This window comes from Capricornis sumatraensis, chromosome 7 (assembly GCF_032405125.1).
Source record: "Capricornis sumatraensis isolate serow.1 chromosome 7, serow.2, whole genome shotgun sequence".
NCBI lineage: Eukaryota > Metazoa > Chordata > Mammalia > Artiodactyla > Bovidae > Capricornis > Capricornis sumatraensis.
Genome location: NC_091075.1, coordinates 70,771,844 through 70,916,022, shown reverse-complemented (window position 1 = coordinate 70,916,022; position 144,179 = coordinate 70,771,844). Strand labels below are relative to the sequence as shown.

The 144,179-nt window shown below is 41.2% G+C and overlaps 1 protein-coding gene across 1 annotated transcript; it reads right to left on the bottom strand.

Annotated features, from left to right (window-relative positions):
* Nucleotides 1–78,012: 78,012 nt before the first annotated feature.
* On the bottom strand, nucleotides 78,013–136,678 carry SPATA18 (spermatogenesis associated 18). The gene is made up of 13 exons (XM_068974948.1): nucleotides 136,592–136,678; nucleotides 119,555–119,660; nucleotides 119,307–119,422; nucleotides 116,463–116,569; nucleotides 110,270–110,365; nucleotides 107,916–108,158; nucleotides 105,954–106,278; nucleotides 104,254–104,412; nucleotides 101,890–102,065; nucleotides 98,133–98,256; nucleotides 93,928–94,011; nucleotides 91,616–91,661; nucleotides 78,013–78,119 (listed from the first exon to the last, which is right to left on the bottom strand). The coding sequence occupies exons 1-13, from the start codon at nucleotides 136,676–136,678 to the stop codon at nucleotides 78,013–78,015; spliced, it is 1,776 nt and encodes a 591-aa protein (XP_068831049.1).
* Nucleotides 136,679–144,179: the final 7,501 nt, after the last annotated feature.

Sequence of the window (144,179 nt, the reverse complement as noted above, 5' to 3'; positions counted from 1 at the left end):
CCTAGTATAAAAAGAGGAAATTGAGGCACAAGGTATTTAAGGAATTTGTTCAAGGTCACAACCTTGTGAGTGGCTGAGCCAGGATACTGCTTGAGGCAATCTGACTCCTGAACTCCTCTGAATAATTATTGTCAACTTTCTCTGGAATTGCTGGCAGCTGTGTTGCCTGCCGATTGAGGGAAACTAATATACAGTACAAGAGAAAACAAAATTGTTTCCCATTAGGGATTGTTTTCAGTTGCATATAATAGAAAACCCAAATGCCAGATGCTTAAATAGGGGGTTGGTTACTTTTCTCTCATACAATATGAAGTGCAGAAGTAGGCAGTCTGTACTGGAATGTCAATTTTTCTATGTCATCAGGGATGCAGTCTCTTTCTTCTTTCCCATTCTTGGTGAATGGTTTCCATCATCAAGTTTGCCTCATCATCCAAGGTGGCTGCTGGAGCACCAGCCATCAGGTTATGATTCCAGGCAGGAAATAGGAAGCGTGAGGGAAGAGGGCAAATGGTGGTTCTATCAACAGAGCCAACTCTTAAAGCCCCATCTGAAAACTTGCTTATATCTCACTGGGCACTCTGGACTGAAGGGAACTGGGAATACAGCCTTCAAAGTGATATTTCCAAGAAAGGAAGATAGAAGAGCCAGCAGTTTTCAGTGTCTGCCACAAACACAGATATGTTCTAACAGGACACTAATGACCAAGCAAGTTTTGCAAATATGAGCAAACCTGGACATTTCCATGTCCAGCTCACTAGCTCATATTTGCAAGACTGGGAAAAGATTTTCCTCATCTCTGCTCCAGCTCAGGGAATTTATCACCACACAAAGAGCTCACCTCCTAAAAGCAGCAGCCAGTGTTGAATTTGGCAGCCTTTGAAGCCCAGGAAAAGCTGGCAAAATTGAACAGAATCCACCAGCATCTCTGCATGTATCTTGGGGCTTGTAGAAAGATTCATGCAGGAGAACTAGCTTGTTAGAAATGATACATGTATCAGGACAATGGCAGTTTTCTTCAGTGACTGCCAGAGACAGCGCTGACTGACATCCCAGGCAAATCACATGAGCTGGCTTTGAAATTCTCTTGCATATCCCAACTCACCAAGGACTTAGACCACCAAATCCATTTCGCAAGAACCCCATAATGCAGTTATCAAAAAACCCCCAGAGCAAATGAGAATGCTTTGTTCACAAAGTCCAACAGTCCTTGTAAACAGGCCCTGAAGCTGGATTTCTCTGTAAACTTATGAGAGCAATGAATTTATATTATTTCATATATCATATAAAAATGGACAGCGCTGTGACATTTATAAGACCCTTTCTCTCCCATGTTACTCTTTCATTGATATATATTCATACAAATATTGTTAGTTAGACTTGACTCATTCTTGAGGAAATATGTCAAGAATGCAAGAGGGAGGGCATTGCTGATAATTAACCTTACATGTCTCTCTGTCATTAGAAGATGAAAGAAGCCACTGATTCTTCACAGGTGTGCACACACCCTATGCGCACGTTCACATGGTCTTTAAGCAGCCCTTGCCTGACCCTTTACACCTCGTGGGTTTTGCTTATTTGCTTGTTCATTTTGGCTTCTATGACTTTGCATGGGCTTTTCCCTCTGCTTTAAAGCGCTACTCTCTACCTATTTGTCCTTCAAAACTCCACCTAGAACTCACCCTTTCTGATAATTCTAAATTCCTCAGGATTCTCAAAAGAAATTCATTACCAATAAGAACATACTGTATAGAACAGGAAACTAAACTTAATATTTTATAATAACCTATAAGGGAAAAGAATCTGAAAAGAATTCAGATTCAGTTTTATATGTATATCAGTTATATAGATATAGATATACACATGGGCTTCCCCAGTGCCTCAGCAGTAACGAATTTGCTCTCAATGCAGGGAGACCCAGGAAACATGGGACATGCGTTTGATCTCTGGATCAGGAAGAGCCTGTGGAGAAGAAAATGGCAACCCACTCCAGTATTCTTGCCTGGAAAATCCCATGGACAGAGCAGCCTTTCGGGCTATAATCCATGGGGTTGCAAAGAGTCGGGCATGGCTGAGGGACTGAACAGGAGTACAATAACTGAATCGCTATGCTATTCACCTGAAACTAACATGATACTGTGAATCAACCACACTTCAGTTAAAAAAAAATAATTGCTTTCTCGCCTGTGCCATGCAGGTACTTACCATAATTATCACAATTAACTGTTACATGTTTGTTTTCATGTCTGTCTCCCTGGCTGGACTGTAAGCTCACCAGCAGGAACTGTGTCTGACTTCCTGTGTATTCAGTGCTGGATTTACATTAAGTGCTTAAGAATGGTCGAATTTTAAAATGAACTGAGTTAGACGATAGCTCCCATCTTATACTGGCGTTCCCTGAGCTTATGACCCCATGTTATTGGTTCCCTGACTCACAGACTTGTATTCCTCAAAGAATTGTGCTCAATCTCATAAAGTCCAAGTTGCCTCATTTGCTTCAGCACCTGGGTCCAAAATTCTGAAAGCTTCAAACTCCAATGCCAGGAAATACACTTCCCTCTTTGCACCCTATTTTCACTTAGCTTCCTTAATGCCTCCCCAAAATCAGAACCTGTGAAAGAGGAAATATTTCTTCTAACTAAGCAGTTGCAGATAAGATTTTTTTCTGTTTTTTTTAAAATATAAATTTATTTATTTTAATTGGAGGTTAATTACTTTACAAGATTTTAACTTTAATTAAAACTCCCTATCTGATCTAGGAAAACACAATGGATATTATTAGATTGGGAAGGTTCCATAAGATACTCCTTATCTCTAAGTCAGATTGGCAAACTCCAAGCTCTGCTGGAGCCCGTGGTCTGTGGTTGGGAGGCTGTGGTGGGTGGAATAGAGGAATGAGTGAGTGTATTGGCAAAGGACACTTGATGGAGGGTGGGCAGGATGTCCGGATCAGATATGGTTCATGTATAAGGTTATTGGGCTTAGTTTTAGAATGAATTTTACATGGTTGATGGATATAAGGAGGCCCAGCTTTGGAACTAGCCAGATTAAGGTTTGAATGATGGTTTGGTCAATGACTAAGCTTGGTTAATTACTAAGTTTTTGAGCTTGGGCATATTCTTTACTGGACCTTAGTTTTATCATCTCAAAAATGAAGACAGTACTATTCATAGGGTGTCTGCTGGGATAGGGTAAGCTTATCCCTTTAAAATATCTAGGGGCACATAACCAAACATAGTAAGCTGAGTGTTACTCTCCTTCTCTCCTCTTTGAAAAACTTGGGTCAAGAGAGGCAGAGATCATCATCCCTAATTGCCCTCCCACAACCTTTGGAAGAAAAAGGAGACTTTTGACCATTGAATAGAACCAGTGTAGGCACTTTCAATCACTCAACAAACACCAGTCAATGAATAGCTAATGATGAATTGGACTATGTCCCTTCTCCCGAAGAACTCACAGTCTAGAGAGAAAGACACATCCATAAGGAGTTAAGATTTTATCCCCAGGGATAATAGACAGCTATTGAAGAGATAATCATGTGTGGATAGAGTGTAGAGAATGGATTGGAGGCAGAGCAAAGTGATGGCCATGCCTGCAAGAGGCCTTTGCAGTCTGATGGAAAGGGTTGCAGTGGACAGTAATGGAAGGAGAGGTGGGTGACAGAACTGCATAGATGAAACGTAAAGGAGAGGAATCTTAGCATTTTTTATGAGATAAGAATACAACAGAAGGAGCCTGTTGTGGAAGCTAGAAAGAAGAGTTGTTCAGTCGCTCAGTCGTGTTTGACTCTTTGCGATCCCATGGACTGATACACACCAGACTTCCCTGCACTCATGTCCATTGAGTCAGTGATGCCATCCACCCATCTCATCCTCTGCCAGCCTCTTCTTCTCCTGCCCTTAATCTTTCCCAGCATCAGTGTCTTTTCCAATGAGTCAGTTGTTCTCATCAAGTGGCCAAAGTATCAGAGCTTCAGCTTTAGCATCAGTCCTTCCAATGAATATTCAGGGTTGATTCTCTGTAGGATTGACTGGTTTATCTCCTTGCTGTCCAAGGGACTCTCAAGAGTGAATGAGTTCAGTTATGGATCCTGAGTTTGTGATCCTCTGGGATCTCCAAATAGAGATGTGCAGCAGGCAAACAGATGTGCATTTCCTAAACACAGCAAAGAGGTGTGGGCTATGGGCCAGACTTGAGAGGAAGAGCAGAGGTAGGAGAGATCTCATCAGATTATCCAAGAAGGATACATAGATCTGTGGCTACAGTGCCTATTAGCTGTGACCTGGGATCTCTATTTTCTAGTCTTTAAAATGGAAATAATAATCCTACCCAAGTCACTGGGTTATTGTGAGAATTAAACACAGGTAGAGTGCCTAACGGGAGAAGGCAATGGCAACCCACTCCAGTACTCTTGCCTGGAAAATCCCATGGACGGAGAAGCCCGGTAGGCTGCAGTCCATGGGGTCAAGAAGAGTCGGACATGACTGAGTGACACTTTCACTTTTTACTTTCATGCGTTGGAGAAGGAAATGGCAACCCACTCCAGTATTCTTGCCTGGAGAATCCCAGGGACAGAGGAGCCTAGTGGGCTGCTGTCTACAGGGTCGCACAGAGTTGGACACGACTGAAGCGACTTAGCAGCAGCAGCATAGTGCCTAAACAGAGAAAGCAATGGCACCCCACTCCAGTACTCTTGCCTGGAAAATCCCATGGATGGAGGAGCCTGGTGGGCTGCAGTCCATGGGGTCGCTAAGAGTCGGACAAGACTCGGCCACTTCATTTTCACTTTTCACCTTCATGCATTGGAGAAGGAAATGGCAACCCACTCCCGTGTTCTTGCCTGGAGAATCCCAGGGACAGGAGAGCCTGATGGGCTGCTGTCTATGGGGATGCACAGAGTCGGACACGACTGAAGCGACTTAGCAGCAGCAGCAGAAACAGCGGAGTGCCTAAAACAGTGCCTGGCACATAGTAAATGCACAATAAATGCTCAGTATTGTTATTTACATGACCATTTCTAGATGTTCCTAGAAGGAGGATAGTATGCTCAAACTTGTTTCAGTTTCACATAGTCATTCATCCAAAGAAAATATCACAAATATGGAGTTAATCAAGAAAAGGTGACTGGGAGTATGTCAGAGTCGGCTTTGAAGAGCTAGAATTGAATTGGAACTCTAGTGCCTACAATCTGGCTGGTGACATCTTGCAGAAGCTAAGACATCAATACATTATGAAAAGACCCAGAGCACTACTTAGAGTCCAGTTAGCTCTGACCAGTCACATTCTAATGACCTGGGTGCAAATGAGTTAAAAACACATGGACTCGATTTCCTGTCCAATACACATGGGTTTCAAAATTAAGGGGAAGGAGCACACGCCAAAATGCAATTCATAATAATCAGTGTAATAATGAATGGTTCATTGAGCTGGAAACATCAATGGATCATCTGTGATGCTCATTAGACCCATGAGGCGGCAGGTTGAAATACTCAGGAAACAGAAAGAGATCAAAGAGGCTCAATCCCATCAGTTCTTAAAGTTGAAATATGACTAGATTTGAGAAGAAAAAGAAAGATCATTCTTAAGTCTGGTCAGGAATATGGCATTAAGAAAGAGAAAAAAGATAGGTTGAAAGGTGACTACTTGCAGCTCTGGACTGAGTGCTGGAGTGCACCTTGGGAGGGAGGTGGGATCCTGTTCCAGTTCCTCCCTGGTTAGCTGCTGAACTTTGGATGGGTTCTTTCACCTGCTCGAGCCTGTTTCTTCACCTGGAAAGTGAGGCTTCTGGATAAAATATTCGCTAAGTTCTCCTGGCATGGTGAACATCAGAAAGCATTTTTAAGCAGAAAATAGGGACTTGAATCCTCTTGGTGTCTAGTAAGAAAACATCATTCCAAACTATTATAGAAACAACATGTCAGGCACTTGAAGACTTGGAAGAAAAGAATGCTCGAGAAAAGAAAACTTTCCTGATCATAGCAGATCTCTACTTTTCCCAGTTGAATGCCTCATTGAGGAAAGCTGAAAAACATATCCAGATGGGAATGTTTTAATAAGGCAGTTTTGGCTCAATCTCCTGCTGCTGCAGTCAATAGCAGTTTTTGCTAATGAGCTTTGACAGGATTAGAAATATTAAAGTAAATTAGACGTGCGGCAAACACACATTTTGACTGAGTTACAAATGTCTGGATTTAAAAAAAAAAATTCACCTAAAGCCAAATACCCTAATCAAAGAACTTGTTTCTGGAATAACCACAATAAATCTAAATAACAATAATTATTATTATCAAACTGTTATTGTTTAGCCTTTTATTAGCTAAATTGTACACATTTACCATTAAGATTTAGAGCAATAGGTTCTGAGCTCCATCAGTTGCTAGATTGCTCCTGGGGTTGCTTGCTTCACGTTTGCTGCACTGAATAGTCACTCACTTTAAACTGACAGCAGGAAAGGAGGAAGGAGTTTTTTAGACACTTCCTTTTTCTCTAGTACTATCTTATTTCCCTCATAGTGTATATTTTTCCTCTGGATCATTGGTAATTTACCATGGGTGCCGCTGTACCTAATTATGAAGATTTTTCCATCTTATATAATTTTGAGATGAAAAAGCTGGCCTTCTGCTTTTAATTCATTCATTAAAACTCTTTAAAAAGGTCTTTGTCTTCCAAGAAGCATAACCCAAATGGGGGTTAAATCACTCAAAATTAAATGATTCCTGTAAGATTATTTTGTTTATTGTTAGGAATGCTAGTACACCAAATGATTCCACAAAGATTCTGATTATTAATAAAGCTGAGCTTTATTATTCATACTTGTGTTATTATTTTAAGTTTTATAAGCATTTATTGGCTAAAAAAGGATATAAACTTCTTCCAAAAAGTTGTCTAGCTAATACATTCTTTTAATATTCATACAATGAATCAATTTATCTATGTAACTGTTTGAATATTCTTTTTGTCTTTATATGTAAAGTTAAAAACTTTTACAATAATTAGTAATACATTGTACTCTTAAAATTAGTAACTATGCACCTACTTAAAGAAATAATAGAATTTCAACATCAGTTCAGTTCAGTCGCTCAGTCGTGTCCAGCTGTTTGTGACCCCATGGACTGCAGCACACCAGGCTTCCCTGTCCATCACCAACTCCCAGAGTTTACCCAAACTCGTGTCCATTGAGTCGGTGATGCCATCCAACCATCTCATCCTCTATTATCCCGTTCTCCTCCTGCCTTCAATCTTTCCCAGCATCAGGGTCTTTTCAAATGAGTCAGCTCTTTGCATCAGGTGGCCAAAGTTTTGGAGTTTCAGCTTCAACATCAGTCCTTTCATGAATATTCAGGACTGATTTCCTTTAGGATGGACTGGTTGGATCTCCTTGCAGTCCAAGGGACTCTCAAGAGTCTTCTCCAGCACCACAGTTCAAAAGCACAATTCTTTGGCACTCAGCTTTCCAACTGTCACAACTGTCACATCCATACAAGACTACTGGAAAATTTCAACATATAACACACATAAAGAGATTTTTAATCCAAGTTACATCAGTGAAGCTTATCTGCATTTAAAAGTGAGTATTCAAATATTAATAAATTTGATTGACATGCTTTGTTCATATTGTAGACTTTGTTACAATGATTTGGCACCATAGATGTGACTGGAACTTACCCTGTCACACAATCATTGGGCACACTTAAGTTCAGGAAGGTCAGAAATGACACCAAAGAAGAATTTTGCTGTTCAGTCTTCCAATGGTGGGATACAAATGTCTAAGTTAAGGGGCAAGTTTTGGCCAAAGTCAACCTGTAATGCATTTCTGCAATGTCCACAAGCTTCCCTCCAAAGCCTCTTCAAGAAAATTCTTTGCTCAGTCCATTTCTGGGCCTTAATTTCGCTATTCAAGGCCATAGCTGGACATTTTTAAAAATGAAGCACTTAACGTTTGTTTACGAGAGAGGCATGGACCTAGATCTGGAAGGTGAGAGAGATCAGCTGAGGCTGGAGAGAAAGACAGACTAGAGATTGTCACGGGAAGCTGTAACGAGGCAACTCTGGTGAGAGAGAGAGATTTAATTAGGAATTTTTCCTGTGTACTGTGTGGCAAAGTTTTTTCTGTTAGCTCCCTCTTCAAAGAGACTTTCACAAGTTTTCTTTAGAGACATTTTGATATGAAATTTCTTTTCCTTCTAGATGAATCACATGCTTATTATTTTGAGAACAAGAAGGCTTAGTCTTATTCAAATGGCAAAGAAGAAAGCCAAGATCATGCTGTCCTTGCAACAGTGTTCACATTTAAATACTTCTTGGTTAGAAATAACAAATGGAAATATATTTCATGCACATATAGAAATGTTTATTTTGACTCAGCTATTCCACTTGAAGTAAGCTAAAGTAATTAGAAATGTGGGCAAAGATCTATGCGCACAGGTATTCATTACCATTAAAAAATAGTGGAAATCTACAGAAGAGAAATGGCTCATAAATTACACATAATCACATGATGGAATGTTATATATCTATTAAAATGATGCTTTCAAAGAGACTTATTAATTTGGAAAAGTCTTGTGTGTTTAAAGGTTATTTTTTATCAGTATGAAATATAATTTTATGATTGTGATTATTTTTTGCCAGTAAAAAATAAATGCTTGACACAGATGTTTTGCTTGTATCTTCCTGAAAGTCTTCCAAGCTAAAACAGTTTTGGCCAGACTAATGGAACAAGACTTCAAGTACCCATCTGTCTGTGCTTTGTAGCCCTTTGATAACAATTTCCCCAGGGAAAAAGCCTGGCTCCGCCAATTGGGAACAAGCACTTCTTTAGCTCCCTTCTAAATAAATAATGGGATGGTCATCTGAAAAGATAGATTAGGTTAGGCCACTGCATTTCTCCAAGAGGATTTCAACCCCAACTCTTGGAATCCCCACCGTGGTCACCACCCAAACTGAGTCTTAGAACTCATGGGTCAATACCGCTGGTTCTCAAGGAGTGATCACTGAAGCCACAGCAGCGCATCATAACTTATTAGGAATGCGCGTTATTGGACTCCACCCCAGAACTTCTAAAGCAAAACTTCTTCGGGCAAGCTGATAATCTAGGTTTTAAACCTTAGGGAAGCTACTATAAGCACAAGTGTGAGAACCACCCTTCTGTATTTAACACTAGGCGTTCAGTGGGGTTAGACCTCACTACTGTACTCTCCCATACTTACCAATCCTTGGATGAAGAACATTTTACAGTCATAGTTACTGATGATTTGGGGCTTCCCAGGTGGCACTGGTGGTAAAGAATCTGCCTGCCAGTGGAGGAGATGCAAGAGATGTGGGTTCAATCTCTGGGTTGGGAAGATCCCCTAGAGGAGGAAATGGCAACTCACTCCAGTACTCTTGGCCTGGGAAATCCCATGGACAGAGGAGCTTGGTGGGTTACAGTCCATGAGGCCACAAAGAGTCAGACACCACTGAGTGACTGAGCTCACAGAGCACAGATGATTAGTTACAGGATAAGAAGTCCATCTATTTTCCTTTAGAATCTAAAATCTACTTCTATAGACTATGCTGCTGCTGCTGCTGCTGCTAAGTCACTTCAGTCGTGTCCGACTCTGTGCGACCCCATAGACAGCAGCCCACCAGGCTCCACCGTCCCTGGGATTCTCCAGGCAAGAACACTGGAATGGGTTACCATTTCCTTCTCCAATGCATGAAAGTGAAAAGTGAAAGTGAAGTAGCTCAGTCGTGTCCGATTCATTGCGACCCCATGGACTGCAGCCCACCAGGCTCCTCCATCCATGGGATTTTCCAGGCAAGAGTACTGGAGTGGGGTGCCATTGCCTTCTCCAGACTATGCTGCTACCCTATGTGAATCACCGTCCCTGAATTTGACTTGGTCTTTATTGAGGGATGTTACAAACCATAGACCACAAAATTTGTCTTTTGCCCCAATTGGAATATTCCTGAAGTAGGCCTTCTCTTCTCCACTCTGGCACTCTCCCCCTACTTGAAATGATATATTTTTAATTTATTTGCTTGCTTATTGTCTGTCTCTTTCACTGCAACGTAAGATCCCTAACACAAAGACTTATTGCATACTGTATTGCTAATACCTAGAACCATACCTGATCCAGAGTAGGTGCTTCAAGTGTGACAGTTACACAGCCATGTCCAACTCTGTGGCCCCATGGACTACACAATCCATAGAATTCTCCAGGCCAGAATACTGGAGTGGGCAGCCTTTTCCTTCTTCAGGGGATCTTCCCAACCCAGGGATCAAACCCAGGTCTCCTGCATTACAGGCAGATTCTTTACCAGCTGAGCCACAAGGGAAGCCCAGGTGCTTAATAATAGTGAAACAATAAAAGAAAAGAATAAATCACATTATTAGTTACATTACATGATAACCAAGTATTTATGACTTCTGTCTGATCACAATATCAACAATAGCAATATTCCTGTTGATCATTTGACCTGTTTTTAATCTTATGAACCCCAGTGTGAAAGTGTGAAAGTGTTAGTCACTCAGTTGTTTCTGACTCTTTGTGACCCCATGGACTGTAGCTCCGCCAGGCTCTTCTGTCTAAGGAACTCTCCAGGCAAGAATACAGGAATGGATTGCCGTTCCCTTCTCCAGGGGATCTTCCCAACCCAGGGATCAAACCCAGGTCTCTTGCATTCCAGGCGAATTTTTTACCATCTGAGCCACCAATGAAGCCCCTATGAGCCTTTTGTAATTGACAAGACTCCCCTTCTAAAATTACAAAAGGATACTACAAAGTTAGAGCAAACTCTGTGGAATGCTAGAAGCAAGGATAAAGGTTTTTATGGTTTGGAAATTTCCGTCAATTTATGATTCCAGTTTATGATCTTACCTTTGTTTTTTCCTTCCACTGCTCATGTTTTTAACTGATGTCATATCACTCTATTTTGTGACTTGAAGTGTGAGCACTTGAACACATTGTTCTGGTTCAAATTCAAGTCTTGCCACTTAATTTTTATGTGATTTTGAGCAAATTGTATAATCTTTGTCTGCCTCAGTTTCCTCATCTATAAAATGAAGATCATAATAGTTTTTACTTTATATGGTAAAGGCCTTAGAATAGCGTTGAGCTTTTAATAGTAAGTGCTCCAGTACTCTTGCCTGGAAAATCCCATGGATCAAAAAGCCCGGTAGGCTACAGTCCATGGGGTCGCAAAGAGTCGGACACGACTGAGCGACCTCACTTTCACTTTTTGTTTTCATGCATTGGAGAAGGCAATGGCAACCCGCTCCAGTGTTCTTGCCTAGAGAATCCCAAGGACGGCGGAGCCTGGTGGGCTGTCGTCTATGGGGTTGCACAGAGTTGGACACAACTAAAGCGACTTAGCAGCAGCAGCAGCAGCTATCATACTGGTGATGGTAAAAGGAAACAGGTAAACATAGAAATGTAAAGAAAATGTGCCCAAGTGTTTTTAGTGGTCATCTCTCGGAGCAGAGTCAGGGAATTTATATTTTCTTCTCACACTTTCTGTGCTTTCAAAATCTTAAACAAAGAGAATGTTTTTAAAAAAAGAAAGGAAAAAAGAAATGGCCTATGGAGTCCTGGGCTTGTGTAACTGAGTTTGAATAACATGACAGGAGAATTTACTTCAGTCAAATCCCTAAAGAGCAATATACAGATCTGTCAGAAAAACATCAGCCCCTGGTTTATCTGGAGATATATAGCTGGAACAGACAACTGTGAGAGACACAAAGAGAGATGATTCAATCATAAAGATGACAGTGTTGGCTTATTTCCCTCAAGGGTTTCTAAAATCTGAACATGGTCATGTAGGAAGGTGGTGATGGTCTTCTATAAACTTTACGTGTTTCAACCACAATAAATCATGTTATTTTAGGCTTTTACTGGCATTCTTAAACTTTTACCCATTCTTTTCCAAACTCAGCCTAATTTTAAAATAAAAAGTAACAAAGTAGGAAACAATAAAAGGTACCAGATCTTCATTAAACTCTTGACAATGACCTTGTTGCGGAATGAAAGTCGCTCAGTTGTTTCCAACTCTTTGCGACCCCATGGACTATGCAGACCAGGGAATTCTCCAGGCCAGAATACTGGAGTGGGTAGCCTTTCCTTTCTCCAGGGGATCTTTATCCAGTTTGATCCCAGGAATCAAACCAGGGTCTCCTGCATTGCAGGCAGATTCTCTACCAGCTGAGCTACCAGGGAAGCCTTTGTTTTAGTAAAACCCATGTAAAGTGTAAGACTCATTACCTAGTTGAGCTGGGCACTGAGTTGTCTCTCTTTCCTTCCTAATCCACCCTTCACCCTGCCTTGTGTCCTGGGTCACTGACCACTATGGAGTCTCAGTTGGGCTTCTTTGCCTTCTGGTTTCCATCTGCTTTGGATAATGGCCATTGCTGGCAAGGGACTCAAGGTCAAGAGGAGAAAGATGTTGGGAAATTTGGCCTAGGCTCCTTCCCTGCAGGACCCTGGGTTGGCAGTAGTGGTGGTCCTCTACCAACAGCTACGGCTCCCATCAGGCAGCCCTCTCCTAGAGCTGCAGACACTTTCCGCATTCCAGCAACTGCTTCCCACCTCTCCTCCAGACTCGCTGCAGTGGCTTCCTTCCAGCTGCAGCAAGCCATAGAGTGTCCCACCATAACTCACTGGCTTCCCTTAACCTTCCCCAGACCTTCATCAAACTCTTGACAATGACCTTGTTTAAGCATCAGGAGGGCCAAGACCCTGATATGTAGGGAAATGTGCCAGAAGAGTTGCAGTGAAAGAAACCAATCGGACTTGTACACAGTGCATAGTTCCAAGCCTCCTAGCAGCCAAGTCAGAAAGAAGAGCATGATGGAGTACTTGGCTCTCCTTATCTGACAAAAGGAAGCATATCGGGAAGCCGCAGCAGATTTTCTTTACTCTACTTAATACTTTATGATGATCTATATGGGAAAAGAATCTGAAAAATAATGGATATATGTCTATGTACAACTGACTTACTTTGCTGTACACTTGAAACTAACACGACATTGTAAATCAACTATACTCCAACAAAATCTACCAAAAATTAAAAAAAAAAAATGTTTTTTCTATTCTTTTCTTTACTCTGAGCTCCGAGTAAAATTTTTCACCTGGGTCTCTAGGTAGTCAAGCCAAGGTTGTTTCTGCCAGTTTACATCCGAATCACTGCACCAGATATGTCTGGGGAGTGTGTAATTTCTTTGGTTCTGTCTCGCTGCAGCAAAGATTCGAAATGGTGGACCAGTGTTACAGCTCGGTTACAGCTCAGAGCCTTATTCGGCAAGCAGAGGAAGGCATGCCTCAAGGCATGAGGGCGGGCCAGCCCCAAATGAGAGGCCTCAGTCCATCCTGGCTTCTCTTTTTTCGTCTCCTCCCCTTGAGCCTGCCCTATGCAAATTGGTCTAGCCAAGAAGGGGATGTGTTTGTTTCACCTGAAGTTCTCACTCCCGTCCATGGATTTTCTTTTGTTCCATTTTCACAGGCTTTCCCCTTTCTTTGTCTTCTGGCCACAGCCACTTTGGACTCCTTTTTCCTATTCTAACTACCTAACAGGTCTTTACACAGTAAAAGTGTCCATACATCCCACCTCTATTATGGTGCTCTAACTCTTCATTTAGGAAGAAAGTGTCAACTAAAAAAAAATATGCACAACCTAAAAGTTAAGATTTAGGTTTAATCTGGTGGGAATTTTAGGACTTGAGCCAGGAGACAGTATCTCAGATAACCCCAAAAGCACAGACTTTCAGGAGGCAGAGGAGGAGCCAGGCTATATACAAGCTTGCAGCAAGGGACAGGTAATCTGAATATTCAAAGATTACTGTTAATTAAAAGGAAATTAAATCTCTCATGTGAAGAGATTTACTGATCTAAATGCAAGCCACAGGGCTTGCTGAAATAATTTCTTTCATATGCATCTAGCTGTCTGGGGCCAATCCTGCTTTCTTTATTGTTCACATACTAATTCCTGTTTACCGTAAGGGACAGGGAGTGTGGTGGATGGCTGCCTCTCACATCCCCTTAGCTCCTCGGTGCTTACTGGGGAGGACGTAGCTGATGGTTTCCAAATAACTGGCTTTGTTTCACCTGGGCTCAGAAATTTGAGTTTGGAAAAGGCTGCTGCTGCTACTGCTAAGTCACTTCAGTCGTAGGGTATGGCAAATCACTCCAGTACTTTTGCGTGGAGAATCCCATGGACAGAGGAGCCTGGCCCTGGCAGGCTACAATCCATAGGGTCTCAAAGAGTCAGACACAACTGAAGCAATGTAGCATGCATGCATGTTTACTGGTGAGCATAGAGCAGCAGACATTTCCTTGCATAAAAGTGATTGGCATTGGGGTCAAATTAAGAAGAGGAGCAAGAGTGACGAATGAATATTCCTCATGAGAATATTTCTCATGAGCAACATGGAAGATCACTACATCTGGCCAAAATGATAATAATGCCTGTGAGGTAACTAGACTGCCAGGAACTTTGTGGTATCTTCTAGAAAAGTGCCACTAGACACACAGAAGATTCTCAAGAAATAATAGATTCTCAAGAAATCTTTGAAGGTTCACATCTTGGTCTCTTAAATGTTGCTGTTGTTCAGTCACCAAATTGTATCCGACTCCTCAAGACACCATGGACTGCAGCACATGAGGCTTCCCTGTCCGTCACCATCTCTGGGAGTTTTCCCAAGTTCATATCCGTTGTATTGGTGATGCCATCCAACCATCTCATCCTCTCTCACCCTCTTCTCCTTCTGCCTTCAACATTTCCCAGCATCAGGGTCTTTTCCAATGAGTTAGCTCTTCACATCAAGTGGCCAAATTATTGGATCTTCAGCTTCAGCATCAGTCCTTCCAATGAGAACAGTTTTTAAATGCCACTCTTCCTTTAAGGAAGAAATACGACATTGTAGAACAAAGTTCTCAAACTTGGATGAACACTGGTGTTATCTGAAGAACTGTAACAAATACTGTGGCCTGGGTCTCATGACAAGTCATTCTGATTTCATTGGTCTGGGGTTCATCTAGAACATGAGGATTTTTTTTTTTAAATATCATCCAGATGATTCTTATATGCAGTCCAGATTGAGAACATGGGTTTGCAAAATGTTCTGAAATTAAAATCAAGTGCCCTGGACCCAGACTTCAATTCTACTAATGACAAGCAGAGTTCAACTCCTTTGAGGCACAGTTATCCCATGTGTGAAATGAAGACAAAAATATCTGCCCTAAGGAAAATTGACCCTAAAGATCTCACAGGCTTTTGTGTGAACTAAGTAAAATTATGTTTGCAAAAATTCTTTGTAAATTCTAAATCACCTTATGTAGATATCACCATCATCAACATGTGAAAGGAAATGTGTTAACATATTACCATTAGTAACACATAAATCTGCTTTACAGTGCTGAATATTCTTCTTCAGGTCACATTTTAAAGTCCACACAGAAGTGCATTTGATATTGAAGATTTTCTTGAGATGCTACTCAAGGTCTGTAACCCATTATCTCTCAAGTTAAACAAGACACACGATACTCGGCAACAAGACTGATAGCTCAAAGTAGTGGGAAAAGGCTTTTTCTTTAAACTTGATGAATTTGTAAAATATAATAATAATTTTTAAACAAGCCATCCTGAGGACGTGCATTTCCTTGGTCAACAGTCTCCAGCTTGGTTGTGTTGGAGAGTCCGGCTGTGGCCCAGGATGGATGGATGTGACCCCAGCATTATTCTTTCTCTCCCAGGTGTGCATCTCACAGTAGTGATCATTATCTTGCGTTCTTAGCATTTTAGAATCCTCAAGTCAGTTGGCTCCTTTCCATTGTTATTCATCCGTTTAACATGTATGATCATAGGAGAATACATTCCTTTTCTTTTTCAAAAGACCTCAGCAGATATTTATAAAAATTCAGTCCCCTAAATTTGTCATTCCATATTCTACTAACATAATTCTATTTAAATCTAGTGGGACATTTTGAAACTTTCTTTGAACTAAAACAAATAGTAGGATTCAAGTGATACATTTTTATAAATCTGTAGGATGCCTGTTGACATGAAAAATCTGTTTTCCTTATAAAGTGTATATTGTTTACTAGACCTCATTTAATTTCTGTAAAATTTGCTAGGATGAAAAAGGGAGGAGAAAAAAACTGTAGGTTTTTTCCAACCTAAACGTTTCCATAAGTTTCCTTAATATGCAGGTCTTATGTTGGCTCATCACCATACAGCCATTTCCTAGAGACAAAAAAAAAAAAAACTCCCTTATAAGTCTGGAAGCCTTGTCAAGAAAGTCTGAAGTCTTTAGGAAAATCACTTCTTGCTAACGCTATGATTTTAATTCAACCAAGAGCCTTTGGCATCTCTTCAAGTTTACTCTAAGCTCAAATGTCCACTTATAAACTCATTTGTACAGATACTTCTGGGAGATGGTGCAGGTTTCTAAGAGGCTATAGGATTGTAAGGATGGGGAAGGGGCAGTGTAGAGGTCACTTTGCTGAAGAATTTGCCTGCAAAGACTCCAATAAATGTTAGCTCTGTAGGTAGGAAACAGAAAAGAATTCTCATAAATTTCAAAAATATAAGAAAATATGTTTAGAAAGTGAAGAGATTAGATATAAAGCAAGATGGGGGAGAATCAGAAAAATGCTGGTAAATTTTTTTAAACCTTTAATTTTTTATTGGGGCATAGCTGATTAACAATGTTATGATAGTTTCAGGTGAATAGCAAAGGGATTCAGTCATACATATACCTGTATCCATTCTCCCCCAACTCCATTCCCATCCAGGCTGCCACATAACATTGAACATTGATATATTTTTAAAAACATACATTGGGGTACTTTGATTCCTTGATAGCACTTATGTGCTTCAATGATTTTATATATTCAATGTCAGTTCAGTTCAGTTCAGTTGCTCAGTCATGTCCAACTCTTTGCGAGCCCATGGACTGCAGCATGCCAGGCCTTCCTGTCCATCACCAACTCCCAGAGTTTACTCAAATATTCAACTTAGCAGTTCAATAATTAGATGACAAATTACATGATCTCAGCATGTAAAACCATGCCCAGATAAAAGCCACCGTTTCTTAAGTGTACAGTTCAGTGACTTTTAGTACATTCACAGAGTTAGTATATTCACTGTAATAACTACCCAATTATGAATACATTTTCATCACCCTAAAAAGAATACCATATCCATTAGGAGTCACTTCCCATACCCTTCTTACCTCAAGCCCTAGTAACCACTAATCTAATTTCTATCTTTATGAATCTGTCTTTGACATTTGCTATAAAAGGAGTCATACAATATATGATCTTAGTATACATGAGTATGTGTGTGTGTGGCTTCTTTGTCCATGGTATTTCCCAGGTAAGAATATTGGGATGGGTTGCCATTTCCTTCTCCAGGGGCTCTTCCTGACCCAGGGATGGAATCTGCGTCTCCAGCATTGGCAGGTGGATTCTTTACCACTGAGCCACCAGAGAAGCCTCATTGTTTCCTTTAGTTCTTTGCTGATAGTTGTAACAGTTGACTTAAAAGAACAGTGTCTACTGACTTCTTTTTTCTCCTCTGTATGGACTATACTTCTCTGTTTCTTTGCAGATTGGAATCTGGATATTTTAAACAGTATAATATGATAATCCCCAAATTCAGTTGTTCTCCTCTCTAGGGAGTGTTGCTGTTGCTGTTCATTGTTGTTACTATTTGTTTGCCCCTTCATTTACTTACTAATCCTGTAAAATCTATATCATTTTTTATCTGCAGCCACTGAAGAACCTTATTGGTTAGCTTGTGCTGTGCTGTGCTCAGTCACGTCTGATTCTTTGTGACCTTTCGGACTGTAGCCTGCCAAGTTCCTCTGTCCGTGGGATTTCCCAGGCAAGAACACTGGAGTAGGTTGTCATTTCTACTCCAGAGAATCTTCCCAACCCAGGGAAGATGTGTGTCTCAAACGTGTGTCTCTTGCATTGCAGGCAGATTCCTTACCGCTGAGCCATCAGGGAAGCCCCAGTGATTGCACAGAGGTTTCCTTAAATGCCCTGAACCTGTAAGTTTCCAACTCTTTTCTGAGAGTTTCTGTGTATTTGTTGTGGCAGTTTACAATTCTGCTTCAGCCTTTACTACTGCTTATACAGAGCCTCAGTGACAGCCAGAGGCTCTGTTGCCTTCTCTTTCTTGGCTGTGTACCTATGCTGTGTACTTCTAAGCCCCAGTAACAGTTTGGAGCTTTGCAAAGTCCCTTATTCCAATTTTCCCTTTGGAAATCCCCACCTGGTGTTACTGCCTCTAACAGTTGTGATTCTAAACAATTGCCATTGATTATTTTCAACAAACAACCTGGGAAAAGGGATTTCCCACTGAGCTAGGTCTGAGTCAAGTTAAATAAAGACAAGGTCTGCAAAGAAGGTTTTCATAGAGCTGCCAGGCAGGTCATATCATAATAAATCTCTGGAGATGGGACTTTGAGTAAGCTCCAACCATCTGCCCTCTTCAGGGCTGTGAGTCTGTTGGTTTTCATAGCTGCTATGGTTGCAGGGTTGTTTGTATTCACGGCTACCACAAAAATGGGGAAAGGAGAATGAGTTAGGGACCGTTAAAATGCCACAAAATATGCCGTCCTCATCAAAATACAGCCATATTTCTTGAACAAACACTCTTTAGATTTGTGCAAACTTTTGATTAATTTTCAGAGTACCAAAAAGTTAATTTTGAAATTTTTTTTACCCATGTTTTTGTGGCTTTTATAAAAGAGTGGATTTTTGAAGGTCCTTAGTCCATCTTCTGGAAGTACTTTCTCCCAAATATTAATTTCTCAAGCGTCATTGATTGAGACAGTCCTGGTTTGGGATCACAGTTCTAATTTGAGATAGCCATGTGACCTTTTACATGCAGGGCCTTCCTGAGCCAAGTAGTTTTTGCTTCAGAAGATTTCTTGAAAAATCTATGTAAGAGTCCAGAATGTTGTTGTTTAGTTGCTAAGTCGTGTCTAACTCTCTTGCAACCCCAAGGACTGTAGCCTGCCAGGCTCCTCTGTCCATGGGATTTCCCAGGCAGAACACTGGAGTGGGTTACCATTTCCTTCTCCAGGAGATCTTCCTGACTCAGGGATCAAACCCACATCTCCAGCATTGGCAGGAGGATTCTTTGCCACTGAGCCAACAGGAAAGCCCAAGAGCGCAAAATAGATGCACACAATTTTTTTTCCCCCAAGTTGGCCTGAAGTGAAATGATACTAGCAGTCCACTCTAGCTGCAGATATAGTAAAAAAAAAAAAAAAAATCTGCTATCTCTTAAAGGTCAGCCTGGACAGATTACTTCCAGGCATCTATATCAGCTATAAAATGCAAGGATTTACTGACCTCTCAAGTCCATTCTAGCACTTTGTTTCTATGACAACTTGGTGTTTTCTTTTCCCACTAAGTAAATTAATGATGCAAATTGGCAGATTTTTCAAATTGACTCTAAATACTGTCTCTAAGCATTATTGAAGTCAAAATAGCATGATCTATTTACATGTACAAAATATGTCACTTACAAATTTATAAAATCAGGTTGTTAAATTAGATATTCTTTTAAGCAGAGAGTTATTAATTTTGTGATATTAAATTCTAATGTATTAACAGAGTTAGACTGTAAGGAATAATGTGATCTCTTATCTGTCTTCCAACCACACTGAACTCTTCGTTCATTTCTCATGTCTACTTGAAAATCTCAGTTTCATGGCAGTAAATTCCCCTTTTCCAAGCAACTGAAAATATTGGGCAAACTGAGGACAAAAGGGTCCAAAATCTATGTCTGAAATGCAAAGGTGGATTCTTCTAAATATCTAAGGTAACTGTTCACTTTTGATTATAGAAATGATACATTTTATGGTTAAAATTATAAAAGTATAAAAAAATTAAAAAGGGAAAAAGTCACCTATACTTTGATTATGCAGATAATGGTTGTTCTTAATATTATTGTGTTTTTATTTTCTACTCACACAGATATATAAGGTATTATTAATATGTATATTTAAAATAGATATTTTCTTCTCTCCCTCTCTATCTCTTGACAGTTGTCTTTCAATATCTGTGGAGAATTTGTTCCATCACCACCACAAATACGGAAATCCAAGGATGCTCAAGTCTCTTACATAAAATGTTGTAATATTTGAGTATAACCTACATAAATCCTTTCAAATACATTGTATACTGTAAATTCTCTCCAGAGTATGTGGTAATATTTAATGTCAATGCTATGTAAATAGGTATAAATATAATGTTAGCGCTATGGACAAAACTGCCAGTGCATGTAAAATTCAAGTTTTGCTTTTTTGGTGCTTTCTGGAATTTTTTAAAAAATATTTTTAATCTGCAGTTGATTGAATCCACAGATGTGGAACATGCAGATATGGAGGGCTGACTCCTTATGTTTTATATATATATATGTATATATATATATATATATGTAGAGAGAGACTGAGAGAAAACTATCTCTAAAATGTAAGTGTACATTGGTATTCTTGGAAAAGGAACAGTGCAAAGAAGGGGGAGCCCTAACCAGACAAATATCCTGAGGAGGGCAGCCCTTAGCTATGGACCCTAAGGTATAAGCATTAGCCACTCCTAGTAGCTAACCCCACATTCCCTTGGCCCAGCCCTGAGCTCACCTTCAGCTACACTGGTCTAATGCCTAGCACACAGACAGCTGCACAAATCAACACCACCTTGCTCTGCCTTTCTGACAGAGGGCTTGTCCAGCACCATGCAGTAGCCACAGTGGTAGGGCTGAAGGCTATGCATATGCCCAATCACATGAGCTCCTTTTCACCAAAGGTGATAAAGTTATTGCCACTGATGGGTATCTGACTGAATCTGAGCTCTCTTTGAGGAGACCAACCAAACATTTGATGTCAAGTTGATCACAGGGGACCCCTTCTACTCTGGAAGGGGCAGAGATTTATGGCACCAGAGGTTTGATAGTGGACACATAATCATGGCATTCATTGCTCCTGCCATATAGCACCATCATGCAGAGTCTCTTGATTGCCCTGGTAGAACTTTGAAATGGTCTCTCAAAGGCTCAGCTAAGGCTCCAGATGGAGGGACACACTGTGGAGCTGGGGCAGTTTCTCCCTGAGTGCAGTCTAGATGTGGAACCAACAGCCATTACTGATCCTATGTTCCTGACATCTAGCAGACAAATGCTGGGAGCCAAGGGAATGGCAGTGTCGTCTGCACTCCCAGTCCCTACCTCAGGGCTTTGTACTTCCATCATCACAATTTTAGGTTCTACAGAATCATAATTCCTGGGAGGAAGTAGGAGATGTTTCCACCAAGAGCTATCATTTAAACTAAGTTGATGGTTGTCAGCTGGTCATGTTATCCTGATAATAGGAAGTTCAGTTCAGTCACTCAGTCATGTCTGACTCTGCAACCCCATGGACTGCAGCACACCAGGCTTCCATGCCCATCACCAACTCCCAGAGCTTGTTCAAACTCATGCCCATCACATTGGTGATGCCATCCAACCATCTCATCCTCTGTCATCCCCTTTTCCTCCTGCTTTCAATCCTTCCCAGAATCAGTCTTTTCCAATGAGTCAGTTCTTCACATCATGTGGCCAAAGTATTGGAGCTTCAGCTTCAGCATCAGTCCTTCCAATGAATATTCAGGACTTATTTCCTTTAGGATTAACTGGTTTGATCTCCTTGCTGTCCAAGGGACTCTCAAGAGTCTTCTCCAACACCACAGTTCAAAAGCATCGATTCTTCAGCTCTCAGCTTTCTTTATGGTCCAACTCTCACATCCATACATGCCTACTGGAAAAGCCATAGCTTTGATGACCACAAGCCAGTAGGCAAACAAGGAGCTACTTTACCATTGGCAGAGCCAACCCACCAGAAGCTAAAGTTGTGTATTCATAGTGCAGGCAGCAAAGTGGACAGCAGTGGGTGAATTCACTATGGTAGAAGAGGCAGCGTGGGATTCAGGTCTTGGTCCTTCCACATCCAGAGAGCTAATTGCAGCAACCACAGCCTGACAAAGACAAGGTAGCTAACCAGGGCTCTGACACCACAGGGATGTTGGTCCAGGTCATCCATCCTATCAGGAAAGTAGCCGAGGCCTGAAATGATAGCTCAGAGTGAGAGGAATCTCAAATGAATAGAAGGGCGTGAGTGTGTGTATGTGTGGTGAGTTTCAAGAATGACCTCAGATCCAGCTGCCACACAGAAGCTGCAGCTTGTTGTGTGAGTGCTCCCAGTTTTAATCTTTTACTCTTCTTAGAGACTGTGGCTGGCCACCGCTGCAAAGCATAACAGAGTGGATTCATGGATCTGAGTGAGGCAAATGGTGGCCATTCCACCGCTCAACCAGTAGACGGTTTGAGATAGGTTGTCAGCTGCCTTCTTAACTGCTTGCCTCTCTTTTCCTATCTGCTGGGATGGTTCTCTCCTGCCTCTCGAGGGAACTTGTGCAGCCTGCCTGCAGGGCAACCACGAATGCCAGGGATATTATGCACCCAGTGGTACCTCTCAACTCATGAAGGACAGAAGTCAATGGATAACTATCACAGCTTCCTCACCTCTGATGGCAGTCTGTTCCATGACACATTTCACATGGTTTCTCCAGGGGCTCCCCAGGGAGATGAAGTCAGTCACCCACAGTGGGGAAGTCCTCATCACTGCTCCATGTATCAGCTATGTATCTTCCCTCACTTCTCTGCTTCCTTACTCTGCCCCTTGGAATCACCTTCCCAAATAACCTACCTACTTTGCTTCTGGGTCTGCTTTTGGGAAAACTCCAATTAAGACAGTGTTTTAAAAGTTAAAAACAAAAGCGCCAACAGGGAATGATCAGAGGCAGAGAAAATACCCAGGAAATGAGGAGGCAGTGCAGAGATCACAGGCTCATTCCACACCCAAAGTTCATATCAAGGACTGAAAAGAGAGACAGCAGGAGAACAGAGGGGCCAGGACTCCAAGGGGGCATCCCCTATGTGGACAGTGGCTAGGAGGGCCATCCTCATCCACTCAGTTTAGAAGAGAACTGATGGGAAGAATTCCAGGAGGAAATCTTATGAAAGGGAAGTACCTGAATAGGGCCTCAGGGGACATGGGAAGTCTGCGCTTGTTCATCTGCTCATTTACTCAAATATTTATTGATGGCCTGCTGCTTTCTGGGCATCAGTTGGGGTTTTGAGGATACATCTAGGAACAAACCAGCAAGACCAGTTCCTCATAGAACTCTGATTCTAGCAGGGGAAGACAGACAATGAACAAAATTAAATATACACTGTGCCAGTAGATGGTTAAGTGCTATGAAGAAAAATAAAGGTGAGTAAAAAAGAATGGTGGGGTTTGTTTAGCTTTGTTTCTGTTTTGTTCTAAGGTGAAGGGTTGTGGTATCCCAAGGACGAAAGGACAGAAAAAACCAAGGAGGGCCTTGGAATGCAGGAATGGGAAGAAACAGACCCTTATCGTCCTTCCCTCCCCCATGTTGTCACTATTAACAGATTTCAGGTCCTCCTGAGCAGTATTACCTGTCTCCCCTCCTACAGGAAGAAAGTATTTGCCTTACTCTTCCCCGCCCAGTATATCTGTCTCATCCAATCCAGCAAATGTCCTGAAAAACCCCTGTCCCACTCCTTGCACCCTGGGTATAAAAATAGACTAAGGACCTGTGTTCAGTGTAGGCTCTCCCTTGAGCTGGCCCGCTGTTCTAACAGTGTCTCCCACTCTAAGACACTCTATTTCCCTCTCATTCTGTCTCATGTCTGGAAATTCTTTTCCAACGCTCGCACAGACCACGACAGGGGTCCCTTGGGGATTCTCTGATTAAGTGACACTTGGCCTAGAGACCCGAACGAATAAGGAAGCAAACTGTGCAGCTTTCTACGGGAGGAAGAAAAAAAAGAAATGGTGAGGACAAGGCACTGTCTTAGTTAAGCCCTCCAGTTAGGCATGGAGCAAGCCATTTCCCTGATCACCGAATTTCTTTTCTATCACTGATGTAATAAAGTACCACAAATAAGTTGTTTAGACTATACAATCTATTATTTGCCTCTCTGGAGGTCAGATGTCTGCCAGGACTTTCTCTGAGCTAAAATCGAGGTTTGGTCAGAGCTGTATTCTTTTTGGAGGCTCCAGGGAAGCATCCAAAAATTGCTTCCCTGGTGGCTCACATGGTAAGGTGTCTGTCTGCAAAGCAGGAGACCCGGGGGGTTCGATCCTTGGGTCAGGAAGATCCCCTGGAGAAGGGAATGCAACCCACTCCATGGGTCACATGAGTCCATGGGGTCACAAAGAGATGGATACGACTGAGTGACTAACATTTTCATTTTCAAGCCAAGGAATACCTACAACCACCAGAAACTGAAGGAGACCAAGAAGCATTCTCCCCTAGAACCTTCAGAGGGATGGGAGCTGCCAACACCTTGATTTGAACTTCTGCCCTTCAGAACTATGAAAGAATAGATACTTGTTTTAAGCTGCCTAGTTTGTATATTAGGAAACTAATAGACAAGTGCATCCAGTATTACTGGATTCTCTCACTTTCTGAAATTAGATAGAAATCCAGAACTTAAAAATATTTTTTTTGTTTATTTAGCTGTGCTGTGTCTTATTTACAGCATGTGGGATCTAGTTCCTGGACCAAGGATTGAAACCAGGCCACCACCACCGCCCCCCTCCCCACATTGGGAGTGTGTAATATTAGCCACTGGACCACCAGGGAAATCCCACCAGAATTTTTTATGTGAAATCTTATTATTTTTAAATGTTTTCCATGTTATTATTTTTAAATCTTATTATTTTAAATGTTTTCCATGTTAAAACACTGAAGCATCAAGCAAAACACATGTGCAGGTTAATTCTGGAAGACTGGTACAAGGTTGCCATCTTTCTGCTAAATATTCACAAAGCTTTCCCATTGCTTAACCACTCACTCGTCAACTTTGTCTTCAGTCGTATCCAGAAATGAGTTTGTTTGTTTGTTTTTCTTTATGGGCCTTGTTCTGGAAATAGGCTAAATTGATTTCAAAATTTCAAGGTGGAAAATAAAAATCATCTTGTTTAGGTATATCAATGTTCAACAGCAGAAATGAGTAATATTTCAAATCCCTTGTTTGATACATTTAGGGATACAAACACATCAATTAGTTTTTATGAACTTGACATATGTCTTTCAGCCCAAATCTCTGTCAAAGATAGATGCTAAATTTGGACTATTCAGACATCCATCCTCATTAAGAGTTTGACCAGGAAACATTGGCAGACACCCACGGCCCTGTCAAAAGAAGTCAGCTATAAGCCCATCTCAACAACCTCCTCTTGGCATTCCCAGAGAGTTTTGAATAATTGCTGTTAGATTCATTCTGTAAACAGTTTTAATTTGCTGTCTCCCTGTTAGTATGTTTAGGTTGCTAAATCATTTTGCCTGAATTCCAGGGTAATTTTTAAGAGGAAATAGCAACTAACCTTCCCCATATTTGGGATCGGCCTGGCCAGCAGGAGACCTGGGCTCCAGTCCCAGTTTGCCACTAAACAGCTGCATGACCTTGGCCAACTCTCTTCACCTCTCTAGTCCTCAATTTCCTGTAGTTGATCTCTGAATTTCCTTTCAGCTTTAAAAAGTATTTGGACAGGGTAATTTAATTATGCAATAAGATCTCAAATCTAGTTTATCTTTATTCGGACTTACCCCAGGGTAGGCAAGGCAGGACGCACGCTTGCGTTCATTCACCAACCATTGGCGGGCCTTCTCCTCTGTGTCAGACCCTCTGCCAAGCACTGGAGGCACAAATCGGAATGTAACACAGAGCCTGCCTCATGGATCCTGCAGTCTGTTGGGAGCTTGGGGTGCAGCCACAAGGAAATCAACAAATATGATACAGAACTGTGTATGTTAGAGAGCTGCATGGAGCTCAGGGGAAGCATAGGAAAGACCATGCAGCTCACATAGGAAGAGTCAGGGGAGGGTCACTGAAGAGGCGGGGCTTCAGAATGAGCAGGGGTTACAGAGGCAAAGAAGAGAACCAGCAGGCTGTGCAAAACCATAAAGGAATAAAATCTTCCCCCAAAAGTGCATGGGACTCAGAGAATGGCCAATAATTTTTGTTGAGTGAATAAAATGGGATGACAACAATACCTGAACTACATTTTCATTCATTCTTTCAAGGAACAGGATTCTCTAGATGTTGCTATGAAATCTGGGTCGTAGTCAATGTCACAATGGCTCATAACGGAGAATGTTCATTTCCCACAAACTTGTTTATATGAAACTTTAACGTTCTTGGGTGCAGAATAGACTCCTTACTGTATCCTACCTCTTAAACTTTTGTGGCTTCATGACTCCACCACCCAAATGCCGAAAATATTCACAGTACACAAACAGGAAGTGAAGGATAAGATAAAGCGTTTCAGCTTACCAAGAAATAACTGTTTCTATGTGAAAGCTATGTTCTTTCTAATTTGATAAGAATGAGAATCATAGCAGTGTACTGTGACTCCTTTTTCCTGAATATTCAACCACATAAAACACAAGATCCACAGATGATGACCTCCCATAATCTAAACTGCTTTTACAAATTGTTCCTAAAGCTGATACTTTCAAAGGAAACAGGTAAAGATAGGAAACTATAAAAATAGCCAGCAGGCACAAGCTCTTCCTAAACTAAACAGCTATAGAATTGATCTATGTATATACGAGTTCTCTGAAATTTCCAATTATCTGAACTTTGATTTAGAACAAATGTCTTTTCTGGAAATTCAGCTGTAAGAATGTGTTAGCATCTTGGGAGAAAGAGGATTGAGAAATGTACACCATCTATTTTCCTTAAAGAATGAAACCCATAACAAGTTAATGTGTACCCCTATTCCCAGGATGTTTATTGCAACTGCTACTATGTCAGTTCAAATATTTTAATTTTAAGAAAAAATTCTGGAGAACTCAACAGGACTTAAATGCTTTTAAATGTAGGAAGACATACTCAAAGGAAGCGCTCACCAACTGCAGAAGGCACACGAGAATGGAAACAACCACCAACCAAGCACGCTTGACAAAGAGCCAATGTGAAAGACATCTTAACCTGGGATTCTGGAATGCCTTTCCCCACTGCTTGCACCTGCTCCAACTCCTTTTTGCTTTATCATTGCTGCAGATGGGAATCTATTGGGTTGGCCAAAAAGTTCATTTAGGTTTTCCATTACATCTTATGAAAAGCCCTGAATGAATTTTTGGCCAACTGAATTTTATACCAGCATTCTACTGTATTTCAAGGGACTGTTTAATCCTCTTTCTATTAAAATTATTTGATCTCACTCACTTAGCTCCTTTAGAGAGACAAAAAAAAAAAAGATGGGAGCATTAAAAAAACATGAAACAACGTGAAGTTCAAGCATGTTTTATTGCTCATGTGATCAGTGATTTAAGCTATTTCATATTCAAACTGTGAATACTTCTCAAAACGACAATGTTTTGCAAAATGAAATACTTTTCTCTTAAACATTCCCTTATCTGCACCCAACTTAGTTGGATATGCCTTGACTCACATTAATTTTACTTTTATCTGTTTCTTCTGAAAAGTCATGATTTTATAATAATCGGTAAAATATGGGAACTTGAGAAAGCAAATATGAATCATACTCTCATTCTTTGGGTTTTATCAGGTGGATCAGGCTGAAGTTAATTGTCTTTGTCTTCTAGGAAACATGCAAAAATATTTCCTCCTCCTGCCCTTATCTTTAGTTTGAGGGAGCTCTTTATTTTTTTCCAAGGCCAGTGCTATATTCTGGATCTGGAGTTCTTAAACCTTCAGAAAGAGGCAATCAAAATGAAGGACCAAACTTGTCCTTAGCAGATGTCTGGTGTCTCGCTCTCTCCAGCCAGGAAGCTATTGGATCATTGGATCGTATAAAGTCCTGTTGGGGAGAGCTGTCTGCTTTACTCAACACACCAATTCAAATGCTGATCTCTTCCAGAAACACCCTCAGAGATACACCCAGAAATAAGGTTTAACCAGTCACTTGCCACCCCTTGGTGCAATCAAGATGACGCATAACATTAACAATCAGAAACCTAGGATTCCAGAGGTTGAGACAGGACGGTTGGGGGTAGAGCCTTATGAGGGAGGCTAAGCTGTTAACAGGGCATTCCTAATAAGTTTCCATGCCCTCAGATGGGTCAGGAGGCAACTAAAGGAACAGAAGAGAGTGGTTGCAGTGAAGCCCAAGTTGCAAAAAGAGGTACAAGAGCTAGGGAAACAGGAGTTCAATCTTCTAATCTAGGGAGTCTGATTAATTTCAAGATGCTCTACCCAGAGCCCAGCCAACTCAGAGGGACTCTGTCTTTCCTGTCCCTACCTTCTAATCTGAAGCCACCAAGCCAACAAGAAGAAATAACTGAAAACTTTGAGCAGAGGCTAAATATCAGTGGAGGAGGAAACAATGGGATTAAATTTTTTTAAAAAGACAAAGACACCGTAGGAGAGGAAGGGAAAATGTGGAAAGAGAAATTTCAGAAGAGGTGCTGTCTGCCTATTAAAGGAAAAACAAAAAAAACTATGGTCTGACAGAACACAGGGGAGGCTGACAGGCCAGCAAAACCAGGCTCAATTCCCATCCTGCTGTGAACATGATGATAAGTCTTATATCAAGGGTAAAGAATGAATTGAACATTCTCAGGATTGCAAATGTAGGCTTGACCAATAACAAGAAGACCACTGTGTTATAAATGACATTATCAGTCTCTTGTGACAAAAGACATCATTGTTGCTGTTCAGTTGCCCAGTCGTGTCTGACTCTTTGTGACCCCATAGACTGCAGCACGCCAGGCCTCCCTGTCCCTCACCGTCTCCCAAAGTTTGCCCAAGTTCATGTCCATTGCATCGGTGAGGCCATCCAGCCATCTCATTCTCTGATGCCCTCTTCTCCTTCTGCCCTCAATCTTTCCCAGAACCAGGGACTTTTCCAATGAGTCAGCTGTTCGCCTCAGATGACCAAAATACTGGAGTTTCTGCTTCAGCATCAGTCCATCCAATGAGTATTCAAGGTTGATTTCCCTGAAGATTGCCTGGTTTGATCTCCTTGCTGTGAAAGTGACTCTCAAGAGTCTTCACCAACACCACAGCTCAAAGGCATCAATTCTTTGGCATTCAGAAGGGGCATAGTGCAGAGATATTAAGAACTTTTCAGAGGTTATCGCTGGAGAAGAACAACTTCCCATACTCATCTACCCTTCCATAAAAAAAAATGCTTTTTAAAAAAATTTTATTGTGAAAATATCACCTGTGTTTATGTCTTATCTTCAACAAATAGTGACTGGACAGAGACAGAGGTGGACACGTGGATGCTTCTGAATTTCCCCTTTCCTTCTTTTCTAGCTAGAGGCAAGGAGAAAAGTTGAGAATGAACCCGGGGTCTAGAGGAGGCTGGGAGCAGAGGCTGCCTCTCAAACTATGTGTCAGGAGAGACCTGAGCCAGAAGGGTGGCGGTCTGCTTGCCTTCAACACACTCGTGGTGGCTCTGCAGTGCATCCCAGAATTCCCATTCCTGTATGCTTCTGGGTAGGGTGGGCCATAAGAGGCATGTATTGGTGTGAGATTTGGAGAGCAGAAGTAAAAATTTTGAAGAGCAGAAGCGAAGAGGCAGTCATATTGGTTCCTGTGCTAGCAAGGTGGGCGTCTGCGCTTGTTTATCATTCTCTCCTTGTTAGGAGGCCGCCAGCTCTGTGACTGTCTCCCTCTCCCCTGGGTCCTGCTTCAGCTTTTCCTCTCCTGGTCAAGGTGTGTGTTTAGCTCCTTGATGCAGGCTGCTAGTTTTCTGCTGCAAGATACCACCCCATCTGAATTGGAAGCAATGAAAACTGACATGGGTTCTGATCAGTCTTCACGGGTTCCAGCTTGTCCTTTCTCTCTCTTGCTTGACATCCATCTCCCCTTCCCAGCTACCTGTGAACTTCAAGCTCATGATGTGTGTGTTAGTTACTCAGTTGTGTCCAAGTCTTTACAACCCCAAGGAATAAAGCCCACAAGGCTCCTCTGTCCATGGAATTCTCCAGGCAAGAATAGCAGTGGGTTGCCATTCTCTTCTCCAGGGGATCTTCCCCACCAGGGCATTGAACTCGAGTCTCCTGAAGCTCCTGCATTGCAGGTGGATTTTTTACCATCTGAGCCACCAAGCTAATGATTAGACACAAAAGTGCATCTTATATACTAATAAGATATATGCATAAGCTTCTTTGATTGAACCCTGACTGCTTCAGTACTCAAAGGAGAGGTCCAGGTCCTCCCCCAGGACGTATTGCTCAGTGTTTTCAAGGTCACATGAATTCCCAACCAGACTGTCACCAGCAAACCATTATCTATGCTTTCCTGTCAGGAGAAATGGAAACACCAGAGCCCAGCCACTCCTAAACATTTTCTCAAATATCTCTGAGTTGACAATTTATATTAAACATTCTGTCTCCTTCCAAGTGGAAAAAGTTAATTATTTCCAAACTATCTGGATTTTTGTTGTTGTTTTTAATCTCTCCATGTAAGGAAAAGCCCCCTGTTAGCTGTGCAATTTTGAACAAGTAATTTTTCAACTCTTTGGATTCCATTTCTTCAGCTATAAAATAGAGTTATAATAGGATTGTGGTGTTAATTAAAAATGATGACAGTGGAGAGGTTTTTACAGTATCCTGTGCAGAATCATTATTCCACTAGAAACAAAAGGAGAGAAAGCAGTTTTGCCTGAAGAAAAGAGAAACACATCTAGAAGGGATCTTGGAATCAAAAGATCAGGCACAGATACAAAGAAAGGCTCAGGAACTTTTCCAGATTCACTCTTGGGTCTTGGCTAACTAAACTTTGAAAAGACTTTTATTTTAAAAAGGAAAAATCAAATGAAGACTTTAGCTTGTTGAGCAATTGTGCTTAAGAGACAAGGGCATCTGCTTCTAGAGGCCACAAGAAAAATGTTAAAACTTCAGAATATTGGAAAGGAAAGTAGTATTTTATCCTTTTAAAATTAATTTTGAAATTAATTGTATGGATAGTTTAAAATGGCAACAATTGCTTATCATACAAAATTTAAGATGTACAAAAAATACATAGTGAAAAACAATCTGCCTGCCCCCATTTTTCCTCTCCTTTATTACCCATTTCTTATATATCTATTCAGAGATAGTCTATGCACACATAAATACACATGCATATCCATCAATAGAATATAGGTCAAGTATATAGGCTTCCTGGTGGCTCAGATGGTAAAGAATCTGCCTGCAATATAGGAGAACTAGGTTCAATCCCTGGGTCAGCACGACCCCCTGGAGAAAGGAATGGCAACTGCTCCAGTACTCTTTTTCTTTTTTTTAATTTTTTAATTGAAGGATAATTGCTTTACAGAATTTTGTGGTTTTATGTCATACATCAACAAGAGTCAGCCATTGGTACACCCGTGTTTCCTCCCTCCAGAGCTCCTTCCCATCTCCCTCCCCATCCTACCCTTCAGCCAGCCTGACACAGAGCCCCTGTTTGAGTTCCCTGAGTCATACATCAAATTCCCATTGGCTGTCTATTTTACACATGGTATTATAAATTTCCATGTTACTCTCTACATATATCTCCCTTTCTCCCTCCTCTCCTCCCCCCATGTCCATAGGTCTGTTCTCTATGTCTGTTTCTCCATTGCTGCCCTGAAGATAAATTCATCAGTACCATCTTTTTAGATTCCATATGTATATGTTAGTATATGACGTTTATATTTCTCATTTTGACTTACTTCATTCTGTATAATAGGCTCTAGGTTTGTCCACCTCATTAGAACTGATTCAAATGTGTTCCTTTTTATGGCTGAGTAGTATTCCACTGTAAATACGTACCACAGCTTCTTTATCCAATCATCTGTCACCGGAGAATCACATGGACAGAGGAGCCTGGTGGGCTCCATTCCACAGGGTCACAAAGAGTCAGACACAGCTGAGTGACTAGCACTTCGCTTCATGTATATACATATATATGCTTATATAATTATATAATATTTATTTCATGTATATTGTCATGTAGTTTATTCTATGTATTTTTCTCTACTTTGCCATTTATACTTCACAACATACTTCGGAACTTCATTTCAGTACAAATATCACTTGGGTTTCCCTGGTAGCTCAGATGGGAAAGAATCCAACTACAGTGCATGAGACTTGGGTTTGATCCCTGGGTTGGGATAAGCCCCTGGAGAAGGGAATGGCTAACCACTCCAGTTTTCTGGCCTGAAGAATTCCATGGAAAGAGGAGCCTGGTGGGCCACAGTTCATGGGGTCGCAAAGAGTTGGACACGTCTAAGCAACTTTCACTTTCACTTCTTTAATGACTCCATGATAGTCAGTTGTATAGATGTGGAAAAAGTATAATAAATTTTAACCTGTACAATTACATGGTTGCCATTCTTTCCTTATTAAAAATATGCTGCAATGAACAGATTGCAAGCATTATTTCACATATGCATGATTACATCTTAGGTTAAATTCCCAGGAAAGGAAATTGTTGAGTCAAAGGATTAGTATGCTATTTACAGACATTGCTAATCTAATTTTGTCAGAGATTAAATCAGGTTTTACTCCCACCATCCAGTTTTCTGTTTCCCTACACTAACAACGTTGTGCTATCAAAAATTTTGTCTTCATCTATCTGGTAAAAGATATAGCTCATTTTAGTTTTAGGTGGCATTTCTCTTATCATGAGTAAAGACTGGATGTTTTTTAAAAGAGTTTTCTTTTCTGTGAATTATCTGTTAACATGCTTGCCCAATTTTCTAGTGGTGGTTAGTCTTTCTTGCAGTGACTTGTAGTAAAACTCCATACTAAAGAAATAATATGAGTGGTAAATATAGTTTATCTTTAGTTTTATGACTTGGTGGTGGCTTTCATAAGCAGAATTTTTTCAAACAAGATGTGCCTTTATGCACTGTTTTACTCCTGAAAAGTGGTGATCTACCAAAACTTCCTGAGGGCTCAAATTTTACTCATAAAAACCTAGCTTAAAACTCCCAAATAATATTAATTTAATAAAATGTTGCTTGGATTTGACCGAAGATTGAAATCATTGGTGAGCAAGTTTCTCCAAAAATGTGTATATCCTCAGAAAAGCTTGAAGGATTTCATAAATGAGTAATGGAAAAATATTAAGAAATATCTAGCTTGGGACAAAAGCCAACTTACTAACCATTAGTTTAATTAGATCTTTCTGTTTCAAATATCAATATTGTTAAAGATATATGTGCTAAATACTTGGAATTCCCAGGTGGCTCAGTGGTAAAGAATCCTCCTGCCAATGCAAGAGACACAAGAGACACGGCCTTAATTCCTGGGTGGGGAAGATCCCCTGGAGTAGGAAATGGCAAGCCACTCCAGTATTCTTGTCTGGGAAATCCCATGGACAGAGGACCCTGGTGGGCAGAGGACCCAGAGGTCCATGGGGTTGCAAAGAGCTGGAAGAGTCAGACATGACTGAATGTGCACACATGCATGGTACTAAATATTGAATCAGAAATATTAAATCAGAATTTATTAAAATTCTTACTAGCATAAAAAAAAATTATGTATAGAAGAGCTACAAGCTACAGGGCACATTAGTAACTCACAGGAAAAAAAGGCCCAAACCTAAAAACTCCTGTCCACAAACATTTCATGAAGCTACATTCTCCTCGAGATACTCTTCTTACAGGCTGAACAGAGCAGTTTCTGCTGGCCTTGTGTGGCATCTCTGACTTCACAAAGGCATCTCGGTGAGCTTGTCCCCTGAGACGGGAGGAAAATGGAGTACTTCTGTTCTCCAGTTGTAAAAGTCAAGTGCTGTCCAGGAGCCAAACTGAGAGAAGGATACAGGAAGAAAGATACAGAAAATAGGGCCAAAACAGGAAGGGCAAAAGGATTCCTCAGACTTGAATGAACCACAGATAAACCCAGCAGGTATTCAGAGAAGAAAAACAACATCTCTGACCGAGTCTCACTGCCTCACTGGGAAGGCAGCCATACATTTAGCGAGTGCGCTCTCATCCTAGCCTCTGCTTGGAGAACAGTCAGACCCTCATCGAGGGAGCCCCATGACCGTGACCTCAGAGACCCTGAAGGATTGTTTCTGCTTGTGCCTGGTGTTATCACAGGTGGTATTGGCTCCCTGGCTGACTCTGGCTCAAGGGCCCATTACCCTCCCTTCAGGATGACTCCCCATTGGGGTCCCTTTCCAACTTCTCTCAATTCCAGTTCCTGAGATGGCCTTTGGTTTGTGGCCTTCCATTTCAGTAGCTGAAAGAGATACTGTCAGGAGGTGCAAGGAAATGTGTTGTGCAAGAAACTGCTTTTTACTCATTTCAACCAGCATGAAGCCAGAAAATGCAGTGTTATTTTTATGGCTTCACTCTGGGTCAAATGTGTCTTAAACATGAGCCAGAGGGAGCGATGGAGTAGGTTCTTCTGTGGCTAAGGACAGAGAAAACTGTCTAAGATCCGTATACATAGTTGTCTCACACCATCAGTTCTCACTTTCAATATCTGAACCAGACTTTCTGCCCCTTTCCCTCTCTGCCCACCCATTCAGCTGGAAAGCACTGTGGATTTCACAGAACGGAGAGCATCTGAGAAATATTGGGACTTAAGGAAGTAGTAAATTATGCAGATGCTGTTGATAAACTGGATCTCTAGAGCCAGCTGTCTGTAGCTAAGCCAAACCTTGACTGAAACAAATGGCTATGGCTGTTAAAGCCAGCAGGGACCCCAGAGAGTATCAGGTACAGATACTCTTCTCACAGATGAGGCATCCAGGGTAGAGAAGCGTAAGTGCCTTCTCCAGGGTCATTCAGGTGCAAGTGGCAGAGACAGGATGCTGAGTCAGATCTTTTGACTGGAGCTTCTGTGCTACTGCCGTGAACCACATATGGAATGACTGCAAATCCAACGGCATTTGCAACCATAAGCAACTGGCTGTCCATAGGTTGGGATTTTGTGAAAAGATTGCTGCACCCTTCTTTGAGCTAGTCTAAGAAGGGGAAATGTCACACACACACACACACACACACACGCACCCCTTATGGACTGTGCTTTTTCAGTCTTCAAGTTAGAAAGCAAACCTTTAGGCTCTTAAGCTTCTAACAAATTGTGTACAACCTTCCCTGGCCAATAATTGGGATGCTTTCTGTAATATCAAACTATGATATCAACCATTCATTTTGTCTAAAACAGTGAAAACTTTTGACCAATCCAAAGAACTTACCTTTACATATAATGCCATAATAATTGCTCAGAGGTGTTCTCAGGTTTTGAGAATTTCAGATGGTTTAGTAAATACTTCTCGCTGACAATCTTTTGACTTTAGCAACTCCCAGATGAGGCTTGTCCAAAAAGAAAAAAAGATTTAGGGAAGGGAAAGGAAAAATTGTGGACGTTCTACTAAAAGACTGGATGTAAAAGTTTTATTTGGCTCGAATTGTGTTTGGCCTGGGAAGCAAGGATTTCCCTCAATTCTGCTCTAGAATTAAATGTCTTACCATTTTGCCAGATATCTCATCTTTTCTTAAAGATGTCATTGGAATGATAAATTTGTTGGAGTAAGAAATAGGACTGTCTGGGAAAGGTCAAAGGGCACAAGAATCCCATTTCTTGCACAGCAGTCTAGTCAGGGATGGTCACTTACTCTCCGTACATCAGTAGCTGGCATTCAGCGCTGGCTGTGAGCTAAGACTCCCACTTGCAAGGAACTGGACATTCATCATTTTCCCAGCTCCCGAGCAAAAAGCAGGGCTCTGCTGCCATTGAATAAGGGGTGTTCCAGTAACACCCACAGATTCTGTGGGCAAAATAAAATGAGATCTTACCACTCCACTATGGTCTTCCCTGCTGGTGACCCCTTCTCAGATAGGAAAGTTACCTACCAAGAGGGACATAGGCTGTCATCCATTTCAGGGAAGCATTTCCTCTCTCCCTTTGTACTCAAAACACCATTTGAATGGAAGTGTTGGTGGCCCCATGATTGAAGGAGAAGGGGAGGGGACTAGGTCAGCGGTCTGTGCTAACCCTAACCCTAACCCTAACTCTCAGCCAGCATTGATTGTCATAGGGGCTGAATGGACCTTGAGGCTCAGAGTCTCAAGACCTCTCTGAGAAGGATCGTGTCTCTGAGTGTGTCTGATGGTAGTTTACTGGTTATGTGATGAGGAACTGGAGAGCCGGGTGTCCAGTCTTCCAGATCCTGGACGCATCAGAGTATGCATTCTGGCTCTACTCTCACCTTTCCACTTTCACCTCTCTTCCTTCCTCCATACAATCTTGTTAGAGAATCAAATCTCTAATCAACCAGTCTATAACTGGGAAGGAAGGAGGGGTAGGTACAATCTAATGACCGTCATGACCTATCTGTTTTCTAAATCTTAAAACCCTTTATTTCAATTTTAAAAATATACAAATGTACCATTTAAATTATATCATATGATATATATACTTCCCAGGTGGAGCTAGTGGTAAACACCTGCCTGCCAATGCAGGAGACATAAGAGACGAGGGTTCGATCCTAAAATTGGGAACATTCCCTGGAGAAGGAAATGGCAACCCACTCCAGTATTCCTGCCTGGAGAATCCCATGGACAGAGGTGGACAGAGGAGCCTGGTGGGCAATAGTTTTTAGGGTTACAAAGAGTTGGAATGACCAAAGTGACTTAGCACATAACACACACATACAATATTATTGTATATTAAATATATGTAAATATACAAACATATAAATATAAAAATACATAAACATACAATGCTTTTTTATCAGTGTATAGGGCCAAGGTCTTTTCTTTCGGTGTGAGATTATTATGTTTGGTGACCCATGAAATCTTTCTGACATCAACCATACCCATAATGCTTTGCCAACTATTTCCAACTTCAACTTTTCAAAGATGAACAGAAATTTAAAGACATTTCCACTATCAACTGGAGAATAAAAATTTTGAATTTCTATTACTTTTTCCAGCCCTGTTGAACACATGTAGCTATAGGTTATCTTTAGTCTGGGGCAATGATTATATTGTGAGGTCTACATCAGTGGTCAGAGAATAAATAGCCAAAAGGTGCAAACTACCTAAATTACCTTCTACTGGTGAATGGATAAGCAAAATACAGTAAGGCCATAGTCCATAGGGTAGCAAAGAGTTGGACACTACTGAGCAACTTTCACTTCACTTCATGGCCACATGAAGAAATGTTATTCAACCATAAAAAGGAATGAAATGGGCTTCCCCGGTGCTTAGTGGGAAAGAATCCACCTGCCAGTGCAGGAGATGCAAGAGATGTGGGTCTGATCCCTGGCCTGGGAAAATCCCACATGCCCCGGAGTCCATGGGCCACAGCTACTGAGCCTGTGATCTTAGAGTCTGGGAGCTGAAACTCCTGAGCCCACATGCCATAGCTGTGAAGCCCATGCACCCTAAAGCCTGCACATCACAACAAGAAAAACCACTGCAGTGAGAAGCCCAAGCATCGGAACGAGAGAGTAGACCAGCTTGTCACAACTAGAAAAAAGCCCATGCAACAGACCTAGCACAGTCAAAAATGAATATTTAAAAAAATAATGAAAAAGGAATGAGGGCTTTCCCCGTGGCTTTGGGGTAAAGAATTTGCCTACAATGCAGAAACTTCAGGAGACACAGGTTCAGTCCCTGGTTCGGGAAGATCCCCTGGAGGAGGGCATGGGCAACCCACTCTAGTATTCTTGCCTGGAGAATCCCATGGACAGAGGAGCCTGGAAGGCTACAGTCCATGGGGTCCTAAAGAGTCAGACACGACTAAGTGACTTAGCATGCTCTCAATGCTGGGTAGATCCCTAGACATCTCTGATTTAAAAAGGAATGAAATACTGATACATGCTATAACATGGATGGATGAGCCTCAAAAATACTATACTAAAGAAAAAGAAGCTAGACACAAAAGGTCACCTATTGTACGATTCTGTTTGTATAAGTATGTTTAAAGTAGGTAAAGCTATAGAGGCAGAAAGCAGACTGATGGTCGTCAGGGTCTTGGAGGATGAGTGATGGGGAGGGACTGTTTAAGGGGTTCACGGTTTCCTTTCAGAGTGATAAACATTTGGGAACTCAATAGGGGTGGTGGTTGCACACCACTGTGAATGTACTAAGTGGTTAATTTTAGATTATATAAATTTTAACTCAATAAAGAAAAAAATGGCAAAGGAAGAATAGATTCCAAGGACTTGCAATCACCCCACACATGCACACACATGTACGCCCACTTGGTACACATATGTGCATACATGAATGATGCACATGACCTAGAGCTTCCTTAGTGGTGGGTCCTCCTGCCTTCCCAGAGCTTAATGCACAATTACTCTCTTCTGTACCAGAAGCCTACTGATCTCAGGTCTTTAGCACCATTGTAACCATCTTTTAATTGTCAGTTTCTCTCTACTCAGATGACATCCCATTCTCTTCTCCTCAAAATCTTCCTAGAACTGCCTGGACCCGCCTTTGCTTGGCCATTTGGGACACACTTCTGAGATGACTCCAAGAGGTCTTGGTGGACCATTCTCACTCCATGGAAGTGACCAGGGATAAGTTACATATCCCTCCTCCATTGGCATTCACTGAAGGGCACCATTTCCTTATCAGAGAACAGATGAGCCTCATCTAGAGATGAACACACTGCTGCTTCTTCCAAAATGTAGAGGTTGTAAGCTAAACCCTGCCGCTGTTGCTGCACACGTTAGCTACACTGCCATGCCTGGAATATGTATCTCAGGAAGACACAGGCTCAGCGACCTCAGACTGAGGTTTCCAGATGTTCCACAAGAAGAGGAAGAGAAAGAGCTCCGATGGGACAGCTGAGCTCTGAACGAGAGGTTCTCCCATCCTTATCTCTGGAGCCCTGCATAAAGCAGATATAGCCCTGGGAGCCCATCAGGAGATGCAGTAAGCTTGAATGAGGAGGATTGAGGCTAACAGAAAGCAAATGTCTACTTTGGCAATGACCACAGCTGACTTCAGTGTATTTTCCTCTCCATTGTTAATGAAAAAAAAAAAAGTTATAAGACAGCTCTGTGGAACACGCTTAGTACAAAAATGCTTTGTTTGACTTTGATCGCTTGCACTTCCTATGATAAGCAACATATGGCAGCAGACTTTGCGTGTGACTGCAGTAAATTATCAGTCTGAAGATCTTTTCCATAACAGTTTATCTGCTAGGGAACAAAATGGCAAAGGACTAAAACAAAAAGAATGACTCCAGCAAAGCCTAAAAATTATGTTTGAATGCACATAAGGAGTTTGATTCCATTTGTAACTTTGCTGCTGTTGCTGCTGCTGCTAAGTCACTTCAGTCATATCCCCCAATTCCTAGGTTTCTGGTGGTGGTGGTGGTGTTTTTCAGTCACTAAGTTGCCTTTGTTGTTAAGGTGGACACACTAAGTTGTGTCTGACTCTTTTCAACCCCATGGACTATATCAAGCCAGGCTCCTCTGTCCTCCACCATCTCCTGGAGTTTGCACAAATTCATCTCCATTGACTCAGTTTCTGGTGTTACCCTTTAACATCCGAGTGAAGTGGCTGGAACCCCCATTTCATGTGCTGTGCGGAAGACTCCAACCCCTGCCAGGGATTGCTGGGGGTGCGGGGGAAGATTTTCATTCTCTTGACCCATCCGGGTTGACCCTGCTTTCTGGCCCTCCAGTTCAGCTTTACAGATGTTACCCTCTGTCACCGGCCTGTCTCATGCCATGATGACCGCCACCCGACCCACTTTATCCCCAAAGATTCACGAACCCAGGGTTGTAGTGCATTCCGTTTTGACTAAAAGCTGGGAAAACCTAAGTGGGGATTGCTAACACAGTAAGGTAAAAGACAGCAAATAAAGCATCCCTTGGTTGTTCGCTGGGCTGGGGTCTTATTCCCACTGCCATGCTCTATCCCCTAGACTGTAGTTTGTCACCCATGTCTTGCCTTCCTCTGCAATCCGGAGACCTTTTTCCTTTCAAATGAAGTTCCCAGGTTCAACCCTCCTAAACAGCTTACTTTCTGACATTGTGTGATTACTCACCTACCACTTTACACACAGACAGACACGAAACACATACTCTAAACTATTCTCTGAGTCTAACTTTGCATCTCCAAATACCCCTAGTTAGTGTGCTGTACTAAACACAGGATCTCTTTCCAAACCACCTTTTGGTAGCAGAAAACCCTCAAAGAAGCATCCAAATTCCAGGATATTCATTACCAAATGGAAATATTTGGTATACCCCATATCCCAAGTTATACATGGTCAGCCTGTTGAACTATTGGCTAGTCAAAACTGGAATCCTATGTGAGGGAAGCAGGTAAAATGGATACTAAGTAGGCAACCTGTAGTGTCCCCTAGATTTCTACCTCTGATCCTTGTAAATAGGGTAAGAGTGTGTGAAAAATAACAGATTTTTCTCCTTAGCTGGAGCAAGGCTGGGGATATTGTGGAAGCAATATAACGCTATGGAATCAAAAGAGATTTTATTTCACAATAGCAATGGCTTATATGTAAATATTAAGGAATCTCTAAACAGATCAAAGAAGCTCCAAAACCCTGAACTCCAACTAACAATGATGTTTATGCCTCAAACCTGAGAAACAATGCTTTGTTTAACTCAATATGCAGGTGTATGATGATGGTAACAAATAATAAATTTGTGGGGACTGTGAATAATAATAAATTTGTCATTATTTTTCAAAAATTATTTTGAAAAACTGCATTATTTTTCAAAACTGCATTCTATTGGTTGTCTCATTTGACCATGCTTCACGGTGTTACAACTAAGGGATCATTCTGCCCTTTTAATTTTTAAAACAGTTAGTTTTTCTTGGTTAAGCCACCATTTTACGGAATGTGCAGCCTCCTCAAATACATTCTGACTTCGAGAAGCTGGTTAAGACTGCCTTGAAAGCAGGGAGGAAAACGCAAAGGCTACTTGTTTCAGTATGAAAAAGGAAGACAGATCACCCATTTTTACAGTTCTTTCTAGAGGAGTCACAATGAAACCAAATAATCTTATGTGAGTAATGGCAACAATTTTTTCTCTTCACAAAACTATTGCTGGTTCTGAAATTTGGGGGGAAATTCATAATACATCTATTAATTATTTTTATTTTTAAATATTATTCTATCAATCTAAAATACTTTTAAATTATTGTCTCCCAATATAGCCAAACCAGTGTTCCACTGTTAACGAAAAACACTCAGATTAGAATATATTTGAAGCATCCAGCTGAACAGAAATTGGTTATGAATATGATACCACTGAAGATAGTAACTTCAGCATCCTTCTACAGAAAATGTCCATGGTTCAACAGCTATATCTCACTTCCAATGTGTTATTCAGTTTGCCAGAACGAAATTCCCAAAATACTCATTCATTTCCTTTGAACTGTAATAAATCCCTTTAGAATGCTTGTGTATATACCTGTTGAAAGACATTTACACTAAAATGGGTGAAAATTTTAAATTCAGAAAGTCAAAAAATACTCTGGATTTGTAGTAGGCTAAAACAAGTTCCACTACCTAGAGTTCATGGGATGTGCTCTGTTGGTTAACTTCGATCTATGCACAATTAAAATTTCCACAAAAGCAAGTAATTTTAACATCTTTGATTCATGCATTCTCCTGGAAAAATCACGACTCGAGCAGATCCCAGGGGAGAAACCACTGAGGAAAGAGCTGTAATAATCTTAGGGAAGACCTTTCACAGTTTGTGTTTCACTGCAATTGTCTTCTTGCTTCCTGTGGATGTTTGATTTATTACTGCTGTCAAGAAAACTCCTCTGTTTCCAGTAAGAAGCTGAAGGAAGGCTGAGGCGCCCACGTCCCAGATGTCCATGCTTCCAGACACAGGGCATCTGTGAAAATATGAGTGATAAACTTTTGCTTTCCGATTTTAGCTGACAAAAAATCAAATTTTCAAGTTTTCCTCTCCATCTAGTGGTTATATCCCTTTTGCAGTTTAGATTTTAAAGTTAAAAACTCCAGGAATGTTGCAAACCAATGAGCCAAAGAATTTATTTGAAGAAATAAAATTCTTTACAAAATTATCATTCCACACATAAAAATAATTCCCCCAAATCCCCATGAAGCAGATTTAGGTAAACAATTCAAGTTTCAAATAATCCCAAATCTCCAGAAAGAAGCACCTTGTTATACCTTTTTCTCAGGGAAGGAAAGATAGATACACTGGAAAGTGAATCTATTTGTATTCACAAAACTTCAATCTGAAGCCTCTGTCTAGTAAAGTCTCAGAGGCTTATTCAGAAAACTTTTTATCTACTAAATATAGCATTCAGGTTTCCAGAAGGTATACAATGTTGCATTTTGTCAGAAGTTTTCAGGTTTGTACCTGTTCTTGGGAATACGGAGTCTCACTCTTAGTTTTGGTGTCATTTGGGGAGATTATTGCTGGAGACCAATGGATATGGACCCTGGGGTTGTTCCAGGTTCTCTGTGTTATTGGAGTGGACATGAGGCTTCCTACACAGAATCCTTTCCTCTTTCTTCCTACCAACTGAGTCTGGGCTCCCACAGTGGCAGACCCTAACATAAGGATCTGGGGACTAGGAGTTTTTTGAGAGCTGATAGGAGGAAACATTGGTAAGAGTGTATGGAAGTGACAAAGGAGGGGAAGGAAGTCAATACCAAGCGTGTTGATGAGCAGATTATCACTGTGGGCAATAGGAGCTTCGTAGCCCCGGGGACCTAAAGGAAATGGTGGAACATAATGCAGATATAATGCCCCACCAAGGGGCACCATCAGTTCTCATCCATCGGGGCCAAGGGCTGTGTTCAAGAGCATCAGTTCCTCAGCACTTTTCAGTCTGCCCCACATGCAAGCCAAACAAGTTCTTGTGAAATCCCTCAGATAAAGCAAATCCCAGAGATATTCCTCAGGGAGAAAAAGGGAGTAACAGACACTTGACTAGGAAGCTGTCAGTGTGCACTGGAAATGGTGCCTGACAAGATGAGGTTAGCTCCCAATCAATTCTGCCACACTAAACAAATACCAGTTTTGTCCAAGTATCAGTTTCTCCTCAAAGCACTATTGCCTCCAGGGATGAGGTATCTGTAGCCTTAAGGATGACCGAGATTGACATAAAATAATCTCATTTACATTAACAGTGATTTCAGAAATGGATCTGAGACTTATGGCAATTAAGGTATGGTTAGAGGTCATCCATCTATGGGATCGCAGAGTTGGACACAACTGAAGTGACTTAGCAGCAGCAGCAGCAGCAGCAGAGGTCATCAGGGCCTCCCTGGTGGTACAGTGGTAAAGAATCTGCCTGCCAATGCAGGAGCTGTGGGTTTAATCTCTGGGTCAGGAATATCCCCTGGCAACACACTCCAGTCTTCTTGGCTGGGAAATCCCATGGACAGAGGTCCAGTATTCTTGGCTGGGAAATCCCATGGACAGAGGAGCCTGGAGGGCTACAGTCCATGGAGTCACAGAAGAGTCAGACGCAACTTCACCACTAAACAACAACAACAATAGAGGTCATCAGGATAGAAGGAAGTTTTGGGGGCAAGCTTCTTTCTCCTAAAACAGACTGTTAAAAATACATTATCTCTCTTTCTCCAGGGACGTTGCCTTGTCTGGAGGTAAGTGCCAGAGCTGCTGCAGCCATTTTGGCACCAAGTTGAAAAGGAAGTCAGTGGTTTATATAAATTTTTTATGTTAAAGAAGGATCATTATACTTGAAAAAATAAAAATCCATGGCTGAAAATAATAAGAAATATGCTGTTTTATGATTGTGAAAGACTAACCCATTCTTAACATTTATATCGACTTTATCATTTATAAAGAATGTTTATGCCCATACTCTCATTGCTTTTACAGAAAAGTTGTAAAGAAGTTTAAGCTAGTATTTTTTGTCATCCCCAAAATTATAGACATATATACACATGAGAAAAAGTGGGGTTCCAAAATAGCAAGTGATCTGTTCATAGTCTTACATCAATGAGGGACTTATTCTGAGTCTCATATCTAGCTCCTCTGATTACAAGTACCAAGTCATCTTCTTAGCAGTGAAGCCTGGTAGCTAGTGAAACCTTATGCATTCCATCCCCTGTTATTATTGGCCAGAAAAGTCACCCACCAATTTTAGGTAATGAGGATTACCAGGAGCCAGCACAGGAGATCCCACCCATGACAAGGTCATGCAGGAGAGGCCTGATGGGCAAGGCGGAATCAGGACTCGAGGGACTCCCTGGATCGATCCCACCCATTACAAGGTCATGTGGAGAGATCTTACAGGCAAGGCAGATCAGGACTCGAGGGATCTCCTGGACCTGCTCAAGCATCTACCCCAAAACCAGAATTTGTTCATCTTACTATCTTATGCTTTTAGCCAAACTCTTCTGATATTAATAAGGGCTGTCCCTGACCACCTTTCTCTGAAGGAAATCAACTTAGAACTCTAGTTAATAAGTCTCCTGGGCATGATAAGAGTGTTTCAATTCAAACCCCTCTGATAGCTTTCTAACTTGCCTGATAGGTTTATCCGGATGTTTACAACTACACATGTGATTGTTTACAGCCTCCCAACCACGAGAAGCACGGGAAGCTTAAAACATTCTAGGAATGTAAAGCCTTTCAAGGAGTTAAAAATAATTAGAATAGAACTGGTTAAGGGTTTCATTGTTGAGCCAATACTTGCCACCAAGTTTTCATATCTTTCGTTGTGTACCTGGGAGTGCATTAATTAAGATAGTTGATATATAGAAATATAAGTAAGTTTGATATTTACAGCATTAAACCTTGAGTTAATAAATTCCTTCCTTGTTATAGCCCATCGCACCTTTGCCCTATAGGAATACAACTTTATCTAGTGCTTTCAGAGAGTGGTGCTAGACTTTAGAAGAATCACCTTTAGAGAAAATAAGTTTTCTGGTTAACTAACCTTTATCAGAAAGAAGGGTCATAAAATGTTAGCAGGCCTCCTGGCCAGAAGATGATGTAAATCACGTAAAGCTTTTGCATATGGAAAGGTATGCAGAAAGAAAGCCTGGTCTCAATAAGGGTCAGGACTGCTGACCCTGCATGACTCTGCATCTTCCATTATTCTCTATTACAGCTCAAGGTATATAAGCTCCCCTGGAAAATAAAGTTTTGGGCCTCGCCTCATCATCGCTTTCTTTGTTTCTTTCTTTATCTTCTTTTCAGGCTGACTTCCTGGGGTATAGGGGCCCTCTGAGTTCACTTTCCTGCCCAGGCTTCTAAGACCCATGCGAGAGGGAGCCTAAGGCGGGGCACCTTCCACTATTCAAGAGGGTGCCTGTGGCCTACGTGAACAGAGCAAGTCTCTTGTCTGAGACTTTACTGGCTTTCTGCATAAACCAAGGAATATCAGCCTCTTTTCTCTCCTCTATTCTCTTAACTGCAAATTCTTTCCTCATCTCTCTCTATATTTATATATCTCTCTCACCTCGCCATCCATGCTTCGGATACCCTGGATCCAACTGGGGCTGGACCCCGGTAGAGGATGAGGTCCTATTAAGAAATAAGACACTGAAACAGAAGTAAGTGACACAAATGACTTTCTAAGCACTTCTCATAAGCTATTATCCTTAAAGGGACTGCTCTGAGGAACACTGGGGTGTTCAGCAGCCATCAACTTGCTTTCCAGAAACCGTATGTAAAGGGAGAAATTTCATGAAATTTCCAAACAAAAAACATTATACTTAAAGAGAGATTGTTTTCCTTGATTTAGGTTCACCCTAGGTTTACATTTCTGCATTGTTCTGTAATACATTTGCTCTATAATTCATTTGGTTTTGTTTCCATTTCATAATTCAAAGAGTAATGTATGCTTGAAATACATAATGTGAAAAATGAAGAAAATAGTCTTTTGATTGCTTAAATGCTTATAATAACACAAAAGAAGGCATGAATAAAGGAAAGCACAAAGCATGTTCAAGGATGCGTGTGTGTGTTAGTCGCTCAGTCATGTCCAACTGTTTGTGACCTCGCAGACTGTAGCTTGTCACACTTCTCTATCTATGGGATTCTCCAGGCAAGAATACCGGAGTAGATTACCATTCCCTTCTCCATGTTCCTGGACAAGAAGACAATATTGTTTAGAAGTCAATTCTCATTCAATTAATATATAAACTTAATATAATTTTCATTGAAATCTCAATAGGATTTTTTTTCAAAATAATTCAAAAGTTCATTAAATTGAGTTCTGAGTAATGGAAAAGCCCAGATAACAGTGGCAAAACCAAAACTAAAGCCTATTTCTCACTCAAGTAATCAGAGCCCCAAGGTAGAGTATAGGGCTGACCTAGCCCTTCTTGTGTCTGGGAACTTGGCTCTTTTTATCCTGTTACTTTGCCATTCCCAGCACATGGCTTTCCCTCAGGTCCAAGATGGCAGCTCAAACGCCAACAGTGGTGTCTGCAAGGAGAAAAGGGAAGAATGACAGGGCTTGTTCCTCTCCTTAGCTGAACACACCACTGCTACTAAAAATCCACTGGCCAGAAAGCAATCATACTTCCACATGTAACTTCCGTGGAGGTTTGGAACTGTAGTCATTATTCTTGGGAGCAACTACTCACCTAAAAAGGTGAGCTTAATTAGTGTAAAAAGATTTTATTAGTTTAAAACGGTTTTACCAGTACAAAAGAAGGTGAGAATGATTTTGAAAGACTACTAGCAATGTCTATCATATCATTTGCCTTCTATACACTAAATAGCTGCAATTATTAAATTATACCTAGTGTAGAATTAGATAGAAAATACATAGCTCGAAATATAAATCTCAAGAGTTTGTAAGAATTTAGTATATGATTAAAACAAAGACAGTGGACATTATAGTCTTGAGTTGCAGAAACACTTAAAAGTATGATGTCAATGTCAGAAAAATTAAAAACTACTAGTTTTGACTATATAAAAAATTATAATGCAAATTTTCTATATACCAAAAAGGACCACAAAACATAATGTTAATAAAATCCAGAGGGGAAATTCCAGCATAGGGGATGAGAAAAAGAGGCTACTGCTTTTAATATTTAAAAAGCCCTTAAAAGTTAATGATGCAGACCTCCGATTCCAGCTAGGATGGAGTAACAAGGGCTAGAGTTACCCTCCCACTTAAAACAATGAAAAACCTGGACTGATATATGACACAACAGTTTTCAAAACTTTGGCCGTCAGGTTTTTCAAGACATTGGAAATCATCAAGGACACTTAGCCTTGTACTCCGTTGCTAGAGTTCCCAGGCTACAGCAGAGTAGGAGAAACCCAGTGGAACCCACAGATACACTGAGTGGAGGAGGCAGAAATGAGATCCCAGGGAGATCAAGGAAGCTAGAGTTCACAGGGCAGAGGATCGGGGAAAAGAAAGGTACACAGCGGAGTTCAGAGATGTGTAGCAGTGCCCCCTCCAGTATTCCACAAGAGGACTGGTCAGTATATGTGTTTGAGGGAAACACCCTGAGGCTACCCAAAAGGACTTGAGGGAACAGTTCCCAGAGCCCTCAGCGGCAGGAGTGAGTGCCCTCTCTAGCCAGCTAGGCTGAAAAATCTCATAATTCACAGAGCACTGGGTAGAGTTCTTCAAAGGGTCTTGCCTCAACAGTGGTAAATAATGAACCCTAGGATAAACGATGTTCTCATCCTCCTAACAAATCTCATAAGCAAGAACAAAAGAGTCAAACTGTTTCCAATTAGCTAAACTGCCCCTCAAAATGGAGCTCAAGGATATTCACAGGAATTCAAAAATATCCAGCACTGAGTGAGTTAAAATATGCAGTGTCTGGCAGCTAATAAAATGACTAGATATGCAAAGCAGTAGAAAAATATAACCCATGATGAGGGAAAAAGAAATCAATCAATCAAAACTGACTCAGAACTGACACAGATGTGTGAATGAGCAGAAAATTCATTAAAACAATTATTATAACTGTATTCCATATGTTCAAAAGCCTGAGGAAAGATACAATATGTTCAGTGGGGACAGGGAAAATAATTTCAGAAAATCAAAATTCTAGAGCTGAAAACTAAATGGTCTGAGATGGAAAATACAGTAGATGGGATTGCAGAAGAAATTAAACATTGCAGAAGAAAAGATTAGTAACCATGGAGACACTCCCCAAAATAAAAATTATAAACCCACCAGTCCCAAGCTCAATGGGCATCAAGCATAAAAAGTTAAACTATACCAAGACACATCATAATAAAATTACTTAAAACCGAGTCAAGATTGGGGTCTTAAAATCAGACCCAATCCTGCAGGGCAGCATCTCAGAGGACTCTGACTCTAAGCCTGACAGACTCAAAAGGTGACTCTGCTTATGATCCACATGTGACAGGACCCAGAAAGCACGGACAACTTTAGCCAAGCTTCCGAGAAACCTTTAAACACACTAACTGCTCTGAGCAGATCATCTGGTATGGTTCATTCTGAGTAAGCACTGATGGATACATGCTCGTAAAGAACAAGTCTTTGATGTGGGCTGATCTTGAGTTTCTATTTGTTTGTTATCTAGATACGGTTTTATATTTAGATACATGATTGCTTTGGTCACGTTTTATATAATAATTCTTTCATCTGCAGTTCGTGAAAAGTCATTTGTGGAAGCCAACAGCAAGAATTGCAAACACAGAGTTGACACAGATATGGAACATGTTTCCCCATCCTTTTAGGGTAAGTCTCTCCAACCCACAAAAGTTTTCCTCTTGAAGGAGGATGATGGGATTTGGCAGCATCTGGAGTGGAAGGGTTCTCTTTTCTTCTGGCCATGCCAAAAGAAATAGACAGCAGATGTCCCCAAAGGCTCAGGTGCTGCAGTAAGAACCCTTCTCCATGCCCAAGGCTGCAGCTGAATTGACTTTGGCCTGCATGTGGCCTCTGGATGCGGGTCAGGGATCCAGGAGAGAGGCCACACACTCTGAGAGCAAGCAGCTCCAGAAAGCCCAGACAAGGTAACCCTGCCAGGTCTCGCCTACTTGGGGCCACATTTCTCTTTCACCCGCTGCCCCAGCTCTGCTTTCTCAAGCTACAGCCAAGGGAGGAAAACAAAGAGCCACAGAAGGGCCTCCCAGGAATAAGAGCCACACGCACTCCCGTTCATATGAGTTGGAAAGGTGCCCTGCTTTCTCCCCTGTTAACCACAGGGTCCAAGAACAACCTATAAACATTTTTATGAGTGTTTTCCTTTGGCCTCTCACAGGTACCATTGATTTCTAGTTGAGAGTAGAGTCCCAAATCGAATCACCAGCTATTTCATTTTAATTCTTCCCTTCTTCCTTCATTTAGCAAATAGTTTTTGAGAACATAAGGGGAGTCCAGAATTCCAATGGGAATTCGAGGTATGCAAAATCAGAAATGTTCCCTTCCCTTGTGGGAATGGAGTGCAAGAGAAACTGATGAATCAAACTATTGTACAAGATGATATAAAATGACAACAGAGTCAGATACACTGCAGATATGTGTGGTGGCATGCAGGGGGTTGACCAAGCGTTAGTGGGGCTAAGACCAATATGGTATATGTGCTTTTAAACCTATGAGTACTTGATAACACATGGTTGTTACATTTCTGTGGCTCACATAGTTCATCTAAAACCTTGTAATATTTTGTGGTGTGATAACAGGATAGCATAATGAGAAATTTGTAGTCAGAAGAGCTGAGTTTGCATTCTAGCTGTCTGCTGGTTGTGTGCTCACAAACTTTGAGCTCCTTTTTCCCTATGTGTAAAATGTAAATAATACTATCTGTTCCTCCTAACCCAAGATTTATTGAAGAAATAAATAAGATGGCATATGTGAAAGTACATGTAAACTCTATATAGTTACAGAAAGATTTGTTTCATCTTTATCAATGAGGTGTATATCCCCTGGCTTTGTTATTGTCTAGGGACATGTTGAGGTGATAAATTAGAGCTTTTCTCTTCCAGATTGTAGGATACCGGTACCAACCCAGGGCCCTTTAAAGTGATTTTGCTTTTCCTTTATTTGGTCCATAAAATCTGAGCCCTCGGGGAAGACTTGACTTGAGTGTGTGGTTCGAAACCAAAGGATGGGGAGGATGGGGCCACGTGCAGCCAGGGAGCCTTGAGACTTGGTGTCCCTTTGCAGCCTCACCACCTGCCAGGAGGGCAGGAGTGAGGCCCCCTGGGGCCCAGGAGAAGGCCTGAGACTTTGGGAGGGAAGGTGGAGGAGAGGAGGGGAACATGAAACCCAGGCAGGTCCCAGCTGGGAAACAAAATGAATCAAACCAAAAGCACTGCTCACTCATAAATCAAAGGGAAACTCTTGGTGGGCAAGTCACCAGGAGCATGGTGGCCACTGGCCAGAGGAAAAACAGAAAGGCTTAGACTTCCACTAAAACACACCCCCAGAAGTGAACAGGGCCATTTTCCCTGATGAGAACATGGGGCCAGAGGACAGTGCTGCCTTTGTCCACTCAGGAGCATCTCACTCATTCTAGTACATTCTACAGGGCAACTGTGTCTCATCACATATGCCTTCAGCTCCAAGCAAAACAGTTCATATGTATTGTGTGCTTAGACACTCAGTCGTGCCTGACTTTTTGCATACCCATGGAATGTAGCCCACCAGGATCCTCTGTTCATGGGATTCTCCAATCGAGAATACAGGAATAGGTTGCCATTCCCTTCTCCAGAAGATCTTTCTGACCCAGGGATCAAACCTGTATCTCCTGCATTGCAAGCAGATTCTTTACCATATGAGTTACAGGGAAGTACCTTAGACATGGTACTGGGTCTCCATCTATACTTTGCGTGGGTCCTGCAGTGGTTAAGAAAAGCCTTGGCCTCAGAGAATTATTCTTATGTATTGTGTGACTTTAACTGAACCACACAACTCAAGGTCCACAAAAAAGAAGTCAATTCATAACTGTTTTCTGAGTACATGCTATGCACAATGAATTCTGCCAGGTATGTACAAGATGAAACTGCAAAGAAAGGAGGATCTAACATACCTTATTTAATACGTTCTTTATTGGATTTATAATTTATTTATAATTTTTCAATTAAAAAAAATTTTTGGCCATACCTCACAGCATGAGAGATCTTATTTTCCTGACCAGGGATCAAACCCATTCTCCCTGCAGTGAAAGCCCAGTCTTACTCACTGGACTGCCAGGCAAGTCCCTGATTTTTCAGCATTTAGACACAGTGCTGGGTCTCCATCTGTACTTTGCCTTGGGTCCTGCAATGGTTAAGAGAAGCCTTGGCCTCAGAGAATTATTTTAAATAGCACTATGATAATTTAATGATAGTAAGAGAATTTCCACAATCTCACAGGCTTACTAATTGCATCCCTAATGTATTTTGGTGGAGCCAATATTTATGATAGCCTTTTTCTGATTTAAAAAAAAAAAAAAGAGAGAGCTTCCCTGTAGCTCAAATGTTATAGAATCTGTCTGCAATGCAAAAGACCCAGGTTCGATCCCTGGGTTGGGAAAATCCTCTGGAGATGGGAATGGCAATCCACTCCAGTATTCTTGCCTGGGGAATCCCACGGGCAGAGAAGCCTGGTGAGCTACAGTCTGTGGGGTGGCAAAGAGTCGGACACGACTGAGCGACTAACACGTTTCCAACAAAATGTTCATTAACGGAGTGAGAATTCATAGAAAATGCTCTTCCTTTTAAAATATTTAGGTTATTCAATATAGGTTTGTTTATTGCACCATTAAAATGGAAAGAGAAGGCTTGGCCTTGGTGCTTGAGGCAGAGAAGCAGGCAAGCTCTCCCAGTTCATCATATTCTCTACCTACTTCGTGCCTCTGCTGCCCATCTGCTGAGCCTCATTCTCTCACCTCGCCAGAAGTCGCCTTTCAGCAATGTTCTTTTCACTTAAATCAGGCAGAGTTCATTTTGGTTACAAGCAACTAAGTACAGTAAATGGAGAAAAGACTCTTCAGTGGCTTGTGAGTTAGCTGAACGGTGTGCATGGGTGCCAAGTCGCTTCAGCTGTGTCCGACTCTGTACGACGCTATGGACTGTAGCCCGCCAGGCTCCTCCATCCCTGGAATTCTCCAAGCAAGAATACTGGAATACGTTGCCATGCCCTCCTCCGGGGGATCTTCCTGATTCAGGGATCGAACCCGTGTCTCTTAAGTCTCCTCCATGGGCAGGCAAGTTCTTTACCACTAGCACCACCTGGGAAGCCCAGCTGAATGGCACAGAACCATCTAAATAAAGCAAACCTCCCTCTTCTGCTAGCAGCTTCTATTCGGGATCCTGATTCTCAGTGCATGAATAGTGTGGCCTTTCCAGGACTCACATGATCCAGAAAGAGTAACTGTTCTCTGTAATCACGGACACAGTGAGAAGGCCTCTTGGGATTGTAACCTGAACAGCTATGGGTCTGGGAAATATTGTTTTCTGACTGTTTCCAGCTAAGGCCTTAAGCCTGAGTCACCTTTGGGACTTATATGTAAAGGATCACTCTCCAGTCACAGGTTCAGGCATCTTATCTCTGGGATGTCTCAAAGGTGAAGTTGGAAAGACTTAGATCCAAAAGAAAAGCATACCATGCCTTGGCAGGGCCTCTCCCACCCAGATTTCAACTAAGGTATTAGGCCTTCCCCATCTGGTGTCATGATCCCAAATACATTAGGGATCTCTAGCTTACAGCACTATAAACTTTTCTAGAACTGCACATAAACACACACACACACACACATTTTATTTACATAGGGGGAAGGCAAAAGCCATCAGGATAGTTGCCCGTATGTTCATTATGACTTTTGATTTAGCGGTAAGATTACAGGTGTTTTTTTTTTTTTCTTTCTGTTTATTTCTATTTCTTACTTTTTCAACAATAAACAGATTGTATTTTGTGTAGTTAAAATTCAACAAGCATGAAGAACAGAAAAGAGGAAAGATGGGGAGTTCAGATCCTAAAACTGAGTTAAGATTTATGCACGAGTGTAGAGCAGCAACAGAGACGCAGACGTAGAGGACAGACTTGCGGAACCGTGGGAGAAGAGGGCGGGATGAATTGAAAGAGTGGCGCTGAAACATATACGTTATCATATGTAAAACAGACAGCCAGTGGGAATTTGCTGTATGATACAGTGAGCTCAACCCAGTGCTCTGTGACTACCTAGAGGGCTGGGCTGGAGTGAGAGGTGGGAGGGAGGTTCAGGAGGGAAAGTACATATGTATACCTGTGGCTGATTTACTTTGTTGTATAGCAGAAACCCAACACAACATCATAAAGCAATTCTCCAATTAAAAAAAAAAAGTTTATTTGAAAAAGGAAAAGGAAAAAAAAAAAGATTTACATATGAGCACTAGATTAACATTAATGAGTCTCCTAAACCAATAAACTCAGCCAGAATCTTAGTGTTTCATTTGTTGAGAACTTCAGAATTGTAACAGACTCAAAGTTGCCCTGGAATCACCCCCTTAACTATGCATCAATATTTCCCTCAAAAACATATTTTAATAAGCTTGTCTCTATTTTCATGCCAATAGTGTTGGCCCGAATGTTTCCATTCTATGGAACTTCACTGAGGATTCTTGGAAGCGTTATAAACAGTCATCACTATATCTCCCATAGAGAAGCCTTTTTTATTCTCTTTTCCACTCTTCAGTAATCTGGAGAATATTACAGGCCTTTTGTCCTCAAATAGAAATCATTTATCATGTTGCAGAACAACTAGCGACTCCTCACCCAATCTAAAGTTTGGAAACTGACCTGAAATTCAGGCTTCATTTTTCCTTCCATCCAAACTTCAGGGACAGCCTCAGATCACTGAGAGAGATTTTTTTCCCTTCTTATTTCAAATAAGTTTGTAATCATTTGCCAAAGCTAAAGGCTTCCCAGGTGGTGCTAGTGGTAAAGAATCCACCTGCCAATGCAGGAGATGTAAGAGAAGCCGGTTCAATCCCTAGGTTGGGAAGATCCCCTGAAGGAGGGCTTGGCAACCTGCTCCAGTATTCTTGCCTGGAGAATCCTATGGACAGAGGAGCCAGGTGGGCTACAGTCCACAGAGTTGCACAGAGTTGGCCAGGACTGAAGCAACTTAGCATGCATGCCAAAGCTAATGTGTCTATGATGGAAACGTATTATATTATAAATTCTCAGTCTAAATTTGCCTCATTGTTTGCAGAGACCAAAAAAAAAAAAAAAATCAAGATGCCAAATAAGCTGCTATTCTGTACTAAAGGAGAATCTAAAACCAGTCTCTACTGCTTGGCTCCATGTGGTTCTCAGAGGGAGAATGAAGTCCAGAAGAATAAGTATCTACAGAAGGTGGGCATGTGAAAAGGTAAATCACTTTTCATGGTTTCTTTTAAGCAGCAAGAGCCAGATGGAGGAGGTATGAGAGGAGACTTGATTCAAATGTGGATGAAAATCCCACCGTACACTAGCCTTATGATCTTGAAGAAACTGCTTCATCTCTCTGCCTTGATTTTTTCATCTATAAAAAGGGAATTCTATTAAAATCCTTGTACATTGGCTAGTGTGGGATTTTATTTTAATTTTCAGTTTTTGCCTCTTTATATGGAATGCTGTGTAGAATCAGGTATCATGTTTGAAAATTATAAATTAGTATTGAAATTTAAGAGGGTGTGCTTTTGAGCTTGTGTATCACTGCTTCATTATTTGAAGTACTGAAACATCTGTGTTAAAATTTTAAATGTAATATATTTAAAAGGGGGAATTCTAATAGTATCTGTTTCATAGTTCTTTTCCCTTCTGTTTGCTTGTACATCTTTGTTTTGTTCTGTTTTATTTTTGAGGATGCAATAAGATATATCACATAGAGTACCAGCACCATGTCCAGAACATAATTCTCAATACACCTTGGTCTTTCAGACTTTATCTGAGAAATACTTTCAGCCATTGTGGAGTAACAGGGACCATATTTACCCTTCTGCTAGACAACCTAAAAACCAGACAAAGTCTATGAAGCAAAAATTTTCCAGACATTGGACACAAGACAACAAAGGACAATGATCCCTAAGAGATGAGAAACAAATGAACCTAGTCCCTTAACTTCCCCCAGCTTCCTACCTAATAAGAGTCTCCAGACCACAGAGTAGAGATGAAGACTCCAGGTCCAACCTGGCAATCTCCCCATATAAAGGAGACAGAATTGAGAGTGTGGGGAGGACAAGGAGTCTAGAATTTCAGGTAAAAGTACTAAAGAGCTACACAGTGAGAACTCTGAAGGTCTGCAGAAGGTCCTCCAGCGTTCCCAGGTGAATACTGATCAGCACGTGCATGTAAGAAAACTTCCAGGAAAAGAATCGCCTCAAAGTGCTAGAGTGAATAGACCCCAAAGATCATACTAGACCAGGAATAGCTCTTTATCATACCAGCCGGAGTGGTTGTTGTTGTTCAGTTGCTAAGTCATGTCCGACTCTTTGCAACCCCATGAAGTGCTGTGCACTAGGCTTTCCTGTCTTTGCCTATCTCCTGGAGTTTGCTCAGACTCATATCCATTGAGTCAGTGATGCCATCCAACCATCTCATGCTCCATTACCCACTTCTCCCCCTTCACCAGCCAGAGTGGAAAACTTCATAATTCATAGGCACTAAGTAGAGTATTGAGAAGAGTCTTGCCTCAACAATGGGATAAAATTAGTCTTATACTAAAGACTGTTTTGATATCACCTAACAAAGCATAAGAGCAAGCCCCAGGAAGATCAAAGGGTTTGCCAAGTAACTTCAATAGCATATTAGCTTTCTATTGCTGCATTAATAATTACCCCTAAAACTTACTGACTTAAAATAAAACCACACGCTGTTATGTCACACAGTTCTGTGGGTCAGGAATCCAGGAGCAACTTAGCTGAGTGATTCCAGCTCAAGCTTGCTCAAGAAGCTGTAATCGAGCTATCAACTAGGGTTGCAATATCTGGAGACCTGACTGGACATGGAGGATCTACCTCTAAGGTGACCCATTCACATCCCCCTAGGCTGGAGGCCAACATTCCCTGCTCTGGCTGTTAGCAAGAGGACTCAACTCCTTACTAAATGAATCTCTCCATAAGTTAACTTGAGTGCCCTAATGACATGATAAGCTTATAGACAGTCTAATAAGAAATACAAAAAAGAGGACATGGATTTTCTGTACAAAGAATGAAAAGAGGTGACATCACTAAAGATTCTATAGGTATTAGAAGAATAATAAGGAAATACCATTAATAATACTATCACAACAAATTCAACAACTTAGATATAGCGGACAAATTCCTTAAAAGAAATAAACTATCAATGCTCCCCAAGAAGAAACAGATAAACTGAATACTACTATATCTATTAAAGAAAGAAAAAATAATGTCATAGCCAATGGGATTTATTTCAGGAATGACGATTGTCTCAATCAAGGTAATTTACCAGTTTTAGAAACTAAAAACAAAAAACATGTATGATCACTTCAGTAGATGAACAAAGAAAATTTTGCAAAATCAAATGTCTATTCCTAATTGGAAAAAAAAAAAAACCTCTCAGCAAACTAGAAATACAAGAGAACTTCCTCAACCTGATAAAGAACATCTATAGAAACCTACTTATTTGGTAAAAGACTAGATGTTTTCCTCCAAGATCAGAAACAAGATAAAGATATCCACTCTCATACCTTTTATTCAGCAGTTGTACTGGAGGTTCTTTCCAAGGTAATTAGGCAAGAAAGAGAAATAGAAAATCCACATAGAAAATAAAGAAGTAAAATTATTTTTAATTGCAGGTGATGAATATGATTATTTCTTTAAAACATCCTATGACTATCTTAGCACTAATAAGTGGATTTTACATGGTTGCAGGATTCAAGGTCAATATTCAAAAATCAAAAATCAGTTTTATTTCTAGATACTATTAGCAAATAGTTGGAAATAGACATTTTAAAAAGTAGTATTTTCAGTAGCATCAATGACTATAAGATACTTAGGGTTAATTGTGAAAAATAATGTAACATCTATGCATAAAAAATTGTATAACATTGTTGAGAGAAATTTAAGAAAGATCTGAATAAATGGAGCGATATATCATCTTCATGAATCAGACACACATTATCAAAATGTTCAGTTCAGTTCAGTCACTCAGTCGTGTCCGACTCTTTGCGACCCCATGAATTGCAGCACGCCAGGCTTCCCTGTCCATCACCATCTCCTGGAGTTCAAGATGTTAATTTCCTTCAATTAATCAACATAATCCCAATCAAATTTCTCAGATGGTTTTTTTGGTCCCAATTTGCAAACTGATTCTAAAATTCACACAGAAACAACTTTCAGAAAAAAATAAATTTGGAAAACTTCTACTATCTTGTTTTAAGACTTATTTAAAAAGCTACAGTAATTAAAACAGTATGTTATTAACGTCCAAGTAAACAAAGATCAATGGAACAAAATAGAGAGTACAGAAATAGACTCGCACATGTATGGCCAACTGATTTTTTACAAATGTGCAAGGGAAATTCAGTCTGGAAAGAATAGTATTTTCAACAGATATTTTTGGATCAAGTGGATATCCATGTGCCAAAAAAATTAATTTGAATTCATACCACACCTCACACCAAATGCAGAAATTAATTCAAAATAGATCATAAACCCAACTGTAAAACCTAAAGCTAAAATTTCTAGAACACATAGGAGAAAATATTTGCAACCATGAGTTAGGCAAATGTTTCTTATATAACATCAAAAGCAAGAGGCCTTAAAAAAATTAAAATGTATAACTTTTTTATCTGCATCAAAATTAGGAATGTCTATCCTTTGAAAGATACTATTATGAGAATAAATAGAAATTTCACAGATTAAGAGAAAATATTTGTAAATCTTATACTTGATAAAGAGTTTGCATCTATAATTTGTAAAGAATTTTCAAAACAAAATAGTAAAAAAAAATCAAATAAAAATTGAACAAAAAGTTAAGAAACTTCATCAAAGAAGATACATGGATGCAATGAAAAGAAAGAAGAAAAGCGTATCCTTAGCATCATTTGTCATTAGTGAAATGTAAATTAAAACCACAATGAGATACCATTACTACATACCTACTAGAATAAAAAAGACTGACCTTAACAAGTGTTGGTAAGAATATGGAGTGACAGAAACTCTCATACACTGCTCAAGGAATGCAAGATGGTACAACATTTTGGAAAGTAGTGTAGTAGTTTTTAAAAAATTTAACCATCCAGCTACCATATAACCCAGATATTTCACTCCTAAGTATTTACTCAAGAGAAATGAAAGCACTTGTACACAAATGTCTATAGCAGCATTACTTATAATAGCCTAAGACTAGAAACAATCCAAATGTCCAGTAAGTGAATTGGATAAACAAATGGCAGTATATCCATATAATGGAATACTACTCAGAAATATTAAGAAATGCACTATTGATACACATCAAGGATGAATCTCAAAATAATTATATTGAGTTTTAAAAGCTAGACAAAAATAGAGGGAGAGGCTATATGATTTCTTCTATAAAATTCTAGAAAGGTTAATGAATTTATGACAGAAAGCAGGTAAGTAGTGGCCTGGGGACATGGAGAGGGTTATGAGGAAGGGATTATAAAGGAGCACTATTTAGGTATTTGTAGATATGTTTATTTTCTTGAATTTGATGATAGTCTCATGGTGATGTATACATATCAAAAACTCATCAAATTGTATATTTTAAATAACTTTGTTCAGGGTTAATTACAACTCAGTAAAGATATTTTTTAGAACCCAAGTCTAATTTTTTTTAAAAATTTGTGAAATGATGATTGTGTACTTTATTCACTGTAGTTTTTATTTTTAACTGCAGAAAATTGAAAACAATAAATGCTATTAATAAAGTTCTAGATAAATATGCTAACCTATGGTGTATCCACAGAATAAAATATATGCAGTTGTAAAAAATGAATGAAAAACATCTCTACGTACTGATTTGGAAAGATCTCCAAGTTGCTCAGAGAAAGAAAAAAGTAAACACTCCCTTCCCTGAGTACTGAATGGGGTAGTCTGGAGGTTCCAGAATACTAAGAATCTATATTCAAATGTTTATTTAGAGATACCCATTGATTTGGGATCCTGAGTTTTGTCCTCTGCCATTTAAATTAAAAGTTTATATCTGCATATGTGTGTTTAGTGGTGGAGAATAAGAATCTGTATTCATTACCAATATATTCAATACATTATATATTTGCTCATATATATATAAATAAAGAATATCTATAGATATAGATACTCTGAAAAGATTCCAAAAAATGGAAAACCATGGAAGAGAAATAGGAGGATGGGGAAGTAAGTATAGCAAGGATATTTTCAAATTAAATTGAAAATTTGTATCTAAACTTTTTGAATCTTTTTAAAAAATAGAAAAATCCTGCCTAGGGACAGAGGAAAAGGAGAATTTATAGTGATAGCTTTAAAAAGGTATATTTATTCAGATATCTGGGACTAAGACCTCAGAGCTTCTTCAACCAAGGGCAAAAAGTAAGTAAAATAACTAAACTTCAAAGTTGTAGACACTTTTTTGAGATTTCCCCCCTAATTTCTTAGACCTCTTACTGAATTTCACAAAGCTTATTTCTGTTTCAGTTTTTTGATGTATCCTGCTGAATTTTTAGTCTTACAACACTTTCATAAAATGAATTAAAACTGTTAAAACTCCATGTGTGCAGGTGCTGAGTCACTTCAACCTTGTCCAACTCTTTGCAACCCATGGACTGTAGCCCACCAGGCTCCTCTGTTCATGGGGTTCTCCAGGCAAGAATACGGGAGAGGGTTGCATGCCATCCTTCAGGGGATCTTCCCAACCCAGGAATTCAACCTGCATCTCTTACATCTCCTACGCTGACAGGTGGATTCTTAACCAGTAGCACCACCTGGGAAGCCCTAACAACTTCATAGTGTGTATTGTATTTCTCTTTATTGGTATATTCCTAACAGATAAGGACCAAATGTTCAGGACATTAATCTGTTCCTCTCTTTTTCTGTTTTCCCCCCTCTTTCAGCCCTGTCCTCTTTTCTTTTTGGCAAATATTAAACAATCAGTGTCAAAAGTCACTGGCAGGCAAATAAGGACATAAAATAATTGTTATTTTTTTCAAACAATTGTTTCATGCCAGAATCCATATGAAAATGATTGGTTAACTATTGCTAATCTTATTAAATGAAAAAAGAAAGGATATTGAAAGCACCACACATGAAAACATAAATTATTAAATCTCATTCATAGTACAATGAAATCTACACAATTCAGCTGAAAAACATTTGCCAATGGATGGCTACCTCATTGTGAGCAGATGTTGTTGCCTTCAAAGAATTTTTGACAACAATGGGTCAAGAGCTTTCCAAATATCATTTAAATGTATGTATCTATATTTATATATTACCCAACAGTCCAGTGGCATAGATCCATTTTTTATCTGAGATTCAATTTCTTTTTGATTGCCTTGACCTGTCTAATAAGTTTCAAGTAATTGTGACCTTCCTCATATCCCCAAACTGAAAGGATTTGGCAAGAAATAAACAAAACTGAGTTTTCTCTTCATTCCCTCATCAGGGTTATTATGTGCTATTTGTTTGATTCTTTATTTCTTTGGCTCAAAATCTGTTTTATTGGAAAGACATGTGTGATGTAGAGAAACTTAGGCCAGGATTACTTCCTGGCAATCAACAACCAAAAATGAATACTAAACTTGTCGGTTGTTGAAGCCTTGAAGAGTATTTGGAGAAAAGAGTATTTCTTTCTCTGTCTTCATTTGCAATGGAAAATCAAAAGTGGATTCTAGAGGAATCATCTCCTATTGACATTTACATTTTTATTTTCTCTGTACATTTCAGCAGAGATCGACAATACACTGAGTTTTGTAAAGCGAAAATTTCTAGTTTATTTTCTTAAGTGGGTTTATACTTCATAAACAGCCCCCTCTTTTCTTTTAAGAAAACTAATATTGTCGGCTTTTCCAGATGTAAGAGATCGTACAAGTTTATTTCGTACATGAGTTGTTTCTAAAACCTAGTTTCTCTAACTTGGTTCCAGAGCCAGCTTCATGGGTGTGTGATCTGTCCAATTACACAGGCCCCTCCCCTTGAAGGACCCCATACTTGAAATAATGGTCTGCTATTGCCATTTTAGAACTCAATAATTAGGACAAGGGAACTCACATTTTCATCTTGAACTGAATCCCTCCAAATTTCATAGCAGACCTGCTCAGTTCATGTAAGCAACCATCAAAGTCCTAGTGAAAGAGTCTCCTGGGCCTTATGGAATATAATAGAGGACATTTATTGAGCATTAGGGGCTGTTGTAAGAACTTTATGGGTATTAATTAATTGAAGCCTTAAAAAAACCTCTACAAGGTAAGTGTGATCATTAACCTCATTTTACAGATGCAGAAATTGAAGCACAGACGTTAATGAAACAAATCACTCGCTCAGCAAATGAGGGGCCAGAATTAGATCCCAGACAGCCTGACTCCAGAGCCTGCTATGTTAAAAGTAGCAGGGGCAGTTAAAGATCATTTCAGAGTCACGTGGCTCACCCCCAGAAACCTGGAGATCCAATCTTGTTTTGTGCCTCTATGTCCCATTTCCCTTGTTTTAGACTTTGTCTGGGTAACTGGTATACTGTAGATATTTGGTTTAGCGGAATTTATAGGCTGCCCCCATTGCTTTGATCTGTGAAGTGTCTCACCTGCAAGCACCCCCACAGACCTAAGGATCACATTCTAACTCTTCTGGAAACATCCATATTATCTTCAATGCATCTGGGGTGTGTAAAGCTGACTTCCTAATTTATATATTTGCTAACCCAGAAGATATTCTTACTTTTTAACTTATTTAGGGCAGACTGAGTTCTTTGGCCGAACTAAAAATGCATTTGCCCCATAAAACTTGCTTCAGCAGGCTTCTAATTAGTTTGCCTTCTGTCACAATGGGAAACCAGCTTCTGGATGCTAATATTTTTCAGTCAAGGAAGGTAATAAAATCTGGCAGTCAGCAACTATGAATAAAAACAAAGAAGGCAGAAATGAATTCCCATTTTGTGAGACATGGCAACTCAAGGCCAAAACATCTATGTAGTCAGTGATTTATTTAAAAACATTTGATGGTGAAGAACATGGAAGCCTGACGTGCTGCAATCCATGGGGTCACAAAGAGTCGCACATGACTGAGTGACTGAACTGAACTGATTTTTAAACAAAGAATAACATAAATACCGTACTGGAGGGAACATGACTGAAAGTGATTTTAAGGATTGCCAACATATGCCCAGAGAAGACAGTAAAAAGAATTTAGCTTGGTGGCTACGAGCTCTATAGCTTGAAGACCTGGCTTTAAATCCTGCCTCTAGCACTTAAATCCTACGCACCCCAGTGGCTCAGAAGATAAAGAATCTATTTGCAATACAAGAGACCCAGGTTCGATCCCTGGATCAGGAAGATCCTCTGGTGAAGGGAATGGCACCCACTCCAGTATTTTACCTGGGGAATCCCATGGACAGAGGAGCCTGGTGGGCTGCAGTCCATGGGGTTGCAAAGAGTTGGACATGACTGAGCAAACTTCCACTTTACTTTTACTATTAATAGAAAGTGAGATCTTGAGCAAGGTCTTCTTATATGTAAAACAAACACCTACTATGTGCCAAGTGTTGTGCTAGATTCTGGATACATAGAATATAGAAGTGTTGGGGGAAAACCAACAACAACAAGGAGCCTGCTTTTAAGCCACCTCTATCTAGAGCGATACTTCTGATAATACAATGATACTACTGATAATAGTAGAATACTACTATTGCACCTTTATACAATGAGTGTAGAAGACAGTGCTTTCCAGCATCACTCAATTTTCCACATCTCTGAGGACCTGGTTATAACCTTACCAAAGGCCAATAGAATGATTTACAGTAGGATATCCATTTCTAACTTCTGAGTCTTCACTTCCAATTACAGATAGAGTGCACTCTTTCCATAAGCATTTCTCAGGAAAGGAGACTCTGCTTCTTTCCAATATGCTCTGCAAAATATTGACTGTAGCTCCCTGATGCTGCAACTCAATGTTCCTCTAATCTGGCTGTTATTGTGTCTGGCTCCCTCTTCAGGGAGCAGCTCCGGCATCGTGCAAAGATGGGAAGGTGCATCCTCCACTGGCAAGAGTCACTTTCCACTGAGTCTAAGCTAAAGACAATGCTGCATTGTGAAAACATGCATCGCTCTTCATACGTGCCTAAAACATCCCGCCATATATACACACTGTCCCTTAGCAACTGTGTATTCTCGTTGTTGTTTAGTTACTAAGTCGTGTCCAGCTCTTTTGCAACCCCATGGACTGTAACCCTCCATGGCTGCAGGGGATCTTCTCAACCTAGGGATCCAACTCATGTCTCCTGCATTGGCAGGAGTATTCTTTACCACTGAGCCAACTGGGAAGCCAGCAATTGCATGTTTGATACCTGATATGAGGTAGATGCATACTCCCCAGAAATTTAAGATACAGCATGAACACATGAAATCTTGGAAAGACATCTCCCTGAAACATCTATTCACTCAAAGATCTGGGAGGGAAACATACATTTGGTATTTTTATATTCTTATGTATATGAATTTGAGTTATCAAAATCTGACATAAAGAGAGTAGAAAAATTAACAGATGTCGGACTTCCCTAGTAGCTCAGCTGGTAAAGAACCTACCTACAATGCAGGAGACACTGGTTCGATTCCTAGGTCAGGAAGACCCCCTGGAGATGGGATGGCTACTCACTCATGTATTCTTGGGCTTCCCTGGTGGCTCAGATGGTAAAGAATCCACCTGCAATGCAGGAGACCTGGCTTTGATTCCTGGGTTGGGAAGATCCCCTGGAGGAGGGAAAGTCTACCCACTCCAGTGTTCTTGCCTGGAGAATCCTCATGAACAGAGGAGCCTGAGGAGCTACAGTCTGTGAGGTCTCAAGAGCTGGACATGACTGAACAACCAAGCACGGCACAACACAGCAACCCGATGGGTGAGCTTCCCTGGCAGCTCAGCACCAGGGAGAAGGAAATGGCCATTCACTTTAGTATTGTTGCCCGAGAAATCCCATGGATGGAAGAGACTGGCAGGCTACAGTCCACGGGGTCACAAATGAGACAGACACAACTTCGCAACTAAACAACAACACCTTGATGTATAGTATTGGTTCTCTTCTGTTCAATCCAGTTTTCCAAATTTATAGACTTAATATAAGACATCATCCACTGACCAGAAGGACAGGTAAGAACTGTTCTGTGGCCCCTAAGGTAAACCTGGAGCTCTCAAATTTTTCTACTTTCAGCTACCTTTCCAGACTGGGCAAGCTTAATTCTTTCTTGTTATTACATTTCCATGAAAAATGTGAGGAAAACGCTGCTCCAAGTTATCCTATGCACTTTGAGTATTACTGATTCTCATAATACCAAATAAGTTAAAAACTAAATTTTAATCTAAAGGAAACTCCAGGAGCCATCCCATCTTGGGGTTTTCAAGCTCTACTTAGGGGTCACAGCAGAGGTTAAGGTGAGACCAAGAGGGAATAGCTTGGCCTCCCCACTCAGCTCCTCTGCCAAAATCCTTTTCCCCCATCAGTAGGATCCCTTTTGATCCTATTTTTATTTGCCTAGGATTTCCAAATAGGCTTTCAGGGACTTTCCTGGCAGTCCAGTACATGGGGTGTGGGTTTAAACCCTAGTTGGGAAACTAAGATCCCATATGCTGTGCATTGCAGCCAAAATATTTAAAAAAAATAAATGATTAAAATGTGAAACAGAGATTAAGGGAAAAAAAAAAAAGAACAATCAGCTCCAAGTAGGATTTCATTTGAAGAAAATTTCCTAGAAAAAAAGGAGCTGAAAGTAGTTAATGTGATTCAACGTTCTTATTTTTTTAATATTATCAAATTCATATTATACCCCAACTCAGTCCCACCCACTCTGGCCTGAAGCCATGCCTGCTAAGTCACTTCAGTCATGTCCGACTCTTTGTGACCCCATGTAGCCTGCCAGGCTCCTCTGTCCATAGGATTCTCCAGGCAAGAATACTGGAGTGGGTTGCCATGCCCTTCTCCAGGGGATCTTCGTGACCCGGGGATTGAACCCATGTCTCTTATATCTCCTGCATTGGCAAGCAGGTTCTTTACTATTAGTGCCACCTGGAAAGCCCCAACCTCAAGCCAGTGAGCCTCTAAGCACAGGAACCCAGAGCAAATCCTGATTCAGAGTGGTAGGCAAGAATTTCTAGTCTCATTTACAGAACTATCACCAGGATTCTTCAACTAAGCATTATGGCTTACTAGCAAATTGAGTGAATTTAAGAAAATACTGATTCCTATATATTTGTTTCCATTCATGTATGACTTTCCAGCATTAGGAAACAGTAGATTTGGGTCTTTTTCCCTATAGGGAGCAGGCAACAACTTCTTACTCTTTCACTTAGACTCAGAGGAAATATGATAAATGGATGTTTCCTTAAACTCCAGTCATTCATATACCGTTTTTATGATTTTCATGATATCTGCATACAAATTGCTCTTTCATTTACCTAATATTTTTCTTTACATCAGCTCACATGTTAATGTTCAGTTCAGTTCAGTTCATTTCAGTTCAGTTCAGTCGCTCAGTCGTGTCTGACTCTTTGCGACCCCATGAATCGCAGCACGCCAGGCCTCCCTGTCCATCACCAACTCCCGGAGTTCACTCAGACTCACGTCCATCGAGTCAGTGATGCCATCCAGCCATCTCATCCACTGCCGTCCCCTTCTCCTCCTGCCCCCAATCCCTCCCAGCATCAGAGTCTTTTCCAATAAGTCAGCTCTTCACATGAGGTGGCCAAAGTACTGGACTTTCAGCTTTAGCATCATTCCTTCCAAAGAAATCCCAGGACTGATCTCCTTCAGAATGGACTGGTTGGATCTCCTTGCAGTCCAAGGGACTCTCAAGAGTCTTCTCCAACAACACACTTCAAAAGCATCAATTCTTCGGCGCTCAGCCTTCTTCACAGTCCAACTCTCACATCCATACATGACCACAGGAAAAACCATAGCCTTGACTAGATGGACCTTAGTCGGCAAAGTAATGCCTCTGCTTTTGAATATACTATCTAGGTTGGTCATAACTTTTCTTCCAAGGAGTAAGCATCTTTTAACTTCATGGCTGCAATCACCATCTACAGTGATTTTGGAGCCTGAAAAAATAAAGTCTGACACTGTTTCCACTGTTTCCCCATCTATTTCCCATGGAGTGATGGGACCGGATGCCATGATCTTCATTTTCTGAATGTTGAGCTTTAAGCCAACTTTTTCACTCTCTTCTTTCACTTTCATCAAGAGGCTTGTTAGTTCTTCTTCACTTTCTGCCATAAGGGTGGTGTCATCTGCATATCGGAGGTTATTGATATTTCTCCCGGCAATCTTGATTCCAGCTTGTGTTTCTTCCAGTCCAGCATTTCTCATGATGTACTCTGCATATAAGTTAAATAAGCAGGGTGACAATATACAGCCTTGACGTACTCCTTTTCCTATTTGGAACCAGTCTGTTGTTCCATGTCCAGTTCTAATCGTTGCTTCCTGATCTGCATACAGATTTCTCAAGAGGCAGGTTAGGTGGTCTGGTATTCCCATCTCTTTCAGAATTTTCCACAGTTTATTGTGATCCACACAGCCAAAGGCTTTGGCATAGTCAATAAAGCACAAACAGATATTTTTCTGGAACTCTCTTGCTTTTTCCATGATCCAGCGGATGTTGGCAATTTGATCTCTGGTTCCTCTGCCTTTTCTAATATTAGCCATGCCTTAATCAATGACATCCATTAAATCATGAAAAGTCTTTTTACTAATACACATTGAAATAAACACAAAATCATTAAAATAAAAAAAATTGCATCTGGGCCAAATCATCTCCTGTTATGGGGGTTTTGTTGTTGTTTGGAAAGCACTGATCTAATTCAGCCATTCAGCAGATAGCTACTGAATCCCCCACTCTCTTCCATATACTGTGCTAGGTGTTAGGAAACATACACCTTTGAAGGGAATATGATTTGTGTCATTTCTCAAAATGATCCAACCAGGGAACACTTTCTTGAGAATCGGTTCATCTAACTGTCCTATGAAATATGCTTTGGAAAACATTATTCTAGAAATACCCTGCAGTGTCATAGTAGTCAGGATTGAAACTCTTTGGAGGGGGTGGAGAGGCAGCAACTTTGGCACTTCACCTTGGCCTCTGGCTGGCAGAAAACCTTCCTACAGTTGGGTCCTGAGCACTGGAGAAACAAGACTGCATTGAGAGTTATCACCTCTCGGGCAGAATTTAAGAAGTGAGGTAAGATAAACAGAAAAGTGCAGGAGTATTCAACACAACCAGAGCAACCTGAGAGATGGAAGGAGCTTCTGCTCACTCCAAGGAGTCTCCCACCAATGGGGGTCAAGAAAGGACAGATGGCACAGGGTTGCCAGCTACACAGTGGCGCAGTGGGAGACCCAACACTTAGGTTCAGCAGCTAATGTTAGGCTTCTTCTCTTGGAGCATTTGAAATACTGAGTCCATGAAGATGATGCTAAATATTTTCTTAGGGCTAAGACTATAAATTTAATTGTAAAACTGGAACATTTTCAACCCTATTTCTCCATAATGTGGGTGTTTGGGGTTTTTTTTAAGTACTTTTCCAGTAAATTGCACACTGCTTGCCCACAGAAGTAAACAGCAGCCCAAGGGCAGATGATGAACACTATAGCTTTCGGTGCCTAAGTTGTAAGAACATTTCTCCCTCAAATATCACTGAATTTCCACAGCCGAGTTGAGCACCATATGTGTGCCATATTGATTCCCTGGGCTGCTGTTATTCTTATCCGCTCCGCCCCCCCCCAACCAACAAATGTTATGAGTCATGTATGGGTGACTCGGGGCTTCATAAATTGTGGTAAATGAAATCAAATTTTCTTTTTTCCTATGTGATTGAGCAACAAAAGCCACTGCTCTTGATAACACCAGATGAGAGCTGTTATATGTTCACAGGGCCTGAGATAGGCTTATAGGTCCCTTTCAGAACATCTCCCACATTTTAAGGTCCACATTTCTCCAATGCAAACTCGGGTACCAGACTTGAGAGATTTTTGTATTCCCTTGGTCTCTCTGAATTAAAATCTTAGGCTCTGGTCAAGTTTAATTTTCCAATCCAAACCTCTAGTTAGATAAAAGAAAAGACCAAGCTATATCTTTGACCAAGATATAGCCAACCAAATCTGGGGAAAGGGTCTTAGGATGGATGAAGGGTGATGTCATTGAGATGAGTGAGAAGAAAATTTCTATGATCATCAATTTGGTGGACTGAATGGAAACAAAACAGTTGTGGTTATTCTTCTTCAGGCATCCAGGCCCTTGGCAATGCAGTGCTGAAGCTCCTACCATCAAGAGATGCAGCCTGTTTCTCCATCCTTGGATGTGGGTTGGCTTTGTAACTCGCTTTGGCCAACAGAAGTGGAGGAAGTAACAGCGTGCAAGGACTTGCACTCTCCCCGTCTCCTTGACCTTGGCTCCACCATGTGAACAAACTTGGACAAGCCTGTTAGAGAATGAAAGACCACACGGTCCACAGTCAGTTGACTGGACTGTATCAGCTGTGATCCCTGCTGGCACCTATAATACAAGTGGTAGCTGATCCAAGAGCCCCATGTTACAAAGTTTCACCAAGATGAGCTCTTAAAAAAAGAAAAAAAATTAGTATTTATTTATTTGGCTTCATTGGGTCTTAGTTGCATCGCATAGGATCTTCACTGCAGCATGCAGGACCTTTTATTGTGGCACAAGGACTCTCTAGTTATGACACAAGAGCTCAGTTACCCCTCAGAATGTGGGATCTTAGTTCACCAATCAAGGATTGAACCTGCGTCCCTTGCATTGGAGAGCTAAATCTTAACCACTGGACCCAGGGAAGTCCCCAGGAAGAGTTTGTTGATTTGCCGCTGACTGTAAGGGCATGAGCCACCCTGGTCCAAATCATCAGAACCACAAAGCTGCCCCATTAACTTGTGAGCAATAATATATAGTTATTGCCTTAAACCATGAAATTGGGGGGTGGCTTGGTATACAGCAGCAACTACTAGTATAAACATACAGACCATATTATCTTCATCATCAATAATCATCATTCATTTTGACATTTTTTTCCCATATACCTTCTCATCTCATCCCCAGTTTCCCCTTATTATTAACATCTGACATTAGTGTGGTGCATTTGTTACAGCTGATGTGCTAATATTCAGTTCAGTTTAGTTCAGTCACTCAGTTGTGTCCAGCTCTTTGTGACCCCATGAACCGCACGCAGCACACCTGGCCTCCCTGTCCATCACCAACTCCCGGAGTTCACCCAAACCCATGTCCATTGAGTCGGTGATGCCATCCAACCATCTCATCCTCTGTTGTCCCTTTCTCTTCTTGCCCTCAATCTTTCCCAGCATCAGGGTCTTTTCAAATGAGTCAGCTTTTTGCATCAGGTGGCCAAAGTATTGGAGTTTCAGCTTCAGCATCAGTCCTTCCAATGAATATACAGGACTGATTTCCTTTAAGAGCTAATATTAATACATTATCATTAATTAAAATCCATAGTTACATTAAGATTCACTGCATTATACCTTCTACTAGTTTTGACAAATGTATGATGACATATATTTCCCATTATAGTATCAAACAGAATAGTTTCACTGCCCTAAAATGTCCCTGTGCTCCAATTCATTCCTCCTTTCCTCCCCTTGGTCTCTGGCAACCACTGACCTTTCTACAGTCTCCATACTTTTGTCTTTTCCAGAATGTCATGTAGTTAGAATCATACAGTATGTAGCCTTTTCAGATGGACTCATTTTAGCATTTTCTATTTGTTTGCAATGTGCTACTTTTCCTAAATGATCTAACCCCATAGGGTGCTATCATTATGCTTAGCTTACAGAGGAGAGAACTGAATTCCTAAAAGATGTTAATTGGCCCAAGGACACACAGCTAATGAGTGCTAAGTCTTGAGAAACTCTGGCCTTTCTAATTTTAGAGTCCAAGCTCTTAATTATTATAGGAAAAGTTGCAAAGTGGTGATCCAGAGGTTGCATTCAGCCTGCAGTTTTGTTTCATTTGGCTTACGTGCTGTTTTAATTACCAGAAAATTTCAGCTTTTCTTTTAAAAATTGTAGGGTGTGGCAGTTTAAGTTCTCACATTGCGGTTGTCTTAGTCAACTTGGCTGTTATAACAAAATAGCAGGGACTGGGTGGTTTAAACAATGTTTATTTCTCACTGTTCTGGAGGCTAGAAGTCTGAGATCAAGGTGTTGATAAACTAAGAAGCGAGAGTTTGCCTTCTTGAAAGGAGGATGGACTGGCTGAAGGAGTGATACTCTTACTCAGTGAAAAACACCATGATGGATTCTGATCCTGAGAAAGTGGGTCTGGAGGCGCATTGAGAATAGGGGCTAGAGAGAACAAAGCTAGAGAAGTATGGAGTCCTTGTAGGCAACTCAGGCCTTATGGGAGTCAAGGAAGAGAGGGGAGATTAAGAGAGAAGAAGAGCTAGCAAAGTGGCATGAAGCCTGGACGTTATACGGTGTGACAGGCTAGTGAGATATGCTGGTGGTGATAGGTGTCTTAAAACAGCCAAGTGTTGGCAAGGATGGGGAGAAATTAAAACCTTTGCACACTTTAATGGGAACTCAGAATGTTGAAGTTACTATAGAAAGCAATATGGAAGTTCTCAAAAATATACAGAGACAACCCTAATGGCCAGATGAATATATAAAGAAAATGTGAGATACATATTTGTATATATATATATATATATATATGTGGGGGAGGGGGTGGTGACTTCCCAGGCAGCACTAGTGGTAAAGAGCCCACCTGCCAAGACAGGAGACATAAGAGATGTGGGTTCAGTCCCTGAGTCAGGAAGATCCCCTGGAAGAGGGCACAGCAACCCAGTCCAATATTCTTATCTGGAGAATCCCATGGACAGAGGAGCCTGGTGGGCTACAGTTCATAAGGTCACAAAGAGTTGAACATGACTAAAGAGAGAGAGAATACAAAATATTATTCAGCCTTTTAAAAAAGAGGAAATGCCATCATTTGTGACAACATGGATGAAACTAGAGGACATTCCATTAAGTAAAATAAGGCAATCATAGGGAAAATGTGCACACCACCTAAATGAAAAGTGTTAGTCCCTCAGTCGTGTCTGACTCTTTGTGACCCTGTGGACCGTAGCCCACCTGGCTCCTCCATCCATAGGATTCTCCAGACAAGAATACTTGGAGTGGGTAGCCTATCCCTTCTTCAGGAGATCCTCCCAAGCCAGGAATCAAACGGGTCTCCTGCATTGCAGGCGGATTCTTACCAGCTGAGCTACCAGGGAAGTTCCACCTAAATGAGATATTTAAGAATAGTCAAATTCATAAGTCAACTATACTCCAAGAAAAAATTTTTTAAAATAAGAATATAAAATGGTCAAACTTATCGAAATCAAGAATAAGATGGTTGTTGTCAGGGGCTAGGGAAGAGGGAAATGGGGAATTGTTTTTCAAAAGGTATAAAGTTTCTGTTACACAAGATGAATAAGTTCTAGAGATCTGCTGTATAATACAGTACCTATAGCTAACAACATGGTACCATGTACTTTTACAGGATAGATCTCAGGAAGTGTTCTTACTGGAAAAAACAAAATGCAAAAAGAACACAGGAAATTTTGGGAGGTAAGGTATATGTTTAGTACCTTGGAATGATATTACAGGTGTATGCATGTGTCCAAAGTCATCAAGATTTAGACGTTAAATGTATACAATTGTTGTGTATCAATTTATCTCAATAAAGTTAAAAAATAATAAAACTATTTGATATGCAATTGTACACTGATTACTGTGTTGTGTGCTGTTGTGAAGCTCTCACCTACTAATTCATAGACCTTTAGTAAAAGTTCTTCTACAGGACTTCCCTGAAGGGACAATGGATAAGAATCTGCCTGCCAGTTCAGGGGACATGGTTCAATCCCTGGTCCAGGAAGAGTTCACATGCCTCAGGAAACTAAAGCTTGTGTACCACAACTCCTGAGCCCCTGTACCGCGATTCCTGAAGCACATGCCCCTGGAGCCTGTGTTCTGCCGCGAGAGAAGACAGCAATGAGAAGCCCATTCACTGCAGCTAGAGAGCAGCCCCAGCTCACCACAACTGGAGAAAGCCCTTGCACAGCAATGAAGATTCAATGCAACCAAAAACAAGTTTTTAAAAATTAAGAAAAAAAACCCTTTTACTCTAGTTCACAGTTGTGTATTCACAAGCATTTGCGAGAGCACAATCCAGAAGAAGATTCTAAGTTTGGAGTAGTATGGGGCAGAGAAAATGGAAACACCACCAAGATTCAGAACGTAAAACAAGACCTCAGAGGACACAGGAGATGGCAATGAATTTCAGAATCTTGAGTGGACACTGTACTTAACTTGAGGTCTTTATTTGTAGGTTAGGCCACTCCTGTCTAGATCATAAGGGCTCAGGAGACCTCAGATATCTGAGTTACACAACCCTTGTGTTTAATCAAGAATTTTCCACTGAAATCTCCCAGCTGGTTCCACTTGCCCTGCCCCAGGCAAACGCAAACCACAGGTATTTGACGCTAGTTGGGGAACAGGGTGTCCAGACAGAATGAATGTGTGGGCCTTGAGAGCGTATTTTCCCAACCACCTCTGCAATTAAAGGAATTTGTCATTCAAGATTTGAGTAAGTAGTTGTATGAGATAAGATGGCATCTGTTTGAGGTTTCTAGATGAAGTATAAATAACATAAATCCTTAAATTGCACTAAACTTTTTATGTTTAAAAAAGTATGTCTTCAGAGAACAGGGTATTTTGCCATCTTGACCTGGTGGAAATTTTTATCTCAAGCTCTTGATATTAAGGACTATTTCTCTATATGATTTAATCAGGATGATATAAATATTGATAAATTTCCATAAACCATGTTTCAGAAAACATAATTGAGCCAACATAACAGAAATTATATTCAGCAGTGAGTAAACAGATACCTGGAAAAAAATAGTATATTGATCACACAATGAATTCTACTGTGTAAAAGAAATCTAGAGTCATGCCCTTCAGGTGTCATACTGTGAGGCAGAGTTTATCACTTCCATATAAACACAGGAGCTTGCTTTGCATATCAGATTAGGAAGAGGCCCTTTGTGACTTCAGTGGAACTGCCGAACACTTGAATAATCTAAGGGTCCAAGTGTCGTGCTTCCTTCCATAGTTGCTGTCTCATGTGAGTCTCACTCAAGGTAGTTCTGGAGACATTATCACCTCCTTTGCACATATCTGGAAAGGTGGAAGATGTGGGTCATAAACCAGGAAGTGGCAGTTCTCTTTCCACTGAGCAAATAAATATGAAAAGCTCCAGGTTCGCCACCAAAGACTAAAAAAAAAAGCTTTTCTGGGACAATGGTCTCTTTTCATGGGCGCTGCTCTATAGACACTTCGGTTTCTCACTTCGACCAAAGAGTAAGTCTCTGGGCAGAGAACCCTACCATCACCACCACCAAGCAAGGTCTGGGAGAAACAACGCAGCTGCCCTGTGTCTCAGGGATCTGTTTCCCCCTAAGCCTCCACAACTCTATTAAAACTCCAGACTCCACTTCTCATTTCATTGTGGGCCAAGAACAATTTATTTGCAGCTTTCTCAACTCCCACAAGGTCTCACTGGAGCTCTGTTCATCTGATTTAATTAAAAGTCTTGAAAAAACTCATATACAGTACTTGATCTATAACAATATTCATTGTTCTCTAAGTTGCTGGAAAACCCTTCGTAAACCCGGTGAACTCAACAGATCTAACCATATGACCATCCAAAAATTAATTTCTCATTTCCTAAACTAGCTCTATAGCCGGGTTCAGGGTCACAGGAAACCCCAAGATCTCATGCAACCCAGGGCCCAAAGATGTGAGCCATGTCCCCTTTAAGATGGACTGGAAACCTAGCCTGGAAATGATGTTTCTAAATCAGATTCTCTCAGTCTGTGGGATCCAGCTGCTTAGATTTCAAGAGGATGACTTCTCGGGGCCTTCAGATCTTATTTCACATCAAGCGAAGTCTGGTCTTGATTAACGTTGCAGCGAGGAAAGCATATGGCAGTCAGAGAAGCAGAGGCTGGGTAATCGGCCCCTGCAGGTTCACACTGCAGAAAGTAAGAGGCATAAAAACTGTCTGCCGTTCACTGAAGCTGGGCTCCAAATGAAACACGAGCTCGCACTTTCCCCATGTTTATATATTTGAGTTAATTGAGTTTTTAATTAGAAGAGTGAGTCGAGCCAGGAGAGGGATTTAGTGAGCTCAGTATTAAAATAACACATTGCTGAGGCCCATTTTCTCCAACTCTGACAGAATAACTGTGGGGACTCTTTGCTGTCATACATCTTAATAGAAAAAATGAGGGGTGGCGGGTGGAGGGGGTGGGTGCTGGAGCTGAGACCGTTCACAAGTTACTAAGCTTTTGCATCTGCAAAGTGGAAGGAATGATGCCTTCAGCTCTCAAATTCCGTTAGGACTAGACAAAACACTGCTTCTAGGGAACACTGCAAGAACTAGCCATACCAAGAGGAAATGGGGCCTCTCTTCCTTTCATCAAAGCTCCAGACCAGACCAGAAATTACACTGGTTACTTCTACAGACATAGCATGGAGAGAGCCTTTGCGCAGAGGTCTCATTACAGAAGGAATCAGTTCACAGGTCTTGTCCTAAATGCTCAGACTTCTTTACACTGCAGGAGAAAACCTGGATGGGTAAAGTTCCCCAGCGTCATAAATTCTTTGCTTTGTATTATAATGGTGTAGAATATGTCGATATAGTACAATAGGATTGCAGCGGGGTGCTCCTGTTATATAAGATGTCTGCTTTTCTTCCTGCTAAAACAATGTGCTCTTCAGTCCCCTCTCTTATGCACAATACTGAACTGCTATTTCTCAAAAATATTAAATCTTTCTAAAGAAACAGCAGTGATGAGTTTCCACCAAAGCTGGTAGGAGAATCAGGTCTGACCTGACCATCTATACACCCTACAGTGGGTTTTCCTTGGCTCCGTGTCCTGTCTTCACTGACAGCTTCTCACAAGTAAAGTCCCAGGATTCCTAGGAGTGCCCCTGCCTGGGACCTGAAAACTAGAAAACTCAGAACCTGGGAATCGGGGGAAAGGGCCACAGCACTGAGGAGGAAGGGACGGGGCTGGAGCAAGGTATGAGGAGACAGGAAGCTGAGCATCGTCAGCAAGAGACAGCTTAACTTTTCCAGCTATTTCTTCAATGTTCTGTGGAGACTGAGGTTCTCAACACATTTATCTAGTACCTGTTCTGCTTTATTTCAAATTTAGTTCTTATAACCCTCCCATTTTATCCATCAAAGTGAGTCTCTGGGAAGTTAAATGAATTGCCCAAGTTCACAAAGGAAACCACAGGCAGAGTAGGAATTCTCAGCCCCAAAGACCTGAAGCCTGGGCAGTAGTTCCACAGATCAAACAGCCTACTCAGAGGGTCAAGGGTTGGTTCAGGGCTCAGGCAGTTCTGGGGGACAAGAGGAAGGGGAGGAGACAAGAAAGAATGGACAGTTTGGCTGCCGCCTCAGAGGGACCAGCAAATGATGAGACTTCCAGACCCACCCAGTAATCTGCCGCTTCTCTCAGCCGTGATTTTTATCCCACCAGTTTCACCCCTGTCCTGTGCCCCTCTCCAAATACATCTCTTTTATCCACTCAAAACGCTCTCTCCCTCATCCTGGATCCCAAAGGGAACTCCCACCTGCTGGTTAGAAAGCCTTGTTGCAACAAAATATTCTTCTTAGTTAGGCTGAAATCCCAGGAGAGAGAGAAGGGGGAAGAGGGGAGAGGAGAGAAGATAAGGAACTCAGACGGATGCCATATTTCTTCAAGATGGTGCCTCGACAGGGGCTACCATCTGGGGGTAACTTCTTGTCTTCCTTCTGTACCTTCATGTTCCTGCTAGCTCTCCCTCCAAGGCCCTGCATTCCTCAACAGAAACCCAGCCCTGCAGAGTCCTGGGTAGTGTCTGTCCTGCAGCCCCAACATGAATGGAGGAGCAGCCACCTTGAGGATGAGACCATTCCTCTAACCCAGGGACATGCCCTGTGGGCCAATGGTGGAAGCTCTCACCCACCCGGTGTCTCCAGGGTGGAGACTCACAGCCTTGGGGGAAAGTCTCCCACTTCCCTGAGACATGGGGTTGAAAGCTAGAATACTCTCAAGCTCTTCGCTTGACTTCAAGGGGGAAAACACCTAAGATTTTTTTTTCTGTCACAGGCATCTTTGTACCCCACTTCTGAAGTTCTGGACTGAGAATTATTTTAAAGCTGGCATCAGCTCAATTCTCATGCTACTCTACTTGAAAGCAAATATTTTACTTCATGAGGCATAAGTGATTGTTTTTTCAAAGACTCATCCTGGAAAGAGTCTCCCTGGACCCTTCCTCTCTGAGGCAGGGTCCCAGCAGGCTGACTTTACATATTCAGAATAAAGTTGCCCACAGCCAGGTCTCCAGCCTTCATCAGTATGTCTTTGCATGTGGTACAGAATGTGTGTCCGTGTGCTTGTGTGCAATACAGACTCTCTCACTTGGGCTGGTTCTGGAATGCCCATCTGTTGGTTATATACTCGCAGAGAAAGGAGCCTAGTGCAAAAAAAAATCAGCGTCTACATGTCAGTCGCACCCCCCAAACCCCTCGGTAAACTCCAGGCCTGCATTTTGCACAGAGCGTCAGGAGTCTGCCTTGCTCAAAGCTGAGCCAGAGGGAAAGTGAGGCAGGAGGTAACCCAGCTCTTTTCTCTCAGTAAAACCCAGAGAAGTGTTCTGTTAATGGGAACAGTGCCACACCAGTCCCAGTTAGTGTCCACATCGGTGGGTGTGGCTTCTTTACACTCGAAGACGCCCTAAAGGAGCCACCTCTGTGGTTAAAATGCCCTCATCAGACAACTGCTGTGGAGTTGGGGCGGGCACTGAAGTTAGGGCTCTGCCGGGAGTCCTGTGAAAAGCGTTTTCACCGGTGGAGGGAATCATCACACCCGCAATAAGGAGCAGGAGTAAAGGGAATCCTCCAGACGTGAAGGACCTCTTTTCTAGTCAGAGTTTCTGGTAATAAAAGCAACCCCCTCATCAGGCGAGCTGGCTGACCATCTTCTCTAAAACTCTCAGTTGACAGTCTGGCTTTGCGTTTTGCACCTGTATGTGAGTGTTACTTTGCCTTCAAAGACCTTAAACTTGAAGAAATTATAATGCAACCCCCTCACCCTTATATAATTCAATATTTTTCACAGTCTAAAAGCTTAAGGAACTCTAACAAAATTCTGATTTTTTTCCCCTAAAGCTAGTTATAGTATTTTTTGAGAATGACAGACACTAAATAGTTTTATTTGGGGGGTGACCTTGCTTTGCTGATATACCCTAGTTCATGTTCAGTGTGACTGGCAGCAGCCCAGGGTTGGTCCTGGTCCTCTGTGTCAAGTTTAAAAATCATAACAGAACATTGCCCCTGGGCCTCAGGGTTGTAAGCATACATAGTTCTGCAGGTTCTTGGGAAGAAGGAAAAAATCAGCTTTCTTTTGTTTTCAATAACTCTATTGTCACAATTAAGAATATTTAGAAATTAACGAGTTCAGTTAAACATATTTCTGGCTCTTAGGAATGAGGTTTCCAAGAGAGAGGGTCAGTGGGGCATCAGTATTACCTCCAAAGTTGATGACTTTCCAGTTGCTTTCTAAAGTTCTCATTGTTCTTCAAGGCAGAGATCACTCAAGTGCTGGTGTACACTGCACCATCCTGCAATTGCTGGAGGGCCATCTCTTCTCAAGGCAGCTCTCCAGCACACAGAGACTAAAGTCAAATGAAATGCATATTTCAGAATGCCCCATCAAAGACCCGACAAGGGAATTGCATCCAGTAATTAACAACATCCCTGGCTGTGACTTCCCCAAAGAAACGTCTTTCTTGTTGACACAAGATGGTGAATTTCAGAGATTCTGTTTTGCTCAAATAAAACTGTTCCACTGTTATTGAATCTCTTTGCATTTTTATTCACAGTACCCTTGATTAGAAATGCCTTTCAGGTCCACCAGTACAGAAAGCCACACATCAGGTGGCGCTTCCATCCGATTGTCCGTGTTGGTCTGAAACAGTCCTAGAAATCAAAAGGAAGTTGATTGATCAGACCTGTGTAACACAGTTCACATGATCAGAAACCAAAGATGGGCAAATCCTCGTTATTTCTTAGATTTAGCATTTTCTTGTTTCTGTGGCTACAAAGGAAAGTTGCTGATAAATGCAGTTTCATGGGATACAAGAAACTTGCTACTTTTGGTCTTGTTTTGTTTCCAATCTGATTCATTGAAAAGAAACAGATCACAATGAGATTTTCTCATCAAAGCCCAGAGATACTAGCCATGTCGAATTAATTTGCAGACACTTCAGACAATTCAAATCATAGATTCAGAACCCAAAAAAAATGTATTATCAATATCATCCTGTCTTTATTTAAAAAGCAAACACTTTGTTCGTCGTGGATTTTTTTCCCTTAACTTTGACTTTTTTTAAATATTGCATTAAAATATTTTATTACTGAATTTTTGGTATCTTTTAATTATACAACTGCTATCACTTGCCTCACCCTAGTCCAGACCCTAGTTCATGCTTTTCCTAAGAATCTCAAAAGGAAGACAGAAGCCCTGTTTGAAGAATATGGTTTATATAAGGTTTATATCCTCCTCAATAGGGAAATAGCAAAAATGGTTCTGAGAATCTCCTCTTAAATGAGACCTTCCAAGACTTCGCAGATGCCACTAAACCAATACTAAAGCCACCTTCTCTCATGCAAGTTTACTGTAAGTTTCACTTTTGAGCAATGCACAGTTCTAGGGGCACCGTCCGGTTTTTGTTTTGGCTACGCTGGGTCCTCGTTGCTACATTCCGGTTTCCCTAGTTGCGGTGAGCAGGGGCTTCTCATTGCGGTGGCTTCTTTTGCTGCAGAGAACAGCAGCTCTGCAGCATGCAGGATCTTTCTGGACCAGAAATCAAACCCACGTGCCCTGCATTGGCAGGTGGATTCCTAAGCACTGGACCACCAAGGAAGCCCAGGTGCCACAGCTCTCATCTAGTCTAATCAGTGCTGCTCAGGACTGCTGTCAGTTCACAAACTATTGACTTCAGGTCCATCATTAAATAACGAGCTTGCATCAAAATTCAAATCAACTATGTCCCTAACCATGCTGTTTAGTGCAGCTTTTTGGTTTGTTTTTTCCCTTAGCAAAACTTTCTCAGTGAAGCAAGCAGTGCATCGATTTATATTCTGATCCCAGCTCCTTGTCAACTTGCACTTTGAGTAGCAGTTATCCAAATGAGAGGGGCTCCCTGTGGATGCAAAAAGCAAAATCTCCGCAACTGAACATGGGCACTGTATTTTCACCTCTGCTTGCCTTAATAGACATAGTTCTGGTAGCAAAACTAGGAACAAAGAGATGTCTTTGAAAACAGCCCCCCTTTCAACCCTTCTTTAATCCTCACCCCTTTTCCTTACATCTTTAACATTCAAAACTGTCCCTTTCCCTTTCTAGGGCAAAGGTTCTATTACACTATTTTGGTTTAAGAGGGATAGGTACCTTTCCCACAATGACTTCTGCCCTCCTGGGACCAAGCACAATGTCTGTTTATTAAAAATTAAATACAGAGTAGACAGATGCTCTATTGTTAAAACTAAATACAGATAAGCTCTAGGCTTGCTGATGGCTTAAAATATTAATTAATAGCATCTTTGTTATTGATAATAAACCCACAGCAAGGAAGCGTTTCTTTCCCCAGCCGTCAGTGACAATATCCTAAAACTGCTATATCTCTGAGGATACTGGAAAAATAGGGAATTGACCACTTTCCCCAAAAGTCTGATCCAGGTGATACAGAGCCAAAAGAACTGGATTGAAGACTCATAAAGGAAGAGGAAGTAGAAAATCTGTCATCAAATTTTGCTTGGAGACTAGAATTTTAATTTAAACTTAGATGTGTGGCCATTGACAGAAGGGACAGTTCCCATAGTGAGACTTTCATTGACTGTATTCACTGACTGTACAGATGTAAAATTTAAAATCAATGTTCTCTGAAAAATTGTTTAAAAATAAAGTAGAAAAAAAAAAAAAAACAACCAGAGTAGTTCTGCTGCTGCTGCTGCTGCTGCTGCTAAGTCGCTTCAGTCGTGTCTGATTTGGTGCAACCCCATAGACGGCAGCCCACCAGGCTTCCCTGTCCCTGGGATTTTCCAGGCAAGAACACTGGTGTGCGTTGCCATTTCCTTCTCCAATGCATGAAAGTGAAAAGTGAAAGGGAAGTCGCTCAGTCGTGTCCGACTCTTCGTGACCCCATGGACTCCCGCCCACCAGGCTGCTCCGTCCATGGGAATTTTCAGGCAAGAGTACTGGAGTGGGGTGCCATCGCCTTCTCCAAGAGTAGGTCTAGAGAAACCAAAATGGAAGTCTACATTTTTTAAATTGAAATATAGTTAATTTACAATGTTGTGTTAGTTTCAAGTATATAGCATAGTGATTCGGATATATATATATATATACACACCACACACACACATGTATTTTCAGATTCTTCTCCATTATAAATTATTACAAGATAATGAATATAGTTCCCTGTGCTGTAAGTAGGTCTTTGTTGTTTATCTATTTTATATATAGTAGTGTGTATATTTTAATCCGAAACTCCTAATTTATCTCCTTGCCCCTCAGCCTGGAACTCTACATTTTTGACAGGAAACATTTCTCCTTCTGCAAAGATTTATTTTTTAATAAAGTTCTAATTAATGCTATAAAATTTTCTTCCTTTCATTGGGGACTTTTTCAAATGCTCACAATATTATCCTGGTGAGTTCCTGTAATTTTGTAGACAGTTTCTCAGCAATATTATTCTATCTTCCAGGTGAAAACTGAATTGTTTGGAATAATCCTAAGGGTTTCTGAAACTGACCTCCCTGCTCAGGATTTACCTGGGGAGTTTGGACCATGGGAAAAGGTAACAGTTTGAGAAACCTTGGAGATCTTAAAGGATTATTGAACCTTCAGTTTCTCCTACTCCATGTTTAAGAGCAAAGAGCTATATGCTATATAATGGTATAGCAAAGAGTTGTATTATATAAATATAATAAAAATATTTATTAAGGAATTGAATTATGTTTTAGTAAGAGCTGCAAATTAACAAGATGATGGTGTTAGGTTGCATAAAGAAATTTTAAAGTCAACACAGAGAAAGCTTTGTTCTAGCACAGGAATTGTTTCTTGAGCCTTGGGGGATCAAACACATAAATCCTTCATTAGGTATAATGATAGCTATATAACACTTCACGTTTTCTATCACACTCTTTGTATTTTATGCCTGGCCATTCTCCATCAATTTAAGTTGTTCTCCAAATTTATGGAGAGCAGTAAAACTAGTAACTAAATTACAGATTTTACCTAAGGAAAAGATTTTACTATTCTCTAGCGAGTCTTAGTGACTTAGCAGCAGCAGCAGCAGCAGCAAGTCTTAGTACCAGGACTAATAGCCTCTCATTTCTTAAGCAATGTTGCCATCTGGTGGTTACCTCTACACATATCCCAAACCTAAGTGAACCAAGGAGACCTTGAGGTTGGAATTGATTTATAGTGCGGAATTTCTTTTAATTGTGAATCAAATTGGTTAAGGAGGAGGAGATTATCTCTCCTCCCCAATTTTACATTGATTATTAGTTGTTTTGTCTTTTGGCCACTTTTGGCTACTCACTGAAGAAAAGCTAAACCAAACAAGGAAAACATTAAGATAGAAATTAATCATTATTTCCACCAAGGCACCATGTATTTCAAATATTGGCACATTCAATTTGTCTCCTCTATATCCATATTTTTTCCTGGAGCTTTTCAGAACTTTCTTTTCAACACTAAGACACTGTAGTGATGAGAGATGATATTGGGGCCTGAAAACAGAAAAAGCGTTTAGTCTTTATGAATATAAGCTGAGACAGGTTCATTTCTAATTTTCTCTTTGGGACATTTGGTGAGTAAACAGAAAAGGCCAAATTTGTCTCCTCTATTTAACTTTGGGAAAATTCCAGTTGAGGTGGGCCACCTGTGAGGCCTAATGCTTGGATGTCAGTTTCACTCTATTTTAGATTTTCTCTAGAGACTCATATGAATAATCATAAAGCTGTTCCTAAGTCTGACTCATCCAGGTGACTAGCTCCATTTGGCAGACAACCACGACTAGGCGAACTGTGGCCGACAGAGACGCGTTATTCTGTGACTCTCTCATAATACACAGTGAACACGGGGTGGAAGGGAATGACTTATGAAATACACATTCTGACAGCTCAACGAAGAAGCTATCCAAACAAGAAATGCAAGAGAGGACATTTTTAACCTCTAGGAAGAAAAGTAAAATTTCTCTTCTCTTTTGTTCTCTTTTATTGAAAATCTAATTATACAGCAACATTTTTATATGTATGCACACAGATGAAGACTGCATATACTAAATTGTCAGTAGGGCTTCCCTGGCGGTTCAGGGGTTAAAGCGTCTGCCTGCAATGCGGGAGACCTGGGTTCGATCCCTGGGTTGGGAAGATCCCCTGGAGAAGGAAGTGGTAACCCACTCCAGTATTCTTGCCTGGAGGATCCCATGGACAGAGGAGCCTGGTGGGCTACAGTCCATGGGGTCACAAAGAGTCAGACACGACTGAGCATCTTCACTCACTCACTCACTACCTATTATTGGAGTACAGAAAATCAGTTAATATTCTGAGGCTTTTAAATTAATTTATTATTTTCTGTTTAGAAAGTAAAGGACAGCATAATACATGCAATAAATTATTTCTGTAATATTCTGCTTGTAAGTCATTAAAGCCAGACCTAGACCAGTTTTTCAAACTTGTCTGCTGATGTTAAAATACAGATGCCCCTGGAGATTTTGATTCAGTGTGTATGGAGTGGCATCCAAGAATCTCTCTTTGATAAGTCTGCCAAGTGATTTTCACCATCAAACAAATTTGGGAAGTATTAGTCAACATTTTTACTGAAGTGACTAAAGATGTAAGTATAATCACTACTCAGACTTATTGGAAGTTAAGTATAATTTAAGAATCATCATTTTTAACAACCCAAATATTCAAAACTTTAGAAAATAATTATTTAAAAGTTTTTACAAAATGCATTCTTTATATGAATCAGGATGCAAATTCATCTTTATAAGGTATGCAATTTGGTGTGTTCTAATTTTGAATAATATCCATTTGTCTCTTTCACTGATTCATAATTACATTAAAGTTTAGGTGCCTGTTTATAAGAAGTGTAAATGGATTTTCACTAGAGAGATTAACTTGGAAAACAAAACCCTGAAAAAGAAAACAGCAGAGAACAAGAGAGAGAAAATAGAAGTGAAAGTCAAGGTATAACATGCAAGGGATTAAAGGAGAAATATGGAATGCTGGAAAAGCAACATTGACATAAACACTGAGTTCAAGGGAATCTTATTTTATGATACAATTGATAGAAGGGTGAAAAAAAACAAGAGGAAAAGCTAAGCAAAAGTATAAAGATATAGACATAAATAAGAGATTTCCATCCTGAGCCTTTTATTCCATAGTAAATTTATTGGGTGAAAAGTCTGTTTATCTGTGACAGAGTCAGAATTCTTCCCTCCCTCGTAAAAGCTGATAAAACCTAACTCCCAATGGTCATGGCATCTGTGATTGTAGAAAACAGTAGGTCTTAGGAAGCATTTCCTGAAATAGGTCTTCCAGAATAGCACCTCTTCAAGAACTCCGTGAAGAAAAAGGCTTCCATAGAAAAATTAATTTGGAGAATCTACAGGACATTCTCCTTGAAGTTCCCCACAAACAGTAGAAGAGTCAAGGCTCTGAAGAATCCCAAACAGACGATTTGTGTGAAGACCAGGGAACATGTTGCGGGGCTGGGTTCCCTGGTCTAAGAAGATGGAAGCAGCCCCAGCACTCCAACGTCAGAAGTCAACTGCAAAAGGGTCCACTTCATCCAGTGGCACTCAAGATCTTCTGACAATTAACCACCTTTTCCAAATATACTTCACATCACATTGCAGGACATTATTTTGGTTGTTTCACTAAAATTATGGCTTAAACTATACTAAAATGAAGCTATAGCATACACATTTATCATATTTTTCTGTTGCTCACCTAATAGGAGATGGAGTTAGCTGCCTGGCTGACATACTAATTGCCAGTGATATTATGGAAAGTATGATGTTCATTCTGGCAACCTTAGGAGAAAAATTTTGAGCATGAAATTACCCAATCACATTGCATTTGAAAGAAGAAAATTCATTCCTGCTTCATTTTCAAGGCCTCTATTCACTCACTGCATTAAGGCTTCACCGCTTTGGTATTTAAATGGCATATATTGAATGTCACTTATTCATATGGCCCCTGGACTCATATTTCAATGACCTAATGCAGTTTGGAATACTAGTTTCTTAGAATCTCCATAACACATTACCCGTAATTGTAGGTATGATATTATTTAAAGTCACACTACTAAGAAGTCTTTCATTTGACTCAAAATTTATAGAATGCGATTGGCAGCAATCTCCCTCATGAAGGATCCTCAGGGTGCCTAAAACTAAATTATAATGGTCTGCAACTTGCCTCGTTTTTTAGGATTATAGTAGGTGGAACACAAAGTAGGGTAACAAGAAGTGTTAGATGGATCTCTGAGCCCCTCTCCCCACACTCATTTTATTGTTCATGATGATCTTAGGATTATAGTTTCAATGGATACCTGTTAAAAGACTGACTAATTCACCTGTGGATGACATAACTGAGTTACATTCTCTCATGAAGTTCACCATACTTCTCCTATTGTCTTGCATAACTTTCTTATATATAGGTATTTGTTCTCAAATTAATTCAATTGATATGTAGCTCTCTTTTAAATTTACTCTACTGATGTATTTTTCTCTTTCTTCCATCATATATGCTCTCACAACTGAACATGACTTTAAGCTCAGAAGAGCCAAGACCTTGTCTATCAGTGTATCCCTAGCAGTGTATACTGTATCTATCACCCAGGAGAAGCTCATTGAACTTGCGAGTGTATGAATGAAGGAACAAACAAACAAAGCAATAAACAAAAGAAATGGTGCAGTAGGCCATTGAGGAACAAGAGAAAACATGGTGGACTATTATTTTGAAATAGAAAGCCTTGAAGGAAGACTGTATGGTGTACTCGATGAACAGTTTCCTTACCTTTTTTACAGTGTGTGGATCACAACAAACTGTGCACAATTCTGAAAGATATGGGAATACCAGACCACCTGACCTGCCTCCTGAGAAATCTGTATGCTGGTCAAGAAGCAACAGTTAGGACTGGACATGGAACAACAGACTGGTTCCAAATCGGGAAAGGAGTACATCAAGGCTATATATTGTCACCCCGCTTATTTAACTTCTAAGCAGAGTACATCATGAGAAATGCAAGGCTGGATAAAGCACAAGTTGGAATCAAGATTGCTGGGAGAAATATCAATAACCTCAGATATGCAGATGACAGAAAGTGAAGAGGAACTAAAGAGCCTTTCGATGAAAGTAAAAGAGGTGAGTGAAGAAATTTGCTTAAAACTCAACTTTCAGAAAACTAAGATCATGGCATCCAGTCTCATCACTTCATGGCAAATAGATGGGGAAACAATGGAAGCCTTGTCAGATTTTATTTTGGGGGGCTCCAAAATCACTGCAGATGGTGACTGCAGCCATGAAATTAAAAGATGCTTGCTCCTTGGAAGGAAAGTTATGACCAACCTAGATAGCATATTGAACTGCAGAACAAAGACCCATCTAGTCAAAGCTACAGTTTTTCCAGTAGTCATGTATGGATGTGAGTTGGACCATAAAGAAAGCTGAGCGCCGAAGAACTGATGCTTTTGAACTGTGGTGTTGGAGAAGACTCTTGAGAGTCCCTTCGGCTGCAAGGAGATTCAACCAGTCCATCCTAAAGGAAATTGGTGCTGAATATTCATTGAAAGGACTGATGCTGAAGCTGAAACTCCAATACTTTGGCCACCGGATGCGAAGAACTGACTTGTTGGAAAAGACCCTGATGCTGGGGAAGATTGAAGGTGGGAGGAGAAGGGGTCAACAGGATGAGATGGTTGGATAGCATCACTGACTCAATGGACATGAGTTTAAGTAAGCCCTGGGAGTTGGTGATGGACAGGGAAGCCTGGTGTGCTGCAGTCCATGGGGTTGCAGAGACAGACACCACTGAGAGACTGAACTGAACTGAACTGAACTGAACTGACACCTGGATTCCTTGTGGGGAGCAACTGAAATCATATGCGTGAAAACTATAAAAACAGTATAGAACTACTCGGGAAGTGTGTCTTGAATATGAAGACAGTGAATTGTGAATAAACTGAAGCTGGCAATTAAGCTACAGCAGGGAGCTGCAGCATCACAGAGTCAACCCCAGAGCAGAGGTGCTGTTGATAGCTTTTTAGGGCATTTGCAGCCATGGTTCAGGCCTCACAGAAAGGAGGTAGATGAAGGGAAACTGCAAGGAGAGCATATCATTGCAAAGAACTTATAGGTACAGAAGAATTTTTTTCTTGATTTTATTATTAGAGGTTAAACTGATAATACAATAACTAACATTTACCCAGGTTACAATAAAAGTTTATCGCTTTTCAAAGTCACCAAGGTTAAGGTGCATGCCTTGAGGAAATGAGTTATAGGGCAGCCGCCTTCTGTTTTTGGACCCTTTCCACAAATTATTCTAGACTAACTGCCAGGCCCCAAGCAGTTACAGTTCAAATCAAAGAGTTGGGAAATGGCAAGTGGCCTGACAGGATACAGAGCAGATAAACTGAGTACACACAGCATTTTTCCCAACCAGGTGCATTCCCACATTTCAGTCAAAATTCTGATATGTAAGCATTCTCATTACTTAGTGAGATTTTAGAAAAGACCTTTTAGCCCATAACACAAAGTAATTGATTTATGGTTTGAATATACACCAGCTTTTCCAGGCATGCATTTACTATGCAGATCAAGGCACTGCTGTAAGTTATTATTCAAAACTTCACCAACAGTCATTCACCATTTCCGAAAACCCCTGGCATCAGTGTTTCTGATGTCACCAATACAATGCACACTGATCTGCATTTGTAGCTGGTAATTCTACATACAGGTGCAAGTGTCTGACGACTTCACTGTATCTTCTAGGATCATTATACCCAAGCCTTTTTGTTGAAATATATTCTTTTATTAAAAGACATTGTTTATTAAAATACATTTATTGAAATACATTGTTTTATTAAAAATTTCCTTTTTTTCTGTTTATATTACAGTTTGAGTACTGTATCCACTGTTTAAAAGCATATATGCCTATAATCACACTAATTTTGAACTTCATTTCAGAATAGCCAGAATACATATCATGAAAGGAGGCACTGAGTCTGGGAGGGTTGACAGAACTACCGATCCCATCCACCTGCCTCACTCTTCAGTAAGACTGAAGCTCAGAGAGGTGCAGTAACTTGCTTCAGGCCACCAAGCAAGCTGAGGACCAAGTCAAAACTGGATCTGCCTGGACACTGAGCTCTTCTATCAGCACTCGGCCCTGCCTCAAAATGATGCCTACACCAATGCAGAGGGGAGAACAATTAAGCTTGCACTTCAGAATAAGTTGGTGGCTCAGACTGTAAAGAATCTGCCGGCAATGTGGGAGACCCAGGTTTGATCCCTGGGTTGGGAAGATCCCCTGAAGGGCATGGCAACCCACTCCAGTGTTTTTGCCTGGAGAATCCATGGACAGAGGAGCCTGGTGAGCTACAGTCCATGGGGTCACAAAGAGTCGGACACAACTGAGTGGCTAACACTTCCACTTTCACTTTCATAATAAATTGGTGACCATTATACCAAGGGTCTGTCTAGTCAAGGCTATGGTTTTTCCAGTAGTCATGTATGGATGAGAGAGTTGGACTGTGAAGAAAGCTGAGCACCAAAGAATTGATGCTTTTGAACTGTGGTGTTGGAGAAGACTCCTAAGAGTCCCTTGGTCTGCAAGGAGATCCAACGAGTCCATTCTAAAGGAGATCAGTCCTGGGATTTCTTTGGGAGGAATGATGCTGAAGCTGAAAGTCCAGTACTTTGGCCACCTCATGCGAAGAGTTGACTCATTGGAAGACTCTGATGCTGGGAGGGATTGAGGACAGGAGGAAAAGGGGACGACCGAGGATGAGATGGCTGGATGGCATCACTGACTCGATGGACGTGAGTTTGAGTGAACTCTGGGAGTTGGTGATGGACAGGGAGGCCTGGCGTGCTGCAATTCATGGGGTCGCAAAGAATCAGACATGACTGAGCGACTGAACTGAACTGAACTGAGACCAAGGGGTGGAGGCTAGAGAGGTCTCCCCCTTGCCTGTGTCCCAGCACAAGAGACAGAGGCTTTAGAGAAGTTTTTCCTTTTTGTTACCTGAGGGGGTTTTGTTTTGTTTTTATTTGTTTTCACCTAAACAGCCCCAGCTGCTGGTTCTGGTGCTGAACTTATGCAAACTGAGCTGTGGCCAGTTCGGAGCTTCTCTCTAAAAGGCCCACGACAAAAGTTGTCATTTGTGAAGCTTGCCTTTAAAGACGGCATTAAAATGGACACAAAAAAAGCAAAAACAACACTACTTATTCCATCAAGAGCTTGAACTTTTTCAACAGTACTCCACAGTGAAGAAATCAAGGGACAGACATGCTATTTAAAATCTACAAATGGTTCCCTTAGCTTTTAGGCTTGAGTTTCAGAGTTTCAGTCAGAGGGAGATCTTTTTTTATTTTTAAGATTAAAAAAAAATTTTCTTCTTTAGTACATTTTTCTATTTTTTTTCCTAAATTGAATTTTTCACAAAGCAAAAATCAAAAGCAATAGTGCTATTTTATCTTTTAATTATTTAGCATAGCTAAATATCATTTATTGATCAGCTATTCAATGAGAACTCTTCTGCATTCCAGGCATGTCCCTTTTTTTTTTTTTCATGGAAACACATTTCATTTAAAATACAGCAGTGTGTACAAGTCAATCCCAAACTCCTAATCTATCCCTTCCCCTCCCCACCCTTCTCCTAGTGTAACCATAAATCTGCTCTGTAAGTCTGGTGAGTCTGTTTCTGTTTTGTAAATAAGTTCATTTGTATAATTTTTTAGGTTCCATGTGTAAGCAATATCATACAATATTTATCTTTCTGTCTGACTTACTTCACTTAGCATGGTAATCTCCAGGTCCACCCATGTTGCTACAAATGGCATTAGTTCATTCGTTTAATGGCTGAGTAGTATTCCATTGAATATATGTACCAATCTTCTTTATCCATTCATCTGTTGATGTATACTAAGGTTGCTTCCATGTCTTGGCTGTTGTAAGTAGTGCTGCTATGAACACTGGGGTGCATGTATCCTTTCAAATTCATGTTTTTCTCTGGGTATATGCCTAAGAGTGGGATTGCTGGGTTATATCGGTAGCTCTATTTTTACTTTCTTAAGGAACCTCCATACTGATCTCCATAGTAACTACATCAGTCTGCATTCCCACCATCAGTGTCAGATGGAGTTCTTAGGAGATCTGAGTTTATCACCAACTAAGTAGAATAGGTAAAAGATGTCAAGATGTCAGGTAGCTTTTATATTTAACATGTACATTAAAACTTCATTCTGAAACATTCCCAGGAGATAAGCACAAGGTACCTAACATATAGTCACCAAGTTAGCTTCTACCCAAATCACCACTCCACATTTATGAAGCAAGAGAACTCTCTCAAGTAGGTAGCTTCAATCAACAGTGCTCAACTAAACCAAACTGGGCACTTCACAGCAGGAAAATAGAAACCAACCAATGAACTCTATTTTCCTAAATCATCATCATGTACATGTAGCCTGAAGTCCCTCTTATGCTATAAGTTCCCCAGCTTGAGACTGGGGCTGTCTTCCAAGTCCCCAAAGAAAATAAAAACACCCCAGATTGTTTTCCAGCTAAATCTAAACCCAGCAATTATAATATTTATGATCAGTCTGCAAATTGAAATGATCTTCTTGTCTTTTGGACATAGCACAGTAAAAGTTTTTCACTTTAGTTGTTATAAAAGAGCCCTCTGTTTCAGGTTGAGAATCCTGAACCTGTATAATGGACTTAGCTTCAAATGAATATGATCCTAAACACCTAGGCAATAGTTTTTATCAAATTAATGGAATCTGTATCTATAAAAATAAAATAAAATGCAATATATCTGCAGTTACAAATGCGCTAAGCCAAAACATTTAACTCTCTGTGTGAAGTGATACACAGAATTGCCTTGTCACATTAGCTTAAGTGAGGTCTGAAGCAACACAGCAGGCAGGTGGAAGCGCTGGGTAAGCTGGCCATTGTAGGTGTCCTGGGCAGAGGAACATGGCTGGTGGTTTTAAAACCCTAGGGAGAAAAATGAAGGGCTCATTACTATGGTTGCTTTTTTAGACTTTCTTTTGAAAAGACCTAAACAAAAGATTGTCATCCTGCTTATTTAACTTATATGCAGAGTACATCATGAGAAATGCTGGGCTGGAAGAAGCACAAGCTGGAATCAAGATTGCCAGGAGAAATATCAATAACCTCAGATATGCAGATGACACCACCCTTATGGCAGAAAGTGAAGAAGAACTAAAAAGCCTCTTGATGAAAGTGAAAGAGGAGAGTGAAAAAGTTGGCTTAAAGCTCAACATTCAGAAAATGAAGATCATGGCATCCGATCCCATCACTTCATGGGAAATAGATGGGGAAACAGTGGAAATAGTGTCAGACTTTATTTTGGGGGGCTCCAAAATCACTGCAGATGGTGATTGCAGCCATGAAATTAAAAGATGCTTACTCCTTGGAAGGAAAGTTATGAGCAACCTAGATAGCATATTCAAAAGCAGAGGCATTACTTTGCCAACAAAGCTCTGTCTAGTCAAGGCTTTGGTTTTTCCAGTGGTCAGGTATAGATGTGAGAGTTGGACTGTGAAGAAAGCTGAGCGGCGAAGAATTGATGTTTTTGAAGTGTGGTGTTGGAGAAGACTCTTGAGAGTCCCTTGGACTGCAAGGAGATCCAACCAGTCCATTCTAAAGGAGATCAGTCCTGGGTGTTCTTTGGAAGGAACGATGCTGAAGCTGAAACTCCAGTACTTTGGCCACCTCATGTGAAGAGTTGACTCATTGGAAAAGACTCTGATGCTGGGAGGGATTGGGGGCAGGAGGAGAAGGGAACGACGGACGATGAGATGGCTGGATGGTATCACCGACTCGATGGACATGAGTTTGGGTGAACTCCGGAAGTTGGTGATAGACAGGGAGGCCTGGTGTGCTGCAGTTCATGGGGTCACAAAGAGTCAGACATGACTGAGCGACTGAACTGAACTGAACTGAAACAAAAGATGGGTGGTTAATCCAAGTTTGAAAGTGAAAATGTTAGTCGCTTAGTCGTGTCCAACTCTTTGTTGCCCTATGGACCTTATGGACTGTAGCCTGCCATTTTCCAGGAAGCAAAACATTCATATTGCTACTCCATGCTGAGTACTGAGAGAAGCATTAAAAAACGGAAACCTTGCTCCACCTAGACAATCCCACTTACTTGGCAATCCACATCTTATTGGAGAAGGACTCCGGCTTCGAGATATCTGGAAAACATAAAAGTGTAATGCAAATTACACAGTAGATGAAGCTCAAACAATGAATCTTTTTGATGTTTTTTCCCTAAATCCAGCTAAACAGTTGCTCTGAAGCAGTTTAGAGCAATGGTGGCTTTGCCCTGAAGTTTTTGCCCTATGAGTCCTCTTATACTTCCCAAAGTGCATGTATACTCAACTTAGCTTAAATTATTTATTATTAATTAAAAGCTGGGCTCAGTGGCCTGGGTTTTGTTGGCTTTTGTGGTGGTGGTTGTTAACAGTTGCTAAACATTTTTTGAGGTTGGATGCTCACTGGCCATACTGAATTCCATGACTTCCAGAAGATATTATTATAATTATGAAGATTAATTAAGGCTAAAATTATCAAATACTCTCTGGCACATCCTTTATATGAATTATCTCACGTGTCCAAAATGCTGCCTATTAAAGGGAGTCCCTGGGAAGCCAGAAAAGACCTACATGTCAAATCTCATCTTTGCTTTCACTGAGCAAAAGCCAACTATCCCGGTTACCTACAAGCCTGACATGGCTCAGAAATAATTGACTGCAGGCATCATTCTTACTCTGAGCTTTCACTTTAAATAGACACTAGCAAAGATAGAGGCTGTTCTGCCTATGAAATCTCAAACAAGTCAACCAGATTAACCAAAAATATTTGTACCAGTCTTGTTATAAGAAGATGATGGTAGAAAGGGACAGAATTTTGGCAATAGTTCCACCTTTGAGAATGCATTTTATTCTTATCAAAAGTTTTAAGTTTGTTTACCCAGGGGACAAAAGAAAGAGAGAGGAGGGGCTCAAACATGTGTAGGTACTTATCACAGAGGGACGCTGCCCATTCATAAATCTTCCAGTGAGTGTCCAGAGTTAACATGTGTCGTGGCTGTAATGACAAGTGGCTAATATTGTTCTTGCTTCTGATATAACACTTCCTCTTAGGAAAAGGAGAATTTTTATTCTTCCTGTATAAATCTCATAAGATGTCTCTTTATCAGCCCATTAAGTGTACAATCCTTTAGCTTTTACCTATGGTGAATACTTATTTGGCAATAAGAACAATTAAGTTATATTAAAATCTGCAAGCGCAAAAGAACCATGTCTGACACATGCCTTTGCATTCCCAGGCCATTTTGTTCCTATGGTTAGTCTTCCCCAACCCATAAAAACTTGGTAAAATCACATACCACCTCCCCCATGAACCAAATCCAGAGGGAATCACTGCCTCCTCTAACAGCTTTAGTACATGGTGCCTCTTTTATGGACTCTATCATACACCACATTCAGTTACTTTGTTTAAATCATACTGATCTTCCTATATTGAAACCCATTCAGGAAAGAGAACATACTTTAATCATTTGTGTGTTGCCCCTCTCCTCCTAGTCTAGCATCCACACGGTACAGAAGAAATGTTTGATAGGAACTTTATTAAACATAATGTTTTGCTGAGAGAGGTTTAGAAGTGTAGCGCTAGAGTTGCATCACTAGAGATAATTTCAGAGAAATGGAGCCTTGACAAATGCGATCCTCCTTCTTCACCACTCTCCCCAAAACTAGGTTGAACAAATATTTAAAGAATTTTTATTTGAAGGAAAAGCAAATTGTTAGCCTATCTGGTAACCACATGTCTTGGTCCAAACACGTATTCAAAAGGCATTAACTAAATATTATGATTGAATGAATGAACACTGGTGATTCATAATAATGTCAGGTTTTAGGGATGTTATCGCCACAGTCTTCAGAGGTGTTTTGCTTTTTTTTGTTTCTTTGACAGACTTATTAGTAATCCTAAGAACAAATATGCAGAGGCTAATCTTAATTCTTCCTACTTTGAAATTTGGAGGAAAATCAATACCTGCAGTGCCCTTTATACAGTATTGAAATCCAGATCATTTGAGCAACTTCTCCAAGCTCATGCTCATACAAGAAGTTCTAGAGGAACCAGGGACCGGTGTGTACAGAGATCAGTTGACTAAGATGTCCCATTCTCTGTTCAGAAAACTAATTAATAACTAATATCCCATTAAAGATAAAAATAAAGCAATGAAATACCTAATAAAGAAAAAAAAACTACCTCTATTTCCTTCTGTCTAGAATGATAAATTCCTTAGCCCAAGGTCAGATAGAAATTAATCTAAGGTGACTACAGCAGGTTCTCTTTCTACCTCCAGACTTACCATCACCTTTGGTATAGGTAACTGTGGATGAAAAAATACATAAGATGATTTTGTGTAAAAACAATGAGACAGATACGTACCATGCCTAAACCAATAAGGGTACGAGGGCAGATGGGGCTTAAACTCCTGCTTCGACATCGACTTACAGATCGCACTGAATTCCACTGGAAAAAAAAAAGAAAGAGAAAAATAGTCAATGGTTTGTAAGAGCCCATGTGGCTTAAAACAATACTTATATCCCATAGAATGAACAAGAAATTTTCTGACATGATTACACTTGCCTGTTACTGGTCATCAGCATGAGGTATACTAATTTATTATAGCTGTGCAATATTTGACAGTAATTCTAGCATATTTCTCAATAAAATCTCCTTACAATGAACTTTGGGATATTCAAATTCTTGGTGCTAATGGGACTGTTGCAGGAAGGGGGACACCTTCCAGGGCCTGAAACTGGGCTCTTGTCTAACACTCAGAAATGAACTGTCTGAGGAGACCCGTGTGTTGACAAAGCAAGAGATTTTATTGGGAAAGGGCACCCGGGTGGAGAGCAGTAGGGTAAGGGAACCCAGGAGAACAGCTCTACCACGTGGCTCACAGTCTCGGGTTTTATGGTGATAGGATTAGTTTACAGGTTGTCTTTAGCCAATCATTCTGACTCAGAGTCCTTCCTGGTGGTGCAAGCCTTGTTCAGCCAAGATGGATGCCAGAGAGAAGGATTCTGGGAAGTGGTTGGACATGTGGTGTCTCCTTTTGACCTTTCCCGAACTCTTCCATTTGCTGGTGGCTTATTAGTTTCATGTTCCTTACGAGGACATCCTATCATAAAACAACTCATGCAAATGGTTACTATGGTGCCTGGCCAGGGTGGGTGGTTTCATTCAGTGTGCTTCCCCTAACAACTCTCCCCTGAGAGACTTCATACTCAAGGTACTCCTTGGGAATTGGGGCAGAGGTCTTTCTTCTGTAACTTCTTCCTGCTGTGCATGGGCATAGGCCTGCCTAGCAAACCAGAAGTCTCTCTCTACCTGATCTAAGTCAAGATATTATTTGCCTAAAACCAGCATTCACCCTTGTAATAACAGCAATTTAGGTCAAAACTGTTGGCTCCTCTCAGAGATGAAATAGACAGGGGCCAAACAGGAGACCTAACAGGATGGTTATCACTGGTCCCCAGAAACATTTAGGGTGAGGATTGCAGGGTTTGTGACTTTTTTTTTTGATTGGTTGGTGGTGAGGCAACAGAGCTATGCTTCAGGAATCTTGTGTTTAGTCTGAAGTTACCATCCTCCACCTGGGTCAGGGCTCCAGTTTGCACCTTAAAATGATGCTCAAACAGAGGAGAAACTACACGACGACATCAGAGGTAGACAGTTTGCCCAAGATGCTGGACTGGATTCTTATGATCATTTATAAAGTTTTCCTGACTTCCTAGACCTTTGCATATAAATCAAATGCTTTTCTATTATAGGCCTGATCCTATGCTAGTTTTATAAATCAATCCAATTGTTGGGTTTGTGGCCAATTACCTGTGTTTAGTTCTGGGTTACCTTGGTAAGTTTCTCTACTACAAGGCTCTAACTGGTTGGCCCTGAGAAAATTTACTTAAAAAAAATTATAGTCATATTCGGGTCACTGTGATATTACTAGATGGGATCCCCTCACTGGGCCAATTAAGAATGCCTGCTCTGACTCTCACCATAAATTTGAGTTTTCTTCTATTACTCAGGCTCAATAAGAGCAACAAGCACATCAACCAGTCAAAAAAAAGTCACAAACCCTGCAATCCTCACCCCAAATGTTTCTGGGGACCAGTAATGACCATCCTGTTAGGTCTCCTGTTTGGCCCCTGTCTATTTCATCTCTGAGAGGAGCCAACAGTTTCGAACTAAATTGCTGTTATTACAAGGGTGAATGCTGGTTTTAAGCAAATAATACCTTGACTTAGATCAGGTGGAGAGAGACTTCTGCTCTGCTAGGCAGGCCTACGCCCATGCACAGCAGGAATAAGTTACAGAAGAAAGAGACCTCTGCCCCAATTCCCAAGAAGTACCTTGAGTATGAAGTCTCTCAGGGGAGAGCTGTTAGGGGAAGCACACTGAATGAAACCACCCACCCTGGCCAGGCACCATAGTAACCATTTGCATGAGTTGTTTTATGATAGGATGTCCTCGTAAGGAACATGAAACTAATAAGCCACCACCAAATGGAAGAGTTCAGGAAAGGTCAAAAGGAGACACCACATGTCCAACCACCTCCCAGAATCCTTCTCTCTGGCATCCATCTTGGCTGAACAAGGCTTGCACCACCAGGAAGGACTCTGAGTCAGAATGATTGGCTAAAGACGACCCGTAAACTAATCCTATCACCATAAAACCTGAGACTGTGAGCCACGGGGCAGAGCTGTTCTCCTGGGTTCCCTTACCCTACTGCTCTCCACCCGGGTGCCCTTTCCCAATAAAATCTCTTGCTTTGTCAACACACGGGTCTCCTCGGACAATTCATTTCTGAGTGTTAGACAAGAGCCCAGTTTCAGGCCCTGGAAGGGGTCCCCCTCCCGGCAACAGAACTTTGTTTTGATGCAGAAGCTGTTAGAAATTACGTTCAAGTTTCCAAGTGATGGAGAATGAAAGCTCCATGTGGGCACTCCACAGAGTGCTTGGGTCATAAATAACTACCAAATAAAATGAATTAATGAATGAGTGCATGAGTGAATCACCACTGTGGACCTTCTATTCTCTAACTAAATAAATCAAGGCTCAGAAAAGAAAACTCTATTTCCTATAATGAGATTTTACTAGCCAAAGTCTTCTTATCAGACCCTTTCATTCAACCCTTTCCTTTTCTGCTTTTGATTTTAGGGTATTTTCTTTAAGTTTGGGAGTTTCAACTTGGGTAAATACTGATGGTGCGCTTAAGGAGAGAGACAAAGGAAGTTAAGAGGCAATTGCTATTTGATGTAGAACATAGAAATAGTGGCTATTTCCTTTCCTCCCCTTCCAAACTATACTGCAGACAGTCTACATTAAGAGTTTCTTAACAGAGAGTGATTGTTTAAAGGGCAAAACACGCTTTACGAGCTCACTTTATGTGAGCATGTGCAGTTCTCAAGTCAATACAACCAACTTCTACAGCCTCAGCTTTCATAGCACAGAAGAGTTCACTGAGATACTATTTGTTCTAACGAGATGTTTAAGCTGCAAAAACCCTTAAGTTCTTTTAAAATATACTATGCTTCTCACACTCTGCATGTGAAAAGCTACCATGAAACACTTCCTGTCTTCTCCAAGTCAAAGAGAACAGGAACTGAGACCACTCAGATGGTGGCTTTGCTCTGGACCCAGGAGCTTCTCTCCAGAATTCACTTACCTCCTTCTAGGAAGGGCAGGGTAAAACTCCATAATGGGAAACGTGCAGAATATCCAAGCATCCACCGCAACCAGTTCCAACACCCAATCCCCACCTTAACACACACATGTTCACACACTTGCATATCTAAGATTCCACTTTGAAGGCTTTCCAATTATTTGACATGTCCAAAGCATTCTACAACTGATGTGTATAGGAAACTGATTGACTACTCTCTCCCCACCTCCTTTGCCCTCTTTTTCTCCATCCCTCCCCTCCTTACACATCATACGAAGGAGAGAAAAACAGGATACATTCCAAACAGGACATAGTTCCAAACAGAGAGCTATCAATAAAAATTTGACCGTGTTCTGAAAGTTAATCAATCACTTTTAAACGCTTAGAATTATAGAAAGCCTCCAACAGGTGAGCTCGAAGGCTTTGCCTTTATAATAGCATAGTATTTATAAGATGAAGAAGGCAACTAGGACCAATTCTATATTATAAAGAGGCTTCCCAGGTGGCTCAGTGGTAAAGAATGACTTGCCAAGGCAGGAAACGTGGGTTCAATCCCTGGGTCGGGAAGATCCCCTGGAGGAGGAAATGGCAACCACTCCAGTATTCTTGCCTGGGATGTCCCAGAGGAGCCTGCTGGGCCATGGGGTGGTAAAGAGTCAGACACAACTTAGCAACTAAACCACCTCCATCTTACAAATAAAGCAATAGACAAAGAAATGACTGCCAGGAAATTCTGAAGACTCATGAGTTAAAGAAAAGAATCTGTTTTTTCACAACCAGTCCCATTCCTCTCCTTTGTATGAAATCTTATCAAACAACCCTTATGAACTTCTTTTACACAATCTTTGGGTTTATAAATGTTCTCGAACTTGTGAATCAAACACTTGGGATGAACTGTCACTATACAAGGCCACCGTACAAAAGCCCCTCTCCTGGTGACAGCTTCTCCTTTCATGATGACACAGTCATTCTCCATAAGAGCAGGCCACACATGATAGAAGACCAAGGGAGCCGTGAAGTCAGAGTCATAGCTTCGACGGTACCTGTTATGAAGACATAGAAGAACAAGAAAGAGAGGTTAAGCAGTTACGTAACCTAACGGGAGGGGTGGATCATCAGTGTAAAATTTTCATCTTTTATTCTGCTCAAACCTGGATAAATATAGATCCTGATTCTATTATTAAAGAGACAGTTGTGGGCTCCTAGAATTGGAACCAGTTATAATAAGGACCCAACATGAGCTCACCAAGAAAATATCATATCATAGAGAACAGACTGGGGTTGCCAAGAGGGAGGAGGTTGGGGGAGGGGTGGACTGGGAGGCTGCTGTTAGCAGATGCAAACTCGTGTATTTAGATGGATAAACAAGGTGTCCTACTGTATAGCACAAGGAACTATATTCAACACCCTATGATAAACCATCTGGAAAAGAATATTTTTTTAAAATGTATATATATATGTATAACTGAATCACTGTGCTGTACAGCAAAAATTAATACAACCTTGTGGAAGTCCAATGTGCTATCCATTGAACAATGGAGCAACCCTAAAACAACACTGCAAATCAACTGTATTTCAATTTTTAAAAATTGACAATAACAACAACAACAACAAAAAGCTCAAGTCATGTCAGACTAATCTTGTTCCTTCTCAGGATTACAAGAATTGTAATTCAGGGAAATGCTAGAAATGGAGAGTGTCTGAAGTCCCATATGCCACCTACAAGATTTCTCGTGTTATCTTTGTGGACAAAACAAGAAAAATATAGGTGGATGATTAACTTAAGTAGGTGGATTAGACACTGGTTCAATAATCATATCCAAAATGGGTAGTTAATGAGTCAACGAGAATGAAGGTGCCCAGGGCTCGCTCTCTCGCTCTCTCTCTCTCTTTCAATCCTGGGGTAAGTCAATATGTTCATCAATGACTCCCTTGAAATACAGGAAAAATGTTCAAAGGTGGGGAGTGGGTAGGGAAAAAGAAACAGATGACTGTATCAAAAAAAACAGTTCAAGAGGCTGGAACTATAATAAGCTAAATCTACTAAGATAACAACATAATGTGGACACATATGAGGTCCTGCAGTTGAGTCTAAAAAGCATGTAACTGGGTTCAGGAGGGGAGGGGACATATGTATACCTATGACTGATTCATGTTGATGTATGGCAGAAACCAACACAATATTGTAAAGCAATTATCCTCCAATTAAAAATAAATAAATTTTTAACAAATAAAAGGCATGTAACTGCACAGATGATTGGCTCAATCACAGTAAAAGTAAAAAAAAAAAAATCAGGTTTTAGTTGAACTCAAAATGAGCCAACAGTGTTCTATGGCTGGAAAAAAAGAAAAGAAAAGCTACTATAAATTAGAGGACTTAATAGAGGATAAAAATGTCGTTAGCCCCTCTAGTCTGATCAGTTCAAACTTGGGGTTTACATTCAATGTGGACACTTTTTAAAATTTGCATTTACTTTTAATTGAAGGATAATTGCTTTACTATATTGGTTTAATTTCTGCCATCAACATGAATTAGCCATGGGTGTACATATGTCCCCTCCCTCTTGAGTCTCCCTCCTACCTCCCACCCTTTCCCACCCCTCTAGGTTGTTATAGAGCCCCAGTTTGAGCCTCATTTTCCTTGAGTCATACGGCAAATTTCCACTGGCTCTCTATTTTCCATATGGTAGTGTATATGCTTCCATGCTACTCTCTCCATCTATCTCATCCGCTCCTTCCTCCCTCCCTCCGCTCTTGTCCGTAAGTCTGTCCTTTGTGTCTGCATCTCCACTGCTGCCCTGCAAATAGTTTCATCAGCGCCACCTTTCTAGATTCCATATACGCATTAGTGTATGGTATTTGCTTTTCTTTTTCTGACTTACTTCACTGTATAACAGGCTCTAGATTCATCCACCTCTTTAGAACTGACTCAACTGTGTTCCTTTTTATGACTGAGCAATATTCCATTGTATATATGTAAGTGTGGACACTTTTTTTTTTAAAGAATACTCAGACAAGTATTGACAAGTATGGAGCACAGACCAAGAGAACCAGTCTAAATGTGAGGTCTCAAAAATCCCTTCAAATGAAAAAAATCTAAAACCATGAGGCTGGAGAAGGACGAGTAATTGATTTCAAATGTGTGAAAGGCTATCAAGGTAAGAATAAAAAGAAATAAACAAGAAAAGGTTTAGTCTTGTTCTGTAAAACCCTAGGGTACAACCAAATAAATTCAGTCATTATTAGGAACTCCAATTTGAGCTCACAGTCATCCAGGAGAACAGGCCACAGTGCCCCAAGAGACAGCATGTTACAGCAGGTATGTATGTAAGCAGCAGGCCTACCAGAAGTCTGTGAAATGAGCAGATTCCATAGATTGAAATGGGTGAATACTCTCAGCAGTTAGTTAGGCAGAGGATCTGAATGGACATTTTTCTGAAGAAGACATACAGATGGCCAACAGATATATGGGAAGATGTTCAACACCATTAATCACAGAGAAATCAAAATCACAATGAGCTATCACCTCACATCTGTTAGAAGAGTTGTTATCAAAAAGATAAGAAGTGCTGGCAAGGATGTGGAAAAAAAGGGAACCCTTGTGCCCTATTGATGGGAATGTAAATTGGTATAGCCATTACAAAAAACTGGATGGAGGTTTCTCAAAAAATTAAAAACAATTACCATATGATCCAGGAATTCCACTTCTAGATATTTATCCAAAGAAAACTAAACTCTAACTTGAAAAGATATATGCATCCCCATGTTCACTGCAGCATTATTTACAATAGCCAAGATGGACACTTAAGTGTTCATTGATGGATTAATGGTTAAAGAAGTTGCAGTATATATACAATGGTATGTATACTATTTAGCTATAAAAAAAAGAATGAAATCTTGCCAATTGAGACAACATGGATGGACCTAGAAGGCATTATGAAATAAGTCAGACAGAGAAAGACAAATATCATGCAATCTTACTTATATGTGGAATCTAAAACAAACAAACAAAAACCAAGCTCACAGATACAAAGAACAGATTAGTGGTTGTCAGAGGTGGGGGGGTGTACAAAATGGGTTAGAGAGGTCAAAAGGTACAAACTTTCAGTTACAAGATAAGTCATGCAGATGTATAATTGTTAACAATATAGTTAATCATACTGTACTGCAAATTTGAAAGTTGCTTAGAGAATAGATCTTAAACAAACTTTTGTAACTATGTATGGTGACAGATGTTAAGTAGACTTTTCATGGTAATCATTTGACAACATATACAAATATAGAATCATGTTGTAGACATGAAACTAATATAACATTAAATGTCAATTATACCCTCAACAAAAATTTTTAGACAATAAAAAGTAATTCATGTTTGTATTTATATAGCACTTTTCTTTTAAAGTGTTCCAGAGTCCAGTCCTTAGTTCTCCCCAAAACCAATATACTCAATGGAAATCATAAGGTCTCCTCTGAGTCACATTTGACCGAGAAGGAAAATGACCCCAGGAGAGGGGCCCACTCTGTAGTACAGAGAAGTATATAGCAGGGCTTGGAAATCAGGCAATGTCTGTTGATTTCCCCACCCAGAGTTCTTTTCGCTAAATTGTTCCCAGGAAATAAAGACAATGTCATTTATTTATAAAGAATCCGTTAGCTTCTGCTTCTATGTCTCTTACTTGCAATCATTAAAAATTTCTCCATCGGCCCCAAATGCAATATCTAGGGGTGGTTCTAAAGTCTGCATTGCAAAGGCAATGCAACATATCTCCTGGATGAAGTTACTGAGGAGGCAAAAGTCAACTTCAGGAGGGAATGAAATCTTGGGATTGACGTTCATGGCTCGGATCACATCCTGAAAAACAAAAAGGTGGCATCATCTTGTTACCAGCCTGTGAACGATGCACTGACAGTCCCTAAGGGCGTTATGAGTGACGGGAGGTGGGAAAGGGGCACATGAGTGAAAATAAGGGAAACTAGAAAAGGAGTGCACATGCTGAAAAGAGGAAGACTCCTTAACAGAGGAGGAGGAGAGATGACAGAGGACAAATGGCACACTAAAGGCCAAGGAAGTCTTCCCAGAAAACTAAAGTAAAAACCCTTAATAGCTTTTGTTTATTATTTCCTATTATTTTTCTGTTCTGGGCAAGTGATATGACTACCAGCACAAAACTCTGCCTTGTTCATAATCTATAATAATACCAATTATAATCATTCAGGCTCAGTCGTGTCTGACTCTTTGCGACCCCGTGGACTGTAGCCTACCAGGCTCCTCTGTCCATGAGATTCTCCAGGCAAGAATACTGGAGTGGGTTGCCATTTCCTTCTCCAGGGGATCTTCCCGACCCAGGGATCGAACCCGGGTCTCCTGTATTGGAGTCAGATGCTTTAACCTCTGAGCCACCAGGGAAGCCCCTTGTTCATAATCTATAATAATACCAATTATAATCATTCAGGCTCAGTCACTCAGTCACGTCTGACTCTTTGAGACCCATGGACTGTGGCCTGCCATGGGATTTTTCAGGCGAGAATACTGGAGTGGGTTCCCATTTCCTCCTCCAGGGGAACTTCCTGACCCAGGGATAAAACCCACAACTCCCGCATTGGCAGGCAGAGTCTGCCGCTGAGCCACCTGGGAAGCCCAACACTTACAATCTTGCTCTTACTGAGAGTTTTTTTTTTCGCTAAGAAAGTTACCTGCTTCCTTTCATTTAATCCTCTCAAAGTCTGTGGGGTCATGACCATTGTTGTCCCCATTTAAGGATTAGAAAATCTAAGTACAGAAAAGTTAACTAAATGTGCAAGGTCACACAGCTAGTAAGTGGCAGAGCCAAGATGCAAATCCATAACTATCTTTCCCCAAATCATTGTTCTTAAGTACTATGACATTCTGTCTACCAACCTTAAGGGCTTGTCTGAAGAATAGAACTACAAAGCTCAAAATAGTTTCCCCATAAAATGTCTGAGAAAGAAACAGCCAATAATGACTGGTTCTATAAAGTACATTGGATGCTGCTCATTGCTGCTCTTTCATTATGTAGAAGTGAGAGAGTCAATCTCTAGGCAGGTTGATAAAAAGTCTGGGGCTCCCGAGGAAGGAACAAAGGTTCCGAGGCTCTCAAGGAGGAGAAAAGGACAAACATTTTTTTCTACATTGCTTTGTCTTAGTCAATATAACAATGTATCTTGCTCAAGGATATGTTTCTCCTTAGCAAGAACCTTCTAACTAATCTTGTTATCTTAAAACTTGTATACTGTGGGAGTGGGTCTGGTTCAGTTCAGTTCAGTTCAATCTCTCAGTCGTGTCCGACTCCTTACAACTCAATGGACTGCAGCACGCCAGGCTTCCCTGTCCATCAACAACTCAAACTCATGTCCATGGAGTCAGTGATGCCATCCAACCATCTCATCCTCTGTCATCCCCTTCTTCTCCTGCCCTCAATCTTTCCCAGCATCAGGGTCTTTTCAAATGAGTCAGTTTTTCTCATCAGGTGGCCAAAGTATTGGAGTTTCAGCTTCAGAATTAGTCCTTCCAATGAATATTCAGGACTGATTTCCTGTAGGATGGACTGGTTGGTCTCTGCAGTCCAAGGGACTCTCAAGAGTCTTTCTTCTCCAACACCACAGTTCAAAAGCATCAGTTCTTCGGCGCTCAGCTTTCTTTATAGTCCAACTCTCACATCCATACACAACAACTGGAAAACCCAATTTAAGATGTATATTGTGGGAGTGGGTCTGATAAAAGTATATAGGGCCTCTCTAAGACTAGGGAGGAGGTCACTCTCCATCCTCCTCTGACGTCTATGTCAGAAGCTTTCTCTGTCCATTCTCATACTTTAATAAAACTCTGCTACACAAAAGTTCTTGAGTGATCAAGCCTGGTCCCTGGTCCTGAAGTTAAATCTTCTTCAGAGATCACAAATCGGACATTATTCACCATAAGCTATCAGAAGTGATAGTAGGCACTGGATGGATTTCTGAGTTATTGGTATTCAATGCAGCAGCTGTAGCAAACCAGTCCCAAAAATAGACCCAACACTTACATTAACACTGCTTTGGGAATCATATAGATCAAGATGACAGATGATATAATCTGAGACAGCATCCTCAAAGTCATTTGACCCTGCACAAGATGGTGTCAGTGATTTCCTCACACGGATCTTGAAGTGTCTGAATGCCATTTTGGCCACATGGAACGCCTCCTGCACATAAAATACAGCCAATGTATTTGGTGGGAGGAGAGGAGTAAAGAGGTCCAAAGCAAGGAACAAGGAAAGAATACCCCCAGAAAATTCAGCATCATATTGGACTTCTGAAAACTAAATCCAGCAGTCAAAACTATTTTTAATCTGGGGGAAAATACACAACTAAATTTTGGAAAGTGTATAAATACAGGTTCTATCCATCATCTATTAGATTACCTATATTCACTAATTTCAGGACAGTTGACCATTGTTCTGATAACCCTGATTTCAAGAAGCAGGACAAGGCAGGCATTCAAGCAAATAAAATCCCCTGTGGTTACATAAATACTTGAAGTATGCCAGTTGATGCTTTGTCCCCACAGCATGATCATATTACTTGTCAAGAAATAAGAGAAAATTATCAACCTAGTGGTCATGTCATACATAGATACATATTGAGCATCTGGCATGTTTCCTGGCAGATATTAATTCAAAAAATATTTATTTAATATCTGTTATGTAGCAGGCATAGGAAAACCTCAATTATGCATGAAAGATATGGCCTCTACAATTACAGAACTTTAACAAATCAGTACGTGATTTTTAACTATATAACCCAGGGGTTGGCAAACTTTTTTCTGTAAGAAGCCAGATGGTAGGCATTTTAGGCTTTGTGAGTCCAAATGTTTTTGTCACTATTTTTTTTTAAACAGTCCTTTAAAATGTTAGAGTATTCTTGTACAATAGCTCCTGGGTGGTATTACAGGCCAGAACCAGATATGGCCCAGGGGTCATAGTTTGCTGACTCCTAATATATAATAAACATAGGATAAAATTCAGAAGATTCTGATAATTCTTCTCTTACATCAATATTTTGTTTTGTAATATTTAATTGTTCTCATAACAGGCTCTTAGTATCTCAATATGGTACCCATAGAACTGAAGATTATATAAGCACTCCTTAATTTTCCATATTCAAACAGCTGTTATATTAGCAATTTCAGTAACTGCTCTTCATTAAATAAACAAGAGTTAACATATTCAGAGCCTTTTGATTTTTCTAAGAATGGAAGATAACCAATCAAATGTTTGTTCTTGTTTAGCCACTAAGTTGTATCCAACTCTTTTGCAACCCCATGGGCTGTAGCCCTCCAGGCTCCTCTGTCCATGGGATTTCCCAGGCAAGAATACTGGAGTGGGCTGCCGTTTCCTTCTCCAGGGGATCCTCCCCTACCCAGAGACTAAACCTGCATTGGCAGGTTTACCACTGAACCACCAGGGAAGCCCATAAGAAAAGGTTCTTAGTGTGAAAAATAATTCATTGCAAATATTTGTAATAGGTGCATGGAAGGAAAGTAAGAAGGAAGGAAAGAAAAAGAAAGAACAGGAGAAGAGAGGAAAGAGGAAAGAAGGGAGGGAGGAAACGGAAGCCCGCTCTCCTTCAGTGATCTCAGGCCCTACGAGTCTTCGTGCGTGTCCTGTTGAGGTTACCCAGGTTTTCCCGCCCGCTTTGCCCAGGAACCACGGAAGCGCAGCGACCCATCGCGAGCCTCACGTACCACAGTCGCGATGTAGATGATCCGCTGCACCGTCTCGGCTTTGTCGATGCAGCGCCGCAGCAGGCACTGCGCATCCAGGCGGCCCTGGGAATAAGCATCGCTGAACCGGGACAGCAGGGCGGCTTTGCGCGCCACGCTGGACAGTTTGGCGCGATTCGGAGACGGGGTCCTAGCCTTGGCAGAGGAGGGGCTGGCGGATCTGCTTCGGCTGTGACTGTGGCTGCAGCTGTGGCTGCGGCTGTGGCTGCGGCTGCGGCTGTGGCTGCGGCTGCGGCTGTGGCTGCGGCTGCAAGGGGCAGGACTAGGAGATCGGCTCCTGGCGGACCTGTGGGTGAGCAAGAATCAGGCAGGGAAGTGCTCCGATTTCCTCCTCCCTTCTGTTCCTACACTCCAGCTGCTTCTCTCCCCATAAACCAGAAGCCACCAGCAGCAGAGGCAAGGAGAGCAGCTCCCTGTGAGAGGCACTGTGTCTCCTCAAAGGAAAAACAGTACTCTATATTTACCTGATGCATTAGAATTTATAACTCACTTTCACTCACTCAGCACATCAGTTTACCTTCCAAACAGCCAGGTAAGGTCAATATTGATTGCTGGCCATTTTACAGATGAGGAGGTTTGAGGCTCATAAATGCTAGGAGGGCTGTCCTAGAGAAACACAGCTAGCAAGAGCCAGAGTTAAAGAAGTCAGATTTCTTACCCTGACCTTGGGCGACTGACACATCACGGAGCTTTCTGGTATAAAATGAGATAAACAGACTGAACAATGGGAAAGAAAATGTGCTCTCCTTCTATAACAATGAAACCATTTGCAGTCATGTCTCCTCTCCAGATCCTCCATTTTCACCTACATAATTTGTGCCCTATTTTAGGTTGGTGGTGGGGGTTGGAAGAATATGGGGAGGTACTTGGGGAATCGAAAAGCATTGTGTCAGTGAAAGGTATTATATATTGCTACCAAGTACATAATAAATGATCAGACTAGCTAATCCTAAGGGAAAGTTTTATAGAAGCAACTATGGGGCAAAAGGTAGTGCAAAGCAGCCTCTCTGAAGGTGGAAGGTGGAGGTGGGGGGGAACCCTCATTTATAGTGTTTGCCAATTTCCATAGTGCAACAAGCACTCTCACCATAGGCAATTTCAAACTATTCATGTGATGTCACTGAACCTGGAGTTAGGTAGAAATGCACAGAATCGGTCCCCAGGAGCTAGTACAAGCTGGCACCTGCACCACACTGATGGAGCGATTCCCCAAAATGAAAGATTAAGGTGACATTTAAGGAAATGGAGAGCTGGAGTAGGCGTGGCTTTGACGTTAGCCTGAATCTGGGCACACTGTGGGGCTGGCAGGGAAGAGGGAAGTGTTAGAGGGCACAAGAAAAGGCAGAGAAACATGCTGCTTTGACCTCACTTAACGCTGAATGTCCTGTCTTACCATTTTGTCCATCAGTAGAAGGCAATTTCACATTCCCTTACCTACACACCCCATCTGACAAAGTGAGATGTAAAAAGGAAATGCCTGGCAGTAAAGTGACAGTGGGTCATCTCTGGAGAGAGGACTCCTAGGACTCAGAGAACAGGATCCTCCTATCATGAACAGTGTTTCAACACAGGTATCAAGTGTTTCAACACGAGTACTGCCTTTTGCATTACAGGCACTCAAATCTGGTTTCAAGCCACAAACTTTCCTTTGCACATCTCAGTTCCATTCCATAAGCTTTGGTGTCAGTCCGAAATTAATTAGTGCCCAAGTATTGTAAATCCAGGAGGTATTTTCTCTCTGGAAAGGAGCAGTTAGAGAAACCAGCCCTCTACAGTTCAAAATTTTCCATACTGTTGGGGTTTGGGTTCAGGATATCATTTTACTTTTGGTTTTGTTTTTTTTTTCCTTTACCGAGCCAGGCTTTGATCACTAACTTGGCAAAAAGGGGCTTAAATGAAAAGATCTGTGAGAGTTTGTCAGACCTTCCTTGGAGTACAGATTTTTCAGCAGACAGAACAGCTATCTCATCCTTCAGTGTTCGGAGCTGTTTCTCATAATCGCACACGGCTTCTGCGTTCCACTGGTTTGCGCTTCGCCTGTCCAGGTCAGAGACCCGCTGCTCTGAGCCCCGCAGCTCCACTCTCCTACGCTCGGAGCCCCGCTTCTCTGATCTACGATCTGAGTTTCTGTGGCGAGATTCTTCCTGGGCTTGAAGAGATTTAAGCCTGAACAGAAACAAAGGTTTGAAAGAAAAGAGAGAGAGGTAGAGATGGAGGAAAGGTGATAAACTGCAATTGGCATACTTAATGAGGTGACTCTATTTAGTGTGTTGTTATTGCCTTGGAAAACTCATGGAAATAGGAACAAGAACAAATTAACAGAATTGCCAGGGTCAGGGAACCACACTGTGTCTACAGCTTGCATGGGAAAGCTCCTGAAGAAAAGATAGATGTGCAAATTTTCTAGCCAAAGCTGTGGGCAGAGTCATGAAATCCTTGCAGAGGCTTCACTGCACAAAACTCTGGAAGCAAGTGACCTCCAAAACCTACTCCAGAAGCTGGTCAAGACATGATCTATTCTCACTAGTGCTTCAGAATGTGGGGGGCTGGGGGTGGAGAAACTTCACTGGAAATTGAATAACATCCACAACAGTAAGCAGATGTGTGGAGAAAAGCTTTAGAAATAAAATGGGCATCCTCATTACATACAAAGAGGTGTGACCATCATACCGGGGAGAAAACATCATAAGAAGAGAACATGGTGTGATGAAAATGACAATGGTGTTAGAAGAAAAGGGAAGGGGTAAGATTAAGAAGGATACAGAGGAGCCGAAAATGCAGTAGCAGAATTAAACGCTGCCCTAGAAACAGTGAAGAACAGAGTAGGTGCTATAAGAATTACTGAGTAATAGGAGATAAAGAATTTGAGAAGCTTTATCCGCTAGAAAAATAAGAGATTGAAATGATGATGAGAGGGGAGTTAGAAGTGGAAAACAGAGCAGTGCTCCAAGCTAAAATTTATGGATGCTCCTTAAGAAATCAGAACAATTGGAACATGTATGAAGACAGTAGAAATGTGTATATATGTATTTTACTACAACTGCTCTTTTGGGGGAAAAAATCAAAGTTAAGATTTTAAAAAGTATAACCTTAAAGGATCAGTGTTAATTTTCCCCTTCTAGAAAAATTTCTTTATCTTTAAAGACTAACAATCTGAAATTTAAACTAAGATTTGCCACAAAAAATTATTTCTAATGTTGAAAATTGGCATCAAAGTAAATATTTAATATTAGGGAAATACTCAAATGAGGAAATATGATGGATCTATTTAAAACTAAGCTCCGCTTTATTTTTTCTTGGTAATAGAGAAAAATATTAAATGAAAAAATGGGGTCCACAACTGTATACTCATATTTTGTTGTCTTTATTTTTAATGAACTAATTGGAGGAAATATCCAATGGTGAGAGTGAACTGGCTCTGGAATTATGAGAGCTTTTTGATTCCTTTCTACTATGCTTTGAAGATTTTCTATAGTAGATAGGCAAATAGATAGGGAAACAATGGAAAAGAGTGACAGATTTTACTTTCCTGGGCTCCAAAATCACTGCAGATGGTGACTGCAGCCATGAAATTAAAAGACACTTGCTCCTTGGAAGAAAAGCTATGACCAACCTAGACAGCATACTAAAAAGCAGAGACACTGCCAACAAAGGTCTGTCTAGTCAAAGCTACGGTTTTTCCAGTAGTCATGTATGGATGTGAGAGTTGGACTATAAAGAAAGCTGAGCACCAAAGAATTGATGCTTCTGAACTATGGTGTTGGTGAAAACTCTTGAGAGTCCCTTGGACTACAAAGAGATCAAACCAGTCAATCCTAAAGGAAATCAGTCCTGAATATTCATTGGAAGGACTGATGCTGAAGCTGAAACTTCCCTTGGCCATCTGATGCAAAGAACTGACTCATTTGAAAAGACACTGATGCTGGGAAAGATTGAAGGCAGGAGGAAAAGGGGACAACAGAGGATGAGATAGTTGGATGGCATCACCGACTCAATGGACATGAGTTTGAGTAAGCTCCAGGAGCTGGCAATGGACAGGGAAGCCTGGCATGCTGCAGTCCATGAGGTCACAGAGTCAGACATGACTGAGAGACTGAACTGAACTGAACCAAACTGACTGCTTTTGTAATAAGAAAAGTATATAAAATATTAATAAAAATATTGCTGCCTCTCCTCTTTGTGGACAGATTCTTTTGTATTGTCATGGAACACCAAGAAAGCTAAATTCAAAGATTAATTAACAGCCTGCAATAATCCTGTCATTTTTTTTTTCTTACTGCTTTTTTAGCTGATTTATTTCCTCCTCTGCAGCCAAAAGGGATATGGCAGATCTGTTCTTGGGTTCTTCAAGAGTCTTTTCAGTCTCAGCCATACTGTAAGAGAAATCAGTAACTAAAGACAGACTTTCCAAATCTGGCAGACTTTTTAAATCAAGGCATAGTTTCTCTTGGGAACTTTAGCCATATGCTATAAATTCAACATAAACAAGAACAAATTATAAGACATCTGCATTCAATCAGATGATCTTAAAAATATTATGGCACACTGGTATGCAAAAACATGCTAGCGTCTTTCCTCAATGTCAAACTCAAAGAAATTTCAGTGCTACTTCCCCTACAAGACTACATAATATTTACTGATATTAGAATGGAAAGTACAAAGAAACTTGTTCAATCTCTTCATCTCACCCTCCTAATTCATCTTCTCTAATTATACCAAATCCCCAGGTTGCTTCTCTCTATAAAGTCTCCATTTTTCTGTAATATATTAATACCTATTCTTATTATTTTGCACTGTAGCATTGTATTTGACTTAATTTTTCTGAACTTACTAAATATAAAAAAATTATTTGTCAACCTATGAAGAAAGTCTTCCACAATTACAGTCAACTACCAAGTATCTCACGTGTTCCCGCCTCTGACTTCCAGCACTAGTTGAGGACAATTTTCCTGCATTTTCAACCTAGTTTGGTCATTGTTAGTTTCAAAGACTCCTCTCATTGTAGGCAAATCATAATAAATCATACTATTTCATTAGGTCTAAATTAAACGACATGAGGATGCGATGGATGCCACTGGACAAGGACCAGTGGTTCTCAGTGAAGCTGTCCTAGTACAGCGAGAGATCATATCAGAGGTTTCCGGACATCTCTGACCCTACATCCCTGGAACACCCTGTCTCTTTCATCACAGTAGTTCTGAGAATAAGAGATTGCAACTGCTATCCAAACTTACATCAGTCTTCCCCCTTACACTCGGACAGAAGAATGGAAGGTTAAACTCTGGCCTCCCCTCTACAGTGAGGCAGGCTGAGAAATAATGGGCTAGCAAGATCCCTATCAAGTCCCCACTGGTCCCAGGCAGTGAGGAAATAGAAGAAGTGGTGTGAGTTTCCCCAAATCCCATCTTATATCCGTCTCCTCCAACAAACCCCCACTCATCCATGAATACTTCTCCAAAGGCCACGTCTAACTCGGGCAAAGTTCGTCTCCCCTTCTGAGCTCCTCCCACAGTTGTTCACGTCTATAATCTCATTACAAACTGTGAACTATTGAGAGGCAAAGAGTCTATTGTATTGATCTCTTTATCCCTAGCATGTAAAACAGTGCCTGTCATATAGTAGATTAAAAAAAAAAAAAAAACTGAATGAGTGAAACAATGAAATGCCTAAAGTCTAAACTAAAACCAAAGTAGCAATAACTTCATAATAGGGATGTTGGCAGTTGGAAGGAAATTACTATGATTTAATTTAAATGTGAACATGTTATAGATTTTTTTAAGTATATATGGGAAAATGAACACTTTTACCAAGAGAAAATTGTGGAATATTAAAAGAAGAAAATAGACCAAGAAAGGGGGAAGAGTATGAACAGTAATCATTTTTCGTTTGCTTTGTTTTGCTTTTTGTCTCAAGACAAGGCATAGGGAGAGAGGGTGGAGGAGGAAGGATTAGAAGCTTAGGGTTGGCAGATGCAAACTATTGTATATAGAACTGATAAACAACAAGGTCCTACTGTGTAGCACAGGGATTAATAGTCAATATTCTGTGATTAACCATAATGGAAAAGAGCATGTTATCGAATGTGTGTATATATATACACACATATATATATACGAATGTATAGCTGACTCACGTTGCTATACAGCAGAAACTAACACAATGCTGTAGATCAACTATACTTCAATTTTTAAAAAAAGACCTGGCACACGTGTATGAGCTAATATACATATGAACAAAAGGGGCAAGAGGGCTAACTTGGCCCCCTTGGATGATATACAGAAAGAATAAAGGGGGTGCATTCATGTGACAAGCATTGTTTTAAACAGGCTAACATATTTGTTTTTCATTACAGATTTATTCACTTATTGAGCAAATTATTGAGAATTTATTATGTGCCAGCACAATGGTGGGTGCTGGATATACAAGTGTGAGAATAGTGATACAGGATGGTAACCCTCTGGAGCCTCCAATTTAGTGAATCATAAATATGCAAACAAATTTTTCAAAGTCTCAACTTGTGGTATAGATAATTGTTGAAAGAGAGAAGTGAGAGAGAAAGGAAAGACTGTTCAGTGTAGAGTGGTCACAGACACTGAGAAAGTCACATTTAAACTGAGACCTGGAAGACAAGAAAAAGCTAGTCTTGCAAAGAACCAGCAGAAGACTTCTGCTTTTCTGAAAGAACACAGGCAAGGCCTCGAGGAGAGGAGGCAGAGGGAAGACTGGATGAGGGGAGCCTGGCATGAGATGAGGGTGGAGCAAGAGGTAGGGTCAGATCACACAGGGCTGGGAGAGCTCTGAGAAGGAATTTAGAATTTTTTTTCTAAGTACACAAAGGGGTGACTAAGAGGCTTTAAAGGTCAACATTCAGAAAACTAAGATCATGGCATTTGGTCCCATCACTTCATGGCAAATAGATGGGGAAACAGTGGAAACAGTGACAGACTTTATTTTGGGGGGCTCCAAAATCACTGCAGATGGTGATTGCAGCCATGAAATTAAAAGACACTTACTCCTTGGAAGGAAAGTTATGACCAACCTAGATAGCATATTCAAAAGATAGAGACATTACTTTGCCAACAAAAGCCGGTCTAGTCAAGGCTATAGTTTTTCCAGTAGTCGTGTATGGATGTGAGAGTTGGACTGTGAAGAAAGCTAACGGCCGAAGAATTGATGCTTTTGAACTGTGGTGTTGGAGAAGACTCTTGAGAGTCCCTTGGACTGCAAGGAGATCCACCCAGTCCATTCTAAAGGAGATCAGTCCAGGGTATTCTTTGGAGGGAATGATGCTAAAGCTGAAACTCCAGTACTTTGGCCACCTCATGTGAAGAGTTGACTCATTGGAAAAGACTCTGATGCTGGAAGGGATTGGGGGCAGGAGAAGGGGATGACAGAGGATGAGATGGCTGGATGGCATCACCGACTCTATGGACATGAGTCTGAGTGAACTCCGGGAGTTGGTGATGGACAGGGAGGCCTGGCGTGCTGTGATACATGGGGTCACAAAGAGTCAGACACGATTGAGCGACTGAACTGAACTGAACTGAAGAGGCTTTAAGCTGGACGTGGGGGAGTTACTTGCTATGATAAAAATATATTTCTATTTCCTATGTGGAAAATGGATGGTAGTAGAGCAAGAACAGACCCAGGGAAGCCGATTGGAAGGCAACTGAGTGAGAGCTTACAGAGGTTTGACTGAGAGCAGCAGTAGTAGTATAGAAAGGACCGTGTGCAGGAGGTGTTTAGGAGGTAGATTCCACTGGATCCTCTAATAGATTGGACGCAGGAAATGAGAACAGGTGAGGTTTCTAACCAGAGTCCTAGCATAAAATCTAGTGGTCTTCCCTTGTCTAAGGCTCATCAAACCTAGACAGACCTATCCCCATTCTATTGGAATTGGCTCATATGGAACTGAGTCACACCCAGACTGGACTCCGCAAGGTTAGACCTGGGAACCTCCTCGGATGGGCCCTTCATTCCACAGTAGATAGCATCCTGGATTTAGAGACAAGGAAGCAGAGTAGTGGAGGAGAGAGCTGGCTAACATTAAACCTGGGTGAACAGCCTCCATCATTTCTGATGCCTTAAGAAATAGAATATGAACCACAAATGGGTTAAACCAGACCAAAAGTAGGAAATTTAGGGGAAAAAACAAGCACTTGACTGTGTGCAGCTTTCAAATGGGGGAGGGGAGTGTACACACAGATAGAGTATAAGTACAAATGATAAAGTAAACAGGGCAAAAGGCCTATGAAAGGGTACATGGGTGTTTTTAGTACTATTCTTGTAAATTTTCTGTATTTGACATTATTTCCAGATAAACGCTTTAAAAAAAAAATCCACGCAGTCATAGCTTTTGGTCCATGATACCTCTTATGGGTAACTACACAGCTATGGTGACAAGAGAGGGAGGTAGGAATTCCTGGCTCCTATGGGTGCTGCCTGAAGTCAAGAACCGGAAAGGTCACAAAGATTTGCCTCGTAACCAGAGGCAGCAGCAGAAGCCATCAAATGCCCCAGGAAACCTAACCAACAAGCCACAACTCAGCATCCATCAGCACAAGACTCTAGTGTCCAGGCAGAACCAAGGCAGCAAGAAGCCAGAGGGAAGTACAAGACCCCAAAGCCCCTCTCCTCCAGCACCAGGAGAGTGCAAAAGCATCCCTCCACCCCTAGACAGCCATCTAAGGAAGGAGGAGGACAGTGAGACCCCCTGAAAGGGCAAACACAGCCCCTAACAGAAGTCCGAACTTGGAATTAACTGAAGATTTACACAAAAAGAACTATGATAAACCAGAAAAGAAGTGGCAGGGTTAAGGCTCCTCCTTACCCCTCTCCAAATCAGTTGACATTAGTTGAATTAAGTCATAGAAATTCAGAGGAATTTACCCATTGTGCACATTACATTTGTAAATTTTGACTGCTACAGCTATAAAACTGCTGACAATGGCTCCAATTGGAAAAATAAGTGAGTGTGTGGGGAGGTAACTCTGTGTGTGTGTGTGTGTGTGTGTGTGTGTGTGTGTGTGTGTGAAAGGAAAAATATCTAGAGTAAAATATGCAAAAATGTTAATGCTGCTAAGTCGCTTCAGTCGTGTCCAACTCTGTGCGACCCCATAGGTGACAGCCCACTAGGCTCCCCCATCCCTGGGATTCTCCAGGCAAGAATACTGGAGTGGGTTGCCATTTCCTTCTCCAATGCATGAAAGTGAAAAGTGAAAGTGAAGTCGCTCAGTCGTGCCCGACTCTTTTTGACCCCATGGACTGCAGCCTACCAGGCTCCTCCGTCCATGGGATTTTCCAGGCAAGAGTACTGGAGTGGGTTGTCATTGCCTTCTCCGAAAAATGTTAATAGGCATAAACTAATAGGTGATTTTCACCTTTGTACTTTTATTATATGCATCTTGAGAAGGAAATGTGTGTAACTTTTATAATTGGGCAAAACTAAATCAATCGATCAATAGAGATGTTTTCCTTAGAAGGAAATCTCAGCAGAGAACAAGGCAGAATGCCACATGGTATTTCATCATAAGCCCTGTGTAGTGTGTTAGTCGCTCAGTAGTGTCCGACTCTTTGCTACCCCTCGAACTGTAGCCCGCCATCCTCCTCTTGTCCATGGGATTCTCCAGGCAAGAATACTGGAGTGGATTGCCATTCGCTTCTCCAGAGTATCTTCCAGACCAGGGATCAAACCCAGGTCTTTTGCACTGTAGGCAGATTCTTTATTCTTCCATAAGCCCTAACTAGTGACAAAAGAATCCTTTGCTGCCCTCTGCAGGTCAGCCATGGAGCAATGCTGCGGTGGGAGAAACACCTTATTGATGGATTTTTTTAGATAAGTTGAAAGCAGTTGCATCACATTTGTCTATCTCCCTCAAGTACAAACCAAAGTTTGCAATTTTCATTGCAGTGATTCCTTGAGCTTGCTACCCTGGCTTTGCACATAGCATACATCTGAGGTCCATTATTGCCTGACATTACTTAACTTTTTCAAATTACACCTTTTGTATCTCAAAATTATTCCAAAATTTTGAATGCTTCTTAGTCAGGAATACATAGACCTTACATGACAGATAGATGCAGACTGCTTCATTTTACTTTCTCTCTTTCTCTTATCTTTTCTCTTTACCTGATCTTCCACGCTTTTCCTGTCTGCATCTTTTATTTTCCTTCCCAAAAGTAGATTTGCATGTTACAATCTTTCTGTTTTATAAATATGGACTGATAGTGGGCCTATGAAGAAGGAGGAACCTCGGGAATGGAGCCAAGGGAACCAGAGTCTTAGGGATCATAACATAGAAATCCTATCTCCATATTCAAAGGCACTGACTCCCCACTCATACACATACACACATCATGTTACGTATTTGCAAATAACTACATTTTACATGAGCTAATATTTTCCTTTTAAACTTAAATATTAAGAATAAGCAATTCTTTTTGAAAGAAAATAACTTGCATTCCTCTTACTCATCTTGAACCTGGTTGAGTTGATTACAAGTTGCACTCAAATCAGCATCTAATTGTTGTATGTCCCGAGTACCAAACTCCCTATGTCTGTCCTTATCGAATGTGTCCTGGAATGATAAAAAAAAAAAAAATCAAAACAGAGTCTGAAAACATGAAGCCACATGGACAGCAAAAACATTACTCTGGACAAAAAAAGTCAAGCCCAAAGGGCATGTAATGTATTGTTTCATTTTCGTGAAGTTTCTGTGCAGGCATAATTAACCTAGAGTGATAAAAATCCAAAGGGTGATTGCCCTAAGGGCAGAGGGAGGGGACTGGGAAGTGGCACAAGGGAATGAGCTAAAGGAATGGAAGTGTTTTGTATCTCAATAGGGATGTGAGTTACAAGGATATATCCATTTGTCAAAATTCATCAATCTATGGTTTTCACTGCAGGTACGTGATACCTCAGATTTTTTAAAAAAGACACCGAAATACCATTCTACATCTTTACACCCAGAATAACATCTACAGGGGGTAAAAATCTAAGAGACATTTTTTTTCCCATGTACAAACTTTCTTTAATGAAAACTGACATCTACATGTAAGTTGTTTCCCATGCTTATCATGTTTAACTCTAACAATGACCCTGTTATGTAAGCAAAAGCATTGTTCCCATTTAGCAACTGAGGAAACTGAGACCTAATAGGTTGGACAATCTACCTAGGGCCTTAGAAGGTGGACAAGGATTCTGTCAAGTGATCTCTAAGCAGGAATCCTTCAGCCACTACCTCATAAGGCCCTCTTGCTTAGAACACAGCTATGGTGGTCTTAGAATACAGCCTGGTCTTAGAACAGGTCTTAGAACACAGCTATGGTCTTAGAACACAGCCTGATCTAAGTGGTTCGTCTTTTGAAAGAAATTTATATGAATCCAAAAAACATTGAAAATCAAGGTTACCAATGTTTTGCTTATCCAGACATAGTGATAACCGTGCCTTACCAGCGGTCCCCACCCTTTTTGGCTCCAGCGACCAGTTTCATGGAAGACAATTTTCCCACGGACCCTGGGGTGGGGGATGGTTTCAGGATGATTCAAGTGCATTACATTTATCGTGCACTTTATTTCTATTATTATTACATCAATTCCACCTCAGATCATCAGGCATTAGATCCTGGAGGTTGGGGGCCTCTGCTTTGAGCAAAGTATGTGTTCTCTTTTCAGTCTGGTCCTCAACTATTAAAACACTACCACTGCTGTGTGGAAATCACCGATATATCAGCCACAAATGATGACACTCTCTTGATCGGTTTACCAGGATTGAGTTTTCTTATCTGGGAAGTTTCCAATTAGGTAATTCATTTTATTTTACTTTTTCAGAATACTGAGCTGCCCCCCTTTTAATGATCCCTTTCTCTTATGACTCACCTCCTCTTCCCCATGATACCCTGTCAGGGTGACTAACTTGTCTTTTTTTTTTTTAATTTATTTATTTTAATTGGAGGCTACTTACTTTACAATATTGTAGTGGTTTTGCCATACATTGACATGAATCAGCCATGGGTGTACATGTGTTCCTCATCCTGAGCCCCCCTCCCACCTCCCTCCCCATCCCATCCCTCTGGGTCATCCCAGTGCACCAGCCCTGAGCACCCTGAATCATGCATCGAACCTGGACTGGTGGTCTGTTTCACATATGATAATATCCACGTTTCAATGCTATTCTCTCAAATCATCCCACCCTCGCCTTCTCCCACAGAGTCCAAAGGACTGTTCTATACATCTGTGTATCTTTTGCTGTCTTGCATATAGGGTTATCGTTACCATCTTTCTAAATTCCATATATATGCATTAGTATACTGTATTGGTGTTTTTCTTTCTGGCTTATTTCACTCTGTATAATAGGCTCCAGTTTCATCCACCTCATTAGAACTGATTCAAATGTATTCTTTTTAATGGCTGAGTAATATTCCATTGTGTATATGTACCACAGCTTTCTTATCCATTCATCTGCTGATGGATATCTAGGTTGCTTCCGTGTCCTGGCTATTATAAACAGTGCTTCAATGAACATTGGGGTACATGTGTCTCTTTCAATTCTGGTTTCCTTGGTGTGTATGCCCAGCAATGGGATTGCTGGTTCATATGGCAGTTCTATTTCCAGTTTTTTAAGGAACCTCCAACACTGTTCTCCATAGTGGCTATACTAGTTTGCATTCCCACCAACAGTGTAAGAGAGTTCCCTTTTCTCTACACCCTCTCCAGCATTTATTGCTTGTAGACTTTTGGATAGCAGCCATTCTGACCAGCATGAAATGGTACCTCATTGTGGTTTTGATTTGCATTTCTCTGATAATGAGTGATGTTGAGCATCTTTTCATGTGTTTGTTAGCCATCTGTATGTCTTCTTTGGAGAAATGTCTGTTTAGTTCTTTGGCCCATTTTTTGATTGGGTTGTTTATTTTTCTGGAATTGAGCTGCAGAAGTTGCTTGTCTATTTTTGAGATAACTTGTCATTTAAAAGTTACTATTTAACGCCTAGAGTGGGTACATCAATGTCCCAAATACAAACCATCACCAGGCCCTTTTCATCCTGAGGAAGCAGAGTCTCCTTGAGTTGATTGAAGCCATATCACTAGGAAGTAGGCAAGGCTGAGATTTTAATGCTGATCTGTCTTAAGAGAAAACCCAATCCATTATGCCACTTACTATGATAAATAGAAACTCACCTTTCCAACCCATGTCTCAGTTCCCTAACTAGAACCGAGCCCCTCACTAGGTAAAAAGCCTTATCTTACGTATGTTTGAGTTCCCAGAGCCTGATCAGGTGCTGAATACCGAGGATGATCCTTTTGTACCCCTACCTGTAGAGAAGGGACCTTGCTGTCCACAGGTTTCCCCAGGGAAGCAGCTGTAAAGGAGGCCTCCAGCCAAGGCAAAAGACGTGATTTGATTGTTTCCACACCATCATAATGTCCTCCTGGAAGAATCCACAGACCAGGTGAGCGAGAGAAAGCCAAACACATCCACCCAGGCAGGGAGCAAAGGGAAGGGAAAAAGAAAAGAAGGCAAAGAGGGGAGAACTGGAGGGAGACGCACGGGCCGTTCTCACCTTCTTGGGCTGCTACAGTGAGGATCCCAAAGAGTTGTCCCTGCACTTTGGCAACTTGTTCAATGAGTTCGAGGCAGTGATTTAGATTTTGATCACATGAGTTGGCCTGCAAATCCAGAATGGCAGACATCAGTGCAATTTCATCCTTCTGGGACCCACTGCACAGTGGACACACGTGTCACTTTATGGACACACGTATCACTTTACACAAGGGCCAGCTGACACTGGTATGCTCCCAGGGCAGAGACTGCTGTGTGCTCACAAAACACACTTGCCTCTCCTCCTGGACACCCAGCTAGACAGCCTTCCCCAGTCTCCCTAGCAACTGATGTGGCCATGCAACCCAGTTCTGGTCTGGGATGGGAAGTGATGAATGACTGTCCTGAATGATTGTCTTCTTTCTTTCTCTCTCTCTCTCTCTCTCTCTCTCTCTCTCTCTCTCTCCATCTACCAACCAAATGCAGAAGACCTAACAGAGGACCCCAGAAGCATAAGGGATAGTGTGAAGCCACAGATTTAGAAGGCTGTTAACTGAACACTTGACCTGTTACATCATTGAGAAAGTTGTGTGTCTGTGGGCATTAAGCTGCTGAAATGTGGGAGCTGTTTTCTATAGCAATAACCCCGACTCCCTACTCAGTGTGCTGTGCCCAGACACTCAGCTGTGTCCAACTGTTTGCAACTCCCTGGACTGTGGCCCACCAGTCCTCTGTCCATGGGATCCTCTCAGCAAGAATACTGGAATGGGTTGCCACTTCTTCCTTCAGGGGATCTTCCAGACCCAGGCATCAAATCAAGACTCTTTCATTGCAGATTCTTTACTACTAGCAACACCTGGGAAGTCCTACTCAATGGAACCCTACAAACACTTCTTTCATAAATAGACGTTTTGTAACAAAAGATAAATCATTGCCTCCTAATTTACCCACATTATTGGTTCTTATCCTCTACCTAAGTTCAACATGTGCATAAAGGGCACTATTTCTCAACAATAAGAAGGTATTGCTGGGTGAAGGATACAATGGGGAAGAAGACCAAAAAGATGGCCTAGGCTTCATGGTGATGCAGACTAGCTGGGGAGATGGGAGAGTAGACAACTACCCTGCACTGGAACAAAGTCTTACTCTAGGGATGAGCACAAGGTCTATCTAAGAGCCATTGTCTGAGAAAGTCAAGGAAGGCTTCCAACAAGCAAATTCTAGGGGTGAAGAAGTTGGACTTGGGGAAAGTCTGCCCCCAGAACAGAAGCTAGGAGGTAGAACTTCCAACTCTTCTGCTGCTTTTGTTGTCTCCTTGGTGAGCTTTCACCAAAGCCTCGCTAGCCAAACCGCTAATTGATTCTGACTCCAGAAGGAAAGAATGCAATTGCAAGGAACAAACCATGTGGGTGTAAAAATGCATAGACCTACGTGTCACCTTAAGCCATCATAAGGCAGGGGTGCCTTCTGGGTACGACGAATCCCAAGATAGGAAGTGGGAGATAGAAACTAGGATGAAGAGGAAAGGTTTAGATGACCTCCAGGCAAAAGTTTACGTGTGAAATGCAGACCTGTGTCAACAGGGAAATGGTTCAGACAGGCAGTAAGCTCCTGAGGACAGAGGCTGTGCCTGGCCGGGTCACTGTGGCATTTCCAGCCCTTCATCCTACTGTCTCTATGTATTCGAACTCAACATGTATTCTGTGGATGAATGAAAATGAGACGATTCACTCACTTTGGCTTTATTACATACCTGCTAAGTGCCAGGCACTGTCCATGCTTTATGTAGGTAAACTCAGAAAATCCACACCATAGGTACTGTAGGAGATTAGGAGGACTGTTGTCATCATTGCCATATTGAGATGAGAAAATTGAGACCCAGAGAGGTTAAGTAATATGCCCAAGGGTACTTAGCTAGTATGATGTCAGAACTGAGACCTGCTTCCAGAGTCCATGCTCTTGACTACTAAACTATACTGACTTTTGGATCATGATTAGTGCCAGGAGGAGGAAGGGGAGGATTGGATTATGTGACAAAAAGTGAGTTAGGAGGGCAGTCAGGGAAGCCTCTCTGAGGAGGAGTCACCGGAGCTAAGTCTCGGATTCAGAGCACCAGAGAAAGAGCAGGCCAGGCTGTGAGAACACCAAGGCCAAAGGCCCAATGGCAAGAAGGAATCTGGCAACCTTGAACCAGAAGTAGGTGCATGTAACAGAGGATAGGTGGTCAGAGAGGTTGGCAGGACAGATTCTGTAGGTGCCCTGCAGGCCAGGTAAAAGCAGTCAGGATGGAAGGGACTCGTAACTGAGAGGGAGATGCTGCTTTACTTTTCATGCCTGGTTAATGGTACCTGGGATTAGCTCTATTGTAACACTTATAAGAAGAAATGGACACAATCGAAATATCTCATTCTTCTATCCCCTTCTCCTAAAACGTCTATGAGCTGACTATGAGTTTTCTTTTTGAAAGACTTTGTCTTTCTCATCAGTCACTGCTAGTATCCATGGCAAATCAAAGACCCCAAAGATTTGATGAATGAGTGAGTGAGTGACTATCATAATACAGGAATGATCAGGACATACGGGACCCACAGCCTGATCAGCTCTCTCCATTCCTTCCTTGTTGAACCAGCAACTCCTTGCCCTTGCTATTTCATTCCTGCACTTACCACAGTGAACTTCAATTCCCCAGCTACAGCCTTTTGCCCTCTGGCTGGATCGCACCACGTGCTAAGTGGGCAGAGAATAGGCTTGGGAGTCAAGCAGACCTGAGTATCTCAGCTCTGCTACCTGCCACTCTTGTGTGTAATTCTGCACAGGTTGCTTAGCCTCTATGAGCCCATTTCCCAACCAGGAAAATGAAGATTATGGCTTGCAGAGTGTTAAGAGCATTAAATCAAAATAATGCACATTCTGCACCTTCAAGACAAAAGATATAGCACCTGTAAGATGCTGCACAGAACTGAAGGGAGCAATGGACCGAGTCATAGGGCAGACCCTAGTTCAGATCTGGTTCTCCGCTTACTAGCTTATTTCCTTAGAGAAGACATTTTAAAAATGCTCTTCCATTCATTGGAATTTAGAAGGTGGACGATCTCACCAGCTAGCATAGGTGCTGAGTAGAGAAGGTATATAATAATTAGGATTATTGTAGTATTATTACTATAGGTTTCTGTGCCTTGACCAGTGCCTGGCACAAAGTAGGGGTCCAATGTTTATCAAATGAGTTTGCACACACCACTAACATAAGAGAATATACCATGTCAGACTGTTTCTGATCCCAAGACGTGTCACAACACGTTGCCCGTTTCTAACACAAAGCATTGCACAAGACACTCAACTTGCCATTGTCACAGTACTCTACCGAACAATTACGCCCCACAAGATAAACAGAGCGAAGATATGAACTAACTATGTGCTTGTGTGCGTGCTCATTCACTGCAGTTGTGTCTGACTCTTTGCAACCCTATGGACTATAGCCCACCAGGTTCCTCTGTCCATGGGATTCTTAAGGCAAGAACACTGGAGTGGGTTGCCAAGCCCTCCTCCAGGGGATCTTCCCAACCCAGGGATCAAACTCTAGTCTCTTTCATCCCCTGCATTAGCAGGTAGATTCTTTACCACTAGTGCCATCTGAGAAGTCCATGAACTAAATGTACTGTCTCCTAATTCCAAATCTCATTCACTCATAAATCCTTGAATTCCTTTACTTCCTAAGCCTTGGGCTGGCCAGCTCAGGGAACAAAACTACATTAAAAAATAAAAAGTTGCCTGCTGTCAACGAGCTCACCAGCTGGGGAAGCAGGATAGAGAGTAGGAAACACACAGGGGATAAATAATTCCCTTAGAGTTTACTAAGTGCTCTAAGAAGATAGTGAGCTGTAAAAGTAAAATATACTCTGGTACAGGGCGATGGGTGGGAGGTTAAGACACTTTGAGCAGAGGAAGAGCAAGTATTATTATCAAGGCAAGAAGCGGCAAGGCCTATTGTACAGGAGAGGAGAACACAGGGTCCAGAGACTAAGTAATAAGGACTTTATTTGTCACATGAAGAGCTCTGGGCTCTATTCAATCACTGAAAAGTTTAATGGGGCAAGTGGAGGGTTTGCTTTGATTTCACAAAAATGACTCTGGCAGGAGCAGACCAGATAATTGGATTAGAGAGTGCATCTGGGAAGGAGGTAGGCAGTTGTAACCATCTAGCTGAGAGATTCTGAGAGCTGTGGAAGGAAAACAAAACTCCTTCCCAGCTCTGGAATCACATCTGTGTTGGCCAAGGTCTCACTGATCCTAGCATTACCTGAGGAGGAAGTCAGGTGGCTTGGGAAGAAGTAAGAGGTATGTGAGGGAGAATGCTCTTTACAGACGGTTTTAAGGAGTCTGGGCTTTCCTGGTGGCTCAGATGGTCAAGGAACTGCCTGCAATGCAGGAAACCCAGGTTCAAACCCTGGGTCAGGAAGATCTACTGGGGAAGGGAATGGCCACCCACTCCAGTATTCTTGCCTGGAGAATTCCATGGACCGAGGAGTCTGGCGTGCTGCAGTCCATGCAAAGAGTTGGACATGACTTAGTGACTGATCAACAACAAAAATAGCTCCTTCTAAAAAAATTTAATGAAAGAGAAAACAGTTACATCACAATTACTAATAAGAATTATTTATGAAACCTTTACTTCATTTATATTAGGGGGTATATGGTATTGGGGGTATGGTGTTGGAGAAGACTTGAGAGCCCTTGGACTGCAAGGACATCAAACCAGTCCATCCTAAGGGAAATCAACCCTGAATATTCATTGGAAGGACTGATGCTGAAGCTGAAGCTCCAGTACTTTAGCCACGTGACTCGAAGAGCCAACTCATTAGAAAAGACGCTGATGCTTGGAAAGACTGAAGGCAGGAGGAGAAGGGGACAACAGAGAATGAGATGGTTGGGTGGCATCACTGACTTAATGGGTGAGAGTTTAAGCAAGTTTGGAAGATGGTGAAGGACAGGGAAGCCTGGCGTGCTGCAGCCCATGGGGATGCAAAGAGACAGACATGACTGAGCGACTGAACAACAGCAACAAAGGGGGTATGCGTGCTGCGTTGTGAAGTAAAATGCGTTAACTTTGTGGGTAAGTTTTAACAATACTATCCCAGGGAATAGGGTTTTGGCTGTGTTGAAAATCACTGATTTGGGCAATGAGGAGCCCCCAAACAATCCCATGAAGAGTTGTATAAAAATTGGATTGCAGGGAGGCATAGAGAAAGGTAGGAAATCAATAGGAATATGCCATGTTGCTAGTGTGGAACTTAAACAAGGAAACTTCAAATTTATTCTAGTGGCTTCATGAAGCTAGGAAAGCCAGAAGTAACAGAAAGGAGTGTCATATTCCAGAATATAACCACCAGCATTATTAACTTTTTTTTTGGAAAAATGTTCTTTTGAAGGAAAAAAAACACCCTTTGTGATGGAGATGGGCTACTAGCCTCCTTTTGTAAGCACGATGGCTGCAAAAATACTGTGAGTTGTGAGGGAAAGAATTCTCTGCACAGCAAGCAGCTGCTTTGTCAGTGTGTCTCCTCCCTTACTCTCCTGCAGCTATAGGCATTATTGCTACAAAGTTCATGTGAGGTCTGCCTTAGCCATAGACCAGAAGGTGGTTTCCCCACATATGTAAGAAATGATTGGAGTCTGAACAAGAGCTGCTGCTGTTGCTGCTAAGTCGCTTCAGTCATGTCCGACTCTGTGCGACCTCATAGATGGCAGCCTGAGCAACTGCAGCTAAAGGGGAAAGGTGGGAGATATTTGAGACCTTTTAAAGGTAGACTCCTGAGGGCTTGATGAACCCATTTACAAGGTGTGATGGAGAGAGAGGAGACCGGGTTTCTGACTTGGGCCGCAGGGGAGATTGTGATGCTGTTGCCTAACCAGAGGCCACAAGTAGAGAGGCAACAAGACAGGAGGGAGGGCAACTCATCCTGTTTGGTTCATGTTGACTCAGAGGATCTGGCCATCCACATGGAGCTGTCTGGAAGGCAGGTGGCCAGCCATTCAGGTCGGGAGCTCTGGAGAAAGGCCCAGGCTGGAGATAAATCTTGGAGTCACCAACATCTGGGAAGTAGCTAACGCCATAAAATTGAATGAAAGTGTCCGTCATGTCCGACTCTTTGCAACCCCATGGACTATAACACACCAGTCTCCTCGTCTATGAAATACTCCAGGCAAAAATACTGCTGGAGTGGGTTGCCATTCCCTTCTCCAGGGAATCTTCCTGACTCAGGGATCAAATCCAGGTCTCCAGCATTGCAGGTAGATTCTTTACTATCTGATCCACAGGAGAAGTCCAATAAAATTGGATAAGATGTGTCAATTGCTGCAGAGAAATTAAGGAGATAAAGACTATGGAAAAAAAAAAAAGAGATTAGACTTGACCTGACCATCAAGTGGAGCAGTTACAGCAGAATGTTTTGGGGAAAGGATACTTGATGTTGTTCCAGATCATTCCAGGTTGAGGAACAAATGGGAGCTAAAGAAGCAAAGACAGTGAAGACAGATTAGTCTTTCAAGAAGTTTTGCAGTGTGGGGAAGGAGAGCAACAGAACAGAGGCTTTGTTCCCACCCCTTTAGTGTTATCACTCTCTAGCCCAGACCAAACCTCCTGACCAACTGAGCTTAAATGTTGCCTTATTTCCAAGGTTTTTCACAACGTGCCTCTCCATGACTTCTGTTGCCTCACTTCCTCCGGCAGCTCTCTCCACTCCCACGCAAGCCTGTTTCGCTAGTGTGCGTGTGCCTTGGGGACCAGATCAACAATCCTTTGATCCCTTTCAATTCCTATACTTCTGAGCAGCCTTGACCTTATTAACATTTCTCCTCATGAGACCCCAATCATCACAGCCTGTGTTGAAATGGCTCTCTCATCATACTATTCTAAACTTGAATCACCTGCACAATATTAGAAAGAGAGAAAATTTTCACCCTAGTTCAGTTCAGTTCACTCGCTCAGTCGTGTCCAACTCTTTGCGACCCCATAAACCACAGCACGCCAGGCCTCCCTGTCCATCACCCACTCCCAGAGTCCACCCAAACCCATGTCCATTGAATCGGCGATGCCATCCAACCATCTCATTGTCTGCAAATATTAACAATAAAATGTATCACTAATACATTAATACATTAATATTTTTAATCAACTTGAAAATTTCAATTTGAAAAGCTTTGCAAATTTCAATTTGAAAAGCTATTCAAATCTATCAATTTTAGTACAAAATATACTTTCATATACAGAAAATATGCTTCATCTATATTAGATAAGAAACTGTGCAAAAGGATTTATCACAGTATCGTTTAAAATATGAAAGTTACAATCATTTAATAATGATTTGCCTGATATTTTTATTTTTTAATACTCTTCTTTTAAAAAAAGTCATTTTACATAGAACAAGAATGCCATTTCCAAACACGCCAATTAGCAAATATGTACAGGAGCAAGGAAAAGAGATGATCAGTAGGAAGGATGTGGAGTCTAGTCTGAGGGGTGGCATTTCTCAGGTCTTTGCAGCTGACCCTGGAAATTCACATATAAAAAGCAAAGCCCTAATTTCTATCTTCCTTCCCCGTTCCAATCTCCCCACTGCCACCGCTGAGCGGGGTGTGTATTTTTAGAGGGTGGATGGGGGAAGGCTGGCAGGAAACAGACACTGCAAGTCAGTGGAATGTCCTTCCCTCCTCTGTAGGAGATAACAGAATGGACTTGACAAGCAAAAGAGCTAGGTTCAAAACCAAGTTATAAAGTGGAGTGGCCTTGGGCAAGCAAGCTGCCTTCCTGGGATTTGGTTTTCTCATGTGTAAAATACAGAAAATAAAGCCTGCTGTTTCATAGGTTCTTCTAAAGCTTAAAGGCAATAACACATGAAGAGTGCTTTAAGAGCTTTCAAGAACTCTTTAAACACTCGTTTTAAGGGATTAAGAGTTCCCTGGTGGCTCAGATGGTAAAGTGTCTGCCTACAACACGGGAGACCTGGGTTCGATCCCTGGGTTGGGAAGATCTCCTGGAGAAGGAAATGGCAACCCACTCCAGTATTCTTGCCTGGAAAATCCCATGGACAGAGGAACCTGGTAGGCTACAGTCCATGGGGTCGCAAAGAGTTGGACACGACTGAGCGAAATTTACTTTACTATTTTACTTTACTATGAATAAACTACTAATAAAATACACATTGTACTGGAACAAACATTGGGGTACATGCATCTGTTTCAATTATGGTTTTCTCAGGGTATATGCCCAGTAGTGGGATTAATGGGTCATATGGCAGTTCTATTCCTAATTTTTTAAGGAATTTCCATAATTGTTCTCCATGGTGGCTGTATCAGTTTACATTCCCACCAACAGTGCCAGATGGGGACAGAGATGGGAGAGGGGACATATGTATACCTGTGACTGACTCATGTTGATGTATGGCAGAAACCAACACAATATTGTAAAGCAATTATCCTTCAATTAAAAAAATCAAAAATAAATAAGCTACAAGGATATTATGTACAGCATGGGGAATATAGCCAATATTCAATAATTATAAATAGAGAATAGCCTTCAAAAATTGGGAATCACTATGTTGTACACCTGAAACTTATATAACACTATACATCAACTATACCTTAAAAAATTCTTTTAAATGAAGTCCTCTGCAAAGTAAAAGTAAAAATGCGGGTTATAACAGGCTATAATTGCTTCTAGAAAGGTGCCCATCTGTGGGTAGCCTTTCAAGCAGCTCTGTTTCAAAATCAACCCTCTGTTCTACATCATTGAGGCTGACCCTGCCACACACTCACTGCCTCCACAACAAAGTTTTTAAACTGAAATCCTAAATTTTATTTTATTTTTTCTTAATATATATATTTTATTGAAGTATAGTCAGCTTACAGTGTTTCAGGTGCACAGCAAGGTAATTCAGTTATACATATACGTTGTTTATATTATTTTTCAGATTATTTTCCATTATAGGTTATTACAAAATATTGACTATAGTTTCCGGTGCTATACAGTTAACCTCTGTTGCTTGTTGCATACCTATTTTTTTCTGAATTTTAGATATAAGAAAGAGGAGGATTATACCTCAACAATTTAGGAAGAGCTTCTATTTAGGCTTTCCCACTGGATTTTGGAGCCAGGCATGGCAACCCATTCCAGTATTCTTGCCAGGAGAATACCATGGACAGTCCATGGGGTCGCAAAGAGTCAGACATGACTGAAGCAACTGAGCATACACACACTGGATTTTAGTGTCTTGATCCATAATTAATATTCCTACTGGACTTATTTTGTTACTTCTTCTCCTTTAACATTAAACAATGGTGATGTTTACATTAACCAGTTTGTCCAAGATGAAAATACAGAGAATCAAATTTAAAAGTTGGTAGACTCTGTTAAAAAGAAAATAGTCTTCCTTAACTATTTGTCAATTATTTTGTAGCCATGAATTTATCATTCGTAACTGTGGCAGAAGGGGTGGTACCCATTAAATATTCTGCTTGCTTTTCCACATTTCTCGGGCTCCCTTACAGTTAGACAGCAGCCAACAACTAAGCCCGCCCGAGGGACAATGAGTGCAAGGGCTGTGTATGATGTAGGAGCAGGGCAAGTTCTTCACTCTCTCTATTCCCCTTGCAGAACCTTCAAGGTCCAGTAATGAGATGGCTGCTCCATTTGATGGAGGGCACCTGAAACTGAGCCAGTGACAGACAAGAGCTACCATCAGACTTTGCATGAATGGGAAAGAAATCTCTGTTCTGTCAAGACACTAAGGTTTGGCATTTATTCATTACTAGCCAGTAAATCACTGCAGATGGTGGCTGCAGCCATGAAATTAAAAGACACTTGCTCCTTGGAAGAAAAGCTATGACCAACCTAGACAGCATACTAAAAAGCAGAGACATTACTTTGCCAACAAAGGTCTGTCTAGTCAGGGCTATGGTTTTTCCAGTAGTCATGCATGGATGTGAGAGTTGGACTATAAAGCTCAGCGCCAAAGAATTAATGCTTTTGAACTGTGGTGTTGAAAAAAACTCTTGAGAGTCCCTTGGCCTGCAAGGAGATCCAACCTGTCCATTCTAAAGGAAATCAGTCCTGAATATTCATTGAAAGGACTGATGCTGAAGCTGAAACTCCAATACTTTGGCCACCTGATGCGAAGATCTGACTCATTTGAAAAGACCCTGATGCTGAGAAAGACTGAAGGCAGGAGGAGAAGGGGACGATAGAGGATGAGATGGTTGGATGGCATCACTGACTCGACAGACATGAGTTTGAGCAAGCTCTGGGAGTTGTTGATGGACAGGGAAGCCTGACGTGCTGCAGTCCATGGGGTCACAAAGAGTCGGACACAACTGAGCGACTGAACTGAACTGAAGGAGATAAAGGTCCTGAAGGGAAGAAAAGCGTTCTCTGTAAATTTAATAACTAGCTGAACCTTCAAGAATGTAGAAGGGGAGGAGTGCAGGGGGGTCAGGGAATCTGTCTGAAGACACCATAGCAATGACAACAACCTTTTGAGAGGGTAACAGGTAGGGAGGGTAGAGGGCCCCAGGCGGCAGGAGGAAATAAACTGCAAGAAGCAGGCCTTTTTTTTTTCCTTCTGTGTTGAGGAAACCAGTTCTGCCTAAGACCAACCTCTTTTTTCTTTTCTCAAACCTTGGGCTGATAATGGCTCAGCAAACCAGTACTCATATTAATTGTTTTATGGCTGGGGATGACACACCTTGGCCATCCTCTCAAAAATGCATATTGTGGGAAAGGGGCCTGGTGAAACTCCCTCAGCCTTGAGGTGTTTCTTTATCTGATTAGAAGCTAGCTAACAGACATAAAATGCCTTGGCCCTCTTTATGTTCCCTTCTGATGTCTATGTTAGAAGCTTTCCCTATATCTGCTATACTTTATTAAACCTTTGCTACACAAAAGGCTCCAAGTAATCAAGTATCATTTCTGACCCTGGATCAAAATCCTTTCTTCCAGAGGTCACGAATCCTGGTGTAACACACAGCTTGCAGCAGCAACCTTTCACTTTTGTACTTAGAATCCTGCATGTTTTGGCCTAAAAGCAGGTTCTATTTCAATCACAGAGATTATTCTAAAACAAACAGAGGACACCTCTTTAAGAGCTGGTTTTTATGTGCTGATATTTAATATGTTGTTTACACTTGTTAGTATAGAATTCTATAGCACAAGGGGAGAGTAATGCAAGAGAAGCATTACCTCCCTATATAATACTTTGTTTCTCCCCATTGCCCTCAGGATAAAGTCCAAACTCCATAACACACCACCCAAGGCACCCGTCCCCTGGCCCCCACCACCCCATCTCCTTGGCCTTATCTCATGCCCACTCCCTGCCTGGAATTATTCCCAGTCCCCCGAGACATGCTAGCTTTTTCATGCTTCCCAGCTTCTTGCCCACATCCTTTCCTCTCTCCCTTGTCCTCTTCTCCAGCTAGAATTTCATCAGTAAAATTCAGCTGACATTTTTATTCCCAGCACCTAGCATAGACAGACATAGTGTAAAAAAAATTTGTCTGAGGAATAAGTGTACACTGCAGAAAAAGTGTGAATATAGAGTATCTCACCCAAACCTTTATACACACCAGGAGCTAAGTAACCATTTGTTCAATTAATTCTTAAACTCTTAATACTTGGCTCAGTTATTGGTTGAATAAGAAGGAATTCTCTTTGGCTGCTCCACTAACATTCTCAATAACCACAAAGGAGGAAAACTAACTCTGCAATTCATGTGTTTACCACAGCCCATCCCTGAGTCTCCAATGGAGTCCAAGTTTTAAAGACCAAGTAATGCAATAATTCAGCATCTCTTTAATAACTAAAAGAAAATGAGGTGGTGCTCTTTGGTGTTGTTTTTAGGACTTGCTTCTCTGGGAGGGGAGTCGGTTGGAAAATATTTTTTCCTGAAGATAAGATAAATGTAACTTAAAAAAATAAAATCAAGCAAGAAGCAGTTTTGCCAAAGGCCCAGAAGATTGGTAGATGTTGTAAGATTAAAAACAAGCCAAAAGATAAAAAACAAAGGCTTCAGGGCAGAAAATTATATTTTAAAAGAACTTACTGTTTCTGGCAACGTAGAAATCAAGGAAACAGGCTGTGTATGAGATGGTGGTGATGGTCAGATAAAGGCAGAGGGGATAGGAATGGATAAAGAAGGAAATTATATTAGAGAAATTAAGAAGAAAAACTAAATAGGATCTAATTGTTAATCTAAATGATGGCTGGTTTGGAACAATCAAAATTCTGTATTGTGTTTTAGAATTAATCTGTTCAAGTTATTTATCTATTTCACTTGAAAATAACTTTTCCCAAAGGAATAACTTTAACTATGTTCCTAATTCTAGAGGAATATATACGGTCTTTTCTTTTGCTTGAGTTTATCAGAACTCAATTAATGTGGTCACAGTCAGAAAAACCAACCTTCCATGGCAAACATAATTTGAAGCTTTTAAGGAAAAAACATAGTTCTCTACAACCAATATTTTAATAAATATAATTTGCTACAATGAATACTCTTCATCTTAAGGATTCAAGGCCAAAGTCTTTGGAACTAATAAAATAACATTGCAGTATTACAGGAAAACTCTTAGCAATTTACTGAAACTCAAACTGTAGATGACAAGATGTTGAATAAGTCTCAATGTAACCTAAATGTTAGTAGGTGCTGTAAAGAGATTTTCTCATTGTCTTTCTTTAGCGCCAGGCCCCCGCCACCCGCCACACACACACCCACACACACTGTTCAGAATGCTTGCACCCTTTCACTTGTGCTCCTGATCGTTAATCCTGGCTTCTGGTTTCAATTTTAAGAAAAGTTGAATTAAAGATATTTGGGGATCATTTCTGGGCTTCCCTGCTGGCTCAGGGGTAAAGAATCTGCCAGCAATGCAGGAGATGCAGGAGACTCCAGTTTGATCCCTGCATCAGGAAGATCCTCTGGAGGAGGGCATGGCAACCCACTTCAATATTCTTGCCTGGAGAACCCCATGGACAGAGGAGCCTAGCGGGCTATGGTCCATAGGGTCACAAAGAGTTGAGCACGACTGAAGCGACTGAACACACAAGGCACTCACAGGGATCATTTCTAATTTTACTCTGAATATGAGGTTCATCAGAAATAAATCCAAGGAACTGGGTGTCTGGGAGAAAGGTGGTAGCATTCAGCCAGTCATGATTTATTGAGCAACCACTAGGGGCCAAAAGTGGAATGAAACAGAAATTTCTGCTATCTGGAGCTTACCTTTTAGGGTGCGTTGGGGGAGGGGAGGAAAACTAATCAACAAAATAAAAGAGTAAATCAGTAAAAATTAGAAGGGGTAGATATTATGGATGGAGAAGGATATTATGGAAGAAATAAAGCAGAGAAGGGGCACAGTTGTTCCAGGGGTGAGGGTGGCTGCTCAGTCCAATACAGTTGCCACTGGTCATATGTGACTAGTGGAATTCAAACTAGACTTCAATGAAGTTAAAACTTCACTTCCTCAGTTTGCACTCATTGAATTTCAAATGTTTATTGGCCACCATGTTGGACAGTGCTGATATAAAGATATATATAAAATGTGTCCATCATCATGGAAAGTTCTGTCGGACAGTTCTGCTCTACCAAGAGCAAGGAGTCTAGTATTGCTGGAGTGGTTGAGCAAGGGAGAGGGTAAGAGATAACATCACAGAGTTTAAAGGAGCACAGCTGTACAGGAGCTTGATGGCCATTGCAGAAAATTTTTTTCTGAGATATGAAGTTTGGAGAGTTTTGCCATAGGAGTAACTTGATCTGACTTGGTATTTAGAAGGATTACTTTGGGTTATTTTTTTTTTTAAGTAACACAAATAAAAGATGACCAAAGGTGTACAAGTGTGGCAGTGGAGGCAGGGATGGCGTGGAACATGCTCAGGTTCTGCACAAGCTCAGAAGCTAGTACCAACAGATTCTGCTGGTGAGAAAGTAGTGGAGTATGTCATGATAAAGTCTGTAACTAAAGGAAAGAAGTCAGTGTTTGTGGCATGGGAGAAGCTATGGTCCATCATACATTGATTTGACTTTGCAATGACAATAGCACAACTGAAAATGTCCAATGGACATTTGGAGAAGTGAGAGCTCAGATGAGAAAAGGACCTGAGTTTAGATATGATATTCATCAGCATAGGGGTAAGAGATGAAATAGGAATGGAAGTGGAAGAGAAGGTTTCTAAAGTCTGCCCTTGAAGAACAACTATGAGAGGAGTATGGGTAGGACAAGGAGACAAATAGAGTGTCGACAGTCAAATTCAATAGAGATGCCAGAACGTTGAAGAGAAATGATGATGCCCCCAAGGAATGGCCACAATATTTAGGAAGGCACTGATCTCTAAGAGTGCAGTCTCTACTAATTACATGTGTGTACTGGAGATGGGGAGGGCCACAAGTGAGGAATCTAAGTAGAAATGGTTTCAGTGAGAACAGAAGAATGGAGTGCACCACTGTTAGTGAGAAGAGAAAGTACAATAAACTTTGGCCTTTCTCAGAACTTACAGGTCGTTTCTAAAACAATCATTTAATTTGGTCCAGCCACTATCAGTGTCATTTGTGTTCAACATTGTCTAGTGACAAACTGAATACACTTTTTAATGGTTCAAGTTAATTTAGGCCACAGGGCAAGAAAAAAAAATTTTATAAGTAGTAGTTTTAAGAAGAGAAAATACATGTATTAAGATTTGTTATTCTCATCCTTCTGAGATTAGGTAACAAGTAGCCACTTTTAAAGGTAGGTGGTGGGGGGAACCCAAGGCTTTGTGCTAATGGTGAATTTCAATTTTCCTGCAATTCTGATGGAGAAGGAATAATCAATATTGGTACTTTTAATGTGGGCAAATGGGGTAAACACTAGAAAAGCAGGCTAAGGAGAAAGCCATAGTGCTTTGAGCTCCCCTCTTCCCAGGAGCCTGGTTACAAGGTAGATAGGAAAGCCCAGGGACTCATGATGGCAGGCAGTTGCATTTTCCTGGTAGGATTTCAGACACAAGCTAATTTAGATTTAAAAAATTGAGATCCAAAAAGGAACTTCATCCATCATCAATTCCAGTCTCCCAGTTAGCTGAGGAGGTACTGAGACCCAGAGGTTAAATAATTTGCCCCAAATTATTCAGCTTTTGTTTTTGTTGCTTGTTGTTGTTTAGTCACTAAGCCACCAGGCTTCTCTGTCCATGGGATTTTCCGGGCAAGAAAGAATACTGGTGTGGGTTGCCATTTCCTTTTCCAGGGGATCTTGCAGACCCAGGGAATGAACCAGCATCTCCTACACTGGCAGGTGGATTCTTTACCACTGAGCCACCAGGGAAGCCCCAATGATTCAGCCAGCCAGTTCTCTGCAAAGTCAGACCTAAAAGCTGGCGGGGTGGAGCTGATTCTGGGTCCCCAGCTCTTTTTCCTGCATTGTTCTACTGGCTGCGTGAGAATAGGACTCTCCTTTTTTTGTTGTTATTGTTCAGTCACTAAGTCATGTCTGACTCTTTGTCTGACTGAGCGTAGCCCGCCAGGCTCCTCTGTCCATGGGGATTCTCCAGGCAAGAATACTAGAGTGGGTTGCCATGCCCTTCTCCAGGGGATCTTCCTGATCCAGGAATCAAACCGGAGTCTCTTGCATTGCAGATGGATTTTTTTTACCAGCTGAGCTACAGTATAGAACTCCCCTTTTTAAGACAGACCAACCGAAGCAAATTCTGCATTGGAGTTCTACTATCTGGATGAAGAGATGAATGGGAGCTGGAGTGGGGTAGGGAGGGCAGTGGCCCCCACCCCCCCCACACCCCACTCCAGCTCCCATTCATCTGAAAAAGGAGAGTTCTATACTGTAGCTCAGCTGGTAAAAAAAAAAATCCATCTGCAATGCAAGAGACTCCGGTTTGACTGCAGATGGTGATTGCAGCCATGAAATTAAAAGACGCTTACTCCTTGAAAGAAAAGTTATGACCAACCTAGATAATCAAGGCTATGGTTTTTCCTGTGGTCATGCATGGATGTGAGAGTTGGACTGTGAAGAAGGCTGAGCGCCGAAGAATTGATGCTTTTGAACTGTGGTGTTGGAGAAGACTCTTGAGGGTCCCTTGGACTGCAAGGAGATCCAACCAGTCCATTCTGAAGGAGATCAGTCCTGGGATTTCTTTGGAAGGAATGATGCTAAAACTGAAAGTCCAGTACTTTGGCCACCTCATGCGAAGAGGTGACTCATTGGAAAAGACTGTGATGCTGGGAGGGATTGGGGGCAGGAGGAGAAGGGGACAACCGAGGATGAGATGGCTGGATGGCATCACTGACTCGATGGACGTGAGTCTGAGTGAACTCTGGGAGTTGGTGATGGACAGGGAGGCCTGGCGTGCTGCGATTCATGGGTTCGCAAAGAGTCGGACACGACTGAGACTGAACTGAATTGAACTGAACTGGGTTTGATGACAGAATATTGGCTTACAAATGCCTTGACAACAGGCTTTCTGAAATCTGCCCTAGTGTTGAAACTACCTTACTTGCCATGCTCATCAGCACACAAGTGAAACTCGCAAGGTTGACTAGTGTTCGTTTCATTGACTTCTGGGTACTAACTCCTGGGTATATTTCTATAAAAATCTTACCCCAGAGTGGGAGACTTGCGGAAAGGCAGGAGGTGGGATGTAATAAATAATAATAATTCGAGCTGGAGTGTGGCGGTGGGCTGCAGGCAGAGGGAACTGGAGGAAGAGTGACAAGCTAGACCGGACTTGCGTTGCTCGCAGGGCTTCCCGTTGCTAGGACCGCCAGCGTCCTTAGCTACCGCTCGCTAAACTAGCAGCTCTCCTCTGCTACGACCAGTCCAGCGCTTCGCGGACCGCGCCACCTCGCGCCAGAAGAAGAAAAAGGAATCGCATTTCCCTGCTTCCCTCGGTGCGGGTCTCAGTGAGGAATCAAAACTGCGGGACTTGGCAAAGCAGTCACCCGGAGGCCAGTCCTAAGAACCTCCCGCTGAGGGTTGTACAAGGAACTAGAGAGAGGGCGAACCCCGGGGGTCTTCCCCTCTGACTCACGTTGTACTCCCTCAGCCAGGACTCTAGCTGGTCCTGCAACGATCGTAAAGCTTCGTTGGAGACCAGTCTCCTCAGGTTATCTGCCATCGCTCGCTCTTCCGCTCGGCCCGCTCTGGGAGATGGACTCGTGGACCGAGGGGTGGTGCGGCGGGAAAGGTGTTCTCTTCCTGAGGAGCTCAGAGCGCGGCTGGTGTTTCCATCCTCCCCCCTCGGGTCGGACGGGGCAGGGTTCGAGAAGCCGGGGGGAGGTGCCCTGGGCCACAGCCGCCGCGCCTCATTCGCTGCCCCGCGCGCGGTCTCCCGGCTCCCGCGCGGCCGCCGGGAGCCAGGACAATAAATACCCCGGCGATTATTAAACAAACCTTGACGTGAGCGCGCGGCAGCTGGGGACGCGCGCGGCCCGTTTCCAGGCAACGCCTGCGCCGCCGCCCAGCCCCAGCCGAGCACACTACCCGCCTGCAGCCCCGCCGCCCCTCATCCCTGCTGCCCCCCACCCCAACTCGCCCGCGGGTCCGGGGCACCGCCAGGACGCGCCATGCCGCTCTTTCTCATGCTAGTGATGCTCAGCCTCATGCTGCTGCTACTGGTGCTGCTGGTGGCCGAAAGCGAGAGCCCCCAAAGTCTGTGAGACTCTGGGTTGGACCGGCGGCTGGAAGACGCTAAGACTTCAGATGGCAGCCGCCCTACCCTGATGGAGAGAGAGGCGCCCGCAGTGTGGCGATGCTGGGCAGTAGGAGGCCTCTTGTCTAGGAAAGCAAAGGTTCTTTCTTTCTAGACGTTTTTTGGTTAGGCGGTGAAGAAAGCAGTTGTTTGGCTCCTTCCTATATTCTTTCACTTCTCAAGACTTTATTTCTTCGTTTGTAACATCTAGGATTTGGTGGGTGCCCAGCTAAATAGATTTTAGCTCCAGGATGTTCACAAATTAGTCAATCAGGTTTAAATAAGATTTGGTCTGTTTTTAGAATCATTCAGCACTCTTAAGTTGTTTAATTATGAATTCTCTAATTGAGACTTTGTGCAAGTTTAGAGCCGGTTTGGCACTATTTCAAAAGGTGTATTAAGCCACAGTGGTAGTTTGGCCTACTTAAGAAATGAAACCATTGCAACCATCATTAAGCACTTTAGTACCCTTATTTTCAATGTCGTCAAATGATGTGCAGATTGCAAATCATCCTAATCTATCGTTTTTTAAAAAGAGCAGGTGGAAGCAGGACGTCAGCTAGCTAGTCGGTTAGCTAGTTTAATTCAGTTTCTTCTTTTTTTTTTCAGGTATTTAAGAATTATGAACATTGAACATGTCCACTGACGGTAAACTTAAGAATTTTTGCCCCCACTCCGCTTTTTTCCTCTTAATTAGTGGTTTTACTGTCCTCTGATAAAAATGAAAGGCTCATTCTGGAGTCTGTGTTCTTACTATCTTCTGTAGACCACAAAATAAGATCTATAAAAGTTCTCACCACAAGAAAAACTTGTAACTATGTCTGGTGATAGATATTAATTAGACTGATTGTGGTGATTATTTCACATTATATACAAATATTGAATCACTATGTTGTACATAATGTATTATTTTAATTATATGTCAACAAAAAGAAAAAAGAAAATATAAAGAACACACATTTTATAGTGCAATAACAATTGCTAAAGTACAAAAAATAAATATTCATTACTGACTTTTTTCTTTAAAAAATGTAAAGAATGAGGAAGGCAATGAAGAAGAATCTTACAGATTTCTTAACTTAATGCACATTTTTATAGGTAATTGGAATCTTTGAACAGTCTGATTTACTTATTAATAAAAACCAAGTTGTGACATTTGCTTAGGTCAGACTAAGGGTTAAATCCTCCTCCTTGCTGTTACACTTTAATTAACCTCTCAGTTCAGTTCAGTTCAGTCGCTCAGGTCCGACTCTTTGCGACCCCATGAATCACAGCACGCCAGGCCTCCCTGTCCATCACCAACTCCCGGAGTTCACTCAAACTCATGTCCCTTGAGTCGGTGATGCTGTCCAGCCATCTCATCCTCTGTCGTCCCCTTCTCCTCCTGCCCCCAATCCCTCCCAGCATCAGAGTCTCGTTTATATCATTTTGCATGTCTGTGTGCTCAGTTGCTTCAGGCGTGACTATAGCCTGCCAGGCTTCTCTGTCCATGGGATTGTCCTGGCAAGAATACTGAATAGGTTACCATTTCCTCCTCCAGGGGATCTTCTCAACCTAGGGATCAAACAGCATCTCCTGAGATGGATTCTGAGCCATCAAGGAAGCCTTATATCATCTTACTATAGTTCCTACTTCACAGTGTTATTAGAGACTAAATAAGACCATTCATGTGAAGTGCAACACAGTGCTTGACATGTTATAACAAATGTTATCAATTTGCTTCCTAAATGCTATGATCACTATTACTACAAATGTACAATAGGTCACAGTACTAATATTAAACAGAGAAGAGTAGGTTGGAAACATATAAAGCAACAATAGCGCTGCTGATAGAGTAAATTATTCAATGGAATGTTTCACAATAGAAATCTCATTATTGAACAGCTAGTATCTAGGAATTATTACTATATAATGTTAAGTGAAAAAAGCAGGTCTCTAAATTATATATATTGTGTTACATTATACAACATGAACCCAAGGCATGATTGTGGGTGATTTTAATTAGTTCCTTTATACTTTTCCAATTTTTCAAATTTCCACCATGAACACAAACTGCTTTTATGAAAACTTACTCAGAAACAGCTATCCAAAAACTTGACCACCTTCAGAAAAATGTTACTCAAAATATCAATATTTAAGCCAACTCAAAAGAGAATATGCTTTGACCAAATGTTCATATTACTCATTTAATAGACATATAGAGTCTTAGGATAGAGTCTGAAATCACTTTAGAATATTCTACCTGACCTTATCTCTACAATACTTGACCACCACAACTAGATTCAAGACCCTTCAGGTTTCCCAGTCATTTCATGCACCTCTTAGTTTCCATAGCACTCTGGAGCATGGTTGTCCATAGCAAGAACTTGATGCTTACTAATAACAAGCATAACTCTCAAGTACTCAAAACAAAGGAAATATTTTACATACTTATTCATTATTTATCCCCCTAAAACTTTCAAAAGAGGATCTCATATCACTTACAGTAGAAGGTTTGTAGAAAACATCTTTGTTAGATTTAGAAAAAAATTAATGAAAAAACCAAATATGCCCCCAGTTTAAGCCTGTGTACTAATATTGAGCCTTATTTTACATTTATTTTGGGGCTTTGTGGCAGTCAAGAAAAAAAGGAAACTGGGTGGTATGATTACCATTTGATTTTTAAAGTACACATACCAATTCTTTGAATGAAAGCACATTTTTTGGTACCAGTTCTTAAATATGTTTATTCCATTCCAGAGAGTATAGAATAACAGATGAATGTGTCCTTAATAACCTCCCCTTTGTAAAGAAAATACAGAAACAATCTTCATGTGACTTTCTTGCAGTCACCTTTGATCAATGCCAATGGGGGTAACACTAGAACACATGTCATCAAAGAGAGAGCCAAGCAATTGACACCCCACTTCTTAGCTCTCTGGTGATGTTACTTGGTACAAGCTTAGAACTTCCATATCTGTAGGGATAAGTAGATATCCTCATAAGTGCTCTTAATGATGATCCCTTCCTTAGCACTTTTGATGGGTGCAGGATGGCAATCAATTTAAGAGAGAGTGAGAGCCTGGAATGCAAACAGTAGACGTTGCTGATTAAAGAAGAATCCACATGCTTCAAACCATAAGCATGCACTCAACAAGGTTGAGATTCTGTTTTTAAAGTCTCTCTCTCTCTCTGTATATATATATATATATATATATATATATATATATATATAAGATAAAGAAAGTGTTAGAGTCCCTCAGTCGTGTCCGACTCTTTGAGACCCCATGGACTGTAGCTTGCCAGGCTCCTCTGTCCATGGGATTCTCCAGGCAAGAGTACTGGAGTGGGTAGCCATTTCCTTCTCCAGGGAAACTTCCCAACCCAGGGATCAAACCTGAGTCTTCCACACTGCAGGCAGATTCTTTACCATCTGAGCCACCAGGGGAAAGTGAAAGTGAAAGTCGCTCAGTCGTGTCCATCTCTTCGACCCCATGAACTATACAGTCCATGGAGTTCTCCAGGCCAGAATATTGGAGTGGGTAGCTGTTCCCTTCTCCAGGGGATCTTCCCAGGGGATCAAACCCAGGTCTCCCGCATTGCAGGCAGTTTCTTTACCAGCTGAGCCACAAGGGAAGCCTGAGCTACCAGGTAAGCCATAAATATATATACTTCCTTTCATGAAAGGAAATATATAAGTAAAGCTTCTATTCACAGAATCTTTTGATGCTCTAATTTTGTTCCTATTTATTTCAGGATATTATCAAGTAGGCATTTATTTGGGAATAAAAGAAAAATCAAATCTTTCTTTCTGGTACACTATCAGATTATCTTAGAGAAGTTGAAAGAACAATAAATTTGAAACATGGATACTCTTGTTTTATCTGACACTCTTCCAGTTAGTGGTTTCTCATGACTTTACATGTCTTTAATCATTCTGAGCCTCACTTTTGTTCCATCTACATAATGAAAAACATGGACTTGATGAGCTCTAAGATCTCTTGCAGTTCTGACATTCTTTAACGTTGTTTTCCCCTTTTTTTTTTTTTTTTAACATATTGGTTATGGTTGAGATTGAGCAAATCTTGCTTGTTGTCCTAATTTCTGGTTCACAGTTCAGTTGAGGTCAGGCCTTGATTCTGAGAGCATTAGCCAATCATTAAAAGTTGAACCTCTTTTTGGCATACAATTTATTCTGCAGGCTTTCTGAAATAACTACTAAAGCTAATCTCCAGGAAATAAACATGGGGTTTCTCCAAAGCTGCACTTTTAATAAATTTAAACTCAGCTCAAACTGACAAAATCTTCCTAACTCCCCCACCCCCACAAAGCTCATTACTCTCTTCTTTATGCTTTGTCTCTCTAACTTTAGAAATGTTGATATTGTTATCCTACTATATTAAACTTATTTGTCTGCATCCTATATAACCTTGTGAGTTTCTTAAAGAAAAGGGCAAAGGTCTATTTAGTTTAATATCCTCAGCACAGCAAGTGGCACACTCTAAGCCCTCTATAAATGTTTGTTAAACTATTAACAAAAAGAGAAAGAAGTAAAACAAAGCAGAAAGGAAAGCAAAGAAGGAAAGAAGGCAGGAAGGAGATGACTGGCTGCTTTATATCTGAGGTCATAACCCCATAGAGGTAGAAGAGCAAATTTAATAGCCAGGTGGTTGTTCTTAAAGCATCATAATTCTACCACACAGCCACGAGCCTTTTTTTCTAGAGAAGTGTAATGAGTCAAACATCTGGATGGAATAGTCTTTCTGAAAGTTCTTACTTTTGTCCACTTTGAATTTTACCTGTATCAGTTAGCTGGAGAGATTTTTAATTAGGGATTTTATGAAGCCAACAAAAGAGCAATCAAAGCCCTCAGTATAGCAAGAGTTGTGTGTTTTCTGATGCTTGTATGTAAGAAGCTGGTATGCAAGGAGCTCCAAGGATATACAGTGGGATCCTCATCATAATTTCCACTGGGGACAGTTGCAAACCCTCAGTGAATGTGGCTAAAGGCATAATCTGTTCTGCTCTGGTCAGGCTTCTCTTTAGGCACCCCAGTCCTCCTCTGGGTGTGCCATGCTATTCCTCTCCTACAGCTGTCCATGTTAGTCCTTTGGGTCAGGGCCTATATTACTATTTGAAGAAAATCTTTTAGCTTTTGCTGACCCAATTATATGTGATTTCCTTTAAATTTAGCGGTGGTATTAAATTTTTACTGGTGCTATTGCCAAGGCACTTTGTCTCTATGTATGAGACAGGTTGGCAAAACCAAGGCAGGGCTGCTAGTCTTAGAAACTGGGGTATTACAGATTTTTAAGATACTTATCTGGGGAGGCCTTACAAATAACTGCAAAAAGAAAAGAAGTGAAAAGCAAAGGAGAAAAGGAAAGATATAAGCATCTGAATGCAGAGTTCCAGAGAATAGCAAGGAGAAATAAGAAAGCCTTCTTCAGCGATCAATGCAAAGAAATAGAGGAAAACCACAGAATAGAAAAGACTAGAGATCTCAAGAAAATTAGAGATACCAAGGGAACATTTCATGCAAAGATGGGCTCAATAAAGGACAGAAATGGTATGAACCTAACAGAAGCAGAAGATATTAAGAAAAGGCGGCAAGAATACACAGAAGAACTGTACAAAAAAGATCTTCACGACCCAGATAATCATGATGGTGTGATCACTCACCTAGAGCCAGACATCCTGGAATGTGAAGTCAAGTGGGCCTTAGAAAGCATCACTATGAACAAAGCTAGTGGAGGTGATGGAATTCCAGTTGAGCTATTTCAAATCCTGAAAGATGATGCTGTGAAAGTGCTGCACTCAATAATGCCAGCAAATTTGGAAAACTCAGCAGTGGCCACAGGACTGGAAAAGGTCAGTTTTCATTCCAATCCCAGAGAAAGGCAATGCCAAAGCATGCTCAAACTACCTCACAATTGCACTCATCTCACACGCTAGTAAAGTAATGCTCAAAATTCTCCAAGCCAGGCTTCAGCAATACATGAACTGTGAACTTCCAGATGTTCAAGCTGGATTTAGAAAAGGCAGAGGAACCAGAGATCAAATTACCAATATCCGCTGGACCATGGAAAAAGCAAGAGAGTTCCAGAAAAACATCTAGTTCTGCTTTATTGACTATGCCAAAGCCTTTGACTGTGTGGCTCACAATAAACTGTGGAAAATTTCAGAAAGAGATGGGAATACCAGACCACCTGACCTGCCTCTTGAGAAACCTATATGCAGGTCAGGAAGCAATAGTTAGAACTGGACATGGAACAATAGACTGGTGCCAAATAGGGAAAGGAGTACATCAAGGCTGTATATTGTCACCCTGCTTATTTAACTTATATGCAGAGTACATCACGAGAAACGCTGGGCTGGAAGAAGCACAAGCTGGAATGGAGATTGCCGGGAGAAATATCAATAACCTCAGATATGCAGATGACACCACCCTTATGGCAGAAAATGAAGAAGAACTCAAAAGCCTCTTGATGAAAGTGAAAGAGGAGAGTGAAAAGATTGACTTAAAGCTCAACATTCAGAAAAATGGCATCTGGTCCCATCACTTCAGCTCAAATAGGTGGGGAAACAGTGGAAACAGGGTCAGACTTTATTTGGGGAGCTCCAAAATCACTGCAGATGGTGATTGCAGCCATGAAATTAAAAGACACTTGCTCCTTGGAAGGAAAGTTATGACCAACCTAGATAGCATATTCAAAAGCAGAGACATTACTTTGCCAACAAAGGTCCATCTAGTCAAGGCTATGGTTTTTCCAGTGGTCATGTATGGATGTGAGAGTTGGACTGTGAAGAAAGCTGAGCACCGAAGAATTGATGCTTTTGAAGTGTGGTGTTGGAGAAGACTCTTAAGAGTCCCTTGGACTGCAAGGAGATCCAACCAGTCCATTCTGAAGATCAGTCCTGGGTGTTCATTGGAAGGACTGATGCTAAA

Coding starts and splice junctions, on each gene's coding strand:
- SPATA18 (XM_068974948.1), bottom strand. CDS start 136,678: ATGGCAGATAACCTGAGGAGACTGGTCTCCAACGAAGCTTTACGATCG. Junction 104,413..105,953: donor TCATCTACATCGCGACTGTG/GTACGTGAGGCT, acceptor TTTTATGTGCAG/GAGGCGTTCCATGTGGCCAA. Junction 102,066..104,253: donor ATTCCCAAAGCAGTGTTAAT/GTAAGTGTTGGG, acceptor TTTGTTTTTCAG/GATGTGATCCGAGCCATGAA.